Source organism: Dipodomys spectabilis, unplaced genomic scaffold (genome assembly GCF_019054845.1).
Source record: "Dipodomys spectabilis isolate Male_0828 unplaced genomic scaffold, ASM1905484v1 ptg000240l, whole genome shotgun sequence".
NCBI lineage: Eukaryota > Metazoa > Chordata > Mammalia > Rodentia > Heteromyidae > Dipodomys > Dipodomys spectabilis.
Window position 1 is genome coordinate 4,884,798 of NW_024870917.1, and position 140,919 is coordinate 5,025,716.

Sequence of the window (140,919 nt, forward strand, 5' to 3'; positions counted from 1 at the left end):
CACCAACCTTCTAGATGTTGTAGGAATAAAGGAGAAAATAGCATAAATGAATAGAGGTAGACTCGCAATAGAAAAGGGAAAGCTACTGTAAAGCATGAAAATATGAGGACTGGCATGAAAATCCTACTAGGTGGAGCTGGGCATGGTGGCCCATGAATGTAATCCTCTCAGGAGACAGAAGCAGGGGGATTGTGATATCAAGGCCAGGCTAAGCTGTCTCAAAAGTCCAAACTTAAAAAATTGACTAGATGGGCTCAATCATGTGTTTGAGGTGTTAGAAGAAATACCTATAGGGATTATCTAGCCTAAGAACAAAAGAATAAATATTGAAGAAAATGTAGGAGGCCAAATATTGATTAGATATTTAATATTAAAAGTATTATTATTATTAGTGCTACTGGTGTTTGAATTCAGGGCCTTGAACTTACTAGGCAAGTTATCTACCACTTGAGTCTTTTTATACATTGCTGGATTTGGCTTAGTTTGCTCTTTTTCAAAGTTCTTGAAGTAGGGATGTAGGTGATTGGTTTGAGAATTTTATTCTGTCATAATACTGTAGCTGTACCTTTCCTCTAAGCTTTATCTAAATTCCTGCCTTTTCTTATGCCTATTTTTGCTGTGTTCTACAAATTCAATTCTTTAATTCAATTACTTCATATATAAAATATCATACAAGCCAGGCATGGTGGCTCATGCCTGTAATCTTAGCTACTCAGGAGGCTGAGATCTGAGGATCGCAGTTCAAAGCCAGCCCAGGCAGCTGGAAAGACCGTGAGACTCTTCAATAAACCACTCAGAAAACGGAAGTGGCGCTGTGGCTCAAGTGGTAGAGCACTAGCCTTGAGCTGAAGAGCTGAGGGACAGTGCCCAGACCCAGAGTTCAAGCCCCAGGATTGAAAAACAAAAACAAAAACACACAAATACAACACCTACAGTACTTGTCTCTTTGTGACTGGCTTATTGCACAGAATAGAATGCCCTCACCTTGCAGCAGTTATCAGACCTCTCTTCCTTTCTAAGGCTGAATAATATCTCATTACATGGATGGACCGTGACTATCAGTGAACATTTGAAGTGTGAATCTTGCCAGTATGAACATGAGTATGTTGATAAATTCCTAGAAAATAGACAACCGAACCATATGATGGTTCTACTTTTAAGTTTTTGAGGTGTTGCCCTACAGTTCTCCATAACTGTTGTATCATTTTATAATCTCACCACCACTAATTTTTTTGTCCAGTTATTTATCATTTACAAGAACAAAGATGGTATTGAAATGACTATCTGCTACTGTCTTGTTTTTGTTTTAATAGTTCATTTTTATTTTTGAGACAAAGTCTTGCTACCTATTCTAGCCTTTCTTTTCTCTACCTCCTAAGTACTGAGATTATAGGTATATACTCTTGTACTGGTCCCAATTCGGTCAATTTTTGTTTCACAAACTTTCAGCTAATCAGAGAATGATAGATGCCTATATGTGCATAATTGCACTATCTACCTTATCCAAGTCCTATTTATCATGGTTTGTTTCTAAACCTTAAACCCTAATTTGTCTGATACTGATATATAAATTCCACCTCTTGCATGGGTGCTTTTTTCATGTACATCTTTTTCCTTTTTTGTCTGAGTCTAGTGTTTCCATGATAGACAGAATATTGTTAGACTATGTTCTCTGCCCCCATCCCCATCCATCTTTGCCTTCTATATTATTTAGTATATTTACTTTTAATAAAATGTTTGATATGAGTGGAGTTATGCTGCCAATTTTGATTTTTTTTGTCTCCTGTTTCTTGTTCTTTATTGTATGTTTTCATGAACTGCTTTGATCTTTTTTACTATCTTTTGAGATTTTCATTAGTGATTGCTGTAGAGATTACAAAGCACATACGTGTACATGTAGCATCCCCTTCTTTGAGGCTGGTGGGTTGCTATGTAGGGTGCTGGGACTGGGACCCAGAGCTCCAGGCATGCTGGTGAAGCACTCTACTCAGAAGGCTATCCCACATCCTAGGCTGCCTCCACTGCTTCTGATGCAAGGTCACTTACCAATCAGTCACATTTCTCTTTTTACTTTCAAGAATAGGAGCACAGCTGGGTGTTGGTGGTTCACATCTGCAATCCTAATTACTGAGGAGGATAAGATCTGAGGAACACAGTTCAAAGCCAGCCTGGGCAGGAAAGTCCATGAGATTCTTTTCTCCAATTAACCACCAAAAGAGTGGAAGAGGAGTTGAGGCTTAAGTAGTAGAGCATTGACCTTGAGAACAAAAAGCTCAGGAATAGTACCCAAGCTCTGAAACACACCTCCCTCCCCCAAGCCCAAGCCAGGGAGGAAGAGGAGGAAGAAGAAGAAGAAGAAAAGAAGTACATCCACTTAAAGTTTATTCATTTTGATTTTTAAATGTTTCTGTTTTGGGAATACCTTTCATCATTTTCAGAGGTGTAAAATGGCTATTTTTGACAGTTGTATCTAGCATTATAGCTGCTTTGGGGGCATATTTGTAGACTTTATTCATCTCTCATCATGACAGACATGAAAAGATGATAAGTTTCTTGAAAGTGAAATAGGAAGCCACTGAGATGCATTTAGCAGAGAAGGACCATGATCTGAATTACATTTTAAACAAGCACTCTGGGGCTGGGAAGGTGGCTCAGTGGTAGAGCGCTTGCCTTGCATGCCTGAGGCCCTGGGTTCGATTCCTCAGCACCACATAAGCAAAAAGAAAAAAGCCGGAAGTGGAGCTGTGGCTCAAGTGGTAGAGCGCTAGCCTTGAGCTGAAGAGCTGAGGGACAGAGCCCAGGCCCAGAGTTCAGGCCCCACGACCGGACCCAAAAAAATAAAATAAAATAAATACAATAAAATAAAACTTTAATAAAAAAAATAAAAAACTAAACAAGCACTCTGCATACTCATATTACTTAATTACTAATACATAAGAAATGACTCCAAATTTATCTGCTAAAACAGCACACATTTTATTATGTCATAGTTTCTGTGAATCAGGAATTTAGAAGCAGCTCAGGTGAATGGTTCTAATTCAGTGTCTCTCATGAAGTTGCAACAAGATGTTGGCTGAGCATAGACTGGGAGTAGAGGATCTCCGGCTTAACACAGCTGTTGCTAGAGGCCTCAGCTATTCTCCAGGGCTTTCTCCACTGGGCTGCTCAAGTTGGTTCCTGGCTTCTCCTAAAGGAAGTGATCCAAGAGTGTGGCCAAGATGGAGGTCATATACCTGTTTAGGATCCAGTCAATCGGCATCTTCCAAGATCTTTACTTCATGCTACTCACGAGAAGTGAATTGCTAAGTTCAGACGGCATTCACAGGGAGGGAAGTTGAGCTCCACTTTTTGAAGATGGGATGGAAACCTTGTGCGCACACTTTGCAAACCACCAACAATGAAGCATAATAGAGCAAGAGGAAATGTGACAGATCAGCTATTGCAGGCTCCCAGGAGAAAGCTGGGCAAAGCCCAGGGTAAGACCCTGGTAGTAAAGAGAGATATGGATGGATAGATTTGAAATCCTTTCTTAGTAGACATGCCATAGGATCTGCCTTGGGACTGGATCCGAGTGGAGAGGCAACAGAAGTGACAGATGAGTTCCAGGTGTTTGATAGTGCAAACTATGATACTGGTAGATCATGCCTGAGGAACTCATGGAGACATTGAGATGCCACCAACACCCTCACAATGAGGTCAAGCTGCAATTAGGCCATTATATACTCAAGTCTGGACAGCAGAGAAGAAGTAATACTTGGGCTGGAAACACAGCAGAGAGAGTTCACAACATAGAGATGATCTGGAAGGTTTGGATATGACTCCCTAAGAAGAAAAAGAAATAGAAGCATTCTGTATACCAGTCCCAGGGCCTGCCACATCTACAGAATGGGCAGAGGGGCAGCAAGGCCTAAAGGTTCAGCTGAAAAGCTGGAGGAACACAAAGTGCCTCGCTCAAGGCCCTCCCTGTCTGCAGTGCAGCCATGTCTTCCTCTGTCAACCATTATTTTTCTGATTCTATCTTTCCCCTAGGCTCAAGTCTTAAGTCTCAACATGCACACTTCCCTTGACCTCCTCTTTAAAGCCTCTGAACTCCCTCCAACATCCAAGACAATCTTTCTTTTTAAAAAAATTTTATACAACATAGGCTGTATCCCAACATAGCTATGTCTCAACACATGACACCTAGTAGGTGTTCAGTAAATACTTATAGAACAGATTAAATAAACTCATCCTTTCATTTCTACAGAAATTCTCCCCCAGAATTTGTCTTAAACAGAAAGTTATCTGAAATGACTTTGGAGTATTTAAAGTAATGACAGTTACTTTGGACATTCCACACAAGGCTCTTGTACAACTCCTCAACAATATTTTAGGAAGTGAGATCTATAGATTTGATTATTCTAGATCATTCATTGGGACTTATAGGCTGAATGTAATCCTTTCACTATGGTTGTTTGTTAATCCATTTAATAACGGATTTATCCATGCCTTTTATCCATGCCTTGCCCCTTTTGTTTGAGGGAGAGGTGAGTTAAATAATCGCTGGTTCTGTAGGTGCAATTAGTTACACATATATTAATTTGCTTTCAATCCAGGCACTGTTTTGTTGTTGTTTTTTTAAGTCTAGAAGGGAGAGAGGTGGGAGTTTAACAGCCGTCTATTCTTTCCAACATTTTCGGAAAGTAAATGAAAATGAGCCTCTGAAACGAACCAGCAGCAGGAGCTCTCAAGAACTAAATACACTTCAATCTTGTGAACTGAAGCCGGAGGTACAGACTTCCACCTCCAAGACCTGCACGACAGACACCTTCTCAGGGTGATCTGCTGTCACCCCTCATTCAGCATGTCCCACGGGGACTCGCTCTCCCTGGTGGAAGTCTGCCCTCCTGCTGGGCTTCCGCTCCCAGCAGGGGTCCACCCACACCTGGCTGGGCTCCTCCGTGGGACCTCCCCAGAGCCTCTTCCTCCACCCTCTTCCCATTTACAGCCATCCTTGGTCCTCACCTTACAGTCCCTTCTCTGCCATCAGCTATTACTAAAGCAGTGGGGAATGGTGAGAAACATCCAGGTATCTTTCCCACGACCTTTCACAAGAACCAAACCATAACCCCCAGAGGCTTCACCTCCACCACCATCAGCACTACTGTAGCTAATCTTCCCCAGCGCCCAGGTTCCTAGCACCTCCCGGCATGCCCGGCCCCTCTTCCCTCTTATCCGGATTTCTCCCCCACCTACCAGCGGCCTTCCGTCCCGCGGAAGCACGCCTAGCCTCGGCCTGGGCAGTTCTGCTTCTGCAGATGCTGTCTGGGCCCCCTGCCACTCTGAGCTCAGAGAGGAGGTTCAGAGCAGTCCGCCCCGGCCACACACGGGGTGCTGGCACCTGTCACCTCCTGCCTTGTCCCATCTGTCTCCCAGTGAGTTCCGGGCAGTCACGGGGGGGGGGGGGGGGGGGTCTCTAACGGCCGGCCTCCTGTTCCTCAGCCGGGGCCTCGGCGGGCCGCACAGGCTTCCGCGGGCCGCACAGGCCTTCGTAGGCCCTCCTCCGCTAAAAGCACAGGGAAAGTCTGCTTTTTCCGACATCAAGTGGTTTTTGCCAGTGACAGAACATGGGGAACATTTTGGTGTGTCCTAGACCCGGTCCCGGCGGGATGCGGGCCTACCTGTCAGCTGAGGAAACCCGGCCTCGAAGGGCGGAAGGTCGCAGCCGAGGTCTCCAGAGCCCGCTCAACTCCAGAGCGTGCTGGGACTCACTGGGAGACAGCCGGACCGCGAGGCCCCGCCCCCTCGAGGCCCCGCCCCCTCGAAACCAGAGGTCCCGCCCCATTGTACAGGACACGCCCTCTGAAGCTTCCCCCCCCCCCACCCCCCCCCCACCCCCCCCCCCCCCCACCACACACACCGCGGCTCCCGGCCGGGGCCGAGCGCCCGGCCATGGGGGCGGAGCCCAGAGCTGCGCGTGCGCCTTCCCGGCTGGCCTATCGCGCGCATGCGTCCTGCCTGCCAAGTGGATAGCATGGCGGGGCCCGCGCCGGGCGCCCTCATGGCGGAAGATTACTTCGGGAATGCGGCTGAGTGGGGCGAGGAGGCGGAAGGCGGCCAGGTGAGGGGGGGCACTGGGCGCCCCCCGACTAGGCTTGATTGTCGCCGCCCCTGCCCGGCCTGCGCTGGCCAGGCCGTGTGAGGGGTGTAAGGGGCGTGAGCGCCGGTGCGGCCCCGGGGTCCCGCCGCCCCCAGCCCCGCGCGGCCCGGCCGGGCTCCAGGTCCGCGCCCCGGGACCCGGCGGTGTGAGCCGCGGGCTCCGGCGAGAGCCAGCGCGGGACCCCCGCGCCTTGGGCGCCTCAGTTTCCCCTGGCGCGCAGCCCCCGCCGTTGGGCGGGGCGGCCGGACGCCATCTCCGGGTGGCGGACCGGGCCCAGCCGCACAGTTGTCACCAAAGTAAAACCACAAACCCCAGACCAGCGCCCCAGGAGAAAAGTAAAACTTTCCACCTTGGAGTAGACCAAACTTTTTCAAAACTTTTGGGCTGATTTCATTAGGTAGTCTTCACTAGGGTCCGGTTGGACAGTCTGGCTCCATCATTTTGTTCTCAACACCTGCTTGGGAAGTTAGGAAAGGTCCGGGGGTACACGACTGACAAGCTTCGCGGGCCCTTCCCTTGGAATCTGCCCTCTTGATGGTGTGCAGGATTGCCAGGCCTGGCCTGTTTGTTAGGGATCAAGAAACTGATCTGAAGGAATTAGGATGCAATGAGGTTTCCTTCCTAGAGCTGGCACAGTGGGGCAGCCAGGGCCCTGCCCACCCAGAGTGGACTGAAGGAAAACCTTTGGTTATTTGCATGGTAGGGCAGGGAAATAAAGTCAGTAGGTTCCTTAAGGTCTTGGAGAACTGTAAAGCAGGGCATGAGAGTAGATTAGAATGTTGGATCCTCCCACAGTGTCGGGCTCTCTTAGTAGGGCTAGTAAATAGCAAGATTTAGCTAATTGGGAGGCTGGGGTATGTAATGTGGGGATTCCCATGCATTGTCTCATTGGGAAATTGGACTTGGTTTGGGCTAGAGGCCCAAGCTCTTATGATTCCACATGTCAGGCCTGGCCACTTAACCTGTGTATGTCAAAGAGGCTTGGTACCAGCAGCCATGAGGAAACAGCAGTTCATTTTTAGCCATCTTTGAGGTATGGACATGAGCTTTAGCTTTAAATAGACAAAGAACTGGGGAAGGAGAGAGGTATTCAAGTGCCTATAGAGACAACTGCTCAGAGCAAAGGCAAAATGGAGGCAGGGATGCCAAGCTTTGGGTGCACACGTGTATGCATGCGTGTGTGTGTGTGTGTGTGTGTGTGTGTGTGTGTTGCTGGGGATTTGAACTCAGGTCTTATGCTTGCATTCTACCAGTGAGCCACAGCTCCAACACTTTGTACTGGTTGTTTTTCAGGTAAGGTTTTTCTCCCTGCCCAGTCATGTCCCTGGACAATAATCCGCCTATTACTGGGATAACAGGTGTGAGCCACCAGGCCTAGCTTCTTCCATTGATGGAGTCTTGTGGTCTTTCTGCCAAGCAGCCCCAGAGAAGTGATCTTTCTGATTGCAGTTTCCCAAGTAGATAGGATAACAGGCATGAGCCACCAGCACCTGACTTCTGCTTTTAGTTAATTTGGAGGCCCCAGTAAGGAGTCTGCTTTTTAGCAGAGGCAGCTTTTAAGCACCTACTACAATTCCATACTCAAGATTTTGAGTTGGATATTAACTCTTGTCCTAGGAGGTGAGACAAGGACTTAGTGAACTGCCTAAGGTCATAAAACTCATGTCCTTTGTCTCTGTTGCTATTTCACCAAACTTGACTACTGAGGACATCCAGGTAGGAGAAATTGAGATCTGAATTAGCACAGTAGTGGACTGGTGTTTGGCACTTCTTCACACCCATCATTTGAGTGTTAGCATTGGACTAGACCGTCTAGCCCTAGGCCCCATTTTGTAAGACAGAGCACACTAGTGTAAATAATAATGGCAGAGTTAAGCCTATACCTTACTGATGGAAACTTGAGCCTCCTAAGTTTAATCATGACCTTAGTTTGGTTCATTGATCCTGGTAGGTTCTCATTGATGAGCTGCAGGGGGGTGGGGGGAGCAAATTTTTATTTACTTCCTGTTCCTTCCAACTGTGACTACTTAAGAGAAGATTGTTTAAACAAGTGAGGAAGGTGACCTAAGCTGGATTTGTAAAGATAGCTCATGAAACCAATTCTGTTCAATTGATGCCATCTTATGTGAATTGGAGAGGCAGGAAGATGTGTAAAGAGGCTACTGTGTTAAGTACAGATGACATTCAACTAAATCTGGCTGCAGGTTTTCAATGGAGTAAAATTTCATGGGTGAACAGGTGGGAAGGGCTGCATCAAACTAGAACTTGGATTTTTATTTGTATGACAGAGATAGAGAATTTTTAAGCAGCTAGATGCCAGATTTGGGGCTTAGAATGGCTGTAGCATCATGGAAAAGATAAGATGTTTGCAAGGAGTGATTGAGATGGACGTATGTGGAGTGACATGGCTACTGTTTGCGCACAGAGAACAAAGAGAGGAAAGCAAAGATGGAAGAATGGGCCAAATTGGGTCTGTATGAAAATGGAGTTGAGGGGCTGGGAAGGTGGCTCAGTGGTAGAGCGCATACCTTGCATGCCAGAGGCCCTGGGTTTGATTCCTCAGCACCACATAAGCAAAAAGAAAAAAGCCGGAAGTGGCGCTCTGGTTCAAGTGGTAGAGTGCTAGCCTTGAGCTGAAGAGCTGAGGGACAGCGCCCAGGCCCAGAGTTCAGGCCTCATGAACGGACACCCCCCCCCCCCCAAAAAAAAAAAAAAAAGAAAAGAAAATGGAGTTGATGGGTCTTTGTAGAAGGCTGTTGGGGTGGCATGAGGAGGAGAAACTGGATGCCTCTGAGGTTCCCAGATAATACATGCACCATGGAGGGATGCCTTGTTAAAATACAGATTGTAGGAAGACTAGTCCCAGGGAAAGACATGGTCAGTTTTGGACCTTAGGAAGAGGAGTCCTACTGGTGTATTGGATGGAAATGAGAATAGGATGGACTGTGGAGTTTAAGAGAGTGTTCAGGCTGAACATATGTGAGTGGGTGGATGGCATGGCACCAGAGAAGACGTGGTAGTGGGAGAGGGGAGGCCTGGGTAGGATCCTAGCAGCGCGGGCACATGAGAACGAGCCCAGCCCACTTCCTTAAGGCTCCAAATCGGATCTGAGAGAGTCTCTTGGTCTTCATAGCTAAGTCCCCAGGCTCTGTCTGCTTCCAGTGCACTGCTTGTACAATGTAGTCCAGACCCCTTCTGGGCAAACTCTGAAAGGCCAGATATTGAATATGGTAGGCTGTGCCGGGCTGTACCATAGCCACTTACTTTTGTGGTTTTAGGGAGACAATCGTCATGGACAACACATGATAGGGTAATTGTGACTGTGTTTCAATAAAACTTTATTACATAATAGGAAGAGGTCTGGATGTGGCTGTAGTTTGCAGTCTCTGGTCTGACTCCTACCCACTGTGTGAGTCAGTTGCCTGGAGGTTGGTCTCCTAACTAGTTTGTAAACTCCTTACATGGAAAAGCGCGTCTTATCTTATGTTATCGTAGGTTCTTGGGTGGTGAGCCCAGTCTCAGTGCGTCCGCGTCTTGTTGAGATGACAGCATAAGGCTGTACAGACCTGGGGTCATTCAGTCTGCTACCATCACATGGCTGTCAGCATGTGAAGCAGCCTGCTTTGCGTCAGCTTCAGTGACCTGCCTAAAGTTGCTTCCAGCCAAAAATGGGACTAGAATCTAGCGAGGCCTGCCGAGTCAAGGCAAGTTAGTGATTGTTACTTTCTGACCATAAATCAGCAGCTTGTAACTTCAGGAATCACTTTGTGAGGCTTTGTTGGATGGGATTACTTGGCATGTGTGACATCCCAGTGCTGAAAGCCACTCATATCGCCTGAACTAAATGCAGGCATTAGTCTTGGCCCTTCCTGAAATTGGCTGAGTGGAAGCAGGCAAGACTTATGGCAGGGATGTGGCCCCTGGGGGGGGCTGGCTCACGTGCGTGATCATGGCATTACGGTTGACCTGGTAGAGTAGCCACACATCCTACTTGATACTGACAGTATCCACACGATACTGACATGAGTTGCATTAGACATGCTTATGGTGAGGCAGGACATGTATTAATGAAGAAAACATTGGCTCTTGGTGTTTTTCAGCAGCAGCAGGAAGATGATTCCGGAGAAGGCGAGGATGATGCAGAGGTACAGCAGGAATGCCTGCATAAGTTTTCCACCCGGGACTATATCATGGAGCCTTCCATCTTCAACACTCTGAAGAGGTGTGTGAGGATGGCATCTATATGGCAGGGTGGGGCAGGAGGTAGGGTTTGCAGAAGACCTGGAGGATGACATGTAAAGCAAGAGTGTGATCCTTCAGTGGAAGGCTTCTAGAGTCCTCAACCATTAAAAAAAAAAAAAAAAAAAACATGCTGGGTCATGGTGACACATGCCTGAAATCCTAGCTGTACTGGAGGGACAGGTAGTAGGATCATGGTCCAAAGTCAGCCCTGGGTGAAAATGTGACATCCTACCTAAAAATAGCTAAAGCAAAAAGGACAAGGGGGCATGGCTGAAGTAGTAGGGTGCTTGCTTAGCAGAGATAAGGCCCTGGGGCTAAACCCAAGTACCAGAAGAAAGGGTAATGGGGAGAAAAATCTCCTAATCTTAAGTATTTTTCTCCTTATCTCCCTGTCTGCTGGGCATACCTATGCCCATCAATTGTCTCTTTGGCTTTCCCAGGTATTTTCAAGCGGGAGGGTCTCCAGAAAATGTTATCCAGCTCTTATCCGAGAACTATACCGCTGTTGCCCAGACTGTGAACCTGCTCGCTGAGTGGCTCATTCAAACAGGTTCTTGATGTGTGTGGGGGTGGGGGGAGCTCTGTCCTGGCTGTGCACCCCCTTTGCTTGCAAAGACCTTTGATAAGTTGGCAGTACCTTCTTTATGTCCCTGCTTTTTGATTTGTATAAGTAAGACCTGAGCTTCTTACCTATTTTTCTCTGCGTGACTGAAGTTGGTTTCATCACTGAGGTGCGTGGCTAGCCTGCAAATGGGTTTCCCATGGAGCTCCTCTCTCTGTCATGCTATGGAACTAGGGAGTTACACAGTGGACACTCAGCGTGGCATCTCTAGAGGTCTGTAACAGCAAGCAGTGAATGGTGGCTAGTTTAGGACTGGCGTTGATTTCACCTCTTAGCTAATATGCGCAGAGTGGGAGCCTTCCTGTAAATCCATGGGGCAGAGGCAGCGACCTCGCTCACGTAAGCACTTCCAGAAGCCATGGTCAGACCCCCCGAGTGGCTCTTGGCAGCACTTGTGCTCTTCTGTGGGCAGTGCGTGCGTTCCATCCTCCACCTGTCTGCTTGGGCCTTTGCCTTGGAGAGGGTTTCCCGGTGGCCAGGGCCAGGGCCTGGGTGCTCCATTCTGAGTTCATTCCCATTCTTGCTACTGAATGGAGTTCATAGATAGTTTTAAGAGGTCCCGAGTCTGGCTCACTTTCAATGTTTGTTCAGTATGTGGAGACTTGGGCTGTGGCTTTCCTGTGGGAGTCTGTGGCTTCACAGGCAGCTGTCCCCCATCTAAATGTCTGCCTCCTTTCAGGTGTTGAGCCGGTACAGGTTCAGGAGACGGTGGAAAACCATTTGAAGAGTTTATTGATCAAACATTTTGATCCCCGCAAAGCAGATTCTATTTTTACTGAAGAAGGGGAGGTGAGGAGTTGCGTGTTCATGAGTGCATGGCCAGGGTTTGGGCTGGTCCTCATGTTTGTAGCCTGGCAAGCCCATCTGAGCGGGGTGTCGTGGGTCCAGGCATGGAAGGGCTTGCAGGAGAGGCTCTGGTGCTGAGGCCAAAAGGATGCACAGTGGACTCCCTGACTCCTGGGTGTAGCAGTGTGGGCCCTCAGAGAAGTAGTCACCAAGGCAGCATTGGACATGCAGGAGGCTGTAGAGGGGACTGTGTGCTGTGCTGGCGGAGGCTGGGAGCCAGAGTACGTGGTTCACTCTTGAGGGCCAGAAAGTGGGTAGAAAGTTTCTCAGGCCACATGACAGCTTTTTCGAGTTCCAGCGGGGACCCACCGCCCACCCTGGCCCTGCCTCCTCACACAGGCACACAGGCCTGCCTCGGGAGCCCTCTGTGTCAGGGAGTGGCAGAGGAGGCAGTGTAGCCCTTCAGTCCATCAGTCGCACAGTAGGGCAGCACCACACAGGGCGATGAGCCGAGCCAAGGCCTAGTTCAGAGCACTTGTCCTGCCTGTTGAGGGCATCTTAACCATGTGGGATGCAGCTCCATAGAGCCCAAGCCTCCCTTACCGTGTGGGGCAGCTCCACAGTGCCCAAGCCTCCCTTACCCATGTGGGGAGCAGATACTCCACAGTGCCCGAGCTCCCTTACCCATGTGAGTGCAGATACTCCACAGTGCCCGAGCTCCCTTACCCATGTGAGTGCAGATACTCCACAGTGCCCGAGCTCCCTTACCCATGTGAGTGCAGATACTCCACAGTGCCCGAGCTCCCTTACCCGTGTGGGCAGCAGATACTCCACAGTGCCCGAGCTCCCTTACCCATGTGAGTGCAGATACTCCACAGTGCCCGAGCTCCCTTACCCATGTGGGGAGCAGATACTCCACAGTGCCCGAGCTCCCTTACCCATGTGAGTGCAGATACTCCACAGTGCCCGAGCTCCCTTACCCATGTGAGTGCAGATACTCCACAGTGCCCGAGCTCCCTTACCCATGTGAGTGCAGATACTCCACAGTGCCCGAGCTCCCTTACCCATGTGAGTGCAGATACTCCACAGTGCCCGAGCTCCCTTACCCGTGTGGGCAGCAGATACTCCACAGTGCCCGAGCTCCCTTACCCGTGTGGGCAGCAGATACTCCACAGTGCCCGAGCTCCCTTACCCATGTGAGTGCAGATACTCCACAGTGCCCGAGCTCCCTTACCCATGTGGGGAGCAGATACTCCAGAGTGCCTGTGCCTCCCGTGCCATGTGGGCAGCAGCACCACAGTTACGTGCCTCTGTGGGACAGATCTACATGTCCCATCTCTTTGCATACCCTGTAATGTTCATGTTGCATTAGAGGTTCCAAACGCTCTACAGGGCTTTTAACCTGCTACTTGGCTAACCGTGTGGCCAAGGCTGGCCCTGGCAGCTTCCTCCAGAGCTGGGGACACCCAGGGGCCCCTCCAACTGGAATGTCCTGTGATTGTTTATACAACATTGTCTTTGCCTAGGCCAGAGCTAGGCCTTTTATCTTACTGTTTGTTTGTTGGCAGACCCCAGCTTGGCTTGAGCAAATGATCGCACATACCACGTGGAGAGATCTGTTCTACAAGCTGGCTGAAGCCCATCCTGACTGTCTGATGCTGAACTTTACTGTGAAGGTAAAGACCTGGGGTCAGAGAAAAGATAAAAGTATAGATGAGTGAGTATGTTTTAATTGTTCAGTGGTCTATTTCCTTTGAAAGATCATACTGCATTAAATAAAGATCTTCACTGGTTCACTCTAGTAAGCCTTATACTGAGAAAAGGAAGCATAGAGTCCATCTGCTTCTAGAGCCACACTTACTCTGTGAGCATGTAACAGGGAGGGGTTGCACACTTGTGCTCAGGAGCCTTTTAGCAGGCCCAACACTCATGCTTCCTCTTATAGAAGCAGCCCCAGGAGAACAGTGAGCTGGGGTCAGCCTAGATGCTCTAGATGGCACCCTGGGAAGCGGAATAAAAGCTGGAGACATGAGTCTACTGCTCACCTGTTCTGCTGGCCCCAAACTTGGCCAGGCACGGCTGTGAAAGATGGGGTCATGAGACGCTGACCCTCAGCTCTTGTTTTGTGTGGCAGTTGATTTCTGATGCAGGGTACCAAGGAGAAATCACCAGTGTGTCCACTGCATGCCAGCAGTTAGAGGTGTTCTCTCGAGTGCTTCGCACCTCACTAGCCACAATCTTGGATGGAGGAGAAGAAAACCTTGAGAAGAATCTCCCTGAGTTTGCTGTGAGTGCATTGTTCTATAAATCTTGCATCCAAATGGGGCATGAAAACCCATTCCCCTGCTACCTCCAGGCAGGCAGCCATCTTCCCTGCCTGTGGTGTAAGCTGAACCCTATCTCCTTACAATCTTCCAGAAGATGGTATGCCACGGGGAACACACATACCTGTTTGCACAGGCCATGATGTCGGTGCTGGCCCAGGAGGAACAGGGCGGGTCCGCTGTGCGCAGGGTTGCACAGGAAGTACAACGCTTCGCCCAGGAGAAGTGAGACCATGCTTCTGCTCCCTTTCCCTAGGTCCTCGCCGTAGCCTCTAGCCCTGCCCTTGTGGCATCTACGTTAACTCTGACTTCGAGATCTGGAAGTCAGGGTAGTTTCTGGTCCCTGGAGAGAGCTTAGCTGATGCTCCCTTGATGGTCATTTTGTACTTGATTCTCCATTGCTGGAGGTGTGACCTGAGCTTTTCTGTGCTGGGACTCAACCATAGCAACTATCCAGGCACCCTAAAATACTTTTTCAGTGAGCCCAAGGTTAGCCAAGTCCATATCTTACAAAACAGAGTTCATCTCTTAGAGTTTTATTTGGTTGCAACAAATGTTACAATTTGTTTTAGCAGGCTCATTCCTACAATCCTAGCTACTCAGGAGGCTGAGATCCTAGATCCTTCAAAGCCAGCCCAGCTAGGAAAGTCCCTGAGTGAGACTTATCTCCAATGAACCACCAGAAAACCAGAAGTGGAGCTCTGGTTCAAAATGGTAGAGCTCTAACCTTGAGCAAAAAGATCTGAGGGACAGTGCCCAGGCCCCAAATTCAAGCCCCACAATTGACCCCCCCCAAAAAAAATTGTTACAATTGTTTTAGAAATACATGCTTTCCTTTACCAACTCTACAAGCTACTTTGGAATTATTATTTCCCAGCTTGCTCTGTTTTCATGGATCAGAGTCAGTAAGCCAATGAATGACAGAAATAGGAAGAAGCAAAGGATCCCAACAATTTAAAAACTAAGTGTGAAAAAAAAGAAACAAAGTTGCCTAGTTAGTGACCCATTGTGTGGTCTTTCTGTCCAGAGGCCATGATGCCAGTCAGATCACACTGGCCTTGGGCACTGCCGCTTCCTATCCCCGGGCCTGCCAGGCCCTTGGGGCCATGCTGTCGAAAGGAGCCCTGAATCCTGCAGACATCACTGTCCTGTTCAAGATGTTCACCAGCATGGACCCTCCTCCTGTGGAGCTCGTAAGCTGCCTCTCATCCCAATGAAGTCACACACCCCTTCTGTCCATTGGCGGAAAAGCTTTGCGAAGTCTCTTCAGGTTCCCCCGGTTTTCTTAGGCAGAGAGTGAAAATCCCTGTCTCTGTTGCTATCGTTTTCCCCATCCCCACCCCTTTTGTCTGTGAGCTGGTGAGAGCCCCGTAGGCGGCATGAACCTGTGTACCAGCCCCTTTCTGGCCCTTGCTGGTGTATGCTTCTTCCGGTTTCCTAGATCCGGGTGCCGGCCTTCCTGGACCTGTTTATGCAGTCACTGTTCAAGCCGGGGGCCAGGATCAACCAGGACCACAAGCACAAGTATATCCACATCTTGGCTTACGCCGCCAGTGTGGTTGAGACCTGGAAGAAGGTACAGTCAGTGGGTTCTTAAACACAGGTGTCCTCTGCCTTGGGAGCTTTGGGGAATTTTAGTCTGCCTAATAGTGACAGTGTCTTTATGTTGGTGCATAAGATGATGAACATGTTAGCATTCCCTAGGTATTGATGCCAGGATATGTCTAGAGAAGTGACCGCAGGCTCCCTGGCTTGGCGTCTGTGCCCTATGTGGCCATGCATTGTGACAGTCACTCTGACTTCTCACCTCAGACTTCAGACTTGAGGAGGGCCTTGCAGAGACTGGCCCAGCCAGGACACCTGAGGGGCCAGGTAATGGCGCTCTCCTCATTCACCCGCTGTGTGTTTTCAGAACAAGCGGGTGAGCATCAATAAAGATGAGCTGAAATCGACATCCAAAGCGGTGGAAACTGTCCACAACCTGTGCTGCAACGAGAACAAGGGGGCCTCTGAGCTGGTGGCGGAGCTGAGCACTCTGTACCAGTGCATCAGGTGAGCGGGCGGCGACCCTGGTCCCACCTGACCGGCTCCCGGGGTGGGGGGCTGGCTCAGGGCTGCTTCATGTTCAAGTTCACAGGCAAGAGCTTCGGATGCTTACTCTTTTTTTTTTTTTTTTTTCTGGTCCTGGGGCTTGAACTTTGGGCCTGGGCTCTGTCCCTGAGCTTCTGTTACTCAAGGTTAGCGCTCTACCACTTGATCCACAGCACTACTTCTGGCTTTTTCTGAGTAGTTTCTTAGAGATCAGTCTCGTGGATGCTCCTTCTCAGGCTGGTTTTTGGTTTTGATTTTTGTTTTTGGTCAGTCGTGGGCTTGAACTCTGGGCCTGGACGCTGTCCCTGCACTCTTCAGCCTAATGTGAGCACTCTACTGCTTGAGCCACAGTACCACTTCCAATTTTCTAGTAGTTTATTGGAGATAAGAGTCTCATGGAGCCGGGCGCTGGTGGCTCACGCCTGTAATCCTAGCTACTCAGGAGGCTGAGATCTGAGGTTCGCGGTTCAAAGCCAGCCCGGGCAGGAGAGACCGTGAGACTCCTATCTCCAATAAACCACCAGAAAACCGGAAGTGGCGCTGTAGCTCAAGTGGTAGAGCGCTCGCCTTGAGCTGAAGAGCTGAGGGACAGCGCCCAGGCCCAGAGTTCAAGCCCCATGACCGACAAAAAAAAAAAAAAAAAAAAGAGTCTCATGGACTTTCCTGCCCAGGCTGGCTTTGAACCGTGATCCTCAGATCTCAGCCTCCTGAGTAGCTAGGATTATAAGTGTGAGCCACCCACTCCTGGCTCTTTTTATTTTCTTAAATACATGGAGAGAACTCTTAACACTCTTTGCAGTATGAATAATCTTCATGTATTTATTGGCCAGAAATTTGGTCAGTAAATCCTCACAAATTAGACTGAAAGGAAGGCCATCAGGAAGTTTTTTAACTTAAAGAAAAGGCTCCATTTATAGTAAAAGTTAAACCAGTAAAATACTGCGGAAATGGCCCATCACACCGTTAGGTGTGTCATGGAATAGTGTGCCCTCTGAGCCTTCTGGTTCCTTCCTCGTTTATCTGTGGTGGGGACCAAAGGCGGTTTGCTAAATAATGGCAACAGCTTCAGCCCTGGTCACCAAACTCTGTTTGCATTGGTGACCTTTCCAGTAGCTGAAGTGGTTTGAAGTGAGCTGGAATCAAGCTCCGTTTCTCCTCTGCACCTGTGAGAGGCTGAGGCTCTCCCAGCATTCCCTGGAAGCTCCTCTTGGCTCCTGGCCTCACACAGTGAGGGGCGTGCAGCCTGAGGGGCTCAGAGCTTGTTCTGAAGCATCCAGCCCTTCTCCTGCTCTCGGCCTATTTAGGAACCTTTTTTCCCCACTCTTGGTTTAAAGGAAGCATTCTGCCTTGTTTGCTTGTAGGTTTCCTGTGGTAGCAATGGGTGTGCTGAAGTGGGTGGACTGGACGGTATCTGAGCCCCGGTACTTCCAGCTCCAGACGGACCACACCCCGGTCCACCTGGCCCTGCTGGACGAGGTGAGAAGGCAGACGCGCCACTCACGACATGTGCAGCAGTGGGGTTCTGTCTTCTGCCTTGGAGTTGATACCTCCATTACGTCTGTGGATAAGTTCCATGCTCTGTTCAGAGCTATTTATGTATTGATTGATTGTTGGTCATGGGGCTGAACTCTAGGCCTGGGCGCTGTCCCTCAGCTCTTCAGCTCAAGGCAAGCCCTCTACCACTTGAGCCACAGTGCCACTTCCAGTTTTCTGAGTGGTTTATTGGAGGTTAAAGTCTCACGGACTTTCCTACCTATGCTGGCTTTGAACTGCGATCCTCAGATCTCAGTAGCTAGGATTACAGGCGTGAGCCACCAGCGCCCGGCAGAGCTCTTTTTTTTTCTTTTTTTGGTAGGTTGTGGGGCTTGAACTGTGGGCCTGGGCGCTGTCCCTGCGCTCTTCAGCTCAAGGCGAGCACTCTACCACTTGAGCCACAGCGCCACTTGAGGTTTTCTGGTGGTTTATTGGAGATAAGAGTCTCACGGACTTTCCTGCCCTGGCTGGCTTTGAACTGCGATCCTCAGATCTCAGCCTCCTGAGTAGCTAGGATTACAGGCGTGAGCCACCAGCGCCCGGCTTGAGAGCTCATTATTTTTAAGAGGATTTTCTTCTTAGTGATGTAGCTCCACTGACTGTAGGTGTCTCAGTTTTCATCTGGTAGGCAAAGGATTGCTGGGCTTCCACACTGCCCCGCCCCAGGTGCCCAACAGTGTCTTTGTTCTCCGAGTACCCAGCCCACTGCGCTTTCAGCAGAACCCCCTTTGCCTGTCGTAGATCAGCACCTGCCACCAGCTCCTGCACCCCCAGGTCCTGCAGCTGCTTGTTAAGCTTTTTGAGACAGAGCACTCTCAGCTGGACGTGATGGAGCAGGTAAGTGGCGCCCAGGGCTGGGCAGGGCTGGGCCATCCCGCTCTGACCAGGTCCTCTGCCCCCTCCTCTTCCATAGCTAGAGCTGAAGAAGACCCTGCTGGACAGGATGGTTCACCTGCTGAGCCGAGGTTATGTACTTCCTGTGGTCAGTTACATCCGGAAGTGTCTGGAGAAGCTGGACACTGACATTTCACTCATTCGATATTTTGTCACTGAGGTCAGCAAGGCACATTGGGTTTTTGTGTTTCAAACTCTTTACCCTAGGAGGTCTCCTTGTGGCTTGCTTGCTTTTGTTCCGTCTTTAACTGAGAGCTCAGCCCTCTACTAATCCTAGTGAGATGGCAGACAGCACTTCCTACCTCAGGCTTCAAGGGTTTCCCCACACCTCCTGGTGTCTTAGTGTGGTGGTGTTGCTGGAGAAACCGGGGGCGGCAGAGGGACATGTGGCCTGACGGCCATCTGTGTCAGTGCGGCGCTCTGCGTGGCTGCAGGCATGCTAACCGACTTCCCCGCTAGGTGCTGGATGTCATCGCCCCCCCATACACCTCTGACTTCGTGCAGCTTTTCCTCCCCATCCTGGAAAATGACAGCATCGCCGGCACCATCAAGACCGAAGGGGAGCACGACCCGGTGACGGAATTCATTGGTAAGGCCCCCGGATGGCCCCTTGGTTGCAGGGCTGCCACGAGCCACACTTCTTGTTATAGCCATGAGTGACCTGTGCTCCTGTTGCAGCTCACTGCAAGTCTAACTTCATCATGGTAAACTGAGTCCAGGTTCCCGTCAGAGCTGAAGTGGAGCCCTGCAAGCCCAGCTGAGCTGTGGAGGACCTTTTCCTAGAGCTGCTCTTCAGAGGCGCAGTCGGCCTCTGCATGCAGGGCTGCCTGCTTCGTAGGAGAGCATGCCGGCAGTGTGGGACCTTCTGGCCCCACCGTGTCCAGTGTCCACTTCCCTCAGTAAAGGAGCCAAGCGAGGTGGGAATTCAGAGCAGGCTTCAGTGAAACACTTTCAAAGCTGAATCCAGTTTTCTCACAGGAAAAACTAGTCAGTTGATGTGTCACTCTAGTTGTTACAATTTGCTAATAAATTTTTTTAAAAGCCTTTCAGCCAGGTTCAAAGTTACATGTTCTTGTGTATAAATAAGGCACACTCAGACTCAGTCCTTGAGTGAGGCTAGATACTTTATTCACTACTTGGGTAATTTCAGATTTCTCTCTCACTCTCCCCACCTCCCGTTCCAAGGTGACACCAGGACTGGTGAGGGGCCTGTCACAGCAGAGTGCGGCTCACAGCTGCCCTGTGCTCAAGAGCCAGTGCCCAGCTCTGCTCCAGGTCACTCCTCGGTAGCTGGTCAGTGCAGATACTTGCCTCCCCCCCATCAGCTAGTGCCACATGTCAACAGGTGCCCCTCGGAGGGGTTCAGCACCACCACCAGTGTCCATGATTAGCCATCGCCTTGGGCCAGCACCCAGCCAGGGCACACATGGGAGGATCCCTCTGGCTATGGCTTGTGAGGTCACATCCGAGGAAGCTGTGTTAAACAATGGGGTCTCCGAACGTGCACTGCTCCTCAATGGCGAGATTGTAGCTGGCTCCAGTCCTGTCCTTGTACATGCTGGTCACCAACCTCATCCAGCCTTGCTCACCCTGTGGGATTAGAGATGAGATCTAAGCGTCTGCAGCCCAGCCCAGCACTGCTCCACTCTGGCCCTCTGCTTCAGAGCCTGGCCCCGCTCCTGACCCAGCCCTACAGGACGCAAGGGTCTGGACAAGCCTCCCACTGCCTGCCACGCCCTCGGCCTCGGGTGGACATGTCTCTGGGGAGGTGGTTTGCGGGGTTAATGTTTACCACGTGGCCAGCTAACGTGAGAACACATGCTGACACACCCCATTTATGGTCCTGTCACCAGCTACTGACCTCCCGTCATTTCCACACCTCTCGCCTCCCACCACCCCCTTCCACAGTCAAGGTCTCTTGTCTTCCGTCATCCCAGGCTCGTGGTAGATCTTAAAGATAAGGCTGTCAGGTTGTCTTCCTTGGGTTTTTGACCCAACTCAGAACTATTCTAGGAAGTGTCCTACACTGCTTTCTTTAGGAGAGTCTAAAATCTGGCAGGAACAAAGAGTGAGCTGGTCTCAAAGGAGAGAAGCAGCCATGCTGGACAGTGGCCGAGATGGCTTTAGCCAGGAAGTCTCCACGGAGGCTGCTGTTCCCAGCCACACATCAGAGGGGAAATGCCTTACCCACGGTTCACCCCACGAATTGCGGACAATCCAGTACTCGGTCCCATCATCGCTGACACCCCACCCGGCCACGGAGATGATGTGGTTGATGAAGGGCTGGTCCTGGTACTCGGCGTAGATGCCTCCAGTGTAGTTAATCATCTTTTCCGTTGCCATTATTCCACAGCTGGGAGTTAAGCGTTTAGGAAGAAGTTACAGGTGGTCAGCCGGTGCAAGTGCAGATCCAAGCGTGCATGCACCCAGGGCCTCTGGGCAGCCTGGTGTGGTGGTGCTGGGCCCCTTCCAGACGCCCCCACCCCACTCACTGTCCACATCTCCCAGTAAGCCTAGAAGGGCAAGTCGGTTCCTGTCCCAGGTATCACTGGCAGATGCTTCCCCCTGGGGGGCCTCTCACCTGATGGGACCATTGGTATAGATCTCTGCCATCATCTTCTCCCTCCCAGACAGAGAGCCGTAATCGCCCACCTTCCAGAGGGTGAAGTTCCAGACAGGGTGGCAGTCTTTGAATTCGCTGCAGGTCCCGCACTGGTTAAACTTGTTACACTCTGGGGAAGAGGCAGAAGTCAGTGTAAGACTGTCTCATTAACCCACCAACAAGCGCAACCCAGCCCTTCCGCTTTGCTAATTTACCCTACCATTCGGTAACTAATGGCAAAGTCATCTTGCGATCAGGTGCTGTCTAATTGCATGCCAGGCCATGGCAGAACAGAAAGCAAGCGTCATTAGCACATAGTAGGCATGCTAAAGTTGCCTTTTTTCTCTTGCCTGAAAGGCTGGGAGGACCTTTTCGCAATGTGACTGAAAACTGAATATAACAAAATTATTAAAATTTAAGATGATTCTGTTGATGATAGGTTTTTATAAAAAGTACTTCCTTGTTATTTCAGTCTGAGCTGTACAAGATAGGAATTAAGTTTAAAGGAAAGAAAGTGCAGCCCTAGTTACTGGATGCTGGTCCCACAGTGGCATCCAACTGCTCTCCACCCAGCCTGACACCCCATCCCCTGCAGCTGGCCTTTGGACCCTCTGCTGTTACCCATTTCTGTAGTAACTACACATCTGCCCAGATGTTCCCTGGGGCACAGTAAGCTCCTCCAGGATTACAGCGTTGGTTTAATTTGTCCCTTGGACACCAGGCTGACACCCTGCTGGTATTCGGCCCGACTGGAAAATGGTGGATCTGTGACCACATGTGCTGACACAAAGCCAAGACTGTTTACTGCAAACACAAGGGTTTCTGATGAGCTCCATGCACCTGCCAGGCTGGGTGGGATTAGAGGGGCCTGGGCTCAGCTGGATAGCACCAGTTTGGCGATAGCGTAGGGTAGGTAAAACTCCAGGGCATTCCACCAATGTTGAAAACATACCGACTCTGTTGGCCAAATCTGCTGGCCTTCCCTCCTCCCTCTGCCTGTCCCAGTTCTGGGGTCTCTTGTCACTGAGGCTTACCCAACCAGGGCAAGAACTTCCCCCACCCATCCAGAGAACTTTCTGGCTGGGCAGTAAGGCCCAGGAGGCCAGAGGAGGGAACCCGGCTGGCAGAGGTAGGATCCAGTGCCTTCTGATACTGTGCTGGAGGCCTACAGCCATCCCACATGGAATTCTTCCCACTCCCCTCTCCGCTCTAGTCTCCAAGGCCTTGAGCTTCTAGAGCTCTCTGCCCCAGCTGGGGGAGAACTAAGGGACAGTGGCTTACAGCAGCCAATTACGAGTTTGAGCCTGGGCTTTTTCTTGCCTTTGGTCTCCAAGAGGAACAGCCTGAAATGGAACGTGCCAACTACAGTCTTCCAGGGCAGCCTGCCCTGCCATCCATGCTGGACTCTGGCAGCTGGGGTGGGAAACCTGGTGGATACTGTGGTACCGTGAACCTGGCTTGCAGGTAGCAACCTCCCCACCTGCTCTCTGCACTTGGAGAAGGTGGGAGGCCACTGACAGCCAGCACTGCCTTAAAAGCCTATGCAGCTACCAAAATGGCAGGCATCAGAACCCACACACCACCACATCCAGGCCTAGCTTCAGAGGCACTTAGTTTAGTCTGGCTTATCCCTGGGTGGAGTTCTGGCATCTGTATACCACATCAGGTTTTGGATGGTTTTCCACCAGACAATAGGCTCCAGCTTTTTTTGTTCCTCTGTCCAAGCTGGCCCCAGAGAAGGTGGAACTTTCCTGGGAGCCTGGAGTCTGGGTCCCTAGTCTCTTCAGCATCCATGACAAACACAGGTTCGCCTGGGCTCCTAGCTCAGAGAAGCCCCACCCTGGGATCTTCTCTTGGCAGACAGAGTGGAGAGCAAGAGGGGGACGGCTGAGGGCTCAGGCAGGGCCTACCCTGGTCCTTGGCCTGGTAGTTGTTGCAGGTCTCGTCGGGAATGCCGTGCTTGTGAGCATACTCCCACACCGGCAGGTCGTTGCCTCCCTCGCACGAGCCAGCATCCCCACAGTCAAGGACATTCTGTACGGACAGCAGCGTGCTGGGCCACGCACCCTTCCTCTTGATGTTGATGCGATCTGCAACAGCACTCCAGTTAGCACCCCTGGCCCGAACCCACCCCATTTCCGCAAATGGCACTGGATGCCTCTATCAGGCTTTCCTGCCCCCCACCTCTTTCCCACATGGACCTTGGAGAGGCCTTGGTCAGCTGTGGCCGTCCACAGGCCTGCCCTGACCTTTCACTGTGTGGTCTGACCGCTGACCACTGGGCTACAAGGACCATGAGGTGGGGCTGGAGGGACAGGTCCCCCGGGAGCACCCGCTGGAGGACCAGCATGGCTGCATGGCCTTCCAGGGCAAGAAGGCTGCAGCAGAGAGGGACGGATGGGCATCTCCATGAGCCAACGGGCCCAGGGAGCTGGAGGCGCCTCTGCGAGGAAGCAGTGCCACGCAGGGAACGTCATCCTGTCCCCGCCTCTGTGCCCTGTGCCCGGGTCCCTCCGTGTCCCTCCCCAGGGCTTGGCTCCCTCCTCATCCCATCAGCAGCTCCCCTACTAGTGATGATCTGAGCAATCATACTGGCCTGCTCTTCTCACAGCCCAGCCCCCATGACCCCCTTGGGCTGGCCAGACAGGCACCCACTCTCCACAGTTCTGTTCAGCCACGCCTGCTTCCCAGCACTGCGCAAGTCACTCTTGTCCATCTCTCTCCCACTACCAAATCCTAATCTGACCAGCCTTCTGGAAAACACTCACTGTGCCCAGCCCCAGTGGCAAAGGCCTCCTGAGGCCAGCTAGGGGCCCACACCTCCTCTCACCACAGCTGGCGGTGACAGCCGGGCAGCCTCCGCCTGGCCTCTGCCGCCTCTTGACTTAGGTGTCCAGTCCCAAACTGACTGCCTGCCTGCGCACTACCAAGCTTCCTGACATGTCCACACTCCCCTACTCCACTCTACTTGCTACTTCCGCCCTCGCCGCAGCCCGGCCATCAGGTTTCTACTCACAGGCTGTGTGCGAGCACTGTGCCTCAGGCTGGAGCAAGCAGCCCCCAGGGGGCTCACCCCATGGAAGGCAGGTGGATGGCAGACAAATGGAACTGGGCTATGCACACAGAGGTGCCACGGGGCCTGTCCAGAGGGTGCAGTAAGCGGTGCCCATTTACACGGGCAATGAGGAATACCCATCCAAGGAAGGAACGGCGTGTATGTGGGCAGTGGCAGCGGCAGCAGCAGCACTGGGTACAAGACAGCAGCCAGGCTTCCACTGTGTACCAGTGGCGTGCAGGAGGGAGCTGCTAGGTGTGGAGGATCACGGGACTTTGTCGTGTGTGTGTGTGTGTGTGTGTGTGTGTGTGTGTGTGTGTGTGCACGCGTGCGCACACGTGTGTGCACACGCGAGCCAGTAGTGGGGCTTGAACTCAGGCCCTAGGCACTGATCTTCAGCTTTTTCACTCAAAGCTGGTGCTCTACCTCTTCAGCCACACTTCCAACTTTTGGGGTGATTTAATTGGATATAAGTCTCAGGAAAGCCAGGCATCGGTGGCTCATGCCTGTCATCCTAGCTACTCAGGAGGCTGAGATCTGAGGATCACAGTTGAAAGCCAGCCTGCACAGGAAAGTCCATGAGACTCTTCTCTCCAATTAACCACCAGAAAATAGGAAGTGAGCTGGGAGCCAGTGGCTCATGCCTGTAATCCTAGCTACTCAGGAGGCTCAGATTTGATGATCACGGTTCAAAGCCAGCCTGGGCAAGAAAAATCTGTGAGACCCATCTCCGATAAACCACCAGAAAACCAGAAGTGGTGCTGTAGCTCAAGAGGTAGAATACTTGCCTTGAGCTGAAGAGTTTAGGGACAGCGCCCAGGCCCAGGGAGACCCACAACCAACCCCCCCACCCCCCAAAAAAAATTAGGAAGTGGCACTGTGGCTCAAGTGGTAGCCTTGAGCTGAAGAGCTCAGGGACAATACAACACCCAGGCTCAGAGTTCAAGCCCCATGACCAACCCCTCCCCCACCAAAAAAAGTCTCAGGGATGCCAGGTGGTAGGTGGCTCATGCCTGTAATCCTAGAGGCCAAGATCTGAAGATTGTAAAGGTTTGTAGCCAGCCCAGATAGGGAAAGGCTGTGAGACTCTTATCTCCAACTAAGCACCTGAAAAACAGAAGTAAAGCTGTGGCTCAAAGTGGCAGAGTACAAGCTTTGAGCACAAAAGTTCAGGGACAGTGCCCAGGTCTTGAATTCAAGCCCCATGACTATTAAAAACAAAAAACAAAAAACTCAGGGACTTTGCTGCTGCCCAAGCTGGCTTTGAACTGCAATTTTCAGATCGCAGCCTCCTGAGTAGCTAGGATCACTGGCATTGTCTTTTATCTGAGGGAAATCACAAGTGGAAGGACATGATTGGACTTGGGTTTAACACACACATTGTGGAATACGGGCAGCAGCAGGATCCATTGAGAGGCAAAGGGGTGGCAGGGTCTGATGGAGGGGATAGGTTGGAACCTGCTGTGACTGTAGAACCACAGGAGCCAGTGTGTAGAAGGGACATAAAGAGAGGGAATCAGGTAGCCTCTAGGGTTTTGGGTGCGAATCTGCTGGTGAAGGGCCAGGGAAGGACAGGCTGGCAGGGCGGGAGTGGTGGGATGGGTGAGATGTTCAGACCTGAACATAGAGGTGGCAGGGATCTAAGTGACAGGTGACAGGCAGGTGAATGCAAAGTGAGCCCAGGCAGGAGTCAAGACATGAGGAAAAAGCAGACAGGTGGAGGCAGGTGGGTGCTTGAGGGCTGAGTTCCAAAGTGGGCTGGAGCACAGCCAAGCAGGGGCCTGGCATCAGACCTCTTCCCCTAACCTCTGGGAACTCCACGATGGCGGCAGAGACGGAAGGGAGGCCAGCGTGGGCTCACAGCGGAGACGTGGGAGGATGGGGCCAAGGATCCCCCTGCGATTGCTGAGAAGCAGGGTGGTAAGAGGGCAGGAGATCAAGGGGCATTAGTCTGGAGGTGGCGAGCCTCAGACAGGGGATGAAAATGGCCTCCTGGGAGAGAGAGGGTAGTCTCAGTGAGAGGCTTTAGTGCCAGTGCCCGGGCAAGAGGAAGAAGACAAACTCTGGCTCCCTGACTGCACTGGCTGTCAAATGACCCCCTTCTTCTCAGCGAAAGAGGAAGCAAGAGCTGCAGCTGGAGACATCAGGAGCTCAAACAAAGAAAGGTGGTAGCCAGGGCTCTAGAGACTCTGCGCTCAGTAATGGAGCAGGGAGCTGTCTCAGCAAGGCCTGGCCCCCCTCCGGGAAGGAGCAAGGCCCTACCAGCCTCCAGCCAACTCAGACCCTGCAATCTTCAACCAAGGCAAACACTGTCACATGACTCCCTCCACAGTCCTGTGACCTTCCCAGCTCCTCCCCTCACCCCGCCCAGTGCTCTGCTGAGAAGGCTCTTTCACTTCCCTAGGCCAACCCGGGCACTCTCTGGACTTTGTCCTCCTCTACCTACCAGCCCACTGGCACCCTCTGTCCCTCCAGACGTTCCAGAGCCCACCTGTGCCCACTTGGTCCTCCTTCTAGAAGGGTCCAGTGTGTTTCAGCCCTCTGGGGGTACCTCATCAGTTCCCAAAGACAGAGAGGACTGAACTACCAGGAGAGACTTGCGGGTACCAGAGACCCCAGCCCCGACAGAAACCTCTCCCCCAGAAGCTCTCACACAGGCAGGCTTCTGGGCTGAACCCCATGGTTGAGTCTCACGCAGCATCGGCTTCCTGGTCCACACACAGAACAGCCATGGAACTTGAGGCTCAAGGCGTTGCCCTCAAGACCTGTTTCACCCCTTGGGAGGCCCCTAATCCTCAGAGCAGGTCTGGCCGGAGATGCCAAACAGCACCCAGTCTGGGCTAAACTGCCAACCACTGTGAGTCCCTCACCGGGTGGAAATCAGACTCCTGGACCCTAGGGCTGCCACTGGGAATGGTGGGACCCCTCCCAGCTGCTGTGGGCCGGCCTGGCACTTCTCTGCTTTTGTCTCCTCTCCCACAGTAGGAGGCCTCAGGGTGGCATGGGCATCAGATCCAGCTCCCTCCTTGCCCTAAGCCTTCCTGCCCCACTGTTGCCAGAGGGGAAGGTCCAGTGGAGAAAACTGGTGAGGCTGGAGCAGATTGGGTAGGAGAAAGAAGCTGCGGCTAGCCTCACCCCAAGTCCAAGGCGCAGGACAAAATTCATCTCAGTTCCTAACCACTTCGGAGAAGTTTCACTTCTACTTCCCCGAAGCCCCAAGCCCGAGCTGGGGGCTCAGTGATTTTGCATTTCTGGTTCCATCTCCATGGCGGAAGCTGCAAGCTTTGGGGGAGAGTGGGCACGCAGGAGCTACCTGGAGCTACCTGGCGGTGAACTTGGGTCTTAGGCCCGCCTGCTGCCCAGAGGCCACAGAGAAGACCCCTGCGTTCACTCTGCTCCAGCCATTTTGGTAGGGTGCAAAGGCTCGGGCTAAGTCCTGGCACAGCAACCAGGCACAGCCTACCCTCACCGAGAAGCAACCTGGATGGCCAAGTGGCGGCCAGGCACTGGCCCCCGGCGGAGCCCTAGGCCCCAGCCACCCACCTGCCATCGCACTGGTGCTGCCATGGGCCCAGCAGGAGCCACAGTACTGGGGGATGTGCTGGTTCCTGGTGACACTGACGTAGTTGACGCCGTCCACGTTGCGCCAGTCCCAGCTCTTGGGGAGGTCTGACGGGGACAGGTACTCGTGTGGCCTTGGGTATGTCCTGGGAAGAGATGCACATCACCGAGGTCAGCAGCCCTGGGCTCTGGGGGACCCCCTCCCCCCCCAGCAGCGGGCATCACCAGGGTGCCCAGCCCCCACCAAGCCCCAGCCCTGTCAGAAGGCGAAGGTGATAGGCCGCCCCCAAGCCACGCCAGGCTCCAAGGGGCCAGCAAACTGGGGGAGCCTCCTCCTGGAGGGGTGCAGCCGGCCCCCTCCACCAGAGCTGCCCCGTAAGGGGGGGGGCAGGGCGAGAAGGCCCATCTGAGTTCCCCGGGGCTGGGGAGGCTGGAGGCCCCGGCTCCGGGACCCCGCGCCCACCACCCCGCCGCCCGCCGTGCGCCCACCTGCGCCCCATCCGCGCCAGCTGGTCGCCCCGTAGGGGCCGGTAGCACGCCGCGCCCGGGCGGAAGTGGAGGCCTGCGCGCACGGCGCCCGCCAGCAGCGCCAGCAGCAGCACGAGCAGCGGCCGCCGCGGCGCAGGCCGCGCCCGCCCGGACGACGCCCGGCTGCCGCCCGCGGTCCCGCGCTGCATCCTCAGCCCCACGCCGTGCCCGCTCCGTCCCGCACGGCCCCGCGCGGCACCCTCGACCCCGAGCCCTGACCCGCCCGGCCCGCCCGGCCTTTAGGAGGCTGGACACACCCCCGGGGCGGGGCCGTCCCGCGCGCCCTGCCCCGCCCCGTGCGCCCGCCCGGCCGCCCGCGGGCAAGGCGGTCCTCGCCCCGAGTCGCCCCAACTCAGGGTCACGCACGAGGTCACGTTGCAGACCCCACTTCCGACCTCGTCTCCCGCTGCCCAGTGCGGTGGTTTGATTGACAAACATAGCTCCCTTCCTCGGGTCCTGGGATAGGTCCTGGGAAGGGGCCTGGGATGGGCCTGGGATGGGGGCCTGGGATGGGGGCCTGGAATGGGGGCCTGGGATGGGGGCCTGGGATGGGAGCCTGGGATGGGGGCCTGGGATGGGGGCCTGGGATGGGGGCCTGGGATGGGGACCTGGGATGGGGGCCTGGGATGGGGGCCTGGGATGGGGCCTGGGATGGGGGCCTGGGATGGGGTACTGAGATGGGGCCTGGGATGGGGACTGGGATGGGGTACTGGGATGAGCCTGGGATGGGGGCCTGGGATAGGGCCTGGGATGGGGGCCTGGGATGGGGGCCTGGGATGGGGCCTGGGATGGGGGCCTGGGATGGGGACTGGGATGGGGTACTGGGATGGGAGCCTGGGATGGGGCCTGGGATGGGGTACTGGGATAGGACCCTTGGATGGGGTACTGAGATGGGGCCTGGGATGGGGTACTGGGTTGGGATTCTGGGATAGGACCCTGGGATGGGACAGAGAGGATTGTCATTTCCAAAGAAGGAAGATCCTTCTAGAAAACACCCCCAATGAAAAATTGTGCTTGGCACAGAAATCCTGAGTTGTACATTCCACCTTCCAAGGATGCCTGAAATGCCCGGACTGTTCAGAAAAGAGGAACCAGAACAGATGTTGGTCCTGGGGATTTGCTGGGTTTCATAACTACAGGGCTTCTCCCTTTCCTGTGGTCCTGTGAGTGGTAATCACCCCCAGTTGGACACAAACTGGGTTCTCCAGCATGCAAGCAAAGGGCTCGGGGCCTGGAGAGGAGCCCGTGGTGCAGGGAGCTCAGATGAGCTTTTCGGGTCTCACTTTCATCCCACTCGGTTATGCCTTGGATTGAAAACCCAATGGCTAGCTCAATGCCTGCAGCTACTTCCAAGAACACTCCTGGAAATCCCAGCAGGAGGGGATTCTTGGTAACCCCGCCCTCGCAGCCCAAAGCCTCAGAGACAAAGGCCAGGCTCAGCGTGAAACCCACAAACGTTGGACCTTGTACCTAAAGAGTGGTTAGGCAAACCAGACCCAGGGTTCTGTCCCTTTGTGTCTTTTGGAAAGTCATTTTCCAGAATCCTTGCTCTTAGCCGGGCACGGGGAGGTGGATGGGATGGTGAGGTGCCCTGAGATTCCCCCAAGAATTGCTCTTGTTGGAGCTAGGGGTGGTGAACACAACTCCCATGTCCAGTTTTGCCTGGGGTGGAGGGGGAGGAGGTGTCTCCTGAATGGTCTCCTGACTTTGTCTTCTCTAGAGAAAAAGGTAAGGGCCGGTGCCAGTGGCTCACACCTGTCATCCTAGCTTCTCAGGGGGGCTGAGATTTGAGGATCGCGGTTTAAAACCAACCCATGCAGCAAAGTCCTTGACACTCTTATCTCCAATGAACCACCAGAAAACCTCAAGTGGCGCTGTGGTTCAAGCATTAGAGCGCTGGCCTTGAGCTGAAGAGCTGAGGGACAGCGCCCAGGCCCAGAGTTCAAGCTCCACGACCTCAAAAAAAAAAAGGGCCGGGAATGTACCTCAACAGTGCTGCGTGACTTAGTATCCTCAATGCCTTGAGTTCAGTCTGATGCCACAAAATAAACAAATGAATAACTAAAAGAATAAAAATGAACAGAAAGCTCAAAACTGCATCATCTGCTTCTCCCTCCCAGGAATCCCCGTGGTACAAAGTCCATGCGGGGGGAGAGGGAGGGAGGGAGAGGGAGGGAGGGAGAGGGGAGACCCATGGGGGTGGGGGAGGGAGAATGTGCCTGGGCTCTGCTGTGTGGAAACCCGTGTCATGGCTCTTCCAGACATGTGACACTGGGAGACACGGGGTGCTTGAGGACCCCCTGGGATTCTCAAAGCAGGTTATCCTCATTGAGACAGACAGGGTCCACCATGTGAACACGTGACCCCAGCCATCATGCAGGGCTCCATTCAGCTGAGAGGGGCCCCATACCAGGTATGACAGGGAGGAACAGGACTTACTCCGCCCTGGGCCCTGCAGATTACAGTTCTGACCCGATGATCTCAGCGTCACCTGCCTTATCTGACGGGAAGTGGGCTGGGGGAGTCCCAAGAATAATGAGCACTCACAGTCTTGCTGCATTGGCCCAGGTCACACGGCCTAGTTCATTGAAGAGCTCTCGCTGGAGGCAAGGGTGAAGGGAGGACGTTTTCAGGATGGAAGGGATGGGGAAGGCATCCACAGTGGACTTGCTGTGACCCGCTGGGGTTTCTCCAACCCAGAGCACAGAGCATGGTAGAGAGACAGGTCAGGGGTGGAAGAGAGGAAACCTACACACTTGAGTCCCCAATTTTCAAGCCAAGAAGGAAGCGAAGTGTGCATCTCTCCAGCCCCTCACGATGGACCCGACTTGAGCCTGGCTCTGCTCTGAGAAGCCCACTGACTGCTAATACTTGACATGTTATTAACATGATGCTTGAAGGGCTGACTTTTCCAGAAGGTTTCTGAGTACGTGCCGTCTGGTGGCAGCCACTCAGCCAACACAAACTCTGATGCCGGGCCTGCTGCTGATGGAGGGCATTTGGCGCGGGTTCTGTGGAGAGCCCACAGAAGTGGGAAGGAGCCGGCCGCCATCACCGCAGTGGAGGGACACACTCAGAGAACCTGTTGGACGCTCGCTGGAAGTTGAGTTTATCCCCAGGGTTGTCTTAAAGTGGACACACCTGCCCTGCAGCCCCAGGACTCCAGGAAACCTGAAAGGTGTGTTCCTTCTTGACACCTCTGTGGGTCCCGTGAGGTCATCTTGGCAGGGTGACTCACCCTTTCATCAGGACCTGCAAGGGGGGAGGCTTGGGGCGGGGCGGGGAGGCCCCCCTGGCAACTGTTCTATGGGCTGTGTGCCTCTGCCACACAGCTTGGGGCAGAGCCAGGCTGGTATTTGGAAGGCAGACATCTTCCTGTGCATGAGAGCAGTTCATGCGGTCATTAAGGTGGCTGAGTCATTCCTGTTCCCTGCACATACTGAAGAGTGGAGGGCTGAATTATTCACCATAGCTAAGATATGGAACCAACCCAGATGCCCCTCAGTAGATGAATGGATCAAGAAAATGTGGTATATATACACAATGGAATTCTATGCCTCTATCAGAAAGAATGACACCAGGGGCTGGGAAGGTGGCTCAGTGGTAGAGCACTTGCCTTGCATGCCAGAGGTCCTGGGTTCGATTCCTCAGCACCACATAATAAAAGAAAAAAGCCAGAAGTGGCGCTGTGGCTCCAGTGGTAGAGCGCTAGCCTTGAGCTGAAGAGCTGAGGGACAGTGCCCAGGCCCAGAGTTCAAGCCCCATGACCGGACCCCCCAAAAAAATTAAAAAGAAAGAATGACACTGCCCCATTTGTTAGGAAATGGAAAGAGTTGGAAAAAATCGTATTAAGTGAAGTAAGCCAGACCCAAAGAAACATAGGTCCTATGTTTTTCCTTATTTGCAATAATTAGTATATGTCTAGGATAACTTTAGCAGATGAGCAGAATAGCTCAATAGCTACATACATATGACTATATAAGATGATGTTAAGCGAAATGAACTCCAAGATGTGGTCACAAGAAGAGATTTTTCTTTGTTGTCGTTGCTTCTAATGTATTATGTGATTTCTTGTTTCTTTTGTGTGTTCTTCCCCCATGGTATATCCCCTGTTGTCACTGGTTTGATTGTGGTGCCCTGGTATTGTATATATGTTTATCTGAATTAGGGAAGGGGAACAACAAAATGGTGAGACACAGTACTCACAAGACAGTATGTTGGAAACGATCTGTACAACTTGGAGGGGGGATATGGAGGCCGGAAAGTAGGAGAAAAACGAGGGAGGGGGTAACAGTTTGACAAGAAATGTACTTACTGCCTTATTTATGTAACTATAGCCCCTTTGTGCAATTAAAAAAAAAAGAGTCGAGGACTGAGCCAAGGACACTGGGGAGGAGGGGGGAGGGCTCTACAGTCCTTTGATCCTTGACACACCTTTGTGTGTGATGTTGGGTGGAAGGGAGTTGGGTGCCAATGGCCGCCATTTTACAAGTGGGAAGACCAAATTTCCAGAGAGGTCAAGAGATCTAAACTTAGCATGAAGATCCTGGGTAGAGATTTGAATCTAGTCTGTTGGTTTTTTTTTTAAAATAATATTCCATAAAGTTTGCTGGCAAGCACATGACCCAAGGCCACAGACACAAAAGCCTATTCATTTCTAAAAATAATTTGATTTTCCCCTGGACCTCCTAAAGAACAACACGCACATTTTGCAGCCAGGCCAGGGCCAGCCCACCTCCCTAACCTGAGGAGAGGATGCAAATGGGTTCGAGGGTACCGCAGCGTGACCTCTGCTCCTGTTCTCTCCGGCTCTCTCCATGCTGCATTGTCTGGCTCCCCTCGGCAAGTGCCGACATTTCCTATTATTCCACATTCCTGAATGGAGCCACATCCTGGAGACTGTGCTTGTTTTGATGGCTGCTGACCGTGCTCGGGAGGCTGGCGGGCTTTTCAGGGCCTCCTCTTCACCCCTCCACCAATGATGTGAAGCGTGTGATCGCTAGTGATCGCCTACACAGTGAAGGCCTAGGTTGGGTAGCTCAGGCATCCCATTGCCCCTGCCTCTGTCCCCAAATACATTGTGCATCACACCCAGGCCTGGCTGCGTAGTGACCTCCTGCACACGTCCGTGCAGTGGCGGAGGCTCCCTGGAGTCCCACTCACGGGATCACTCTCATAGCCATCACTCCGGAGTCTGCTGCCCATAGCCAGGCACGTGAACAGCCCTCCCAGAAAACCAGCGGAGAGGTTTTCCCAAGGAAGTACCCACCATGTGCCCAGTGGAATTCACTTACCCTGCAGTAGCAGGCTGCCATCATATTTGGTGCCTAGCACGCACTAGGCTTGTTCTCAGCACTGGGGCACAGCAGAGGGTGAGGTCCCTCCAGTGAAGAGCCGGCACCCCCTGAGGGAAGACAGGGAGAGCAGGAGGTAGAAAGACCTTAGAAACAGGAAAAATCAGGAATCCTGGTGACGGGAGCCTCTGGGGTTGTTGTCTGGGCTCAGACTGTTCTTCTATATCCTGTGAGCTGAGATTGAGTGACGAGCCCACAGCCATGGAATGTGCTGGAAGCAGACTTCTTACACAGAACGATAGCGTGTGGCCAGGCCTTGCTATACGTGTGTGTCTGGCAGGTGCGAGGATCTAGAAGACTCCAGAGTAAACCCAGGGAGCTGAAGCTCCTGCTGCCTGCCTTACCTGGGGGTCCTGGACCCAATCCCACCCTGGGCCATAGCTCAGGGCCCTCCTGTCCACCTCTCCTTTTCCCCTCCTCTCCTGGCCTTTTCTCTTTTCTCTCCTCCAGTTTCTCTGCTGGGGGTTCTCCACCTCTGTATCACACTAGCCAATTGATCGGGGTTTACTCTGGTGGTCACTAGTTTCAGGAGGGAGTGGAGACCTGTTGGGGTCCAACCCAGTGCTGTGGGAGCAGAGCTGACGGCCATGGCTGCTGAGGACTGCTGGACAGGGGCTGGGACACAGCCCTGCACCAATGGGAGGGCAGGCACACCATGCCAGGACATGCAGGGCCCCTAGAATGCCTAGCTAGAGTCTGCCTGCCTGGCTGTCCTGACTTCTGAGACCCCGAACTGCACCCCTGAATGGAGGAGTCTAAAGAAGGGCTGTTATGGTTAGATCTGGCAGGGCGTCCCGAGGCTTGGGCATGTTCCTCCCTCTGCCTCCTTCTGCTTTCTGCCTCCATCCCCTGGCTCCAACGCTGTGCCATCACACCCATGGCTAAGTGTGCCAGGGTGTGAGAGACGGTGGCAGGGAGTCACAAAGCTCATTCTGTGTCACCCACTATGTTTTTCCTAAGGTCCCTTGAGCCCCCCCCGCCCACACAGTACTCAGCTAATATTTGTTGGGCAAACGACTCTATTCGCAGACTCACAGAACAGATTTCTTGGACAAACACAGGACTTGAAGAAGTGTGTGTTTCTGTTTGATTTTGGCTTCTGGTGTGGACGGGTGTTTTTCTTATCTCGGTTCACGCCTCAGGGCCTTGCTTATCAATAGCTGCACACCTAGGAAAACTGGGAAGATGCAGGTAGCAGCTCTGGGTCTCCACCGCCGCTGTCTGAATCACAGCAGCTCAGTGTGCAGGCCCATGTGTGTGTGCGTGCATGCGTGTGTCCACCTGTAAGCCAAAGCAGTCACAGCTCAGTGTCAAGGCAGCAGAGGGCCAGACAAGCATTTTCCACATAGTCAGGGCCAGACCAGAATGGCCAGCATTGTGCTGTGAGCACCGCAGACATTCTGGGCACAAAGGAAGAAGACGGGGTCCCCTCCAGACAGCCAGTTACCTCTTTGTGCTCCTAGAACTTTCTTTCCAAGCAAGAGAACACGGAAGGTGCAGGAAAGGAGCCTGGCTCACCGAGAGGCTGCCACGCTGTCGCTCCGAGTGTCCCCTCACATGTCACTTTTCTCGACAAGGCATTTGGAAAAAATTTCTGAATCCCAGTCAAGCAGATACTGTCCTTCAACAACTTCTCTGAGTGATTCCCGAAACTTCCACGGGTTCCAGAGGGAAGAGCAGGGGCAGATGGAGTCAATGAATTCTCTGAGTACTCTCTTTTCCTCCTAATGACATTTCATTGGCTAAGTGGAAAGTTGGGGAGCTCCATCTGACCCCCCGTGGCGGGGGGAAGTCTGGAAGTGGTCGATTGGGGGTTTCTGGTGACACTGGGTTTTCTTATCTTCTTGCTTCTTCGCCCATAATAGACCCCAGCGTCATCCAGGAAAAGACTCTCTGCTGCTCTTCTTGGACTGCTCCCTCAGGCGAGGGTGAGCCGGCCCCGGTTCACACATGCAGTGTCTCCTCAGCAGCGTGCTCAGAGTATGGAATTACCCAGGGTGCATGCTAAGTGGAGCCCCGGCTCCTGCCCTCTGGCCTCTTGGGTAAGGCCCGGGGGAGCTTGGCATTCGAACACAGTCCTCGCTAACCTGCCTCTGCCACCACCATTCATTCTCTAGGGCAGGAAAGCACTTTATTATGCATCACGGACGCCCCCTCCCCTCTGTCCCCTGCCCAGATCAGGGCGAGGGGTTGCCTTCCTCCCGGCTGGAGAGCAGACCTGGCGGTGATGCCAGCATCTCCAGGTCACAGTGCAGCTGTGTCATGGAAAGGGCCATTTGTATGGGTCCAAGGGCAGGGCACGGTATGGCGTCCCTGGCTCATACCACATTGGCAGTCAGAGGACAACGCTTTCCTGGGATGGGGAGGGGGTGGCGGGGCAGGGTGGGGTACCAGGTACCTTCATCAAAGAGCTAAGACAGAATAGATTACTTTTCTAAACCACACCACTTCCTGCCCTCTGCTCTGCCAGCCGTGTTAGCTCAGCCAGCCACGTGTGTCCATGAAGGGTTGAGGGCAGGGACAGGCACGTCTTGAAGCTGGCTGGAGTCTCGCCTCCTACCAGGCACGGGGCAGGGTATGGGGGGGTCGGGAGGGTGGCCAGCCACCACATGCTGAGCCTTCAGGACAGACTCAGATTCAGGGATCTTCTTCTGCTTCCCAGGACAGGGAGGAGGACAGGCCTGCCTCCCTTAGGGTTGGAATCAAACTTCAGCCCAAGGAACCTGCCAGCCACCCCCTGCCTGGCCCCAGCTCCCGGCCGGCCCGGCATCCACAGCTCAGCACCCAGCCGAGACCGAATAAACACGGCTGTGATACAAGAATCAGAGCAAACAGGGCTTCTCTTTCCTCCCCCCTCTTTCCTTCTTTTTAGTTTTTTTTTTTTTGCCAACTGCCCCATTAACAGAAAAGCCTTTTAAGTGCCATCTGGAAGCCAGGCTTTCTCCTCCCTGAGCAAACTAACTGACCAAGGCGATGTGTTCCAGTGGGGAGGGCTGGGGTGGGGTGGCTCCAGCACACTGGGGCCTGCTCATGGCGGTGAAGAAGGAACACAGGGAGATCAAAAAGGCCTCTGGTCCAGCCCGGCCCAGTGGTCCCTGCAGAGAGGCCAGGCGCAGCAACACCCACCCCTTTCAACTGCGGCTCCGAGGCCAGGGCCGGTGGCATGGCTTCTCCTCTGAGCCGGCCTGATGGCTGGCTTTCTTGGAACAGTTTCCCCATTTGAGCCCACCGTTAGAAGGTCACACTCTTGAATAAACACATTATGGGGCTTGAGGAGACCTGTCGCTCTGAGCTTTTGTGCTCCAGTTCACCCAGCTGCAGGCGGCCACTCAACAAACATTTGCTGAGGCCCCGTTATGTATCCAGCTCTTGGAGGATGCAAAGGGGAGCGGACAGCAGCAGCTCCCAGCTGCCTGGGAGATAAGTCACGTGCATAAGTAATTAGCAAACAGGGCCACCGTGGTGTGCGTGCTGAGGGCTTCAAGGGCCTCTGGTGAGGGACTGGGGTAGGTAGGGACTGTCCTGAGCAGCCTGGAGCTATGAGGATCTCCCAGACGGGAGACTCACCAAAAGGGAAGGGAGCGGATGGAGGCCCAGAGCTGGGAAATCCCTAGCTACTATGCGTGCTCAACGGTCCCTCCGTGTGTATTTCTTTTTCTTTCTCTTCCTTCCTTCCTTGTTTCCTTCCTTCCTTCCTTGTTTCCTTCCTTCCTTCCTCTCTTTTCCTCTCTCTCTCTCTCTGCTGGCCCTAGGGCTTAAACTCAGGGCCTGGCCACTGTCACTTTTTTGAATTGTTGTTCAAGGATGGTGCTTTACCACTTGAGCCATTGCTCTACTTAGAGATTTTTGGTGGCTTTGAATCATGATCCTCAGACCTCAGCCTCCTGTGTAGCTCGGAAAACAGGCGTGAGCCACCACTGTCCAGCTCAACCATGAAACTACCATGGTGGTGTCATCAGAGTGTGAGTGTTGTTGGCACCATGGCTACTTGACTCTGAAGAGCTCCAAGTGTGTTTTCTCCCAAAACAAGGACTCCCATGCATGGAACCGCTGTGCCACGGCCAGTCAAGAAACAGACCATAGATGCTATGCCACTACTCAACAGTCACAGTCTGTGCTTAGATTCTAACAGGTATCCAATGACATCCATGGGAACAGCTCTGCTCTCCACCTCGGGGTCCCGCTGGGATCCCAGGGACTTCACAGCACCCAGGTCAGATGAGAGCACTGCACACTGGACTAGATCCTCACACTTAGGCCAGTGTGTAGGGACAGGACCCAGGGCAGAGGACATCAGCACCCACACGGACACCTGGGGGATGGAGCTCTGGAGTTTGGCTCCACATCACACCCAGAGGTACCCCATGTTAACAGTAGGGAGGCTGTGAACCCACCATCAGGCTGCCTGGAGTCCAGGACTGTGGCACAGTTTCTCTGCTCTTGTCACAGCACAAGACCAGGGACTGGCTGGGCACGTTGGGCAGTTTGTGTATCTCTTTCTCGTTCCCCTTTTCCCCAGTCTCTTCACTAGACACAGGCCTTGGTGGGTAGCCCAGGCTGACCGTGAACTCCCAATCTTCCTTCCTCAGCCCCAGTGCTAGCATTCCAGGTATGCAGCTTGTATTTTCTCTCTTGACGTGATTTCTGGAGCTCCTAAGAATTATATTCCGTCTTCACAACTTTAGTTCACTTCAAGAAGGAAATTCTCTTTCATAATTATCTTGTAATGATCTTAAGTACTACTTTTCTATCTATGCAAAGGTTTACAATTTAAGAATAAAAATGAGCCAGGCACCTGCAATTCCTACTCAGGAGGCTGAGATCTGAGTATAACAATTTTAAGCCAACCCCAACAGGAAAGTCTACGACACTCTTATCTCCAGTTAAACACACACACACACAAAAAAGGAAGTGGAGCTATGGTTCAGATAGTAGAGGGCTAACTTGGAGCAAAAATGTTCAGGGAGGGGCTGGGAAGGTGGCTCAGTGGAAGAGCGCTTGCCTTGCATGCCTGAGGCCCTGGGTTTGATTCCTCAGCACCACATAAGCAAAAAGAAAAAAGCCGGAAGTGGCGCTGTGGCTCAAGTGGTAGAGCTCTAGCCTTGAGCTGAAGAGCTGAGGGGACAGCGCCCAGGCCCAGAGTTCAAGCCCCACGATTGGACCCCCCTCCCCCCCCAAAAAAGTTCAGGGACCATGTCCAGGCCCTGAGTTCAAGCCTCAGGACCAGCATCCACACCAAGTATGGCCTTGCTTTTCCCCTAAGCCACCTCAGCACTGAGGGGACTTTCCAATCTCTCCTTGGGGAATGTTGATTGAAGACTAGGGACCGAGTGCTGGGTTGAAGCACAATGGTAGCTGGATAGGGGACCTCTGCATAGACAGTCCCAGCTGGGAGCCGCCACTCAGCCGTCACCCTCGGACCTCAGAGCCAGGGTCAGGGCCTAGAGGCCACCCTGATGAGGCCTGAGGGAGGGACCAGCAGGGCCTTTGTCGGCACAGGCCGGGAAATGACCAGGCAATATTCTGTCAGGAGAGGCCAAGTATCATTTCTGAAGGATGACAGGCAGAATACAGGGAAGCCTGGGCTGGGCCCCGGGCTGGACACACCCTTGAGCCAACTGCCAGTGCAGCGTGGTCAGCTAGACCTGCCACTGCGATGACCAGAGCTGACGGGCTCATCCTGGTCAAGACGGCTTTCCTTGAGTCTGGGATTTTACCCAACCGCTAGAAGCAAAGATGCGGGAAATCGTGCATCTCCAGATCGGCCAGTGTGGCAACCAGATAGGAGAAAAAGTAAGTAATCCCTGGTTGCCGGTACAGCTTCCCTTGCCCATGAATGCCACCAAACCCATCCTGGCAGGGAAAACCCAGCCTGGCAGATTCCAATTCCTTGCGAATGACTGGTTATTAAACAAAGTCTTTAGTTAGACACTGGGACTTTCTACTAGAGTTAGAAGATTCATTTAATTAATGTTAATTTTGTCTTTAGTTACATATGGATAATTTGTATGTCAACTATCTTACTTTTATCATCTTAGTAGTGCTCTTTTCGTATTTCAAGTCAGTCATTTGTCTCAAAAGAGCTCTTTCAAGCTTGTTGGGAAGTCGTTTGATGCTCTATCACTGGAGTGATTTTTTTTCTCCCCTTCCATGTCTATGTTACAAGGGGAAAAAAAAATCTATTGTTTTACTTAGTATGTAATAAAGAGGTAACCCCAAAATAAAGCAACTTGCTTTGTTGTATACAGTACCAGAAGTAATGAAAACACACCCGCTGGCAAATAAATGAGATTTTCCCTCCTCTGCTCCACCCTCCTGCTTAAATTTGGCTACGAAGCAGCTGATTTATTTATTCACTTGGCTAATGTCAAGAAGACAGGTGCTAGCCGGGCGCTGGTGGCTCACGCCTGTAATCCTAGCTACTCAGGAGGCTGAGATCTGAGGATCACGGTTCAAAGCCAGCCCGGGCAGAAGAGACCATGAAACTCCTTTCTCCAATAAACCACCAGAAAACCGGAAGTGGCGCTGTAGCTCAAGTGGTAGAGCCCTCACTTTGAGCTGAAGAGCTGAGGGACAGCGCCCAGGCCCAGGGTTCAAGCCCCCCCACGACCGACAAAAAAAAAAAGAAGACAGGTGCTTCAGGTCAAAATTTTGATACTAATTTTAGGACAAACAAGTGTAACAGGCTCTCTTTGTTTTTCTGTTTTGCTTTTTTTTTTTTTTTTTGGTCGTGGGGCCTGAACTCTGAGCCTGAGCACTGCCCCTGAGCTCTTCAGCTCAAGGCTAGCGCTCTACCACTTGAGCCACAATGCCACTTCCTGCTGATGTGGTGCTAAGGAATTGAACCCAGGGCCTTGTGTACATGCAAGGCAAGTACTCTACCACTTGGCTACCTTCCCAGCCCTCTTTGTTCTTTTTAAATTACTTTTATGAGTATCAACTGCATGAAAAGTAAGGTTTTAAAACAATCAAACAATGAAAGACATTAGTTTCTTCATAACAGCATTCCTAATAACAGGTGAAAAGTGGAAATAGCCCAAAGGTCCACTGATGGAAGCATGAATAGAAACATGGTCATCTAGCTAATAAAGCAGAACATTATGCAACCTTAAAAAGGAAGAAAACATTTAAATATCTTTTAGGTATGATAAAAAATTCATTGCATAATGGTGACTTTTTTTGTATTATGGTTCAGTAGCATTGGGTATATTCATACTGTATATTGTGCTTGAAAACTGAAACATTAATTCCTTATTTCCTTTCTCCTCCAGCCCCTGACAATGATTCTACTTTCGGTCTCTGTGCATTTCTTCCTTCTAGGTGTCTTCCTAAGGTGGGATCATATAGTAGTTGCATGATGCAGCTAAGTAATGCTTTATTGCATGTGTGGATCATAGTGTGTATTTATTTATTCATCCCTAGATAGATATTTGGGTTGTTTCTACCTCTTGGCTATTGTCAAGAATGCTACTATGAAGAAATTCAGGTCCTTAAATGCAGGTCTGGCAACCCTGGGGCAAAAAGCACCATCATCCTGTGTGCCAACCACAGTGACAAGATGGAGAACAGTGGAGGAGTCCCCTCTCTGACCTTGGAAGATAACATGGACAGGAAGCGCTTGGCTGAGATAGGAGCTTCGTGGTATGCCTAGGCTAGAGCTTACTGCCAGGGGCATGAGAAGTTTAGGCATGTTTAATAATTGTGCTGTCTCAAAACTGCAGTTTCCTGACTGGCCTACTACTCCCTGCTAGTTTACTGAAAAACAGACCAGGCCAGAGTAGAAGTATCATTTAAAGAGACTAGGTTGGGAAAGTGCCTTTGGGGATTCTGACAGAAGGAAATATCTTTTCATTATATTTCAAAGCACTCTTTTTCAGATGATCAGAAGAACTCATCCCAGTAACTGCTTCCACATTAGGAGCTTGGTGCCCAGCTATCTTTATTCCTGGCAGTGGTGGGGAGGGGAGGGGAAGTTGGTGCTGGTATTGCAGTTTGAACTCAGGGCCTAGAAGCTTCCTTTGCTCAATCAAGGCTGATGCTCTCTCTACCACTTGAGCCATACCCTCCACTCCTGGCTTTTGGCTGGTTAATTGGAGTCCCATAGACCTTCCTGCCCAGGTTGGCTTCGAACCTTGATCCGTAGGTGTTAGCCTCCTGAGCCACTAGCACCCAGCTACTGTGATCAGTCGGGTAGTGGTGCCTGAAAGCACAGCAGGTTCCACTAAAGATCGGAACACTCTGAACTGTGTGTAGGCCTGATCAGAAAAAGAAAAAAAGTACAACAACCATGCTTAGGAGTGGCTGCCTATGAGCTTTTGGGAAAACTTCATGGAAAAAAAAAAAAAAAAAAAAACCCTTCCAAGTGAAAGGAGCTATCATTGTGAAATCAGATGAAAATCCAGCCTCTGTTCCCTGAGTGGCGTCTGTGCGTTAGGAGCTGGGAAACTACAAGGGGAAAGCGGCGACGACCGTCTGATGTGAACCTCTCAAAGGATAGCTTTCATGTGCACCAATGGGCTGGCTGTAACGGGAATGATACCCAATTTAATACTGTACGCGAGCGTGCGACATTTTACTGCAGGACTTCCTGAAGATTTAATGCGGTCTTTATATTCACACTTTGCAGAGGCAAAAAGTGAGTGGCGCCCCGGCCGCCTGTGACAAGGAAGCAGGTGTCTTTGGAGGGCTGAGCCGCCCCAGAGAGCGCTGCAGAGGAGTGCTCCCTCTCCAGTGCTCTCGGGGTGTGGGGCTGGGGTCTGGCTTGGCGCTGACCTCTTTCCTTCCGCATTCAGTTCTGGGACGTGATCGGGGACGAGCATGGGCTGGACAGCGCAGGCCGCGACCACGGGGCGTCGGCGCTGCAGCTGGAGAGGATCGGCGTCTACTACAACGAGGCCCACGGTGGGTCCGGGGCCGGCCCGTGGGGTCCCCGTGGGGTCCCCGTGGGGTCCAGGCCCGGCGGGGCAGCGTGGGCGGCGGGGCCCCGCGCTGGCGGAGTCGGGTCCTTCCGGAGCCACGCAGACCGTGGCTTGCTCTGCCGGCCAGGCGGTGCAGGGAGTGGGCGAGGGTTCGGGTCCCGCCAGGCTCTTTCTTGGGGGAAGGGGCTGGTAGTGCGGGCTGCGCGTGGACTCGCCCCGCCCGCCCGTCCCCGCAGGTGGGAAGTTCGTGCCCCGTGCCCTGCTGGTGGACCTGGAGCCAGGGACCATGGACAGCATCCGCTCCGGCAAGCTGGGAACCCTCTTCCAGCCCGACAGCTTCATCTATGGTAGGAGCTTCCAGAAGGTTCTGCCGGGGCCCCGCAGGTGCCCCCGCTGGGCAAGCCCCTCCCTGCCTGCTCACCCCTTCTCCCCACCCTCCCCCCAGGGACCTCGGGCGCCGGCAACAACTGGGCGAAGGGCCACTACACGGAGGGCGCGGAGCTGGCGGAGAGCGTGCTGGAGGCGGCGCGGCGCGAGTGCGAGGCCTGCGACCGCCTGCAGGGCCTGCAGCTGGTGCACTCGCTGGGCGGCGGCACGGGCTCGGGCCTGGGCACGCTGCTGCTGGGCAGGGTGCGCGACGAGTACCCCGACCGCATCCTCAGCTGCTTCAGCGTGCTGCCCTCGCCCCGGGTGTCGCACACGGTGGTGGAGCCCTACAACGCCCTGCTGTCCCTGCGTCCGCTCATGGCCGCGGCCGACGCCTGCTTCTGCCTGGACAACGAGGCGCTGCACGGGCTGTGCCGGCGCGCGCTGCGCCTGGCCGCGCCGCGCTACGGCGACCTCAACGGGCTGGTGTCGCGGGCCATGAGCGGCGTGACCACGTCCCTGCGCTTCCCGGGCCAGCTCAACGCCGACCTGCGCAAGCTGGCCGTCAACATGGTGCCCTTCCCGCGCCTGCACTTCTTCGCGCCCGCCGTGGTGCCGCTTGCCGCGCCCGGCCCGCAGCAGCCCGCGCTCTCCGTGGCCGAGCTCACCCGGGAGATGTTCGACGGCCGCAGCGCCATGGCCGCCTGCGACCCCCGCCGCGGCCGCTACCTGACCGTGGCCTGCGTCTTCCGGGGCCGCGTGTCCACGCGGGAGGTGGAGCGGCAGCTGCTCGCCGCGCAGAGCCGCCACAGCGACCGCTTCGTGGACTGGATCCCCAACAACGTCAAGGTGGCCGTCTGCGACGTCCCGCCCCGGGGCCTCGACGTGGCGGCCACCTTCATGGGCAATAGCACGGCCATCCAGGAGCTCTTCGCCGGGGTCCTGGAGCGCTTCTCGGCCATGTTCCGAAGGCGCGCCTTCGTGCACTGGTACACCAGTGAGGGCATGGACGTCGCCGAGTTCGAGGAGGCCGAGAGCGAGGTCCAGGACCTGGTGTCCGAGTACCAGCAGTTCCAGGAGGCCCGGGGCCTCCCCGAGGAGGACGAGGGCGGGGAGGAGGCAGAGCCGGAAGCCGAGGAGGAGGAGCAGGAGCCCGGGGACGCGCGGTGAGGGCCGACCCGGCGGGGCGGGCGCTCCTCCGGCCTCACGGAGCCGGGGCGGCGCGGGTGGCTGGTGGTGCCCTGCGTCTCCACGCGCTGCCGTCACTGCCCTGGAGGGTGGATAGTCCGTGTGCGTTCTCAAGGCGCGCGTGCGTGTGCGCGCGTGTGCTGGTACTAGGCACGAACTGAAGGCCTGGGCGCTGTCCCTTTGCTCTTTCTCTCAAGGATGGCGCTCTACCACTTGGACCATAGCTCCACTTTCGGCTTTTTGTGGCTAATTAAAGCTAGTCTCGCGGACTTCGCCAACTTCGCTGCCTGGACTGGCTTCAACTGCCATTCTCAGATGGTAGCCACTTTTTAGCTGCGATTACAGGCGTGGTAAACAGCAAGGTGCTTTGCCTCGAAGCCCTGCCTCTGTTCCAGTGTTAGGCACACCTGAACACCTTGGAACATCCTGAACACCTACTCTGGGCCAGGCACCCACAGGTGAGGGTTGATCTTCAGCCCTAAGCTAGCAGCATTGCCCAGGACTCTAACCCCTATTACCTTTGACACAAATATATCCTGCTTTCCTGGGCTGGAGGGCTTTCAGCAGAGCCAAGTGGCCAAGGCGCAAATGGGGAAGTCCAGGGCCAGGAGGAACCAGTCAGCACCCCTGGGAAACTGCAGGCCTTGAGAACATCTCAACACACTAACTGGGAAGGGAAAGAAGGAGCAAAGAAAAGCCATGGTTCTTTCCACATTGCCACTCTAACCAAAAAACAACTAAAAGCACTCCAATCCTGTCTGATCTGATCTGTATTTCCATTAAGTAGCTGTCAACATATAGTGAAAATTTCTTATTAGTACTAGATTCCTGGAATTCATTAGCAGTCATCTTTGGTCTCCCTTTTCAAGGTGATGTCCAAGTACCCTTTTCGAGTCCATCTCATAATCCTCTGCCCTCTGGGCGCATCACACCCCCCACAACCATTCAAATGCAGGGATTAGGCAGAAATGGCCATAGTGCCCTTCTTGGTGACAGAGGGAACTGTCTCATTAGGGAACTTTGAGTTCAAATTAACTTGCAGAAATTGCCATAATGTTTGCATGATGACACAGCTTTACCCATCACACAATTATTTTAATCTGCTCACATTACAAGACTACATACACAAAAGTCTCGCCATCAAATGGGCTATAACTTAATTGGTTTACCTACTTCTGACATGAGGTCTACCAGTAGTTCCAGGACCAGAAGGGTCTTAATGGTCATGCAGAATTAGCAGTGGTGCTGGACTATTTGATCCATGGATAAGTGGTAGGGGAAAAGGCTCTACCCTTCTCTTCAGGAAATATGTATTGGACCCTCGTCTTCAGCAACACAGTAGCAGGGAGATGGACAGAATCATCATTCTGAGAAGCTTTACTCTCCTGTGATAACTAATAAATTCACTATATTAACTAACAAACTAATAATTACTTCAAAAACAGGCTAGCTTTGCTGCTGGTCTCACTGATAAGCTTCTATTTGCAAAACTAAAACAATGTGAAACATTTTAAACACTTTGTGGTTGTATGTGAGAAGCACTAGCTTCAGGAAGAACTACACTATATATTCCTAAACTTGAGTTAATAACTTCCTCAGGTTCTAAAAACTTACAGCCTCTTACAGTAAGAACTTCTCTACATGCTTTCTTTCTCAGATCTAAAAGGGCAGTATATTATGGTAAAGATTTTGCTTGCTCAGTAGTAATCATTAAAATACAAAGAAATCCAACTGTAAATTAAAGTGCTTTATTTCAGATCAAGTAAAATCCTTTTCTTGGAGCCTACTACCCATACCCAGACTGATTAATTTGAGTCATTAGAAATATTTAAAAGTACATCTCACCAACCTACTCTTTCCTATGATACAAGCAGAGTAAATCAACAAGCTAGACACCAAGAGAAATCTTTCCCTCCTGACTTTTGAAGAGCTTAATCTGTTAGTGGCATGGTTGTCATGGCAACACTGTCTTCCCATGAAGACCAGCCATAACATTTTAGTCTGTCTGATTTCTTCACTTTGCACCGGAGGACCTGGCACCTCCTCTCTCTCAGCCATCACCTAGCCAGGCAGTGCAGTGCCCACACCAGTCCACGGGGTCTCCTCGTTGCTTGGGCAGTGGCCCCACTACCTCACAGCAGCGGGCTCAGGAAGTTTATCACAGGATTGATGCAGGATTTGATTTTTCTTTTGGGCCGGTCCTGGGGCTTGAACTCAGGGCCTGAGCTTCTTTTTGCTCAAGGCTAGCACTCTACCACTAAAAAAAAAAAGGCCACTTCTGGCCTTTTCTGTTTATGTGGTGTTGAGGAACTGAACCCAGGGCTTCATGCATGCTAGGCAAGCACTGTAGCACTAGGCCACATTCCCAGCCCCATAGTTACAATCTTTGAAGAGTAAAATCTTTTACTAGCCTTTCCCCTACCCAAAGTCTCCACTCTTATGGCTAATCATTCAGCTTTTTACCTGTTACTTTGTTTCGTATTAAGAGGCTCTACAAACCTGCAGCTTTACTTCTACCCCTGTGATGGAAGGTGCTGCCTGGGACCTTTCCTGCTTCTCACCTGCTGCTGTGGGACCCTGCTGATTCTGTGTGTGTGCCCTGTCAGAATTTAATAAAACAGGTCAGGGTTAGACATGTGGCTCAGATAGGAGAACACCAGCTAGTGAGTGAAAGTGTTAAGATACTGAGTTCAAGCAACCATCTTAGAGAAAAAAAACGAAAACAAAAACATGTAGGTCAAATGTAAGGGGTAGGAAGTCATCCCAGAAGCTGAAAACACAGGCATTTTCAACTTGTCCTTGCTCCTGATCAGACAACAGTGAGCTTAACTACCACATGGTGAAAACTGTCATAGAAATGTTCCAAAATTTCCTCTTCCAATTTATTGCTGTACTCTCCCAAAAGCTAAATTGTACAACCTACTTTGAAATGAAATGGCTTTATTTGGCCAAGTAGCTCCAAGTTTCATAGGAAGATAAAAAAACAAGACATAATTCTTCCTCCCTAGACATTCAATGAATAAGTGAATGACCGCACAAACACCATAAAACTTGTAATTATCATATCTCAGACTTGCGGTGGAGAATCTGATTTTTAATTTTAGCTGGGCCACCAACTCAATATGCAAGTATTGAACAGCCTTGCCTCATTTCCTGAGAAACGGCACCAGAAAATGAAGACCCATTATTAAAGTGTGAAAGGCATTTGTGTTGAGATTCTAACATTAATGGTTCTTACTGATTTTTGTGTGCAGTGTAAAATGAGTACTTGTTCTCATATTCTCACCAAGTGATGGCTTACACTTGGTCACAGCTGTGCAGCACTACTTGGAGACACGGCTGTCCAGACAAGGACAAGGCAGGCAGATGAGACAGAGCTACTGTTCTGTGCAATTCAGAGACCAGGGACAACAGGGCCTCAAGGACAGCGCCAATTAATGGTGCCAAGGCAGAACTGCTACTTTGAGATAAAGTGATGTTCTTGTAATCCATTTGGCCATTAAATGTTACAGATCCCTCTTCCCATCCTTTCCCTTCTTTTTGGATGTACTGGGGCTTGAACTCAGGCCACTCAGGCCTCTGCACCTAATAGGCTGGCCCTCTACCACTGGAGGTATAACTCCAGTCCTAGTTTTCCCTCTTTTAAGAAGTCTTGGTTCAGAAGCATACAAGTGGTACAGATAGCTCCTTTAAAAAGTCCCAACAGGGTTGGGAAGGTGGCTCGGTGGTAGAGTGCTTGCTTTACATGCATAAGGCCCTGGGTTCGATTCTTCAGCACCACATAAACAGAAAAAGCTGGAAGTGGTGCTGTGGCTCAAGTGGTAGAGCGCTAGCCTTGAGCTGAAGAGCTCAGGGACAGCGCCCAGGCCCAGAGTTTGAGCCCCACAACCAAAAAAAAGGCTCAATAGAGCTGGGTAGCCGGGTGCTGGTGGCTCACGGCTATCATCCTAGCTACTCAGGAGGCTGAGATCTGAGGCTCACAGTTGAAAGCCAGCTGGGCAGAAAAGTCTGTGAGACTCTTATTCCAATTAACTACCAGAAAACTGGAAGTGGCACTGTGGCTCAAGTGGTAGAGCACTTGCCTTGAGATGAAGAGCTGAGGGACAGCACCCAGGCCCTGAGTTCAAGTCCCAAGACTGACCCCCCCCCCAAAAAAAAGTCTCAACAGAAACCAAAAATCAACAGTAATGGTGAACCATGAAGGAATTTATTGACATTGTCAATTTACGAACAAGAGTTATTTTTCTCCCATGAAGTGAGGAAATTTCAATCTGCCATAACATGTGCCCATAAGTCTTCACCTTGAAAAGTAGTGTTTCATGCTTTAATCAGGTTCTAGGAGGAAAAAAGAAAAGGCAACAGTTGCTAGCCATTCTTCTAGTTTCCTTAAACATCTGTCAAGAGCAGGACAACTTCCTTAGAGTGAGCTGCAATCTAACTGTGGCTGCGAGTCACTGGGGAGGAGGTGAGCCTTGGCCACTGTAGGAGTGCATAGCTTTAGAAGAACAGGCACTTTCCTGTTGAGTAAAACCATTCCTACGAAGACAGAAAGACCAAGTCTCCCTGTGCTAATGGAGTGGGGTCCCCACTGTTGCAGACATATGGAGCAGGGCTAAGGTTTTATCTGCAGGAGGGAGGGGACTGTGATTTTCCACCCCAAGGCCCTGGCAAAGTGAACAGCAGCCCAGCGCAGGTGCTGCTGCAGATAGACTCAAGAGACATTGCTCTCACTTAGCTTACTGTTGAAACTGAAGAACCCGCCATAAAACCAGACCTCCTTATTCCAAATTATGAGACCAGACAGAGAGCACCGAGAAAAAGGGCTAAATTCAAAACACCATATCTTCAGGCTTGTAATAAAATATTTACTAATTCAGAATGAAAACAAAAAGTGCTTATGGGAGACAATTCCAATAAATAAAACTGCTCATAACCATAAGCTGCCAGAAGATTAATATTTATCACATTACAGTGATGCTGCAGGTCTGAAGCTTTTAAAGAGCAAAACAGGAAAATTAAACCTGAAAAACATCTCTGGTAATTTGCCTTGCTTATCTTTGAAATAACAGTGTCAAGAAAGGAGCTGGGAGGTCACATTTAGAGCACAAATGTCTAAATTTACCAATTGTACATAACTGTCATTTTACTGCATGACAATGTAACTTTACATCACCAACATCTCTGCAGAACTAAAATGAACCCAACGCTCTTGAAGCACAATCAGTTCAGTAACACAGCATTCACTGCAGGGTCTGGCAGATCTTACCGCCTGATAGAATAGCAGGACCCTTGCCTGTACTTCGCGCCCTTATGTTCCAGAAGAGCTGATTTGTGAGGACATTAGCAGATGTGGGGAAAATAAAAACACACACAAAAAACTATTTTTTTCATGCTTCTGAATGGTTATGTAACTTCAGCAGCAATTACCAAAGTGAAGAGTTTATCCTCCTAATTATTTGATTTTGGGCAGACAAATGAAACAGGTTCAATTAAAATAAGACAGCTCTCTACCTAAGCATTGCTAAATGAACTGAAAATCAATGTGCCAATTATTTTTGCTTGTTAGGGATAGAAAGGACTTTCTTTTATCATGCCTTAGCACTTCTGTCACTGGAGTGCCTTGAATTATTACCTCTATAGCTTAACTTCAGAACCACTGATTGATGAAAACACAGGCAGAACCTCAAACTAACATTACTTTGGTTTTTATGGTGCTTTAAAATTTAAGGTACAATTCTTCTAAATAAATCAGTAACTTACTCATTATTCCTTCTTCACTTTCACAATTTTTATGTTGCTGCCAGCTGTCTTCTCAGCATTTGCTTTGAACTCTGTCTTTAGTGCATCCCTCACGGCTTTTGCACAGATCTGGGAGTACCGGATGTAGCTGAGAAAAACAAGAGAGAATAGAGTTAATTACCAAGTACCCATCAGATGGTTCTATTATTGTTCTTTTACTTTTCTTTTTACACTTTTAGTTTGCTTGTATGAAATTGTAGAATCAGATTTAAGCGTGAAAAAATGCCCAAGAGAATCTAAACAAAGAAAAACATTAGAATGTCCAAGTATTAATTGGTGTTTGGGAAGGTAATCATGATTTTCTTTTGTAGTATGTCTTATCTTTTCAAGGCATATTAAAAATAAAAGGATACATTAAAAAAAACAAAAAACAAAAAACAAAAACCACCCCAAATTCACAGCTCAGGAGACAAGACCAAAATGTTCAGGAGGCTTTAACATAAATGAATTCTTCTCATTTCTCTACTTCATCCCCCCCCCCCCTTTATTCTATTCTTATGAGGTAAGGTTAAATATAATTAGAAGAGGAAAAAAAAACTGTTGAATTAATCACTTCTCTTTGACAAACAGTTTAAAGGATTTTCTGGGATATTGGACTTTGTCTTATAAATCTGTTACCGTAAACACTTCCTAATCAAGGTTTCTAAATGAAGCTAAAAAGGCCCAGGAGAACATCAATTCTAGCATAATACCCAAACGCTTCCTGTTTGGTACATGGACTTCCATCAACATCTTATTTCCCTGAAAGATGTCAGACCACTTTTCACACTTTTTGAAAACAGGAAGAAGGGAGGGATGTCTATTTCTCATGTTTGACAATTTGTTTTTGGGAGTCAGAGGTAAGGGTTCCAAGGCCGGTATCCACTCCTAACTGGGTGACCTTCAGGCTGTTCAACCTTTGCAGCTTGTTTATTCACCTGTAAAAACAACAGAGTAAGGGGATAACAAGATGTGCCCAGTAGGTGTCTGGGAAGAGGACCCAGAAGCGTGAAAATGCCCGGATACCATTACAGAGGGCTTAACAATTATGTGTATTATTGGCACGATCATCTAAGTCACAAACTTTTTGCTTGTCCTCAGCACGTGGGCAGCTCGGGGGCGGTGGTTCAAGCCTGCAGACAGGAAGGTCTGCACCATTCGGCCTCTAACGAGGGGTGCCGCCTGGGCAGATAAACGGGTCCCCTGCAGGGCTTGCACCCATTTTTGCGATAAGGAAGTGCGAGGCGAATGAGAATTAATGAACGAGGAAACTATAATGTAAGAATCCTCATCAAAGACTCGGCCTCCACGTTTGGGTCAAAAGGCCCAGTGCCACCAGTGGCCGGCTCGGGCGGCCGGGCCCCTCCGTGTCCCGAGTCAGGTGTGTGGTGCTGTCACGTTAGGATGCGGAACTCAAGATCACGAGCGCCGGTGGCTTCGCTGGCAGCGGAGGCCCGTGACCCCGTGACCCCGAAGCCGGTGCACCTTGGCCGTGGCGACGCCATCTTGGCGGCGGCACCCGAGCCCCGGGGAGGCCCGCGGGTGGCGGGTCCGGCCTGCGCAGGCCCGACCCGCCGCGCCCGGGCGCGCTGCCCTCGGGAGGCTCAGGCCTACCTGAGTCCAGCCTGTCGCCAGTACGCCACCATGATGTCCTGAGGGCGAGGCGCGTCGGGTCGAATCGCAGAACGGCAGCGCCGGGATCAGCGGGGCGGTCCAACTGCCGGAAGCTCGGGCCTGGGGAGCGGAAGGGGCGGAGCGCGCGGACATACCAGTCGGAGCGTCTCGCTCTGCCCGACCCCCCCCCCCCCCCCCCAGCCAGGGGGCGGGGCGTGGCTTGGGGCTCGGCCCGCGTCCGGGCGGAGCTGCCCTGCGCCTCCGTGGCCTGAACCGCGCGGCTTCCCGTAGCGCCCCGCGGAGAGGCCCGGCCGGAAGCGCCGCTTGGCGGCCTGGGCGGCGCCCGGCGCCCACGTGGAGGCCGCGCCGCCCCGCGCCGGGGTCCCACCGGCCCCCCTGGAGTAGGAGGTGGAAGTCCGGAGAGGGCTTCTCACCGACCGGAAAGGGCTGGCACCCGGCGCGGCGGGCCCGGCCACGCCCCGGGCCGCGGCGAGGATGGGGGAGGCAGCGAGGGGCTGAGCGTTGGCGGCGGCAGCCCGCGCGGAGACGGGACGGGCCGAGGCCGGACCCGGAGGCCGGGAGGCCGGACCCGGAGGCCGGGAGGCGGCCGCGCCTTTCCCGAGCAGGCACAATTCACAGAAACTGTACAAGCCATCTCTTAAAACTCTATTTAGGCAATATTTTATTTAGATGAAATGTTAGTTCATTGGTAAAATCCATCACAGGTTACAAAAGTAATCAGCAATCTTACCGGGCTTAATCTCTTACAAATACCTAAGAGTTCTTAAGCTAAGCATTATTTTAAGTAGAAAAATACTAATGTTAAAAAGGTTTGGGATATTGTTTCTGTGGTTTTTGTTCATATATGAATTAGTCTATAGGAAACCCGACTAGAAGTTGATCGGTTAAGTCCTGTAAAATAAAAGGAAAAGCTAATCACCTTTTAACAAAAAGTGTATGCAACAATTATAAGTATCAAAGACACCGTTTAGTGGTTGATAATTGGTAGCTACAAAAGACAAAATGAAACACATGTACTGATTTCCACTGGACACCCACTCTTGGTGTCCGTCTAAAGTAAGGATTCGCTGCACTGACCCTGCGGTGCCATCCACTCACCCACTTGATGACTATGGTCACAGTTCTCTCTCTCTCTCCCCACGCCCCCTCGCTCTGCAGTTGGCACCATGTTATTAAAACATGAAGTACCGGAATTTATGCTTCAGATCAAGACATCATTTGAGTAATTTCAAATGATGTACAGCTCTTCATGTAAAAAAAGATGTTTTGTGGTCACAATTACCTCAAAAAGTAATTATATTCAAATAACCTGACATATCATGCCTTAGCAATTACAAAACCATGATTATGACACATGGCAATTTATAAGTTAGGCAAATGAGAGATGCTAGGAGACGTGAAGAGCTGTTCTGTTTTAAGAGTGCTGCAAACTCAGGCAACGACTTTTATTTTTTTCAGTTAATATAACCAGCCCACGGCACAGCATGCTAAGTCATAAAGTACAAGGCCAAGGAAGGCAATACCTTTACTAAGTTACAAAACTTTGGCAAATCAATACAGTACTCTTTAATACAATAAAGTAATATTGTTAGAGCCATATTACTTTAGTGCTAATTTTCACTCCAAAAATATCATTTAAATACCAAACCAAAACACTGTGGTTTTTAGCAGAGCATGTTACTTTATATAAATGAATGTCTTTTAAAACTATACAGTTTCTCCTTTTGAAGTGAGTTTCCTCCTGCAGGCCACAGTGGTTCGTGCATGGCAGCTGTGGGCGTGTAGGGTGGCAAGGCTCGGCTCTGCCCTGGGGTTGGTCCAGTGCCAGGATGAGCTCCAATGTCTGAAAAGCTGTAGAATCTCTTTAAGCAGAGTCAGTGTCAATACCAAATACTTAAAGACTTAAATTTCCCCGTAAATACTGGAACTCTCAAAATCCAGGCAGTCATTCCCATCACTTAGAAGCCCTGCGTTTCTTTGTTTGGATCAGAAGTCACACAGCCTTACTCCATCCAGCTCATTTGAAAAAAAGTTCTGCCTAAAATAGTTGTATGTTTTTTAAATAACAAATAAATATGCGGTCAGCTTGGAGGCCCCGGGCCCCGGTGCTGTGGACAAGGCTCATTGTCATTTCTCCACAAAGGCCGCCGCCGCCATCGGGGTCCTCACGCTTCCTCTGGCCGAAGCTGCCAGTTCTTCAATCTCAGCATTCAATTTGTGTATTACCCATTCCATTGCTTCTCGGCCCTTTAAAATCCAACACAGTGATGGTTAGGGAGGAAGAGCAAAGGTGTGTATGACATAAATGACACACCAGGAAGTCCCAGGTAGCTCTGGGCACAAAGAAACCTCAGGAGGGCCTACAGATCCCTTTTGTTCTTTCTCTTGTCTTATATTATTTACCAAATATCAAATGGCTTGATCCATAAACTGATTTTTATTTTGTATGCAAAAGACGTTCTTAAAAGCATCTACAATTAAATGACAGGATGTCTTATTATTTCATTATAAAAGTGGTCAGACTCCTTTTCTTTTGATGTCTACGTTGTAAAATAAAACTATGGGCAAGTCTCTGAAGGACTTGGTCCCTGACTCTATGCTCACCCCTCCTTCCTGACGCTTCTGTTTGAGGGCCCTTGCACAGGCCGTTCCTCCTCCTGAAGGCTTTTCCTGGTATAATCCTTACAATCCACCCTCTCCCCCTTCAAGTACTCACAGACTTCAAGTATCACACACCAAGCATTAAGCACTGTAGCTGCCTACAGTTTTCCTCTCCTAAGGACTTCTTGTGATTATTGTGTCCTTCCTTAGTTCTCCAAGGAAGGGATACTTGTGTTTTGCTCCTACACTCCCCAGTCTAGCCTAGTACTCTGCCTGACACAGAGAACAGTATCCATGAATATCCTTGACTCACCACAGCAGACATGGCGAAAACCAGCCCACTGGACATCTCTTTCCCTACATTTTTTCTTTTTGTGCTGGTCCTGGGGATTCAGCCCAGGGCACTGTCCCCGAGCTTCTTTGCTCAAGGCTCGCACTATACCACAAGCCACATTCCCGGTCCTTTGCTTGTTTTAATTCATGCTTGGTCAATGGGAGCGATTTCTCAATGGGCAAAAATTGCTTCTTGAGGAAACGGGAAGTGTGACTCGGAAAGCAAATGTCACCAGGATAGTGGCTAGAAGCAGACATGCGAGGAAATGGCGTTTCAAACAAGGGTTCACAGGTACGCATCGCCAGGCACGTCCTCCACACTGGGCCCTGAGACACAGGCTGTCACGTGTTACCTCACTTCCATCGTCCTCTGGCATGGATGGGGAACGGAGGCACACAAAGGCGAGCTTAATTGCCCCAGGTTGAAAGGGTGGTAAGAGTGCTGGCACGGGAGCCCGGATGTGCCTGTTCAAGGACCTGCCTAAAGCTCTCTGGCTGCTGGCTGCAGGGGGCTAAGAATGCTGAAAAGAACAAACACATTCAGCACAAGCACTTTGGAAAACGAAGCCAGGGGCTGGACAGCAAACACTCACCTTGTTAGCATTGGAGGAGATGGTGCTGGCCATAAGCCCCTCCAGGTAACTGCTGAGGCTCACCCCTTTCACCGTGATGATGGCTTCTTGAGTCAAAATGGTTCTGGTACAAAACACATCACAGTTTCAGCCCACCCAATGTCTATTTTTTACAGATACTTGATGGAGAAAATTAAAACACCCATGAAACAAATGTGCTTAACATGTGCGACTTACTTTTCTGGGTCCTGAGGATGTGGTTTGTACACTAGTCTCTCGTCTACAGAAACCATGTTTGTAAACGAAATCTACAGGATGAGGAGAAAAAAGGCTTATCATTCCTGAAACAATGATGCAAATCACTTCCCAAATGAACACACACACAAATCTTTCTAAACACACAAAACTAGAAATAAACTACCTTGCGACTACTCTGAAAGCACCTTAATTTCACTTCCACTATCTGCTTTTTATTCAAATCAATTTCAGAAGGGTGTAATGACAATGTGTGTGGGGTCCTGACTTTGGTTTATTCAGTACTAGACTTGAGGAAGCAGCAGTCAGGCCCAGGAAGTGGATGGGATACACCTCTCCTGTGTAGGTACTGGGTTCCTTCCTTTCTTCCTTCCTTTCCTCCCTTCCATCTCTTCCTTTCCTTACTTCTGTTTTGTCTGTTGTGGGGCTTTAACTAAGGGCCTGGGCATTGTCACCCAGCTTCTTTGCTCAAGGCTAGTGCTCTATCACTTGAGCCACAGAGACACTTCCAGCCTTTTCTGTTTATGTAGTATTGAGGAATCGAACCCAGGGCTTCATGCATGCTAGGCAAGCACTCTACCACTGAGCCATATTCCCAACCCTAGGTACTGGGTTTCTACATTAAGTCTATGCTCATTCACCTTCTATTTAAGGATGAAAAACATAGCCAAACAGTTCAAAATGGAAATAAAAAGAACCAGGGCTTACATTGGTAGACTTGAGCTCCATTGTTTTCTCCACAGGGTCAACTACAGAATGCTCTTGCACGTACGTCTTGGTTCTTGCTGCACCAATAATCTAAGTGAAACATTCAGAATTAGCAGTCAGAGCAGGAAAGTGGGTCAATACTGCATTTGAAGGTACAAATGTGTTATAATTATCTTAATCAAAGATGTCTTACAAAATACAGGAGTAAACAAAGGTCCAGAAAATGACCGAGCAGAGGGCAGCAGGAACCCACACAGCATGGATGACACCAGGCTGCCACATGCCACACACAAAAACCTTTCCCAGAAGCCATTAGGAGTCAAGCCACTGGAGATGTGTGCATGCAATGCATGGTGCGGAAATACGGAAATCGGAAAATGTGGGGAGACATGGCACCCAGAAAACGGAGAACTCAAGAACATGTGGCAGCATGTCAGGCAGTCCTAGGCACAAGGCCTACAAGAACAGCCCTGGCTTCGTGGAGGACGATGCGCCCGTCAGCACCCAGCGTCACTTCCTGGCCTGGCTGGTCCTGCTCCTTTCTGCGCTCCCACTGTCCAATGCCCTGGTCACACAGAGGAGGCCACGTCAGTGCTGAGTGGACCTGTCTCCGCAGAAATCCTCCATGGAACTCTAGGCCATTTGCTCACACTGATGAACTGGCATTCTAGTTTCTTGATGGTTAAAGTGGCTCACCAAAGCCTACTTGTTTGTAACCGAATAGAAGTGTTTCTAAACGCTCAGGAGAATACTACGCATGGTGTAAAGGTAACAGCAGTGAGTCTGGGAACATTCTCCTTATCTTAATGAACCTGGCCTACCGCTGACCAGCAACTGGCACCCAGCAGTGACCGGCAGATGTTACTTCCAGCTCTTGGTACTGGTCTCAAGTTGCTGGCAAAGCAGGGCAAGAATAATTGCTTTTAGACATAGAGCAGGAGCTGGCTTCCTTCAGAAGGTTTTATCGGGTGCCTTCATGAAGACTGTAATAATATTTCCAATTCATTATACGCTCATAACTCAAGTTTATTATAATACAATTTGAACTGATGCAAAAATGACATTCGGAATCGGCTCCCACCACCTATTTGAAAGTATAATGTGGTGTAGAACACGGCTCTACCGCAGTCACATTTCGAGGGGAGTGGGGCCCACTTACAGACTTCACCATGGAAGGCAGCCCCCACTCGGTGCTGAGGAGTCTGTGGCTGTGCAGCTTCCCGGAGGGGTCCACGTGGCGGTCCAGCACATCCACGCCCACGACACTCGGGTTCATGGGGTTGGGGTACTTCTGCATCGCAGCTGTTGTCACGGTTTCCCACGGGTGACTATCAACAAGTGCCAAGAGTCACACGGTTAAAAATACGCATGGGAAGCTGACAATGTCTATAACCCATCAAACAGCTCTTTACAATAGGAACTTAATTACTTTTTACTTAGGGAAAATTACTTTCTGAAACACTGACTGATTTGGGGAGCTCAACCAACATTTGTGTGTGTACTGGTCCTGGGCCTTGAACGCAGGGCCAAGGTGCGGTCCCTGAGCTTCTTTTGCTCAAGGCTAGTGCTGTACCACTTGAGCCACAGTGCCACTTTCAGCTTTTTCTGAGGAGTTTATTGGAGATAAGAGGCTTACAGACTTTCCTGCCTCAGCTGGCTGAGAACCATGATTCTTAAATTGCAGCCTCCTGAGTAGCTAGGATTACAGATGCGAGAGCACTGGTGCCCAGCTCAATCGACATTTTTAATGTGCACAGACTTAAGCATTTTTCCTGCACCAAAATGGATACCTTTCCTATTCACATCATCCACATTCACATGTAACCAAGAGCCACTGCTTCACAAAAACATCCTTGAGAAATGTGTTCTACTGACTGCCAGCAGGCGGGTGTGCCTGTGCTCCTGACTATGCTACCGCAGTGCTGCCAAGTCAGGAAGAGGAAAGGAACTCGCAGGCCCTACCAATTTGTTCAGACATTACAAGAAGACAGCAAGCACTATTGCTTTAATGAAAAAGTCTTGTTAGTTTAAGGCTAACAGAAGCCTGTCCAGTTGACATCCATTGTTCCCAGAGAAATGATTCTTGCTTGTTAAAGTTTGCTCAGCATAATCAAATGTCTTTCTGCTCTCTTCACATACTGGTTTTTAAAATCTCTTAGCACAGTAAGCACTCGCTCACACCTAGGACTGAAGTGCTGACAAGACCACATCACTGGAGAACTTAGAGCAGCCTTCTTTTCTTAAGAAAGCAAAGCCATGTGTTCAAGAGGGCAAGTGTGAGGTCCTTGAGCTCCCTCACCTCTATGGAGGCGTGAGCACGTGAGCTCTCCTCATGCCTATGGATGGAGGCGTGTGCACACGTGAGCTCTCCTCACCTCTGTGGATGGAGGCATGTGCACACGTGAGCTCTCCTCACCTCTGTGGATGGAGGCATGTGCACACGTGAGCTCTCCTCACCTCTGTGGATGGAGACGTGTGCACACGTGAGCTCTCCTCACCTCTGTGGATGGAGGCATGTGCACACGTGAGCTCTCCTCACCTCTGTGGATGGAGGCATGTGCACACGTGAGCTCTGCTCATCTCTATGGATATAGGCGTGTGCACACGTGAGCTCTCCTCATACCTATGGATGTAGGCGTGTGCACATGTGAGCTCTCCTCACCTCTGTGGATAGAGGCGTGTGCACACGTGAGCTCTCCTCACCTCTATGGAGGCGTGAACACGTGAGCTCTCCTCACCTCTGTAGATATAGGTGTGTGCACACGTGAGCTCTCCTCACCTCTATGGATATAGGTGTGTGCACACGTGAGCTCTCCTCACCTCTGTAGATATAGGCGTGTGCACACGAGCTCTCCTCACCTCTATGGATATAGGTGTGTGCACACAAGCTCTCCTCACCTCTATGGATATAGGTGTGTGCACACATGAGCTCTCCTCACCTCTGTAGAAGAGGCGTGTGCACACGTGAGCTCTCCTCAGCTCTATGGATATAGGTGTGTGCATACATGAGCTCTCCTCACCTCTGTGGATGGAGGTGTGTGCACACGTGAGCTCTCCTCACCTCTATGGATATAGGTGTGTGCACACGTGAGCTCTCCTCACTTCTGTGGATGGAGGCGTGTGCACACGTGAGCTCTTCTCACCTCTGTGGATGGAGACGTGTGCACACGTGAGCTCCTCACCTCTGTAGAAGAGGCGTGTGCACACGTGAGCTCTCCTCACCTCTATGGATGGAGGCGTGTACACACGTGAGCTCTCCTCACCTCTGTGGATGGAGACATGGGCAAAAGACCTGTGAGCACAGCATGACAGGTGCTCAATCCACCTACAATATGACCCTGTCCCTTCTACTCTATTGAACTATGCTCTTGCCTTCATCTACAAGGAAGATAGGACCTGAGAAGATGTTTCCAGCTTTATCAGTTGATACAAATCTCACAGCTCACAGGTTTTTTTTCTAAAAGCAAAACAAGAAGGCATTAATCTATTTCAACTTCTCAGAGAACTCAGACTGACAACTACATCTTGTCAACAGAAGAAAAATCTCAACTCCATTAACTTCTCAGAGCCCTAAACAGGCAGTGACATGATTCTGAATGTCGTCTTCATTTTCTCTACAATATTATATAAATGAACCTCTGGTTTTAATCTCAACCTTATTCAGCAATCAGTGCAGGTGTGTGGGTGGAACAGCTTCATAAATCTAAACAATCCCCACAAATAGAAGTGATACAGACCAAACACTCTGATTGTTACCAGGGCAACTGTGTAAAATGAAAACCCAACCAACCCTTCCCAATCTATGTAGTCACAGGGTGTGGCCTCTGGCCTCTGCCGGTCTCTTTCTTCATTCTCTAACAAATCCGCATGAGTAGTTATGCACTGTTTGACAACATGGACTCTGCTTCATGGAGCTTGCTCTGTGAACATGAGGAGCTCAAAAGCTTCAAGTGATGCCTACTACGACTACAACCGTGCTCTCCAAGTAACTACTTTTAAATGCGCTAATGTAATTAATGCAAAAAGATCTGCCACCAGAAGTCATTCAACACCATACCAAAGGATCTGTCTGAGGCTTACTGACCTGTCCAGTTTCCTCCCCTATCAAATGAGTGGGGGACACTGTTCACACCATTGAGGTAGCAAGAGGATCTGGACTTAGTTAAAAAGTAAGCCGTCTGAATCCCAGGGCCCAGCATCCACTGCACTGATGCCCGTGGAAGGAATCAACACTGACTTCAACTGATGGCCAACCACAGGTGTGGCCTCAAGAGGAAGTGCTAGAAAATCAAAGCGGGGTGGGACGCAATAGTGACTCAGCTGCTGCTGGGGAGCAGTGTCCTGACGTGGGAAGCTGGGAGAGGAGGCCCTGGGAGAAGGCACTCTTCACAGATGTGAAGCTTCAGGGATGCAGGTGGGCCTGGAAACCCTCTGCCTTTGCACATATGGGAACTGAGGTCAGGTGTTCAGGTAGCCCCTGAATAAGGCTCTGAAGTGCAAGAGATCGGAGCTCAGGGCACAGTTCTGGATGCCAGCAATGTATGTCAGATGGGACTCTGCTTTCACAGTCCAGACTATTGGGAGACCTGGGTTCCTTTCCAGGGGTGAGGAGCACTAATGTAAGTATGCCCATCTCTTCATCAAAGATCTGGGGCACAGAGATCAAGATCCTTGATGAAATGTGATGTAGGAAGCCCAATAAGCAATTAAAGATGTACACGGAGGGTTAGGAGAGAAGAGGCAGAACAATTGGGAAGGGAGTGAAGTGGGTTAGAGAAGCCCAGGGAGTTCTAAGAACAGGACATCTTGTGAAGCAACCAAACCTGGAAGAGGCCTGAGGACAGTATCCCTGTGCTGAACCAGCAAGTGAACGATGTGACCAGGTTAGAAAACACCAGAAAGATTGATTTAGGGTCTCTCTTCAATCCCAGACAGTTATAAGCAAAACTTGCTTCTGGTTCTCACACTCATGTTCTTTCTAGCAGGCCCTCAGTGTGGTCTACTATGGAAAAAAAATGTTGATAACTTGGGGGAGGGGTGTTGAACTCAGGGACTTGTGCTTTTGCTTCGCTTTTTCACTCAAGGTGGGTGCTCTGCCACTTGAGCCATAACTTCATTTCCAGCCTTTTGTGGTTAATTGGAGATAAGACTTTTCTGTCCAGGCTGGCTTCAAATCTCCATCCTCAGATCTCCGCTTCCTGAATAGCTAGGATTACGCGTGTGAGACACAAATGACTGGTGACAACTCTTGAAATTGTCCCCAGAAACACATTTTAAAACTCAAAACTTCTGAACTAAAACATACTACAAGGCCGTAAGAACTCAAACAGTACGGCAACATTAACAAGATGACTGGAAAGAGCACAAGTTCCTCAAACGTAAACCACAGCCGTGTTTATGAGCAAGTGGTTTTTCATTTCAGAGAAGATTTATCAAAAAAGAATCCTGGAACAAAGAGGCAACCACTTCGTGGGATCAAAAAAAGATTCAGCTGCTACGCCTACGGTTCTTCCGCATGGGAAACCGTGGGTCTCCAAGACACAGTTTGATTGCCAACATCTCCACCGGCTTAAGGTCTGTGTCCATTACCACAACGAAGGTGTCGTGGAGCTGTGGCCAGAGACCTCTCACGGAGAGGCCCTGACCGTCTCCCAGCTCTGAGAAGAGCAGGAAACCAAGGTCACAGGCTGCGGGGCCAGCGTGGAGCCCCGGGGGCCAGGCGCGTGTCCGCCCTCGGGTCAAGCCGACAAGCGTCCATCCTGATTGATGGGTGGGGGGCCCGGCCCGCCGCAAACCCGGGTTCCAACAAGGTCCTTCCTCGGGGGAGACGCCGCGCCCGGCCGGGAGGCCCCGGGCGACCCCCCGCGCCCGGCCGGGAGGCCCCGGGGCGCGGCCCCAGCAGCACCAGCCAGACCGGAAGTGTCCACCGCAGTTTCCGCCTAGGACCGCGTGCTCCGCGACGCCCCTCGACCCCCGAGGGGGCGGGGCCTCCCGTCGGACCGGCTCAATGGTCGGGTCGCGGGGTCGTGACCTTGGCCCGCCCCCGGGGGGGGGGGCCGCGGGCTCGGCCCGGCCCTTCTCCCCGGGCCGACGCCGGGAACTCCCCAAAGGTGCCCACACTTACTCAAAGACATGCTCCGAAGTCCAGATCTTCATGGTGCCGAAGGCCTGAGCGACGTCCGGCGGCGCTAGGGGACAGCGAGGCGCGGAAGTACGCCTGCCCCGCCCCCTTGCCGGCTGCGCAGCGCGCAGGCGCCGTCGGACTCGGCGCGAGGACGTCCCGACGTGTGGCCTCCACGCCCTGTCCCGGCCCAGCTCGGAGCCGGCCCCGCCCCTCGGCGCAGACAAGCCACGCCCCCTAGCGCGGCGCAACTAAACTTCGTCTCCCGCGCGTGGCGCAACCGAGCCCCGCCCCTCGCGCGCGGCGCAGCGAGGCCACGCCCCTCGCGCTGGCGCCCCGCCCCGGCGCGGCTCTGGGGTTGCGCTGCGCAGGCGCGGGGCGTCTGGGCGGCCCCGGCGTTGCCCTCTAGGACCGCCGACCTGGGTGGCCTCGGTGGGGTTCTCCCGAGCACATTTTCCTTGGCGTCTTGCTAGAAAGTTCCTCCCCCCTCCTGTCTCAATCCAGGTCAGCCAAGTCACTGGCCAGGTGTGTGCCCCAGAGATGGTGACCCTGGTTGCCGACCCAGGGCACGGAGTCCCCGGCCGCGCCGTGTGGCCCCGACGGCCCGGCCTCCCTCCGGCCCCGGCCTCCCTCCGGCCCCGGCCTCCCTCCGGCCCCGGCCTCCTCCCCTCTGGCCCAGGTCCTGCCAAGGCCCGGGTCGCCTGCGTGTCCCCGTCGTTCCGGTCGTGGCTCTCGACGCTCGTGTACGGCGAGGCCCACGGTCCCGGAGAGCGGGGCGGCCGGCGCCACCTCCGGCCCCCTGCTCGCCCTCGCCCGACGGGGCTCCGCGGGCCGGGCCCCTGCCCATGGTCCCCTGGGCCCGGGAGGCACCGGGGGCTGTACTCGGAGGAGTCTCGCCCCGTAGACAAAGGGCCCGACACAGCTTCAGGGTCGGGCTCCGCGCCCCGCCCCCTCTTCCCCCAACCTCACACCATCAGTTTGTCACTCCATGGTTATGGATGGAGGAAAATCTCCACATCCTGTTACTTAGAAGTATTACCTCATGTTCATTCTCAGCTTGCTTGAATGTTAAAAACCAAGAAGGAGGATTAAAAAGAATAGCCAAAGTCCTCTATATGGAAAAAAATCCACAAAAAATTGGACAGGAAGGAAACAGTATGGTTAGGGAGTCGATAAGTGCCATTTGTGGTACGTTGCATGTGTGTTTTTAAAGAATGCCCACCGTCCATGGAGTGAAGTAAAGCTTTAAGGGTTGCAGAGGGTGCCTTAACCTTGATTAAGATGCCAGGTTAACGTTCCTGGTGTTGAACACACTGATGAGGAGCCATCAGCACAGAACAGCCTGTCCCTGCTATTCCTGGAGCTCTGTGCTTGCTCACTGTCCAGCATTCTTAACTCTTTATTTTAGAGAATGTGATTCTGCCCCCTAGTTCAAGATGTCTGTGCTTGAAAGTCATGCAGCTGACACCTGTTCGCCTTTCTCAGTGCACAACCAGATCCCTGTGAGTGGAGTTCTACCTCTGGAGTGACAGATCCTGATTGCTTGAAAGGACAGCAGGTCTCAGTTGCGTTTGGAGAGCAGAGCTTTTGTAGGGATTGTCGCTGGGAGCTCTACCTGAGACCCAGAGGAAGTGAGTGGGTGGTCTCTACAGCCTTGGGCACTGGGTTACTCAGGGTGCCTCTCAAAGAAAAAGAGAAATCATAGCAGGTCATTAACTTGGTTTGAAATTAGGTAACTGGCTGTTAAGACTCTGACACAGTAATGGAGCCTGCCCACCTTCCTTCCCCTCCCAACTTTCTGGGCATTCTTTCTGGTTGAGATCCTGCCCAAGCTCTGTTTCTGGAAGGAAGAATGTCCCATATCCTCTCCTACTAGGGAGCAGAAACTCCAGAGTATTTCAAAGGAGGGCATGTGTCCCAGAGTCCAGAAAACCAGAGCTATGGAAGATGGAGGGTGGGGCCTCTTCCTGGCCCATAGAGGAGGAGGGGGTGGGGGTAGGGTAAGAACTGGGGAAGGGGGTGTCAGGCCTGGGTTGGTATTTGAAGAAGAACCAGTGTGAGGTTCCATGTTAGCAGGTCACAGAGCTAGGCCCAGCAGGTGAAACTGGTGCTGCCATGGCTCCTTTGATTTCTAAACTTGACTTGTTAACTCCATTTTTATCCTTGTTTACCATTATTACTTGACTTAACATTTCTGTTTTGTATCTGTGTGGTATAGAATCATCCACCTACTTATCCATGGTTTTGCTTTCTACTTTCAGCTGTCTGTGCTCAGCTGAGCTCTGAAAATCTTAAACAGCAATTTTTAAATTTTAATTTCTTTTAAATTTTACTTAAATTTTTTATTAGTTGTGGGGCTGAGCTGCTTTGCTCAAGGCTAACTCTCTACCACTTTGAGGCAGAGTTCCACTTCCTCAATATTCTTGATAATAAACTTGAAAATGTTTCTTGAATTCTGCGAGGCATCCTAACCAGTCATTAAACACAGGGGTCTGGCGAGGATCCCCATTCACAGCTCAAGTCAACAGTGCAATCACCACCTGGATTTTCCCTCTGTGTGTGGTGGGGTGCGGGCCTCCAGGGACTAAGCCCCTGAGCCCGTGGGATCTGACTCTGCAGGTGCAGCATCTGCGTGGTGGCACCCCTCTGGGAGCTGTTTGGTCAGGGAGACCCCCACACACATTTGTTCTGAGAGGTGTGTTTGTGTTGCAGTGAACATTGTAGAAGAAAAAAATCTTTTTTTTTTTTTTTTTGGTCAGAATTAGCTTCTTCACAAATACACTCTACATACAACTTGCTATTGCTGCTGTACTGGAGGAGGGGCTTCTCCCTCCTCCAATACATGCTAAATCTACTAATTCTTAAAAGACAACTGTAAGTCCTAAGGACTCCCCAAAGTCTGCTCATTGATGCCAGAGGTGAGGTTGTCTGTGCAATAGGAATTAGACACAGCAATTGTAATCTAAGGTTTTAAAAAGTATACATAAGTACACATACATTGCCATGGATATACATATATGTGCATATTCAGTAATTACATGTTACTCATAAGTTACATATGTTTTGTTCAAGCACAGCACAATAAGTTAATAAATCAAATGGAATTTCAAAAGGAGATCTTAAAGCTGGTTTTAGTGGCCCATGCCTATAATCCTACTTACTCAGCAGGCTGGATCTGAGGCTTACAGTTTGAGGCCAGCCTAGGCAGAAAAATCTGAGGTGCTTATCTCCAATTAATCAGAAAGCTGAAAGTAAAGGCATGACTCAAGTGGTAGAGCACCAGCCTTGAGCAGACATGGCCGAGTGACAGTGTGAGGTCTTGACTTCAAGCCCCAGTACTGGTGCACTTCATGCATGTGCACGTGCGTGTATGCACATGCACGCACAAACACACGCATTAAAGTTCCTGCACATACATTTTACAGCTCAGCTGATATTGAGAAGCTCTTAATTCTGTATTATCATCAGTTGTGTTTAAATTACTGTGTTATCTGCGGATTATTTCTTTGCCTTTCATTTTGTGAAAAATCCACGTCCCAAATGGCAAATGGAACCCCAAACACAAAGTAAAGGCTAATGTGCTTAGTTTAAGTGGCAGAGTGAAGATTTCAGACATATTGAAAGGCAAGGTCTGCAGTGAAAGTTCGGCAGTGGGAAAAACCAATCATGCGTCCTGCACATGGGCAGGGCCATGCCCCCTGGATATCAAGGGTCTATTTTAGAAGCTTACTGTCATTATTATTATTATTATTATTATTATTATTATTATTATTGTTGGTCGTGGGGCTTGAACTCTGGGCCTGGGTGCTGTCCCTCAGCTCTTCAGCTCAAGGCTAGCACTCTATGACTTGAGCTACAGCACCACTTCCAATTTTCTGGTGGTTTGTTGGAGATAAGAGTTTCATGGAAGCTGGGCACCGATGGCTCATGCCTGTAATCCTAGCTACCCAGGAGGCTGAGATCGATCTGAGGATCATGGTTCAAAGCCAGCCCAGGCAGAAAAGTCCGTGAGACTCTGATCTCCAATAAACCACTAGAAAACTGGAAGTGGCGCTGTGGCTCAAGAGGTAGAGCGCTTGCCTTGAGCTGAAGAGTGCAGGGGCAGTGCCCCAGCCCAGAGTTCAAGCCCCATGACCGACAAAAAAAAAAAGAAAAGAAGAGTTTCATGGACTTTCCTGCCCAGGCTGGCTTTGAACCACGATATATATTTGCCTGTCTGGCTTGGGGCTTGAACTCAGGGCCTGGAAGCTGTCTCTGAGCCTCTTTGTGCTCAAGGCTAGCATTCCATCACTTGAGCTACAATGCCCCTTCCAGCCTTTTCTGAGTAGTTTATTGGAGATGAGAGTCTTAAGGACTTCCCTGCCCTGGCTGGCTTTGACCCACAATCCTCAGATCATAGGCTCCTGAGTTGCTAGGATTACAGGAGTGAGCCACCGGTGCCCAGCTACATTAAATAGATATAGATACAGATATAGATATATTTGCCCACCCTTCCTCTTTTCATTTTTCTGCCATCTTCTCTTGACCCACCCCAAGAAAACCATGTGCCAGCTTCTTGGTTAAACTGTTTGCTAATTGAATATCTCATTTTTCAGGATAAAGTCAGATAAAGCTGCACTTGGTGTTACTTTTTTTTTTGTCAGTTGTGGGGCTTGAACTCTGGGCCTAGGCGCTGTCCCTCAGCAATTCAGCTCAAGGCTAGTGCTCTACCACTTGAGCCACATCGCCACTTCCGGTTTTCTGGTGGTTTATCGGAGATCAGAGTCACAGGGACTTTCCTGTCCAGGCTGGCTTTTGGTGTTACTTTTATGTGGATTCAGTTGTAGTGGACTCTGGGTACCACATTAGAAATGAGGCTTTCTGAAACTCTAAACATTGACTATATGTGAAGGTCAGGTCAGGGCAAGGTGTAGGAAGTACGTAGGCTGAGAGTGGTACAGGTAGAGAGGGAAGGAGGGTGTCAGTTTTAGGAAAGCCTGGGATCCCTCTTACCTCTTTTTGCCTTGTGGCCCTTGTAACCTTCTCGCAATGGAGTTTCATAGACTGTGTTAGCCACTGAGCGAGCCAAGAGAAGCAACCAGCGCAACTCAAGCTGAGGCCACACGTCCACTGGCTTTCCTACTTGGGGAGTTCAGACTGAAAGTAAGGAGGCCCAGAGTTCCCTGCCTGTGGGTGACCCATCACCGATCTCCGTTTTGAGTGTCTCACATTACTTCTAATTGAAGAAGAATCTAGAGCCAAATTCAATTTAGTTCCATTAGTGATTGAAGGATTCAAGGAACTGTCCAGAATTGCCTATCAATATTAGTTTTCTTTCCCCTCTGCTTCTGTTTATCCCAATGTCTAACTAACTTATTCCTAAATTCCTGTCATAAGAAATGAATCTCTCCTCCTGAGACTGTCTTGGCTATTTTAATAATTCCTCATCCTGAGAAATGAAGGATCATTTCTTAAACTAACTTGATTTTCCTTATTAGCAGCCTTCCATAACTAGGTCACCTATAGCAAAAATTTGCTTTACTTTTTATGCTAAAAGCTTTTTACCATCAAAAGACTTACATACAAACAGAGACATGAAACTTGGCTAGAAGATAATAAAAGTGAAAATGAAAGTGTCATGGCTGCACGTGGGCATGAAGGAGCATCTCAGAATCCTCTGTTTTGCATTCCTTTAGTTGATACAGTATTGCTTGGTGCCTGTTCTAACACCAAGAGACCGGGAGGTGAGAGGCAGCTCACCGCCAGTAGCCAAATGCCTGAAACCCCTCTCAGCAAGATTCAGAGGAGGGGGATGGAGCAGGGCTTTCATCTTTTCTATCCCTTACAGAGAATGTTCTGGGTTGAACTGCCACCTGCTATTTGGGGCCGTGGCCCCATCATGGGCCAAGTGCATCTTTCATGTCATCAAGGTGGAGAGGTAGCAGGTTGTGAGCCAAGGCTCATCCTCTCTGTGAGAAGCATAATTAAGTTTACGAAAGAGGACAGAAGCATGGCTCTTTTCTCTGAGCTTGGCAGGTCCTTCCATTTGGCTGCAGGCAAACTACTTCTTTGCCAAAGCAGAGGGACCGATCTAGAAACTGAAGTAGGCCTTGCAGAGTGGGGAGGAGCTCCTCTTCTAAGTTACTCATGTCTACGGGGACCTTGGAAGTAGGGATATAGGCAGCAGCCCATTGGCCAAGGACAGATTCAAGCAGTTGCTTTTCATATGGTCGGTTCTTGCTTACCTTTACTTGTGACTTGGCAGGTGTTAACAGTTCAATGGCCGACAGCATGAACACCCAGGGAGAAAACAATTATGACCACAATCCACTTCCTGAAAGCAGTGCAGTTGACTAGGGTCAAAGGATCAAACTCTTACCTCCCTCTTTCAGTTCTCTGGGACCAACCCATTTGGTAAGGAGGGCCTGGGAGCTGATGCCAGTGGCTCATGCCTGTAATCCTAGCTACTCAGGAGGCTAAGATCTGAGGACTACAATTTGAAGCCAGCCTGGGCAGACTCTTACTTCCAATAAACTATTCAGAAAAAGCTGGAAGTAGTGCTGTGGTTCAAGTGGTAGCGCATTAGCCTTGAGCAAAAGAAGCACAAGGATACCACTCAGGCCCTGAGTTCAAGCCCCAGGACACTCTCTCTCTCTCTCTCTCTCTCTCTCTCTCACACACACACACACACACACACACACGTGGACAAAGACACACAGACACACACAGACACACACATACACATAATGAAGGACTGGGAAGCAGTCTGGGACTAATACCTTATATTTCTCCAAAGAGTCTCTGGGCACCCTGTCTAACCTCTCCTTTGCCAGTGTGACATACTGTAAAGGAGGGATGTAAGGGACCATTCCTGTCTTCCAGCTTGAAAACAGGCAAAGAGATGCACGCAAGGCTTTTCACCCCTCGTTGAAGATTCTGGAAGCACACTGCTTGGGTGATGCACCTTCCTGGTTTCCAGGTTCTCAAGGGCAAGGCTGGCAAGAGCAGAGCACAGTTGTTTAAAATCAGAATGTGACCTGCTGGGAGCCCTATTCATTTAGTAAGAAGGTGTGTGTATGTGTGTGGGGGGCAATATTCTGAACACAAGCAGCATTGGGGTACGTGCTGGCAGGATTTGGGGGCAGTCAGAGTTCGGCTTCTCGTGGTCTTCTGGAGAGACCCCTTCTGCAGAAGTGTGACATGTATTGTTTGAAGGATGATACAAAAAAGAAGCATGTTAGGGTGGAAGAATGGAAGGGAAGCAGCTGCTGTCATGAATCATCCTTGGAGGATGGGTGTGGCCCCGTAAGGAATGTATTAATGTATCCTGGAGGAGTGCACTAGTCCCCAAAGGTGGTCTGCTGTGGCCGAGCTGTGTGACACCTTGGGAGGAGAAGAAACACCCCAAGAGGAAGAGCTGGTGTCTTTTCCCAGGTGGTGGGGGTGGTCAGCATGCATGTGGAGAGCCTCCTCTAATGTATGCTGTGGCCAAGGCCACTTGTCACTTCTTGGAGTGAGGGAAGGGGACTAGGGAGACAGTAGCATTCAAAGGCATGGGCCAGTAACGGACTTCCTCTAGCAAGGTCCTATCTTTCAAGGTCCTCAGAACCTCCCCCCTAACAATGCCACCCACACAGGAAACAAATGTTCAAAACCTGAGCCCGTTGGGGACATTTCATGTTCAAACCATAACTCTCCCCAAACCAACTACACCAGTATGTGTGTGTCTTAACCTATGGAAAGAAAGGGCTGCTGATTGACCATTGCACGCTCCAGCATCGCGCTAGACATCTGCCAAAAGAGATGTTAACAAAGTAGAAAGGGAAGTGGTCACATCTGAGACCACTGCACAGGATTAGAGGGTACCAGAGGCCTGTGAGGCCTCAGGCGTGATGAAGCAGCGTGTGGAGGAAGCTGTCTCTATTGTCTGTTCACATATCTACCCAGTGGTCACCATCCTAGCAACGAGTCAGCACTCAGGAAGCATTTGTGAAGGGACTGAAGGAATCAATACAACACAAGCCAAGCTAGGCGTGGTGGCGTGTGCTTGCAGTCCCAGCTAGTTGGGAGGCAGAGATTGAGAGAACTGTGGTTTGAGGCTACTCAGGGCATAAATGTAGTGAGCCTCCATTTTAATAAATAGGTATGGTGTGATAATACTTGTCATCTAGCTACATGGTTGTACCTCATAGTTCAGGCCAGTCTGTTAAAAAAAATGCAAGACCCTACCTGAAAAAGAACCAAAGTGAAAAGGATAGGGGTATGGCTCAAGTGGTAGAGTGCCTACCTAGCAGTTATGAGGCCCTGGGTTCAAATCATAGCACCACACACACACAAAAGGTAGGAAGGAAAGAAAGAGGAAGGAAGGAAGAAAGGAAGGAAGGAGGATGTAAGGCATACAGCAGGCCTCATTAGGCCAACAAGAATGTGAACAGTTGATGAACTTAGATAGGTAACAGAATTTTGAACATGTAAGGCCTAACATGAAGGACTGTGAACCAGAAAGAACTCAAGGGCACAGGTGAAACTTGGCAAGTGCTCAGATCTGAGCAGTGTCCCCAGCCTGGGTCTCAGGACCATGTCTAGGGAGATGAAAGCAAAGGCAAGCAGGGCCATGCCTGCAGCTCACAGTGCCTTCATTTGAGAGAACAGCTGTTTGCTTGGGCCCAGGGCAAAGGGGGAAGAAAAATGTTGAGCCATATGTTCTGACTAAATCAGTGCGTGGCCCTATTAGAAAAAGTGTCTAAATGATTGATTAGGGAATAACCAGCCAGCCCTTGCCTAGTGCTTTACTTGTGTGTTGCGAGTTTGTTTAATGTCAGAATGTACTAAAATCCTCTCTGCTCCTTCTATTTCCATTTTTCATCAAAGAAATATTTGACAAATGCATGTACCGTATCCATTAGGGAAGAAAGTAAAGAAAGAAATTTTCTTTGAGCTGGAGCTGCTCAGTAAAACCTACACTTTACCAGGAAGCATTTCCTTTTATGGATTGTGTGTTGCCTTTAACAGTGATAAGAATGTTTATGACTGGCCTGACTCTCGTTTGACCTTTCTTCCAAGGACTTCAGACACAAGCAATTGGGGAAACAGAGAAAGCAGAACCCATGTGTTCAGAATCTGTGGAAAACAGATTCTGTTAGGAAACACACCTACAATGTGTTTCCTAAGTATAATAATATAGAAAAAGTCTGTCTCAGGAAGTGAGGTATGTAGTTTCTCATGTCTTCAAATGGCATAAATAGAGTTCAGAATAAAGTGAGACCCAAATTGCTGTCTGCCTATCTGTCTGTCTGTCTATCTATCTATCTATCCATCCATCCATCTTATCAATCATATAGTTATGTGGCTATGTTTCTGCCATCTCTCTATCTTTATGTATTCATGTATACACGTATGTATGTATGTGTCTGTCTATCTATCTATCTATCTAAAATCTATCTATCTATCTAAGTACCAGGGCTTGAACTCAGAGCCTTACATTCACTCTCACTTGGCTTGCCTCCCAGCTGGTGCTCTACCACTTACACTATACCTCCAGACTTGCCTTTTGCTGGTTATTTTGGAGATAGAGTCTTACTAACTTTTCTACCTAGTCTGGCTTTGAACTGTGATCCTCTGATCTCAGCCTTCTGAAGAGCTAACAGATTTGAGCTCCTGGCACCTGGCTTTAAATAGCTTTTTAAATTTACATCAACTAGTTAGTACCTTCACCAAACATACATTTAAGTTTTTGCATTTTTCATACAATAAATGAGCACATAGTATTGGTTGCATATTTACTTAAATTGTACTCGGATAAGTTTTAAATTGTACTCTTTTAAGTTTTATTCAAAAATGAGTTGAAAAACACAAAATAATGCCTTGTGTCAAAACCAACAATAACCACCTATGAACAGTAGAGAAAAAAAATCCATTCAAAATAATTCAAGATATGAAATATCCAGGAGGAAAACCTTAAGAAACATAGAGGGCCAAGAGAAAGGGAATCATGAACACTTTCTAAAGCTCAGGGAACTTGAATACAAGGAGGCATGAGCTACTCTGGGCAGGAAGATGGAATGTTCTGATGACGTTGTCCATTCTCCTTAAAGAATTTAATGAAATTCCAATCAAAGTTCTTGTAGGACATTCTGGGAACCTGCCAGTGATTCTAATGCTCATTTGGAAGGAGACAGAGGTGAAGATCACGAAGAAATTTTTGAAAAGACAAAGAGGAGAATCAGAACTACCAGATAGTGCAACATCTAATGTAGTCACAGTAGCTTAAGTTGTGTGACACTGAGCAAAACATAGCAAAAAAAAATGAATAACTTAAAATTCAATCTTAGTGTGGTGCTTGATTGCGTCAGCGTTTTAGATTGAAGGGGAAAGGGTGGATTGGTAGCTAAATGTATTGGGACAATCAGTTAAGTATTTGAAAAAAACAGTAGGCTGGATTATCTCAAGTGCCCTGTCCATCAACCCTGGAGGAAGGACCTAAACAGATAAATATTGGAAGTCTAGATGTCCATACAGATTCAATTGTATAAGTCAGAATGACTCCCAAAAGCATTGAAAACAATGTTAAAAGGAAACTATAGTATGAAAATTCTTATCACAAATAAATGTTAATTTTCTTTTTAAATTTTTTTTCTTTTTTTGAGAGGTCGAATTTTGGAGTCTTTATTTGAGTGCTAGCAGACAGCAGATGGCCAATTATAAAGATCTGCAGCCCTGAAAAATGTTCTTTTCTTATTATTATAAAGCTGATGTACAGAGAAATTACAGTTACATAAGTCAGGTAATGAGTATATTTCTTTTTGGACAAGTCACCCCTTCCCTCACTCTCTCCCAGCTTTTATAACAAATAAATGTTAATTTTCTTAATATATTAAATAGATCAATATATTTCAATGCACTAAAAACTTGCATTGAACCATTAAAGACCTACTAATACTCTTTAGAAACTGAAAGCATCACAGACTATTGGTAAAAAAAGTGACAATAGATAAAAAGATGAATAAATGTGGGAAAAATTGTTACACTGACAAGCCACCAGTGTGACTTAAAATAGCATTCAATTTTTGGAGTATCAATCAGATGGAAATACAGCTCTTAGTCAAAGTTGGTGCATGTGAAGTGAAGTAAGTACTTCTGTGCCCTTTATTGAAATTTGGAATTGGTTCAGACTTTCTGGAGGGCAGTTTGTATCTCTGCAGAGTCCCAAACATTCTGCTATGTTCTTGTGATTCCCAGTGCAGACACCTCTCAAATGAAATATTCAGAAATTTGGACCCAGAATTATCTATAATGATGTAAAAGTTAAGAAAATCTTTGATGTCCAAAAAGTAATCCATGAGTTGCATTTTTGGGCAGATGTGGTATTTTACAGATGTGGTATTTCACGGGGAAGAGGGGGGAGGGGGCCTAGGGAGAATGAAGAATCTGGGGCAGGAGTTATGTGGAAGAGCACTGAAGGCTGATTGGGGCACAGTGGTGGACTCTGGCGCCATATTGCTGGGCAACCAGGGGGAACAGAAGAGCAGAGGCCCGCACTGCTGTGGAGTCCTGTGGAGGCGTGACTGCCTTGGGAGGATTTAAGATGGAGGTCCATTGTCTTGGCATCCTTGTCTCCTCCCAAGTTCCTATTTGGTGCCAGACAAATGTGCTAGATCATTAACAAATACGTTTCTTTCTGATGTTGAGTGGCTTTGGGATCCATGGAATCCAATTGTGCTGTTACTCTACTGCTAATGAAGGTCCAACAAAGTGTGTTGGACAGGTAGTTAATCAAGATTCTTCCTAAGTAACTTGGTTGATGATTTTTATGGTATGCATTACATGATATTTTAAACCAGCTTTATTTGGACTTCAGTCAGTAGGGGGTGCACCGACGCTGGAAATTCTAATATTGATGAAGAACAATACTTATTTATTAAGCGTAGGGTCCTTCATCCTGATTACCGTCCGTCAGCCTTGTGTTTCTCTCCCTAGCCCTCTCCTCCCACCATTTTCTGTTTCCATGACCACATACTATACGTTGTAAAACTGAGTTTTAATAAGAGTTAATCCAACATTGCTACTGGTGATAGTTGCTAAGAGTGTGATTGTTTGAGAATTTGATAAACTATGTGGAGAATAGTTTAAATTGTGCTCATTATTTACTCAGGACAAAGTTGCCATAAGTGTAAGTGACAAAGAACTGGAAGGAAATGCAGGTGATATTTCAGTATCCCATGGGAACATTAATATTATAATCAGGAAAAGAATAACAATGGCCTTTCGAGAAAGGAGATTTCACACGGTGTTAATTAAAAAGGACTTGAAACTTCTCTATGTGAATCATGATATAAAATTAACAAAGTAGTATTTTTTTTAATGTGTGTGTTTGCTAGTACTAGGGCTTGAGCTCGGCCTGTGGACTGTCCCTTATTTTTCATTTAAGACTGGTGCTCTACTACTTGAGCCACAGCTCTACTTCTGCCTTTTTAGCTGTTGACGGAATTATCGCATGGACTTTCCTGACCAGGCAGGCTTTGAACCATGATCCCGAGATCTCAGCCTCTTGGGTAGCTAGAATTACAGGCATGAGCAACTGGTACGTGGCTGATATGATGATTTATTCACATTTTAAAGTTGGCATAAAACAGATGTATATTAAAGAACTGAGAGGAAACTAACATGAGGTGTATATATAGTATTTTTGGAACTAAAGTGAACTTGACTGGGATACTTAAAATTCAAAGAAGATAGGCAAAATTGTTGCACCAACATAAGAAGCCATAAGATCAAATTATCTGAAATAAGAATCAGCATTTCAGAAGAGAAATGAACAGCTGCAGAGACTAAAAAACATCATCTGAGGGCTGGGAATGTAACTTAGTGGTAGAGTGCTTGCCTCATATGCATGAAGCCCTGGGTTCAATTCCTCAGTACCACATACACAGAAAAAGCTGGAACTGACACTGTGGCGCAAGTGGTAGAGTGCTAGCCTTGAGCAAAAAAAGCTCAGGGACAGTGCCTAGGCCCTGAGTTCAAGCTCCAGGACTGGCAAAAAAAAAAAAAAAAAAAATCTCCTGAATTGGAATAGAGAATTGTTCTTTCATTAGGCGAGAGTTTCGAAACTTACAGCCTAATTGATTGATTGATTGATTGATTGATTGATTGTGTGTGTGTGTGTGAGTGTGTGTGTGTGTGTGTGTGAGAGAGAGAGAGAGAGAGAGAGAATGCTGTGTTTTTTTGAAATGCTTAAAAAGTATCTTATAAAGGGAAAACATCAGCTATGGAAAGAACTAAAAACAAAAATTTTAAAGCTAAAATGAAAAAGAAAAACACCACTCTGGAACATGCAGATGCTCAACCTGTTTCTAAAAGAAAAGTATTTCAATATTGTTCTTTTCATGGGTCATATACGTAAAAGTCAGACAAATGACTTAAAATTAAGTTATAAGAAAGATACAGCAGTGACTATAAGGCCAAACATGACAATAATAAATATCAAACAATTTGATATAAAGCATATTAAGTGGAGTAAATAGGTAATTATACAATGATGGGTGTAATACATACTGAATTTATACACACCAAACAACATAGTAATGAAATACACAAAGGCAAGAATATAAGAACTTCGTGTAGAAACTAACAAAAGTTAAGTTCCAGTGTAGCATTAAAGTACTTATAATCAAGGCCCTAAATGATAAGGTAGATAAAATTCTGGAGCTTGTAAGACATACTTTCCTTGGAATTACTCAAAGAATATTTTCCAATCTTATCACTTGTTAGTATATATAAAATTAAATAAATTTCAGCACAGCTTAGACAGGCTATATTTGGACTGAAATGAAAACTAAAGTCTTAAGAGTAAACAAATAAAATTACAAATTATAGTAATATTTTAAAAGATTCTCCCCCCCCCAAATAACTGAAGTAATGGAAAAATTAAGACCTCAATAAAAGGAACTTAAGAGACTGGTAATATGAATATATCTCAAAATCTGTCAAAAGCAATGCTTCCAAAAATGTCAGTGAAAATATTAAATATTTTAGTATTTAAACCTAAAGCTGGGCACCAGTGGTGTATGTCTGTAATTCTTGATATTCAGGAGGATGAGATCTGGGCAGGAAAGTTAGTGAGACTCATCTCCAGTTAGCCACCAGAAAACCAGAAGTGTTGCTGTGGCTCAAATGGTAGAGTGCTTGCCTTGAGCTGAATAGCTGAGGAACAGTGCCCATGCCCAGAATTCAAGCTTCATGACCAATTAAAAAACAACAACAACAACATTTAAACGAGAAAGTCTTAATATTAATTATTAATTATTCAATATAACACCTTAAAGAAGAATCCAATAACAGTGAGAAAAAGATAAAGCCATGACTAGAAAGCAAGAAAATACATAGTAAAGAAAGAGATGATTCTGTGACACTTTAATAACAGACAAACCTCTGATAAATTTAGTTCAGAAAAAACCAGAAAACATCAAAGTAGAAACGAGAAGGAAACAGAAACTTTTTTTTTTTTGGTGAAAGCAATTTTTTTTTTAAATTGTGAAAATACTGTACAGAGGGGTTACAATTACATGAGCAAGATAATGAGTACATTTCTTATCAAGCACTGTAGCCTCCTCCTTTGTTTCCCCTTCCCATCCAATCCTTCCCCCACACCCCAACCCTCCCCCCCCACCAAAGTTGTAAAGTTCATTTTTGACATAAGGACTTGTATATACATAAAAAGTATAAAAATACTTATAAATGTGTTGCTGTGTTTGAAATTTTCAGGAAAATGTGTTTCTATACAAAATAGAAGTTTCCAAAGGTCATGCAAAATGAAGAAAATGATTATAAGTTATGAAAGAAAAAACTCAGAAAGTTATCAAAGTACTATTACCATCCCAAGAAAAAGCCTCTGAATCTAGTGGTAAATTTTAAAAATATTTTGAGGAAGCAGATATTACTGTTACAAATAATGTTTCTGATAAAAACATGAAAGAGAATATTGATAAGAAACACTCCAAACAACTAGTCAACATTAGGAACATTGATGGAAAAGTCTTAGGTAGAACTCACCAGTTGCTTTACACCTATGGTCCCAACTGCTCAGGTGGTTAGGAGAGTCATGGTCTAAAACCAGAGAAAAGTGTGAGATCCTATCTGAAAATCAAAAGTAAAAAGGACTGGGGCATGCCTTATATGACAAAGCATTGCTTAGCAATTGCAAAGACTTGGCTCAAATCTAATTACTGGTAAACACACACACACACACACACACACACACACACACACACACACACACACACATACACACACACACAGGCTCTATGCCTGCACACATCCTAAGAACAGTGGATTACTATAAATAATAAATTGTATCTCTGAAATGCAAGGATGGTTCAATTTCAAAAATCCAATGATATAAGACATCTGTGAATTAATTGAAAATCTATAGACAGAAATTTCAACAGATTTAAAAAAGTAATACAACAAAATTAAAAACACATTCCAACTGCACTTTTAATTTTAAAAAGACTAGCAGAATATTTTTCTTAATATATTGATAGTTTTGTTAAAAAAATTCCACACAAAAAAAAAAATTCCACAAACTTTACAGTCCATGAGCAACACTAAAGACCATCCTTTAAAAGCAAAAGTAAATTAATGTGCTGTCTTAATTTAATATTGTATAGGATATCTATTCCACAAAACTGTACTTAAAAATAATATAAAAGAATACATATTAGGCTCATATCTATTTTCAGATGATTAAAGTTGTAAATAACCTGTTGAAAGAAAAATGTTTAAAAACAGTGATATACCTATGTGTAGTATCAACATCTCACTTATTGTGACAATAAAGAGTTTTATGGTTGCCCAAATGAAAATTTTAAAGATTTTTTTTGGAAATTAGCATAACAAAGGATATACACAAGAAAAAAGGCTAATTTAATGGAAATGGAAAAAGATTAGATTGCACGTGAACAATGTTGTTTTCTGAAGGAGAATATTTTCTTTAAAAATTTTAATTTTTAATTTTTTATTGTCAAGGTGTTGTACAGAGGGGTTATAGTTACATAAGTTAGGTAATTAAGGGAGGGAAATATTTTCTAAGGATGATTATTCTAAGTTAATTCCCAGAAGGCATTAAATAGGACAATCAAAATAACCAAAGCCGACCAAGCTCTGGTGTCTTATCCCTGTAATCCTAGCCACTCGAGGGTATGAAATCTGGAGGATCATGGTTCAAAGCCATCCCAGGAAAATCTGAGAGACTCTTGTCTCCAACTAACCATCAAAAGGCCAGAAATGAGCCCATGTCTCACACCTGTAATCTTAGCTACTCAGGAGGCTAAGATCTGAGGATTGAGGTTCAAAGCCAGCCCAGCAGGAAAGTCCATGAGACTCTTATCTCCAATAAACTACTCAGAAAAAGAAGTGGTGCTGTGGCTCAAGTGGTAGAGTGTTAGCCGTGGGCACAGAGAGGGTCAGGGACAGAGCCCAGGCCCTTAGTTCAAGCCCCAGGATTGGCAAAAATAAAGCCAGAAATGGAGATGTGGTTCAAGTGGTAGAGTGCCGGTCTGAGCCAAAAAGCTGAGTGTGAGCATGAGGCCCTGAATTCAAGCTCCAGTATCAACACACACACACACACAAACGTACGCACCCCCCCCCCCCATACACCAAAGCAAATAACTATAAAAGAGGGAAACCATGTGAAACCATGAACAGTTTAAGTAAGTCGAGGTGAGTTGGGTTTCCCAGAAGCCTGTGGGCGGCCAGCTCATCACCACTGTGGATTCCTTGGGAGCCGCTTGGGTGGGGCACTGGCAATGTGTTCTTCTGGTCATGTCTGTAAATTTAACCAAAAATGCATCTTTGTATAAGACCCCCTAGCAAACTTTATAAACCTCAGGTGTCATAATACTTGAGTGTACCATGCCAGATACAAAATTCTGTTACAGCCAGGTGTGGCGGAGCACCTCTGTACTTTTGGCACTTGGGAGCACCGCAGATTGAAGGCAGCCTGGGCTCCATCGGTAAAATTTGCCTCAAAAACAATTACATTAAACTGGGTGCTGGTGATGCAAGCCTGTAATCCTGGCTACTTAGGCAGCTGAGATCTGAGGATCCCAGTTCGAAGAAAGCCTGGGAAGGAAAGTTTATGAAATTCTTCTTCTTTTTTTTTTTTGCCCATCCTGGGGCTTGAACTTAAGACCTGGTGATCTCCCTGACCTTCTCTGTACTCAAGGCTCGCACGGTACCACTTTAGCCACAGTGCTACTTCTACCTTTTTCTGAGTGGGTTATTGGAGATAAGAGTTTCATGGACTTTTCTGCCCAGGCTGGCTTCGAGCCACATTCCTCAGACCTCAGCCTCCTAACTAGCTAGGATTACAGGGGTGAGCCACCAGCACCTGGCAGCCTGTGAAATTCTTATCTCCAATTATGAAGCCAAAAAAAGCCAGAAGAGGTGCTGTGGCTCAAGTGGTAGAGCACTAGCCTTGAGCAAAAAAGCTCAGAGACAGCGCCAGGCACTGAGTTCAAGCCCCAGGACTGCCCCCAGAAAATAAAATCAAAAACAACGACAGCAACAACGAAACAAAACTCACAAAACAGAACAATTCCATTATAAACACAAAATATAAGAATTGAAAAATACCCAGCAGAGTAGAAAAATAAATCACTAAAAAGTCAGAAAAAGTATGTAAAATTTAAACAGGTGAAATACTGTCACGCGATGGATGACAAGACAAATTATTTAGCATACGGTACTGGCTACAATCCGGTGATGGTCAAATAACTAACAACAGCTGGATCCAGCACCTCATGCCTGTAATCTGAGCTATTTGAGAGACTGAGCTAAGGAGGACTGAGGTTTGGGGCCAGTCTGTACAGAAAAGCTTGGAAGACCCCTTCTCAACTCACAGCTGGGTGTAGTGGTGTGTCCCTGCCATCCCCTGCTGAAGGAAGACTGGGATTGGACACAAAAGTCTACGAGACTCCAGCTTCATGGAGGTACTTTCTGACACCCCAACAACAATGGGAATCTGAATGTCTGGTGTTGAGATCCTATCTCAACAACAAGCAGTAATAAAAAAGATGTGGGGAGGTGTGGTTTAAGTGGCAGATCACCGGCCCAGCAAGCACGAAGCCTTGTGTTCACACTCCAGTACTTCTCCTACCCCCAAGAAAACCTAACAGTAGTGTGGCGTTAATACCCGGAGCTGAGAGGTGACATAGGCTGACTCCACCGGCCACTGGTTTACTTTGGAAGCAGGTCTCCCTATTTGACCCCTGCTGGTGATACATTTGCTGTTCTCCTTACTCAGTCTCTTGCGTGCTGACATTGTGTACCAGTGTCTGGCTTGTATACCATTTCTATAAAGTTAAGATGAACAAGAGCAATGAGAAATTCTTTTCAGAAAACACGCGCCACTCAAATACAAGGCAAGGCGCTCATACTTAAAGAAGTGGCTTTGGTGTATACCAATCACACTGAGAGTTCAATAAACCAAGAGATGAAATTCATGAATGGACTGTTTATACAAGCGCAGAAGCAAACAAACACCTGTAAAGGTTGGGCTTTCATATCAATTAAAGGTCTGCTACGTAACATAACAATGCTTAAAATTAAAAAAAAAATCCCACTTTCTAGGCAGTGGGCAGCTACACTGCTAAACAGGTATGGCTCAGGTCATCTTCTTTTGAACAGGAATAAGAGGAAATCTATCTGGTAGTATAAAAGCTAAATGGTAAAGTCGTCTGTGCTTATCTGGTGTGTGTTACAGGGGAACATATGGAAACTTAAACTGGGAATCTCTACAGAAGCTGGGTACTTTGGGGTGGGTTCCTTTTCTTTCTGAGGCTCATCTGTCTACAAAGTTGGGGTTCTAATGTGTCCCACTATGGTGGGAAAGGCAGACCCTGAATACACACTAGGAAGTTCTGCTTTCCCAGGGCACCTTGTTTCCTTGTCCACAGCCTATTTTCTTTTCCATACCACACCAGTCTCCTAACTTCATGGATCTCAAATTATCCCACCGTGGTTGCGATAACTAAAAGAGACAATTGGCCCTTCATTTGTTCAACCTCTGAAGGCCAGTAGTGACAGGCGCTGACCAAGGGGCCGGCCATTCTGTGAGACAAGGCAGATTCAGTCAGCCATCCCTTTTCCAGCTGGAGCCTGGGGTTGAGCAAGCAGGTTGTCATATGGTAACCCTGCCGCGGGCCTCAACGGCACGATCGTGCCCTAATGAGCTGGTGTGCCACTGGGCCTGCTGAGCTCATTCCGTGCTCCTCAAACCAGGACTCCACTCTAGATGCTGCTCCCCAGAACATGAGCTGGAATTAATCTCCCCGTCCTTGGACGATGGACGGATGGATGCTTACTTAAGTGTTTACGGGAGGGTAATTAGCTTTAATGAACCATCCGAAGGCCCCTCAACGCCCAACATCAGAAGAGTGGCTAAGCAAACGTTACACTCATCATTTCACAGCAGAGCTGCTTGCCATTAAAATGGAAAATGATGAGGGTCGTGAAAGGCACGGAAAAGCATTTGATGTATATATTACACAGGGAACAAAAGCAGAATACAAAGCAGCACATCTTTCCAATTATATGTCCAGAGTCAGAGGAAATCATAGAAAAATCAACATTTTTATTATAGTAAGGGGAGCCAGGGTGAATTTAAAAACGTCCTCTAATGACTTGAAAATATTGTGTCAGCAGCAAAGGGGCACCAGCCAGGCAGAAAATGGCTGATGTGCGAAAAGAAAAACAGGTGCTTTTGTTTAAAAAAATTTTTTTTGAACTATAAGACAAACAAAATGAAATGCACTTAAATGGATGTACACTCCATCAATTTTTATATATGTGTACACCTGCCAGACCGGCTGATAGGACATTAAAAATGTGTGATTTTTAGTGGAGAGAACAATTTGGGTGCTCATTGCAAGGATAGACATAAAATTAACAGACAGTATTATTTTTCCAAAGCTATCACCATGCTTCCATTGGGAAAGTAAGAATGTCAGAATGTGTAAAATGACAGAATCCAGGGTCTGTTCTTTTAGAAGTTCATAAGTTGGCAGAATTTTTTTTCTTCTCTTTTTTTTCCCTGAGGCACACAGAATGAACAGGTTCGTCTTCCCTTTTAAACTAAATGGCCCAAATGGAGGAAAATCACTTTAAAATGATTACACATAAAATGCATAACTACAATCTGACACTCTGCAGAAGCTCAGCTTCTTTGTTGTAGATAAACAGAGTAAAATGGAGAAATCGCTGCTTCCTACATGTTCCCTCCACTTCACGGCCGGCAGAGGCTGGGGTGGGGGTGGGGAGAGGGTCCCCCAAACCAGGGGGAACCAGGGCCGGTGGGCTGTAGACCCCTGCACCTGTCCTGGGCCTGTCCTCATTTTCCTCCAAAATGCTAATGCCTGTTTATCTATTCCTCTCACAGCTCAAACCCCAAACACCGATGCCTTGAATAATTTCCCTGTTTTCTTTTAGGCTGGTAATTTATCTGGAGTGTTGCTTGACTGTCTTATCTTTCTTTTCTTTCATTTTTCTTTTTCTTTCCAACCTCTTAAATTGCTTCTGCAGGTCTCGTCTCTCCAGAGACAGGAGACAGGCACGAAGCTTCACGCCGGACCGAGCAAGGCCCCAGCCGGCGTGGGTGGGCATGAATACCCCAGGATGACAGGATGAGTCACCACGATTTAGGGGAGAGTGTGGAGGAGGGCAGGTGGAAGGGCTCAGCACCTCGGAGACTGATGAAGGTCAGGAGTCCTGACGTCAGCCCTCAGTCGGGTCTTTAAAAATAGTGAAACTCCTCTATGAATCAAAATGAGTCTGTGGGGAGCAAATGAAATGGAGGATGGAAGGTTCCAGTGCTTTGTAAAAGAAAAGATCATTTTCTCCTCGACCTTACCGAGAGCAAAAGTTACAAATCAAAACAAGTGCTTAAGCATTCATCACATAAAAGTAGAGGATGGGGAACCTTGAAAGGCTGGATCCCTTCTTTCCTGCAGTGGCCTTCAGTTTTCTCTGATGGATCCTTCCAGAAAAAAAAAATTAGGATTGTGCAGAGGACAAGCATCCATTGTGGCAGCTATCAGCGTTAACCCTGAAGAACAATGGAGCTGAGTTCGTATTAAGTTTGTATAACATGCCCAGGCTTGAAACGTTTATTCACACACACCCAGCCTGCCAGATTTGACCTGAGTTATACAGTCCTGGCTCTAATTAATTTAATGGCTTGCCTTCTCTTGACAGAAGATAGAAAGATATTAGTTAACCTCTCCAAATATCTCTTCTCCCCCGCACCCCTAACAAAGTCTTTGTTGCTGAATTCTAGACTGGAAGGGGTTAAGTCCTTTAGGGACTGATCCTCCACAGGTACATAATCACAGAAACAATATTGCACCAATCCCAAGGCAGAACGCATGGCTGCCATCTCCTGAACACCAGATAACTGTCAGAGCACATCTGTAGTTTTAAATGCAAAGTCAATTCTGCAACATGAAAACAGTCGCCTGGGGGAATTGGGGTTTCTGCTTTATTTTAACAACTCCCCAGCGAATACTAATAAGGGTGAAAAATAGGATTTACCTTCTGAATACAATTTTTCTATTTATAAAAGTCCACACAAGGCCAATAATTAAGTGCCGTAGCTTTATAAAGTATACCTTATTTTTAAGTCTTTGTTTTTTTGGTAATAAAATTAGCTTGAATATTTTTGTGGGGGAAAAATACCCAGGAGGCTAGAGATTTTCCTTTTTTTAATTAAGTAACCCAGAGCAACCTAATAAAAACCAGTGAATTTCAGTTCCCGTTGGTCTTTATGTATTATCAAGCTGAATTGGAGGTGAAGGTGGAGATGGTTTTAATGAGACACGCTTGTACTTTCCTGGTTCATGTCATGTATATTTTACATGACAAAGCATCAGTGTGGAATTAAATATCATGCAGCGGTAGATATGGAAAGCCAGCAGGTTTCATTCTACCTTTTGTTTGCCTCCTTGCGCTTGGTTTTTATCAAGCATCAGCATGTACCTTTCCTTGGAGTATTCATGAATTTTATCAATAGAGCATGGAAACAAACTGATGTCTGAGAAATCGGCTCTGTCTACATGAGCTGGAGGGAGCCAGGAAAGAAGCTGAGCTGACATCAGGCAGCCATAGAAGTTTGAAACAAGATACAGCAGGTTGTGTTAAATATTTTTAAAAGAAAATGATGTCTGGGCACTGGTAGCTCACACCTGTAATCCTAGCAACTCAGGAGGCTGAGAGCTGAGAATTGTGGTTAGAAAGCCCAAGCAGGAAAGTCTGTGAGACTCTTTATCTCCAATTAACCACCAAAAAGTTGGAAGTGGAGCTGTGGCTCAAGTGGTATAGCTTTGGCCTTGAGCAAAAAAGTTCAGAGACAGCACCCAGGTCCTGAGTTCAAGCCCCAGGACTAGCGCATGCGTGCGTGCACACGGGCACACACACACACACACACACACACACACACACACACACACACACACGAGAAAAATTATGGTGATATCAAAGAAGGTAGAGTTGCAACTAGCACTTACGACTTCCATTCTCTAATGATTAAGGAGTTAATAATGGAATATCAGGATGAGGAAGATAATTGCATCTTCGAGTGAAAATGTGAATTCTCATGGATGATCCACATCCTTTGTCACACAATAGAAGACACAGCCACTGCTCCTTCTTCTTGAAGGATGGAGAGGCACAGGATATGTATTTATGATAAATAGGCAGCTATTAGATTGAAGCAATTTGAGGCTGCCATGATTTAGAATGGTCTAAGAAAACGAAATGGTCTTAAAGAGCCACCTCAAGTTATTCTGGTTTATGAATTAGGTGAAAAACTTCAGCTTTTAGTACTGATCAGAATATATAACTAGTACCTTGGTGTATGACCTTCATGACTCTAAGATACTCATCTCTCTCTCTCTCTCTCTCTCTCTCTCACACACACACACACACACACACACACACACACACACACGTGCGCACACACACACACAGAGTTGTGATATTACTAGGGTGGTGCTGTCTCTGAGCTTTTTCTCTGAAGTCTGGTGCTCTACCACTTGAGCTACAATTTTTTGGTGGTTATTAGGAGTTAAAGGTCTCTGGACTTTCCTGCCTCATCTGGCTTTGAACCACAATCCTTAGATCTCATTTCTCCTGACTATTTAGGATTACAGGTGTGAGCCACCAGTGCCAGGCTAATCAGATATGTATTTAAAAACATGTTTTGGAAGAAGGTAATATAATTCAGAAGCTCTGCAACAATACCATCCAAAATGTCATGCCCCAAGTAAAAAATTATCAGTATAATAATGAAGAAACAAGATGAATGCTCAGGAAGAAATCAGAGTATGAAGCTTTTGGAGTTAGTAAAGGAGAACTTCACAACGCAGAATGCCTGTGATTAACATGCCAATAAGAAAATTAGAGATGAGTAAGGACAAGTGGGTGGAAACAGGAAGTTCTTTTAAAATGAACTAGAGAAATACCAAGGAGCTCAACAGTGCAGGCTGCCACCTCCCCAGCCCCGCCGGTGACAGGTGCGGACAGTGCTGATTTCAGCTTGCCCCTGGCCTCAGGAGCGATGGCAGCTCAAAGTGTTTGCTGTAGCTATATCTTCCTGATCTCTACCTCTTCTAGGGTAGTTCTAGTCAGGCCCTGTGCTGTTTGTAAGTTATCTTTCAATGAAAAAAAAAAACCCACATCTTGAGGCACATTTTAATTTGCATGTTAAATATTTCCAAGGGGGCATAACCCTTCACCTTTAGAAGCTGTGCAAATGCCTGGTGTCATCTCTTCAGTTACTGAGCGAGCAGCCTCCAGGCCTCCGTGGGCCCCTCAGATGATTACTGACAGCAGTCACAAACAGGAGACGGAGTGCTGGGAAATGTTAAAGCGGATATAAAGCTATTACAGGCCAGATAATTGCTTACTGAAATACTGTTTCAAAATCTGGCAATTGATTTCTGGTCTCACTATGATGCCAAATATCGATGATCGTTAAAACACGCAGAAAGCTGTCCAGATGGGTCAATTAGCGTAGGTTTGCTAAAATCCCTACTTGTGTCTAGTAGCAGCTACTTAGTAAAAAAACAAAATGGGGGGGAGAAGCAGGCAGAGAGAGAGAGAAAGAGAGAGATAGAGAGAGCTGCAATGGCCCCTTCTCCTCAGCCTTGGCTGAGTAGAAAATGTATTCCAACCCAGAGGAAGATGTCTGAGCCTTTCTACCAAACAAGTAACAGAACTCTCCATTTATTCTTTCCAGTAGACTCTCAAAACCACTATATCAAACTTGCAAAAACAGGTTTTGTTTTTTTCACCTCAAAGATTTCTGATGTCCTTTCCACTTATTTCAATTTCCTGTTCACTGCAGACACTGCTGTGTGGGAGTCGGCGTTCAAATAGAAGGCATCCAGCACTTCCTCCAAACCCTTTCAGCTACCTGATGGGAGACATGACAGCCCATTCTTTCAATTGGAGCAGTATGTTTATTTCCTCCGTTTCCTACACTGTCTCCAGTGTTTCAATTTTCGGAACTGTCAGAGGTTGCTTCTGACTGATTCTCTCTTCTGGACACGGCTTGGCAGGTCTGTGGTGGGCCCAGGATTTAGACTCCCTGTAAATGGTTTTGTGCCCACACGGTGGATGTAGATTAGATGCTTGTTTCCTGCTCCCATGCTGGTGTATTTTAGAGGCAATAATAAGAAATCCAAGGGGAAAGATTACATTCAGGGTCTCTTAAGCGAGACAATTATGGCCTCAGGGCCAGATCCGGCCAACTGCTTCTGGACAGCCAGGAGCTAAAGTTGGTTGATATAGCTTTAAGTGGCAGGGGAAATCTAAAGAATTCTGCTTTGTGACCCATGAGAGCTAGATGAAACTCTTTGTTCACCCTTCACAAATCAGCGGGATGGAGCCGTGCAAGCTCACACCTGTTGTCGGGGAAGCTTTTGTGTACTAGGAGAGGGGAGAGCGGTGCCAAGCCACCCTCTGGCCTGCAAACCTAACGTGGGACTCTCTGGCCCTTTGATGAAAGAAATAGTTATGGGAGGTGCCCTGCTGTGGAAATGGAGATTGTGCAGGTAGTCAAGTTAAGGTGAAATCATGGGAGCCGGCCCCAAACTGTCATGTCCTTATAAAAGTGGAGAATTTGCATCCACACACTCAAGCAGGCAGGAGTGCAGGTGTACGTGCACATGTATGAATGTGTGTGCGCACACACACACAATGCCATGTGAAGATGAAAGTAGAGACAGGTTAGAATGCGGAAGATGGCTGGTAGCATCCACCGCAGGGGGAAAGGCTAGAAAGAACTTCGCCTGGTCCTCAGGAGGGGCCCAGCCATGTTGGACCTCTATCTTGGGCTTCAAGGCTGTAAAACCGTGAGCTTTGCAGCTTGGGTTGTTGATGTCCACAGCCAGTAACACCTTGTTATGGGACCCTAGCAAAGAGATATGTCCATTCCTGATATAAGGCAACCTCCCCCCCCCCACACAAACACACACACACATTCATACACAACCACATTCACACAGACATTCACACACAGACATGTACATATGCACACACCATGCACACATGCACACACATTCACACACACAGACATGCACACATACACACACACCATGCACACATGCACATACACTCATGCACACACACACACACCATGCACAGGTACTCATACCCTTCATGGCTCACTAGGCTCTTTGAAATCTTTTTGTTTATTTTTGCTGGTACTGGGACTTGAACTCAAGACTTTGTGCTTCTGTTTGGCTTTTGCTGCTCTGCCCCTTGAGCCATACCCCCATTTTCAGCTTTTTGCTTGTTACTGGAGGTAAGAGTCTCTTGGATTTGTCTGCCCAGACTGGCTTCAAACTGAGATCCTTAGATCTCAGCCTCCAGAGTAGTTTGGGTGATAGGTATGAGACCCCGATGCCTGGCCCAGGCTCTGAAAATGTCTAATTTCAATAGGTGCCATGAACGTGGTCTCTCTCTCTCTCTCTCTTTTTTCTCCCAGGACTGCACGTGGAGAGGGCCCTGGGAGGCACGGCACGCACGTGGAAGGCCACTGGGAGGGAGCTGTGCTCTGTCCTGGCTCTCGGGGAAGTCTTGCGGTGAGGCAGTCTCCCCCCACACCCGGAACTCCCTGTGACATGTTCCTTATTTTTCTCAATAACAAATGAATCAAGAACTGTCAGTTAAACGCCCACCCGAACTAACTTCCCATAGCCTTCTATTCAAAAATTATAATTTTTAAGCAGAGGCTTTCTTTTGAAAGATAAAAGAAGGATGGTTGCATGTGATTTTCTTTCCACCAATATTTTCCAAAAACATGTAGAGGTGGAAGTGCCCAGTGGACCTCCAGAACTGAGGAAAACTTCCACGTTCTTATTTTGACATCGCATGTAACAAAAGGAGAAAACTAAATGTTTAGGTTTGTTTGAGGAAGAAACTATGGAGGAGTCAAACTTGCTTTGCAAAGGGGATTCAGTTAAAATATTTGAGAAAGCAAATTACCATTGGAATAAACACTGATCTACCTTACAATTGCTTTTCTTACCATTTTTCAACATGCCGGCAACACTTGCACAAGCCATTTAGTACACGGAAAAGCAATATGAAAGCCTAGATGTATCTAGAAGATAAGCTAGGGAGGTAATTATTCATGTTGGTAGCCAGGCTTTAGGATTCTTTTGTTAATGAGTTGGGTTATAAATGTTGGGTGGTCATAAAGTATTCTCGAACACATCCCTTTTAGTAAACAAAGCTCCATTTTTTTTTTTAAAAAAATGAAGGCAAAGATTTACTGAGAGGCTTTGAGATGTTCAGTTCTGATTCTGGTACTGTGGGAAAAAATATACCGAGACATAAACTTTGACCTCAGTGGATTTATGGAATTCATTTTTAGCTTGCTTGCAAAGATCAGAAAAATCATATAGTCAAAGGCTAAGAGGATGGAAAGTCTTGCAAGGGCGGTTGGTGTTCTGAACAGATAGTCTTTTCAACTGCCAAGGAATCACAGAGAATGCATGGACGCATGTGCACCGGGACCCACCTTGAAGCAACAGATGGAAGAAAAGAAGGAAAGATTCCCTGTGGGTCCACAAGGGCCCTGGAAGCCCACTGGACTGGCCACACCGGTTACTGTTCTTCCTTTTCTTTCTTTTTCCTTTTCCCCAGCTTCCCATGCCAGGGCAGCGTTAGTATTATCCCCACCGCTGATCCTCAGCTCCTCTCTACCCTGGAGTTCCCACCCTATAGCTGGCCAATCCCTCGCTCAGCCTAGGCCCGTACTTACCTCACGTTCGCCCTCACTTCTTCCTCTCAGACCTACCCGCCACTTGGATAGGGGAGATATGGCCCCTAATAAACCTTATCATAATCTTTCTCCTGTGCCTGCCTGCCTCCACATGGTCCCCTGCGATGGTGGTGAAGGCTTCCTACAGGCAGGTGTGTCTTTCTTCTCTGTTTTGTTGCAGGTGTCTACCACCTAGTTCCACAGACAGTTGGGGCCTCAACACTATTGGCTGAGTTAACACCCTATGAGTAAAAATACATGGCATGACTAGAATGTATGAGAAGTCTCCCAGAAGCACGTGGACTGTGTCCAAGTATTATTTGTAAAGATCCTTCACTCAGAACTCATTTCTTACAAGAATTCTATTAACAGGGGCTGGGAAGGTGGCTGAGTGGTAGAGTGCTTGCTAGTATGCATGAAGCCCTAGGTTCGATTCCTCAGTACCACATAAACAGAAAAAGTTGGAAGTGGTGCTGTGGCTCAAGTGGTAGAGTGCTATCATTGAGTAAAAGAAGCTCAGGGATAGTGCCCAGGCCCTGAGTTCAAACCCGATGACCACCCCCCTCCCCAGAAAAAAAATTAGAAAAAAAGCATCTATTAACGGCGAGTGGCCAGCTTCCTAGGAGTCAAGCCAGTATACTTCTTTCATGAGGAAACACACAGTAGTTGCACTGAACTGCAGAAGCATGGCTCCCAGGATGGGTGTGGACCTTCGGATGGATCTTTAAGGCCATCTGTGCATACAGAGATACACCACCAACCACCCATTCAGAAAGGGAGAGGAAGGAGCAAAATCCAGGAAACTGAGCTGCTTGGGAAGGCTGGAAGCCATGGCCAGTAGAGTACATGTTTTCCTTCCTGGAAGCCAGTCCTGTAGGCCTTTGCATGGAAAGGCCCCAAATGGATGGAAACTGGTTTAAGCAGGAACGAAGGAGCATGGCTGTGGATACCAGTGGTCCAGCAGGTCTGGACCACGTCAGGCCTGACCAGACCGAGAGACCCAGATCTGGCACAAGGATGCTTCTGTTTCCTCTCTGTGGTTTCATTCGCAATGTGAGGCCCCCTGCTCCCCCCCTCCCCCGCTCACTCCTTGCCCCCCCACACTGTGGCCACAGAGCTTTGGCCCTTGAAGCGTTGGCCCCCCCAGCTCTGCCTGCTTGAAGGGCAGGTAACAGGACAGAGCCACATCAGACTCAGGGACAACCTTGAGTCCGCCCTTATCTTTAGTAACAATGATGATATTTTGTTCATCACTGTTTTTTTTTTGCATAAGTTTTTATTAAAGATATGCATGGATATGCATTGCACTAACATATTAATTTCCCCAATTACTGAGGTTAAAAAATGCATCTGTTTCAGTTGTGTGTCCAGGATGATGCTTTCTTCTTCCCAGCCAGACCTGATGATACCTGTCACATTTTCTCACCTTGTATAGACTCCAGATTCCAAATGACACCCTCTCTCCCCTCCCCGCAAGTTCCAGCTTTGTCTCCTCCAAAGAAATGTGGCAATCTGCTCACTTAGGAGTAGGACTTTTGGGTCGGCTTCCATCCAGCCATGGTGTTCTTAGGAGAAGAGAATTTTCTGCCAGGTGAGACAGAGAGTTGGGGGCAGAGTTTGGGCTGATGCATCTGCCAGCCAAGGGACCCTGAGGCCTCCTGAGAAACATGGCCTCTGGAAGGATTCTCTCCTAAGGGTTCAGAGGGTTGTATTCCTGCCCCTCTAGGCTTCTGGCCTAGAACCCAGACTCTAGAACCATGTGCTGGTGCCCTTAGCCCTTCTCCCTCACCAGATTACTCCATGTCCTGGCAGCGTGAGGGGCCCTGACCAGGAGGAGCACCTGGAAGGGAGTTTCAGAAAAAGCAAGGGCAGTGTCTGGGCTGGGTGTGCTGCAGGAGCAGGGCAGGGCAGGGCAGCGGCGTGGGCCACGGGGGTGGAGGGAAGGCAGAAAGAACATAACTCATAACATGTGCAACTTCAAAGTGACTTTTTTTTTGTTGGTTGTGGGGTTTGAACTCAGGGCCTAAGCACTGTCCCTGAGCCTCTTTGTATTCAAGGCTAGCACCCGACCACTTGAGCCCCATGCCACTTTTGGTTTTTGAGTGGTTAATTGGAGATAAGTCTCATGGGGACTTTTCTGCCCTGACTGGTTTTGAACAGCAATCCTCAGATCTTAGTCTCCTAAGTAGCTAGGATTACAGATCGGAGCCACTGGTGCCCAGCCAGAGTGACGTTTTATTCTTGATTTTTACCCTGCTGTTAACTCCAGTCTATCCCCTATTTTGCCACCAGTGACAGAGACTGGAAGATCTTAGTTTCAGCCGCCATTCCTCCCAGCAATCATCCTCCACTTCTCGGAGGCCAGGCTCAGCTTTTAGCTGATCATCAATGCTCTGGGCTCTGTTAGAGCTCAGAGACCTTAAACCAGGATGCTGCTTGGGTCACCATGTGAATAACTAGAATTTCTTCTGACTCAGACCTCCATCTGTCTTCCCTGACAACACAAGGTCTCTCAATGTGTGTGTGTGTGTGTGTGTGGCCAAGCTTCACACAGTTCCTTCCATGGCCGGGGGGGAAGTGTGGGGAGGAGAAGGGGGAGCACCAATGCTTCCTGGTGCTCTCTGATCTCACATGGGAACATCTTCCAAATATCGGAGGGTTTCAGGACTTCCCTGCTATTTGGCCACATTGAATCCGCTCTCCATCGCTCCACCCTGCTGCCTGTAAGGAGAAACAGGCGCAAGATGAATGTGACAGCAGTCTCCTGAGCATGTGGGGTTGGAAACTCTTTGTGGGAAGAGGGGTGGGAGAGGGAAGTTTAGGAAATACTAAGAAGTCAGCTCCAAGCCTAGGCTAACAGCAGGGGAGGGCCTCCTAGCCAGCAACATAGGTAACCGTGAGGAGGACAAGGGGGTCTCTGATGATGGTGTGGGGAGAGGCAGGCGCTGGGGATAAACAAGCCACCGGGTCTTTCGATTGCAACGCAGGTCACCAGTGTAACCCTTCCATCTCTCAGGAGCAATGAGATTGGCTCAGAAACCCTCAGCCGAAGACAGTGTGATCCTTTCCCTCCTGTGCTCTCCGGAGGACTGATTCCTATTGATTACAATGGACCCTGGCACCGTTATTTCATTCTATAGATTCTTAAAAAACCGGAACAGCAATCAAGCCCCTTTCAGTGAGGCTGCAGGTTGTACAGGGGCTAGGAAGCTGGAGGGTCATGGAGAGGAAGGGTCTGTTGCTTGAGGCAGCAGCAGCTCCCTGGATGGATGCATCATATTGAACACGACTTCCCCGCAATGTGTGCATTTATGTTTAACAGTCACCAGCAATGCAGTGTATATCCTTCATTCTGAGCCACTCAATGATGGCTCTGAGCTGGAAACTTTGTCAGATATCGGACGAGACTTTTCTGAACTAAAGTAGAAGAAAAACAGCCTTCAGAATTACCACGGTGAACTTTGTGCTGCTTCCAGAAAGTTCCTACTTAATTCGACAGCGCTTATGCAAACTGGGTGGCCCACGATTTCATTTCAACTTATTAAGTCAATTACCTGAAAAATAGACACCAAATTACAATGTATACTGTTTTTTTCCCCACTCTATAAAGAATCAAAATGTCACAGGTAGGTGGGATACAACAGAATTTAAAAAGTTTTCTGCTGAATGATACATAATTTCAAATGACTCACAGCACTTGTTGAAATAAAGTATCCAAGCTGGGTGACTCATAATCACACTGACACTGGAGTTTAGGAAGACTTTCTATAACAAAACTTGACCCAGCATAAGGATGGATGGCACAGAGTTATCTTGGCCACCACCCCTCCCTAGTGACCAGGCTAGCCACCTTTCAGAGAAGCAGAATTGTGGTGTAAGGCATTCAGTTACCTAACCTGGTCTGCCAGCTCTCCACCGCATTCCTAACTTTACCAGAATCCTCTGGTTGCATTTAAAAATCTTTTAAAGTACAGCCTCCATTGTCACAGTCTAATGAAAAAGCGAAGTTCTTTATTCATTGGTAATTTTTGAAAATGGCCTCATTGCTTGTCTAAGTACATGTGAGACATTTTGGATGGCTTAAGAATATGGTATTTCTCTAAAGCCTTGGTGTGAGAAATGGCAGTGTCTGGGAATGAAAAGCGCAGGTGGTTTTTATTTGTCTCATGTCCTTTGCAAGTGAAGAGCTTGAAGAGATCGCACAATGGATTTTTCCAATTGGTGTCTTCTCAAGGAGAGGATATTAGAACAGAAAAATAGAGCTCGGAATAATTAAGACTGATTCATACTTACCAACTCGCTACCAGGCTCCACTCACCCATTTCCAACACCTTTGTGAAAAGCCCGATCTTTTACCTGTCAGATTTCTATTGTGAGGTGGAAGAAGGACATTGTACTCTGGCAGCAAAACTTCAAAGGGGGACCTTTAGAATCAGACCGAGTGCTCTTTGTGCTTTCTTTCATCAAAGACATGGACGCCAACGGATCTCAGTGAGGTAGGCGAGTCAGTGAGCTTCCATTCCCATTCCGCTGCCCTGGCCTTCAGCTCTGCCGTCATCACCAACACCTTTTCTCTGTGCAGAGGGCACCGATTAATGTTGCTTCTTCAAAAAGAAATGTCTGTGGAGTGATCACAAAGTTCCAAGGAAGTCACATGAATAGCCTGGGAGCTGATTCTTTTCATTTCCTTGTGCTCTGATTGAATGCTTCATTCTCTTGCTCTGCTCTCTGCAGGCCCTACCATGCGCCCACTCAAGGGATGAGCATAGAAGTAACATTTGAACCCCATGACTTTCTTTCCCTGGGGCCGAAAAGACAGCTTCTTTAGGGGCCAACTCCTTATTTAGGACCTGCAGAATAGGACGGGGTGGAGATGGAGGGACTGGCCACTGACATCCTTGTTTCCGCTGTTGGGCTTTCTGAAGCCGGGACACTTGACCGGAGGACAGAACACACAGAGACGTCCCACCAGCGGTCAGAAGAGGGGCGGAGGGGTGCCCAGGACTGAAAGACTGACAGGCAGGTGCAGCTGGATGATGGAAGAGCACTGTCCACCCTCCGCAGCCGGGCTCCCTTCTCCCTCATCCCATGAATGGGGGCCAGGCTGGGCTCAGAGTCAGGTGGAGATGGGCGCTCACACGCAGGGGCCTGCCAGCTGAAGTCGCCTGGCTCCCGCACTGGGCTGTGTATGCCCCGTGGTGCAGGGGTGGCCACCGTGCAGGTGTGGCTGTGACTTCCCCAGGACCGGCTTGAGGAACCACACCGTGTCTGGGACTTCTGTCAGGGAGTCACCACGCGCAGGGTGCTTTTTCAGACAGCCCGAGGATCTGTACAAGACTCTGCTGCGGTGCAGAGCCTGGGCCTGTGGTATAGGCAGTGGCTGCAGTGGGAGCAGCAGCACTGATAGGAAGAGTAACACTGAGCTGGGGGTGGGGGTGAGGGGGGGGGGGGCTGCGTTGGAAGGGAGGAGAGGATGACGGGTTCTCTTCCAGCTGGTCGTGCAATGGGTCTGCTCTGACTACACCATGAAAACACCTGGGAGCAATCTGCACTCCAGTAGGTTTCTTTACCCTCTACGCTGCAAATGAAGACACACAGCACCGTTGCTGAGGTGAGAGATGTAGAGACCATAGGTGTCCAGGAGGGCTTGCTTTGGTGACCATGGGGCCCCTCTCTCTGCCCCAGGCTGGATCCTCAAACCTCCTCAGCCTCAGCTCGGGCACCTGCAGAGAGGAGCTACCTGCAATGCCACATGGCCCATGGGGCTCCACGTTTCTCCTCCCAATACACGTGGGCATCTCATGCTGCTGATGCTCCAAAGAGCATTCAAATTTTACTTTAACAACAACAACAAAACCTCACACAACTGGCACCAGTGTCTCAGGCCTGTAATCCTAGCTTACCGGAAGCTGAGATCTGAGGGTTGTGGTTTAAAGCCTGCCCAGGTAGAAAAGTCTGTGAGACTCTCATCTCCATTTAACCAGCAAAAAGCTGAAAGTAGAGCTTTGTGGCTCAAGTGGTAGTGTGCCAACCTTGAGCGAAAAGGCTAAGGAACTGTGCCTAGGCCCTGAGTTCAAGCCCCAGTACCACCAGCTTGCACACACATGCATGCATGCACGCTCACACACACACACACACAGGTAAGCAAGCCACTGCTCCTCTGGCCTTGCATGGTAGAAGGGGTGGTGGTAGTGTTGTGTTAGGGTCCCTCTACCCCAGGCTCAGTGACTGCTTGGCTAATTCATCCAGTTTTGTTTCGTTTCCCCAGCATTTAAAGAAAAAAGGAAAAAGAGACATTTAAATTGGACTAATTTTTCTTTCTTTCTTTCTTTTTTTGTCAGTCATGGGGCCTGAACTCTGGGCCTGGGCACTGTCCCTCAGCTCTCCAGATCAAGGCTAGTGCTCTACCATTTGAGCCACAGCACCACTTCTGGCCTTTTCTGCTTATGTGGTGCTGAGGAATTGAACCCAGGGCCTCATGCATTCAATGCAAGCACTCTATCACTGAGCCACCTTCCTGGCCCCTGGACCAATATTTCTTAAAGACAATTTACCTGTACATAGGCAAAGACTTTGCTTAATTTTGTTTCAACATATCAGCATTTGGAGACATTCAGTCACCGACCTCTCAGTACTGAGTGGGGCTTTGCTCCAGGACTCTCACGTGTATCAGAATCTGGGATGTATAGTTTAGTGTCTGCACACAGCAAGCACCTTCCTCTGTACTCTAAGTCATTTCTGGACTTACAACTTCTAATACAAGGCAAATGTTATGTCAGCAGCTGTTCATTGTATCATTCAGGAAATAGTGGCAAGAAATTAGAGTCCAGGTGATCAATGAAGATGCAACTGTTTTCCACATATTTCAATGTGAAGTAGCTTGGATTGGTGGGTGTGGAACTCATAGAGGCTGACTGCATATTAAAGACAAGGTAAGATGTTGGACAGGGCTTTTGCCACATATCAGAACAAAAAATTACTACTCTAAGTGGCCACAGTTAGGACACTAGGTAAATAAATCACAAGTCAACACCAGGGAATAGTAATCAGCCATTAAAAAGAAGAAAGATGGGGCTGGGAATGTGGCTTAGTGGTGGAGTGCTTGCCTAGCATGCATGAAGACCTGGGTTTGATCCTCATTACCACATACGCAGAAAAAGCTGGAAGTGGCCCTGAGGCTTAAGTGGTAGTGTGCTAGCCTTGGACAAAAGAAGCTCAGGAACAGTGCCCAGGACCTGAGTTCAAGCCCCAGGACTGACAAAAGAAGCAGGAGGAGGAGGAGAAGAAGGAGGAGGAAATAATACTCAAGCATTAAAAAGGAGGTAGGAAGGAAAGTACACATTAAAACCAGGATGGCATGCCTTTTAATTCACAGCAAGTTGGTCATAACTGAAGAATCATAAAATATAATACAGGTAAAAATTGAAGAAAGTAGAACCCTCAAACATTCCTGGTGTGGAAGCAATAAGGCACAGGAACAATGTAAAGTACTTTGTTAGTTCTTTAAAAATCAAACAGAACTTCCCTTCTACTCAATAAGTCTATACCTAGGTATAGATCTCAAAGAAATAATGGCCTCAAATGAATGTTTACAGTAGTGATATCCACAAAAGTCAAAAGTAGGAAATACTCAATTGCTCTCAGCAGAATAATAAATGAATCAATTATAATATATGAAAGAAATATTGTATATAACTATTAAACTACATGAAACTCTCAACCATATATGTATATGTATGTGCGTATGTGTGTATATATATATATATATGTATATATATATATGTATACAATCGAATATTAATCATCTAAAAAGCAATGAGTCTTTGGTAGAAACTCCAGTGTAGACAAAACTTGAAAACATTATGCTCAGTGAAAGAAACCAGAAACAAGAGGACAGTTTTTGTGTGATTCAATTTGAGACAGAAAGCCGATTAAAAGATTGCCAGGTGTTAGGAGGAGGAGGGAAGAAAGGGTGTCTGCTAAGTGGATGTGGGTTTTATTTCGGGGGAGGGGGATGATGGAAATGTTTTGGAAGTAGTTAGAGATAATGGTTTCACAGCATTGTAAAAATGCTAAATATTAGGAAGTATTTGCCTGAAAATGGCTACATCTTTTGGTTTGTTTTTGCGCCAGTACTAGGGCTTAAACTCAAAACCTGAGCTCTTGCACAGCTGAAGTCTCTTACACAGCTCAAGGCTGGCACTCTACCACTTGAACCATACTTTCACTTCTGGCTTTTTACTGGTTATTTGGAGGTAATAGTCTCATAGATTTGCCTGTCTGGGCTGGCTTTGAACCATGATCTTTATTTTTTTTTATTTTTATTTTATTATTTTTTTTTATTGTAAAGATACTCTACAGAGGGTTACAGTTACATGAGTGAGGTAATGAGTACACTTCCTCTTGAACATTGTTACCCCCTCCATTGTTTTCCCCCTACCATCCCCTCCCTCCCTCCCTTACTGAACCATGATCTTTAAATCTCAGCCTCCTGAGAAGCTATGATAACTAGTGTGAGCCACCAGTGCCCAGCTAAAATGGTGACTTTTGTGTTATGCAAATTTTCCCTCAATATAAAAGATGATTATGGAGAAGAATATTTGACAATAAGGGAAAATGCTCACCACAAATTTAGTGGGGAAAATGTACAAGAATAAGAGAGACATGAGTGGGTAGAGGAATTTATCGATAATTTGTTTGTCTTTGCTATGCATAGACACACATATACTACATACATACATCAAATAGTGGAAGTTTTTACAAAACTGTTTATGAAACTTTTACTTTAAACAAAAGAGCCATCCGTGTGATTCTGGATAGAAGGGTTGTGTGGCAGGATTACCCTAAAGCTTCTTCTTAAGAAGGATTTTGTTATTTTCCTGTCTGTATATCCAAATATCTCATAATGAGTATGTAATGCTTTGTAATAAGAAAAAAAGCCCTGCATATGTAATACAATAAATATAGGAACAGCACATCAGGATTCTGCCTCTTGACTCATTAAGTGGGTCTGTGGAATCTAATCATCACAGGGATAGCTTTTACACGAGCCCATTTGAGTTATCAGGCAATTATGTTTCATGAAACATAATCACACAGTGAAAAGCCGGAAACTTGGTTCTGAACAAACAAGCCTGCTCTCCAAAGTGGCTCCCTGCCCTCCATTCAGAGGCTTAAGCCTCTTAGTTGAGATAATATTGGCGCAATTATAGTAACCCAATTACGTTACATGTCTTTTGGATGCACTCAAAAGAAATATATACTTCCAAGAAATATCATCTCAAGAAAATTGGCCACCAGAGTCCATTAAATACCCCCTTTAATAAAATATAATCTGCTTACAACCATTAATGAAAGTTCATTCTGTTATGCACCAAGTATATATCAAAACACCATCAATTTAACCAGGATGCAATAAAAATCTACTTTGTTTACCATTTTCCTCTTACCACTTCAGATTGCTCTTCAAGTAAATCTACCTGGATGAAAATATCTGTATTTTCCTATCTAAAGGCAACTTGATAAAAACAAACTTTATAAAAGAGGAAAATTATGTGACTACCAACCATATTATTAAGAGAAGCAATAAATTGTTCTTTAAAAGAATGGACTCTTTCAATATAGTAGAGAACTTCAATTTTTGTATTTATATAGGAAGCTTATCAGAAAGTTTTCTTCCTGTCCAGTCACTCCAGCCTTTTCAGGTCCTGTTTGCAACTGCGATTGCTTGTCCAGTTGTTGCAAGCTGTTCCTGTGACTGCTCCACTCCCATCTTGTTTGCTTGCTTGCAAGCGGAGGGCTGACACTCATTCATTCAACAGGTATTTGAGGTGTGCCTTCTGCATTCCAGGAAACCTGCCTGGTGCCTACTGTTGCCAGCTGATCTCAGACTGTGGGTGAGACCGTGTGTGTCTGTAGTAGCAATGGCACACAAGCACTCAGTAAATACGTACTGAATGCTGACAATAGGAGGAAGAACCTGTGAGATGCAGAGATGTACACTGGACTCCTGCTCATGGCCAAAGGCTGCCCAGCTGGCCGGGTGTGACATCACAGCGGGCGGATGCAGAGGCACATCTACTGAGCCTTGATCAAGCTCCCGGCACAGCACAAAGCATTTCATCATCCCTTAGTGGTTCACATTCCAGTGCTTCTGGAACTATTCATACCTCACCTTACAGAGAGAAAACTGAGGGCTGAGGGAGTTAACTTAACTTGCCCGAGATTATCATGAAACCTGGAGAATGGATTTTTTTTGTTGTTGTTGGTCATGGGGCTTGAACTCTGGACCTGGGCGCTGTCCCTCAGCTCTTCAGCTCAAGGCGAGCGCTCTACCACTTGAGCCACAGCGCCACTTCCAGTTTTCTGGTGGTTTATTGGAGATAAGAGTTTCACGGACTTTCTGCCGGGGCTGTCATTGAACCACTATCTTCAGATCTCAGCCTCCTGAGTAGCTAGGATTACTGGTGTGAGCCACCAGCGCCCCGCTAGGAGAATGGATCTTTGTGTCACAGCTGAAGAGGGAGAAGAAGATAAATCTATCTGAAATACAAATCAAAACAAAGAGACTCTATCTCACTCCTGCCCATGAGAACAGGAACAAGAAAGCAGGAGGGTGTGGAGAAGGAACCCAAAGCACCTTGCAGGTGGGAATGTAACCAACCACTACGGAAGTCAGTGTGGAGAATCCTCAGAAAATTAAAAACAGCGATCTTACTCTTGGAGAGAATTTAAGTCCGGATACCACAGAGGCACTTGACGCCCATGTGCATTGCAGAGTTATTCACAATAGCCAGGTGATAGAAACACACAGCCTCCAAGTGAGAAATAGATCACAGAAAGGAGATACATGTAAGTGTGTGCATATGTGCATGTGATATATATATGTGTGTACACCCACATATCTATACACATATGGAAATGCATTCATCTGGAAGAATGACATTACATCATTTGAAGGAAATGGGTGGATCTAGAAAAACAACCATGATGAGTGAGGTGAGGAAACAGGGCTCAGAAAACAAAGGGCATCACAGGCACATATTTTTTTTTTAAACAAACATGGGGTCAAATGTATACATCAACAGTCAAACTGACGGAGGCAGGCAGATGCAGGGGTGAGATCCTCTGACCTAACCCCGCTGAGCAATTCACAGCCAGTTGAACAATGTGAGAGCATCAGGAAGCGGCAGCCTGCCTGGCCGGGGGAGGTGGCGCTCTAGAGGAGGGCGCGGATGGACAGAAAGAGGAATGGTGGGTGAATGCAGTCATGACACTCAATGCCCATAGGTGAAGATGGCACCAAGAAACTGGATGAGACTAGTGAGAGAAGGGCCTGGCGGGAGGGAGGAGAGCCAGGGGAGGGGCGGCTCTGATCGCCGTCTACCACACTCATGAACGGAGATGCTAAATCGAGACCTCCCTTGTGCAATGATCTGAAGACAGTAATAAGAAACACACACAGCAAGCTGAAAAAAATCCTTCGAAGTAATATAAGCAAGGGGGGGGGGGTGGCGTGGAGGATGGTGAGCAGGGAGTAGGGATGTGGTGAGGATGCGTAGTTGGTGGGTAGCTGAGGGGAGACTGAGCAGCAGCATTACTTTGCGTTAAAACCATCAAACAATTAATTTGAAAAGCGTACATTAGGGGCTTCACTCGCCGTGCTGGGAACAGCCGTGGTGGGGCACATCTCAACCAAAGCCAACTTGTGCATCCGAGGGAGGGGAGGGGGGCGGTCCCTGGCATTGGCTCCTGGCTGGTCTTTGCAGTCTGGCTTGAGGAAGTGTGGGTCCAGCTGGAAACCACTCAAACAGGGCTCTATGCTGTTTTCTCTAAATGGAAAAGTTACCCTTGTTTCAGTGCACCATTGCCATTTGTGTGTGGGCTCCTTTTTCCAGGCAATAACTCATTTCCTCTCATTCTGTGTTTGCAAAGCATTTCAAAAGACAGTGGAGAAATCTTGTCTTTAATTGCTAAGAAGCACAGTGAGTGGTCTGGCAGAATCTTATCTGATGGCGTCTTGGAAAGGAGACATTATTGCATCTCTTTGGAGCATCGGTGGCCTTTGATAGTTATGAAATTGATTCCGACTCTTGAGACATAAGCAGCACCCGAAGACAAATGGCAACTTCTTTATTAGATTGTAACCTTTCCTGCAGATTTCCCATGGTTGACTGACTCATCAATTATTCTGCTCCACTCTAGAGAGTCACATGCTACTTGCCATGTAGAGATGCAAAGATGGTAAGTTCCAGAACCCCTGTCCTTCTTCTGGGCCATGTGCCCAGCACACAGCCAGGGTGTTTAAGTTAAAGACATATGCTGAAAAAGGGAAAGTATGCAAACACACGATAACAACATTGTTTATTTATAGATGGAGAAAATAACAATTTTTTTTTTATTGGTCATGGGTCCTGAACTCTGGGCCTGGGTGCTGTCCCTCAGCTCTTCAGCTCAAGGCTAGCACTCTACCACTTGAGCCACAGCACCACTTTCTGGCTTTTTTTTGCTTATGTGGTGCTGAGGAATCGAACCCAGGGCCTCATGCATGCGAAGCAAGCACTCTACCACTGAGCCACCTTCCCAGGTCCCCAAACAATCATTTTTTTCCTGTTCACTTCATTCTCATATTTATTACTATGGGACATTGTAAGTTGTTGAATAAGATAACCCTTGAAACAGCATGTATACATGTGAGCTTCTAACTTCCATAGATTTTCAGTGGCTGACACAGTTCCCCCTGAGCCATTAGGTCAAGGAGTAGGTGCCCTGCGGGTGTTTCTGGGGGCAGAATGAATGCACAACTACATTAAACTTGAACCTGGGTCACCCATAAGATGGCTTTTCTGCTCCACCCGTAAGATTCATAAGTCACATGATTGTGGCCCATGCCTGTTATCCTAACTATTCAGACAGCTGAGATTTGAGGATGGATTCAAAGCCAGCTTGCGCAGGAAAGTCAGTGGGATTCTTATCCCCAATGAACCATCAGAAAGCTGGAAGTGAGCTGTGGCTGAAGTGGTAGAGTGCCAGCTTTGAGTGGAAAAGCTCAGGGACAGTGCCCAGGCCCTTAGTTCAAATCCTAGTACTGGCACAAAAGACAAAACCAACTTTCTCCATGGCCAAAGTTAGCCAACCAAACGAAAAGATTCATGGAGAAATTGGGTAACTTAGTAGGACTAAGTGCAAAATGAAGACATTCTGATTCTTTATGAGGGAAAAGCGTGTTCTAAACAATGTCTTCTACATCGATAAAGATCCAGCCGAAATGGATTAAGCTAAAAATTAAAGAAGGACAGTCTCAAAGGCAAAAATAATAATTTTGTTTTGAGTCTCCTCTAGACAGTTTTTAAAACATCAAAATATGAAGACACGAACTGCTTTCAAAGTTAGGTCCCTTGATAACTGGTAATGCAAAGTGGATGGAAACATAAATATCAAATGGTATAAAGACACTAAATCTGATTGTACAGCCCTTTCGTCAAAACTCTAACTTAATTAAATGCGAGTAATGGCTGCATATATCATCCGAGGCGCTTATAAGCCTTCTCATAAAATTCCTACAAGTCTTTAGAAGGTTTTAGATGGAACAAGACAGACATCAGAATGAAAGCGTAACAAGGTACTTGCCTAAAACCTTGAAATAACTATAAGTAGGAAAGCAAGAATTCCTGCCTGTAAAAAGTACTTTATATTCACTTCAATATCTATTAGGCTAGCTGGATAATTTAAAAAGAAAAATGTCAGGTTGGTAGTTTTGTTTTGGTAATTTATAAGCATAACATATAATCTGACAAGATATGTACGTGGTATAGCTTTTTTAGATCCAATCACAAGATTGGATCAATGGATTTCTTCATAGATATTCTTCACTCAAGGCTAGTACTCTGCTATTTTGAGCCACAGCTCCACTTCTCATAGATATGCTTTAATGAACAATCAAGAAAATACCAAAAAAATACGACTGTGAAGTTCATTTTATACCAAAGAGTCTTAGCATGTATATTCCAATGATGTTTTTCAAAACAGAAGACACTGATGGGGAAATAGTGTTCCATACAGGAGGGTTAGCAAATTATAGCCTGCAGGCAGCTTTTTCTAGATAAAGTTTTATCGGCACCCAGCCACACACGCTAACTCAGTTGTATGGCTGCTCTCGTACCCGGCTGCGCAGAACAGTGGCTATAGAAGAGCTCTTTTGACTTGCAAAGTCTAAAATGTTTCCTCTCTGGCCTTTTACAGAACTGTTTACTAGCCCTGGGTTATAGACTCACTCAGAAAAGCTATGATTTATATGTTCCTTAATATTCACTGATGATAGTGAGTTGGTACATTAATTAATTTTGCTCCTCCTTGCTTCACTCAAAATAAATTATGTGTTTATTTTAGAACTTGTGGCTAGTCAATGCTTAAAAACAAATAAGCAAAGTCACTCATCAGAACTAAAGGCTCTGTAAGTTATTTTGATAAAAATAAATGAGGCAGAGAGCAAACAGGACAAACACTGGATAATATAAATAATAAGATACTAATTCAAAGATGAGGACTGCCGTCAGCCTGCAAAGACAGCTTTTAGTTGGTCACAGGAAGTGATTCATCACACTCAGAACAAATGCATCCATCCTCTTTTGTGTGAGGTCCTCATCAAAAGCACCACGCACTCGTCACGGTGGAAAAGTTCTATCCTGAAGAGAGCCTCTTCCCTTCCCTTGTCTTCCCTCCCCTTCCCTTTTGTTTCTACGAGAGGACCCTAACTCATCATAGAGCAAAATTTTAATTCTATAGATGAATACTACTGGTTTCTGGGCTTGAGACACAACTGTCAATAAATAGATAAATGTTCTCTGAAATGAAGTAGGTTGATCATAAACATGAAAGTGAAAACAATTTCATTAATCAAAGCATACATTTAAAATAGGATACAATGAGTTGCTTGGAGCACCTCTCCAGGTGGGAAGAATGCTCTGGACGAGGCCATTGTCCCTGGTCAAGGCAACCACCAGGGGGCGCCTTGTTTCTAAGCTTTCCCTAGGGGTTGTTCCAGTTGGCTCAGAGTCCTGGGGTTGGCAGATTCCCTAAAATCATCCCAGAGACCTGAGACAGCTGATCTGCTGGTAGCTCCCAGCTCCTTCCCAAGTGAGGGCCTCAGCTGACCCAATGGCTCCTTGAAGCACATTGGGGTGCTCCTGCCCCCGGCCCCATGTGGGAGTTTGCATGGTAATTGATGTAGCCTTCAATCTACGCAGTCTTTGAAAACTTAAGAGTCAAGTGAAGCCCACGTCTTCTTTTTTTTTCCCTTTTCTTTTCTTCTCATATGACTCATTTTCAGGTTAAGATTTATTCCAGGGGGAGCTGTTTGTGGAAAACTTGAGAATGTATTTTGAAGTTCTGGGGACTTAGATTCTCTTTGTCTTCTACTTACAGACACCTCAAACCAGCTACTTCACCTCCTTGCTGTTCAGCTTTCCTAATGGCTTCTTGTTCAGGATTATTATATAAAATAATAATTGAGATAATGCCCATCAAGTGTCTGGCACTTGGTAGCTACTTTGTCCCATTTGTGAAGCAGCTATAATCCTTTCATTTTATTTAAAAGAAAGGAAGGGTGGTGGGGGTCAGATGAATGGGGAGAGTAATGGTGAGAAACTACAGTCATTATACTCAATTTACATATGTGAAAATGTCACCAGGTAACTGGAGGGCAGGGGTGTGAATGGTGATAATGAGGACGAAGGAGTGGCAGCAATCAAATGCATTGTACTCTGAAACGGATAGGTTGAATTGAAGTCCCTTTGTACAATGACTTAAAGATACTAAAAAAAATTTTTCTAAAGGAGGATAAGAGGGGGAGGAGAGGAAGGAGGAGAGGAAAAAGGGAAGGAAGGAGAGGAGGAAGCAGAGAAGTAAGGAAGGAAAAGAAGAGAGGAAGATGGAGAGAAAGAAGGAAGGAAGAAAAGGAAGGAAACAAACACAAATCTCTGTATTCATTCTGGTTAAGTGTCTTCTTCATTTTAGTCTGTCTTTCCCCTGGGAAGGCCTGGGAATCTTGACTTGTTTCATCTGTGAACACGTGAGCCTTTCCTCCCAGCCTTGGATCCAGCCTTTGGGGTCCATAGTCGGACACAGAGGTCAAGTGAAGCCTAGAGATGGCATGTTCCCTCCCTCCCCATTGATGGGACTCTGTTGGTGTGTACTTCTTCAGGGAAACCTATCTTGAGTGGCCCTAGAGGTTTGGTAAGTGAGATCCTGGGCAAAGACAGCAACATGGACCATTGGAATCCCGCGAGCCCATGCTATCTGGGTCCCCAGGCTGAGCTGATGGGTGCTGGGGAGGTCAGTGTTTGGTGATCAGCGGTGTGCTGGTGTGCTTCCATTTGCTTGCTGTGGGTGGCTAGGTTCAAGGAGGCTCACTGCCTCAAGGAATGGGGAGTGGGGACCAGTGTGTCCCTCTTGGCCCTGCTTTAGTTCTCAGCCTTGTCCAGCAGGGGGTTGGTGTTCTCCCTGGATGTGAATACATGTGAACACATCCGCGGGGCTTTACGGGGCTCTGTCCACTGCCTGGCTGTAGGTGAAGGGTTTGCTGGTAGAGTCCCTGAGCTGCCAGCATCTGCAGAACTTTGCCCGTGACCATGACAACCGCGATGGGAGTCAGGCCGTGTCCTCCCCGGGGAAAGTGCTTCATCTTGGGAGCTTCACACACAGAGGAAGAAGTTTGGGCTTTGGGTCCTGAAGACTCCGGACAGCGTCTGTCCCAGGAGCTCTCCTGGGTCCTGGGGCAAAAGCAGCCGTGGATAACTCGTGGTGGTGACGGGAGCCCGGGGGTGGGGGTGGGGTTGGGCCCAGCTGGGCACTCAGCACCAAGAAGGCCGCTAACCGTACCTCCCCTCTGTCCTCTCTGCACCATTGGAGAGGGAGTCAGGACCACACTACATAGGAGAGAGACTTTTTATCAACAACGTTGTTTTTCTCTTAAGAAACAGGTTTGTTATAGAAGTGGGAAAATCACATAGCAGAACACTATCCATTTTAAAGTGAACAATTCATGACATTGAACACAATCACAATGGTGTGCGACCACTGCCTCTTCTCTGCTCCTTCCTCTCTTTCTTCTTCCTCCTTCTCTTTCTTCTTCTTCCCTCTTGTTTCTCCCCCTTGATAACAGTTTCCTCTTAATGCTAGTAACTGGCTGTGTTTTGTCATTATACCACAAAGTCTGTGTAGTTGTGTGTGTGTGTTTTTAAGTAAGTTCTCTAGAACATCTGGCAAGCAGCAGGAAGAAAGGCAGTGAGGGAACTATAGTATTTGTATTCAGTATTTGCACCAATCCTTTCTGCTTTAAAGGTGCCCTCCCCTGGGACCAGCTGCAAGGGTGTGTGATCTGGGGAGCTACAGGGAGCTCAGAGGACAGATCTTCCCTCTGAGGAGTCTGTAGGAAGACCTCCTGGTAGGAGTGCAGAAGTAAACTATAATGCTTAAAACTTTCTACCTACAGGATTCCATGTGCCGCTAAAGTGATACAGGATAGGGTTGAAATGTTTCCTTCACAATGTCCAAAAAAGGTGAATACTGTTCTCAAGAGACTGAGAGAGTTATTAAAGAAGAGCGATGGCTGAGTAGAGCAGCTCAGCCTGTAATCCTAGTGACTCCAGAGGCAGAGATCTGGAGGGTTGTTTGAAGCCAGCTTGGCAAAAAGTTCATGAGACTACATCGCAACTAGTGGTTGGGCAGAGTGGTGTTTGCCTGTTGTCCAGCTGCACAGAGAAGCACAAATAGGAGAACTGTGTAGCCTGGCTCAGGCATGAAGCAAGACTCCATATCGAAGATATTAAACAAGAGCATGGCTCAACTGGTAGGGCACCTGTCTAGAAAGCTTAAAGTCCTGTGTTTAAACCCCAGTACAATGAAAGGAGGAAAGAATGGAAGGAAGGAAGGAAGGAAGGAGGGAGGGAGGGAGGGAGGGAAGGAAGGAGGGAAGGAAGGAGGGAGGGAGGGAGGGAGGGAGGGAAGGAAGGAGGGAGGATTTGCGCTTGAGTTTGCCCTTGCTTTGACACCGTGTCTGTGATAAAGGAATATGCCTCCAACTTGAATTGCTCCGTGGAGTCGTCTAATTTTTTTGCTGAAACTTTCTGGAGACATTTTTCTGCCATCCTGCTCTGCTGAAGCCTCGGCAGTCATTATTTGGACTTTTACTTGAGCTGTGTTGCATAGGTCTGGGTTTTTGAAACTTGAAGGACCTGAACACAGAATCAATATTGAGGAAGATTTCACCCAATGGGCCTGTCTCCGTCTCTTTTCTCTTGCTATAAAAAAAATGCCTGAGACAAGCTAATTTATAAAGGAAAAGACTTCACTGTGGGCCCCAATTCTGGAGGCTGAGCTGTCCAAGAGCAAGGCACAGACTACATCCCTGGGGAGGACCTTCTTGCTGGACCCTGTGGTGAGCAGGGCCTCTTCGCCAGAGGGCTCCCTTTCAGAGCAAAGCCATCAACCCATTAGTCCAAGAACGGCTCAATGACTGCATCGTTCCCCCTAGGTCCTACCTCCCCAACATCATATCAAGTTAATTGACATAGGAATTGGGGCATTCAATTTCCAACACACAAACTTTGGGGGGACCCATCTGAACAATGGCAAAGCCTACACAGAGAGTTGAGACTCTTATAAGGTTGTCACGGGCACAGCTGGTAGGTGACAGGCAGAGTGCCCTCTAATCTCTTCCAGGAGACACTAGTGATGTGTGTTGGCAAACAGTCAGCAGAAACGACTCCCTGAGGTCCAAGCAAAGGCCCTAATTAAAAAAAAACCCAAAAACAAAAAAACCAAGCCTCCGAGTGTCTAGAATGAAATAAATCGGCAGCATGCTAGGATCCCATGGCATGTGGGTCTGGGTGTTCAGGCAATTCGCCACATTGTATTGAAATGGTCTCTTTGCCTGCTTGTTGCCTTTGGTAGACTACAGTCTCCCCAGAGCCTTGGTTCCCATAACGTTGCTGTGACACCTGAATATGGAAATCTTTGGACCCGGGCTCCCAAGGACCCAGGCTGTTCCAACTCCTGCACCCTATATGCTTTGCAAACAGGCTCTTTCTGTTTTCTCAACTCTCTTCATAGCTGCGCTACCTTCATTTATATTACATTCCTCATATCTTTGAATGAGGCAAGTGGACATTGCTGAAGTCTGAAATGCTCAAGTTAATATGCTCTAGTTAATGCTCAAGTTAAATGCTTACGTTAATATAGGAAGAGTTAGTTATTTCTGGACAATCAAGCACAAAGCATGATATGCATCTGGACCCTGGGCCAGAAGCCTTTGGCTGTAAATGAGCAATCATCGGTCATACAGTTCATCAGTGGCAAAGGTGGCGTGCAGAGCAACACAGTGCCTTGTTCAATTTACCCAGGTCTCAGTTCCCTTCCTCTTTCCTTCTCTCCCTGGTTCTAGCTGTGGATAAGAGATCTATGTCAATGTAAAAATTATTGAGTGTAATAATTCTATTGTCCCCGTATTAGAGACCATTCTTTCTTAGGAATCTAAGTACACTAAGGTACTTAGGGGGAAAAAAAGATGCTATTTGCAATGCAGTCTCAAAAGGTTCAGACAGTTTATGATAAAACTAGGGTAGCAGAGCCAGGCACTAGTGGCTCACATCTATAATCCTAGCTACTTAGGAGGCTGACATCTGAGGATCACAGTTCAAAGCCAGCCTGGCAAGAAAGTCTGTGAGACTCTTATCTCCAATTAAGTGCCAGAAAAAAAAGGGAAGTGGGGTTGTGGCTCAGTGTGGTAGTGTGCTAGCCTTGAGCACAAAGAAGCTCAGGGACAGAGCCCAAGCCCTGAGTTCAAGCCCCTTGACCAAGGGGTGGGGGGCGGGAGAAGAGTGTAGTAAAATGCTGATGGATGAATTTGGGCAAAGGGATCTGGGAACTCTTTGTAATATTCTTGTACTTTTTCTGTATGTTTAAAATTATTTTCCTAAAAAAATGTGAGAAAAAGGTGGTCCTTTCTCAGGTCATTAAGCCCTTCCCCTTTTTATATTCTCTGGATAGCGTGTAAGTAAGCAATAGCCTACATGCAGTTGGAGTGGTATTTCATGATTGTCTACCCCGACTTCCTCCTTGCACTGTATTAACGCTGAGAACGCCTTAGGCATTTCTGTGCTGTCTTTTCTGACTGCTTTTGAATGCTGCTGTGTTCAGAGTGCTCAATTTATGGGTTTTGTAAATAAGTTCTCACCTGAGTTTTGAAGAAATTACGGTCTTTGAGTGGCCTTGGAGATGCTCCTCTCACTGGTTACCTGGTTCTCTTAGAGGATTGTTTTTGACTTTTATCATTCCTCACATCAAAGGGTCATCAAAAACTCCTAATTGTAAATCTGATGGACAGTTCACACCCTTTATTTCCTGCCTTTTTGAGAAGCTGTGCCACCTGGTATAAGAATCACAGCAAAAATTGACATAGAGTTTTCTAAGGCAGGCTCTGTGTTTGGCCCTTTATATGTAATTGTGTATAGACGTCTCCCAACAAACCAGAAAGTGGGTATTATCATTCCCATTCTACAGCAAGAAGTGGAGGAACAGAAAAAGTGAAACTGCCGGTTTGATTTAGTAAGCACTAGAACCAGGACTTCGGGGGTCTGTGTATCTAGCAGTGTGCTGCTATTCACACACAGTGCTCACTGTGATTGTGGTTATGGTCAGTGTGCAATGCTATTGCGATTGGCTACCGGGACTGGAGTGACGTCTGGGCTGGGTGGCCTAGAACTTCCAGCCACATATAGTTATTGTATATTTGATGGGAACTTAGTTCAAATAGAGATGTGCTTTATATATCAAATGTGCACTGAATTTGAAGATGTAGCACACACACACATGTGCATTCACAATTTAAAAACATGCTCGCTAGAGTAGATTAAATAAAACTCATTGCCAAATAAACTTTGTATTTTAATTCCTACCTTTAAAATTTAAAAAAAAAATCCTACCGTGCTTGTGTTGAGTTTCAACTTGGACAACAGAAAGCAAGCATGAAGGTGGACTTCCATTGACAAGGGGCACTAGGCCTAATGGAGAGATGATCTGAGGGATGAGGAAGAAAAAATGGCAGGGGAGGCCATCAACCCACAGGCTACTCACCATCGCCCTTTCCCTTCCTGCCTGCATTCCAGCCACGGGCAGTGTTTGCTCCTCTGTCTTAATTGGTCAGCCGGTCGGTCCTGCTCCTCTACTTCCTCCAAGCCCCCCCTACCCCAGGTCCACAGTTCTTGCTTTTCCTCCAGGTCTCAGTTCAGCCACCTTGACTCTGGGTGGGCATCCTGCTCTCTCTGATTTTCCCCCAGGACAGCTTTCCACATACCACTTTATAGACTGCGTCTGAGCACAGATCGCTCCTGCTGCGACTTATACCTCCAGCACACTAGCAATGTTTGCTCCAGGTGGTCCCGAAGGCATTTGTTACAGAAGAGAATGGATTTAGCTCCTCAGTCTATTACCAGAGGCCAGCTTACTTGGGACCAGTAAAATCTGAGTAGACCCTGACCCTCAGGCCAGTCAGATTTCAAATCTCTTTTTAAAAAAGCCCGAACTCTCAAAGTCAAGGACAATAGTTTCCAAAGCCCAAACCTTTCCTTCTTGGCCAGATGAAATCCTGGTCTCTTGGAGACCCACTGTAGCGACAGTAGGACTTGCTCTCCTTCTTACTGAATTTCTGGGAGGTGGTCAGGCTGACTAGGACACTGGACAGAGATTCAGTAGAAGTTGTTGCAGTGCAGAGTCAAGTAACTGAGGTGGTCAGTTCCTGATACTTTTGATCAGCTTATTCTTTTCAAGTATGATTCCCAGATTAAATCTGACTCATTTTGGAGAACCCAAAATATCCTTCTGAATTATTACATGTGGCTGTGAAATGTGTTTTCAAGGAGCCCCTTGTAAATTTCCATGAACCGCTGTTATCCCAAGTCCCATGAAGGCAGTAATCCATCAGTTACCCCTGTGTACAAGGCAGGACTGTCTAGAATCTAATTTTATCTCTAACTCTATAAACAGCCATGTGGCACCATTTATTATTTTACATAAATCAGTCCTGAGACCAAATTCTCCTTTAAATGTGTCCTTCAATCTTTGCCAATACCTCTTAAAAAAATCTTAGTAGCTTGAATGAGGAATCTGGCCTCTGCCACTGAGGACGGGGAGAGGGCTTGGGAGGGAAAGGGACACCCCATACCCAGCACAATTGTCCAGCGAAGCTTTGGCCTCATGAGCCAGGACATCTGGATGAAGACTCAATGGCGGGCCTGTTCTCAAGCTGGCCCCATGCCCTCTTCTGTGCTCCCTGAATAGGTCTTTTTTGGAAAGTAAGAAACTGCAGGTCAGCATTAGTCACTGCTAGGAAAACTTGTGCAGGAACTGCTCTCTAGTAACTTGACTTGGAGAGAGGCTGGAATCCACAGGTCCATAATAAATGCTAGCCAGCTCTGAGGCGCTGGTGGGGATTGGTGTTAAATGGTCCATATGCTTCCTGAAGCTTTAATGGAAAGAGCATTGCAGTTAGCATAATGACAATATGGAAAATCCACTTTCTTCTCCCAGCCATATTTTTCCCCACTAATATAATATCATAATATAATTCTCTTCTTGTTTATTCCCTTATTCTTGCCATTAAATTTTTAATTTGGTGTTTTAAATGTGATTTGAATACTGTTTAGAGCTCTCCAGAGACAAGTTGGGTTATCAGTTCTGCAGAATAATTGTAATCTCTGCCCAGTGTTGGATGGTATCTGGGGACACCTATGTCCCCTGACTGTGTACCTATAATAGGTACCCAAAACATTGCCACCAGCAAATAAGAAACCGGTCAAATAGCAATGTTTTCCTTCCCCAAAGTCAGTTACCAGAGTGGAAAATTAACTCGTTATCTTTTCTTGCCATACTTTGTAGGATGGAAATCAGGCCTTTAAAAATTATTTAGGAATAAATAGCCCCGTTCCTTCTTTCTATTCCGTGCTGGGCTGTGTTTTTGGGCAGGTAAGTCAACTGGAAAGTCTAATCCTTTCCTGTCTGATTTTGGCGGCTGTGCCCGGAGACAGATTATATTCTTGTTGTTGTTTTTGCTTGTTTGTTGTTCCCGGGCCAGTGAATTTGCTCTCACTTCCACCCACAGATGATTGCCATCCCCAGGATTTGACGTCCTTGGATGAGATCAGAAATGACAAAGGACTTGGAGAAGTTGGTGCTCATCGGTTCTCAATGTTTGCCTCTTAGATGGTTTTGGTTGGTGTTCTTTCATAAGCTGATGCTGGTTTTGTTTTGTTTTTAAGTTTATCTTTTCAGAGCAGCTTTAGGTTCATAGCAAAACTGAATGCAGATGTAGAAGTTCTGTTCTCACATTGCCCTGTGCTAGATCTTTTATAACAGGAAAAACTTGATGCATCTGCATCGTCCCAAACCCAAAGCTTATGTTTGCTTCACTCTTGGTATCTATCCAGTGGGTGTGGGCAGATTTATCATGGCATGAGTTTACCATCCTGGTAACATACATTGTTTCTTAGCCTTGAGACCCCACTGGACCCTCTACACTAACCCCTGCAAGCACTGATTATTTTTCTGTCTCTGTAGTTGGCCTTTTCCAAAATGTCATGTATTTGGAATCACACAATATGTAGCCTTCAGCATTGACTAATTTTGAGTCTATGACCTGAGAGCTCATTTCTCCTTCTTTCCTTGCTTCTTCCCTCCTTCCTTTCCTCTTTTCTTCCCTCCCTCCCATCCTCTTCTCTCTTATGTTCCTCCCTCCCTCCCTTCCTTTTTTTTTGTGTGCTGATCCTGAGGCTTGAACTCAGGGCCTTTAGCTCTCATTCAGCTTTCTTGCTTAAGGCTGGGAACTCTATTACTTACCAGCCCAGCTCATTTCTTTTTTCTTCTTCGTCTTTTTTTCTTCTGTCAGTCGTGGGGCTTGAACTCTGTGCTTGGATGCTGTCCCTGAGCTCTTCAGCTCAAGGTGAGCGCTCTACCACTTGAACCACAGCACCACTTCTGGTTTTCTGGTGGTTTATTGGAGAGAAGAGTCTCATGGATGTTCCTGCCTGGGCTGGTTTTGAACCATGATCCTCAGATCTCAGCCTCCTGGGTAGCTGGGATTATAGGTCTGACCACCGGTGCCTGGCTTAGCTCATGGTTTTTGAGGTCAGGCTCCCCCTTGATGGGGCAGAGTGAGACAGGGAGCCCACGGTGACCGGCTTCACGCACAGGTCTCTCTCTTGGTAACGTCCCCTTCTTATGAGGACCCACTCACTCCACGACACCCCATTCTGTTTTCCATAATGGAGGTCCTAATTTGTTTCCCCACCCACAGTGTGTAAGGGACTCCCTGTCCCTGCTTACAACTCCTGACACTTGTGTCTTTTGGTCGCTGTCATTCTGTTAGGTGTGAGGTAAGAGCTCATTTGTGTTTTTAATTTGCGTTTGTCTGATGTTTAGTGATGTGGAGCATTTCCCCACACATATTTTGGCCGTGGAGATGTGTTCTTTTGAGAAATGTTCCATCAGGTTCAGTGCCCAGTTTTAAATTGGGTCATTCGTCTCCTTGCTCTTGAGTTATTTGATTTCCTTTCTCACTTTGGATATTCACTTCTTATCTGATTATGGTTTATAAATATTTTCTCCTATTCCATAGGTTGTCTCAGCTTTATGGATTGCTTCTTTTGGGGTACAGAAACTTTATAGTTTATCTGCTTTTTCTTTCATTATCTATACTTTTGGAATCATATCTAGTAGCTGTATCTTCATCTATACCACCAGCCAAAGCCATCAAGTTCCTTTTCCTGTGTTTTCTTGTAATACTATGACTACTTCAGATTATATGCTTATGTCTTTAATCAATTTCAACTTGATTTTTGAATAGGGTATGAGGTAGGACTCAGGTTTATTCTTCATAGTAGGTATCTAACATTCTTATCAGCATTTATTGGAGAGATGGTTCTTTCCCCAGTGGGCATTTCTGTGGCTCAGTTGACTGTGAATGTGTGGATGTATGGGAGCTCTCTCTGTTTTTTTTCCCTCTCTCTCTCTCTGTTTTGTCTTATTGGTTTGTGTGTCTGTAGGTCATTTTTGTTGGCTGTGTGTGTGTGTGTGTGTGTGTGTGTGTGTGTGTGTGTGTGATTGAGCCCAGGGTCTCACTCTTGGCTGAGCAAGTTTTCTGCCACCTGAGCAACATCCCCAGACCTTTGGTCTTTCTTTTCTTTTCTGTTATTTTTATTTTTTTAATTCTTTTTTTTATTGTGAAAATACCATACAGAGGGGTTACAATTACACGGGCAAGGTAATGATCTTTTATTTTTGAGGTAGGTTCTTACTACCCTTGTCCAGGCTCTCCTTGAGCTCTTTATTTTCCTGCCTGAACTATCAAAGTTCTTTCTGCTTAAATTGTCTTGGATATTTTGTTCTTTCTGCTTCCATATGATTTTCAGGACTGTTCTACCTTTTTCTGTTTAAAATGTCACAGGAATTTTGATAAGGGTTGTATAGAATCTGTGGGTGGCTTTGGGTAGAATGGACAGTTTGACAATATTAATTCTTCCAAACTGTAAACACAGGGTATATTTCCACCTATTCCTGTGTTCTTCAGGTTCTTGTATTAATGCTTTAGATTTTGACTGCCTAAATCTCTCACATCCTTGGGTACGCTGACAACGTTGCACATTCTTATCCATGAATATGGAATACCTTCAATACTTTTATCGTTTTTCTCATACAGATCTTGCACACATCTTGTTAGATTTATATCTCAGTATCTCATTTTGGGAGGTATTAATGTAAATAGCATTGTGTTTTTAATTTCAAATTCCACCTCTTCATAGCTAGTACATAAAAGTGTGATTGACTTTTGTGTATTAGGTTTATATCCTGCAACCTTCTATAATTACTGCTTCCAGGATTTTTTTCCTTCAGTTCTTTCTGACTTTCTACAATAATGTCATCTGTGAACCAAGATAAATTTCATTTTTTCTTGCCATTAGTGGTGATGTTTCTGGTTACTATCCACTAATGATGTGAATTGGAGTTTTTTCCCTAGATATTCTCTTTTTGTTTGTTTTGGAAATAGGATTTTGCTCTGTAGCACAGGATGGCTTCCAACTCACAATCATCCTTCTTCCCTCTCTAGGTTTTATGAATGCTTAGATTACAGGTGTGTGCAACCATACCTGGGTGGCATTTTTTTGGGAGGGCGTCTGGAGGTAGAACCTAGAGCCTTGAACATACCAAGAAAGTGCTCTATTATTGAGCTACTCCTCTAGCCCATGTAAATATTCTTTATCATGTTTTATCATGGTGAAGAATATTTTCTTATTCTGAGTTTATGGAGAAGGTTGTTTTTGTTTGTTTGTTTGTTGTCGGTCATGGGATGAACTCTCAGCCTGGGCATTGTCCCTGAGCTCTTCAGTTCAAGGCAAGTGCTCTGTCTCTTGAGCCACGGTGCCATTTCTGGTGGTTAATTGGAGATAAGAGGCTCTCAGACTTTTCTGCCTAGGCCAGCTTTGAATGGTAATCTTCAGATCTCAGCCTTCTGAGTAGCTAGGATTTCAGGCATGAGCCACCGGTGCCCGGTGAGAATTTTTTTTTTTTATGGTTATAAGGTTAGATTCCCCCCACCCCCCAATACTTTTCCTGTATCTACTGGTAGGCGCATACAATATTCTTTAACTTGATAAAGTGATAGATTATATTACATGTTTTTTTCGAATGTTGAACCGGCCTTGCATACCTGTGATAAAAATCTATTTGGGCCAAGTGCTGGTGGCTCACACTTGTAATCTGAACTACTCAGAATCTTGAGTTCTGAGGATCACAATTTGAAGCCAGCTCGGGCAGAAAAGTCCATGAGACTCTTATCTCCAATAAATTACTCAGAAAAAAGACAGAAGTGGTGCTGTGGCTCACATGGTTGAGTGCTAATCTTGAGCACAAAGAGGCTCAGGGACAGTGCTCAGGCCCTGAGTTCAAGCCCCAGAATTGGCAGGAAAAAAATCTATTTGGTTGTGGGAAGTACTTTCTTTTCACACATTGGTGACTTTGAACTCTCAGTGAATCTTCGAGTCCCAGGGCTTCCTGTTTTAGAAGGCGATTGATTATTAATTCCATTTGTTTCTTGGGTAGAGGTCTATTCTGACCACTGAGTCCTTTCTGGTTGTGTGAGAATTGACAGGTTGTGGCTTCAGTTGGTCCGTTTCACACAGGTTGTCAGCACTGTGGGAGTGAAGTGTTCATAGCAACCCTTTAGAGCCTCAGCATGTGGAATGATAGCCCCTGTTTTATTTCTGATGGTTGTGATTTGTGTCATCCTCCTTTTGCGTTTAGATTAGCTGGAAGTTAGTGACCTTTTCAAGCAATCAGCTTCTCATGTGTTGATCTTCCTGATCAATTTTCACTGTTCACCGATTTGGCTTTAATTTTATTGTTTATTTTCTTCTTATTATTTTGGGCTTAATTTTTTTTTTTTTGTCTAGTCTCTTCAGGTAAAAACTTAGTATCATTAAATGTAGAGATTCTGTCTTCAGCCTTTGTTCAGCCCAATGGTAAGCCCACCGAAAGCCTTCTTCATTTTTATGTGATTTTTGATCTCTGGCATTCCTTTTGATTTAGAATCTCCATTTCTCAGCTATACAGTCCAATGTTTTTTTTTTTGTGTGTGTTGTGCATTTTACTCACCAAAGTTTGTGGCATGCTGATCACAGTTGTTTTAAATCTCTCTGCGATAACTCTCACATCGCTGCCCTGTCTGAGTCTGGCTCTGATTCTTGCTCTGCTCTTCAGACTGCTTTTCACACATTTCTATGCCTAGTAAGGTTTTTCACGGATTGCGGGGCATGGTGTGGTGGATAAAGGAGGTGCTGGAAGTAGGCCGTTAGCAATGGAGATCTGAGGCAGGAGAAGCTGTCTAGTCTTCCTGACCAGGTTTCAGGCTCATAGAGTCTGCTGCCATACTGTGCCTCTGCAGGTACTTCTCTACTGTGGGTTGGGGTGACTGGAGCCAGTTGGGATTGCGTTGGTGATGCGTGAATAAAGCCCTAGCATGTCCGACTGGTTCCCTGCTTCGTGACAGCAGATCCTTGCTATGAAAAGCTGAATGCTGTGGAGTTGGTTGCTTTTGTCCTTTCCCTGCAGGGACCATCGTGGGATTTCTCTCTACACTGAGCAGTGGGAAACAAGCCTGGCTCATACACGTGCCCACGCCCATGCCTCTGGAATCCTGTGCACTCAGCCCAACCACCCTGAGCCTCTCACAATTCATCAGTACAATCCAAGACCTATGCTGATCTTTGTTCCTGCAATGGGTTCTGCTCTGATAAGTGATCGTTTCCTGATCCTGAGCTTTGGGCTAAACGTAGTACATATGGCCCCTCATTTAGTTCTTACAGTGAGATTTGAATGTTCAGTATCTCCAGTTTACAAGTGAGAAAAGTAAGCCAGGAGCAGTGAAATCAAATGGCCTAGACCCTGGAGGTATTAAGTGACACCGTTGGGATCTGTCTGAACTTACAAAATCAGACTCTGGTAAGGTGGTTCTCTACACCTCTGGCTGTGGCCAGTGTTATTGGAGGGTGGTCACTGGTTTCCCGCCCTCGGAGCCCTACATGAGGCTCCCGTAGGGTGTGGGACGCAGCCCCATAGGGCTCTGCCCTGCGGCCTTACTGCCGCATGAGGACCGGAACACACCAGCTCTGTGTCTGTGCAATAATGAATTTTTATGCTGTTGATGCTTCGGTGGGGTTTCTACTTTTCATTTCAAAAGGCCAATATTGAGCTTCAAGTTTCCACTCCCGTGTGGAAAGAGTTTGGAAGTTGTTAGGCCAGCCGAACAATAAATAAAAGAACTGCACAGGCTGAAATGTCGACTCTTCTCCGATCTTTAAGAGGAAGGAGGGGAAAGGGCAAGCTGCTGCCTCCAGCGCTGGAGGCCTCGTTGGCTCAGATGTCGGGAATGCTCGCTCGGATGGCCCTCACCATACAGAAGAGGTTCACTATTGGCTTTCTGAAATGAATAGGAAGCCCCAAAGAGATAGCTGCAGCGTAAACATCGATTCTCCCACGAACATGGAGTGCCTCGTGTGTGCCAGGAACTATCTTGGGTGGTGGCTGGGCTGCTGGGTGGAGCAACGGGAGCCTGTGTTCAGCGCTCCTGGGGGCGTCTGCGGCGTGTGGGGAGCTCGAGCCCCGAGCTGGTGATCACCGTGCAGCAATGCAGGCATGCCGCTGCCCAGGCACCGCTCACGCAGCACCGCCTCAGTCTGTAAGTTCAAGTCCTGGTGTGTCACTCAGTATCCTTGTGGCTCTGCATGGATGCACGCAGGCTCTTAGAATGGTAGGTAGTGATGCGTGTTGTTTGCACACACTCCCCTCGGAAGTCATCGTCATGGCACAGGGAAGGGAGCATGGTGGATGAATGGCTCTCTGGATATTCTGTCTGAAAAGTCTGTCTGGCAGGGCTGGCAGGAGTGCTGGCGACCAAGTCAGAAGGAAGGAAGGTGCTAGATCACAAAGCACCTGCCTCAGGCAGAGATTTCCCCCTTATCTGTGAGGCCACCCACTTAGAAACTCAGCCTTCCGTATATTTGTCAGTATTTACAATAATTCCAATCATTTGTTTAAAACTTCTGTTTAAATAAATATCTTTTAGAATTTAGAAAATATCCCCCCCGCCCCCCAAAGAACCAACATTTATTGATACTGGCTCTGTGAATCAGATGTGAGTGTTTCCTCATTTTAAAAATTACTGTTAATAATGTTCAAGAGGAAGTGTACTCATTACGTCACTCATGTAACTGTAACCCTCTGTATAGTATCTTTACAATAAAAAAAAAATTACCAGCAAAAAAAAATTACTGTTAATTAATTGTACAAAGGGGACTCATTGTGAAATTTCCGTACATGCACGTCGTGATGTTCTTCCATCAAATTCTACCCCTCTACTACTCCTGAATAGCCTCTTCCATCCTCTGCTACACTTTAAAAGTACTCAGTGTGTTCCAGCATGCTCTTTTTGTCCACACACACACACACACACACACACACACACACACACACACACGGAGTACTTTGGCCATATTCATTTATGCTTCAAAAGGAAGTGGCACAGCATAGCAGCCAATGGAAGGCCAGATTAAACCTGTCAGAAAGGGGGGCTCTGGAAAAAGAAGCAATAACCTCTGAAACAGAAAGTATTGTGTGTCCTTGTGGCGCGTGGCCATATTGGTGGTGCCCTGCCCACCACCGGCGCCTCTGCTGCATGCCTGGTCAGAGCCGATGTGGGCAGGCAGGAGCCACAGAGCCCTGAGCAGAGGAGACACAGGTGCTCGGTGGCCGGTGAGTAAGGCAGAAAGGACATCAGCCCCCGAAGGAGCTGTTGTGGGCAGGCAGACACGGAGGAGGCATTTGTGGACAAAGTAAGAGATGCAGAGCCCGCTTTAGGCCGCAGGGGCCCAGGGCTTAGGGGTGTGGAAGGGGCGGCAGCAGGTCCTCAGGTGCTTGCTGTCCGCGTTGTCACGGATGACTTGGCCCTGCTTCTGTAGGGTTAGGGCTGTCCGGGGAGCATTGGCTTCTGGGTGATGGGCAGGCTTCAGATGCTGTTGGCTCTCAGCTTGCATTTGGGAATGAGACCTCCCTTCCCCTTTCCTCTTTGTGAAAGGCATTTTACTTGGAAGGCTCGTAAGCCATTAGTGAACAAGAGTCTGAGAGCGGTCAGTGTGTAACTCTGCCCCCACCCATTACAATTTTGGGATTCCCCTTCTGTTGTACAGACCCCCACCCATATTTGAGGGCTGATATCTGGCTAGATCCCATAGGGTGCTGGGCACAGAGAGCTGGCGGAGTTACTTATTGCTGTAAGTCGTAACTCCAACCTCTGCTCCCGAAACTCATGTTTGCTTTCGGGATGAAAGTGGATAACTCTAGATATTAAAAACTTCCCAGGTAGCAGAGGACGGAACTCCCGTTCCCTTTGTGGCTGCAGACAGAGATTGAAGAGTGAGGTCTCACTGGAGGGTGGCTGGAGGGCTAGAGCACTTGCCTAGTAAGCACAAAGCGCAGGGTTCAAATCCCAGTCCTGCCCCAAACAAACAAAACCTGAATAAATGAACCAGTGAATAAATAAAAAGCTGACTTTCATATATGATAAGATTATTTCCTGAAACTTCCCTTTATTAAAAAAAAAAATTCAAGTGCAATTCCATCGTGACCTTGTTTGACTTTCTGGAAAGTTCAGAGCCAGCAGGGCAGCCATGGGCTCTTTTCCAAGTGAGGGAAGTGAGGTGGCATGAGGTGAAGGGGTCGCCGGAGGTCAGAGTGCTGGGGGCAGGGAGCTGGCCTCTGGGTCAGGGGTCTCCACCAGGCCACCCGGCCCCCTCCCCCCCCCCACTGGGACATCTGGAGCATGTGCTGGCGACACCTAGTGGCTGGAGGTCAGCACTGCAGCTCACCACAGGAGATTCCACACCCACGCCCACCAAGGTTGCCAAGGCTCTGGGGTAGGGCTCTGGAGTCCTCCCCAGCCAAGTCCTGCACCTTTCTGTGAGCAGCACCTGATATTCCTCTGCGGAAACTTCTAGTCTAAAGGCGACACACCAACCCACCAATCACGCTCCTCCAGCAGTACCCCCAGCGTGAACGTAACCTATTAGTTAGGACTTTTCCTTTGCATAGGAGTCTGTCTGCCTTGTTGCAGTGTTCTTCAGGACACTAACTCAGTCCTGGTGGAGGCCCTCATTGTACCGAGCATGTCCTGCAGGAGCCTATGATAATGAAACCAAGGTTGCAAAGCTTACTGGGAAAGCAGCAGCCTGGTATGCCAGGGCCCTGTGGAGCCCGGAGGAGCTCAGCTTCACGGCCTGTCACTCCTGTGGCCATTCCCCGGCCTCATCTCCATGCAAACTAATGGGCACCAGGGCTCTAGCTGCCCTGGCCACCTTGAATGCCCTGGGCCCAGCTCCTTGGCAAGCCTCCAAACCCAGCCCGGGACTCCGACTGGGTGAAGGTAGAGGTCCTTTGGTCCCATCCTGGGACTGCCAGAAATTTGTTCTTTGCAGAGCTGAGGACTCTGACCTGGTGGAGGGTCAGGTCCTTGGAAGACCCGTCAGTAGGTGACATTTTAGGGTGAGTGAAGGGCGTTTGCCTTTGTCCTGGCCTTAGCTTCGATGTAGTCTTATCCTAAGCCCTCTGCTGCAGCTTCATTTGGTTTAGTTAAAAATTAGCTTCATTTCCACCTTCCTTTTTGGCTATTGTTGCTTTCTGGGGCTTTGAGGCAGGGGCTTCGAGCTCAGTGTGAGTGGAGTCAGGGAGTCAAGTGATAACTAAGAAACCTCAGAGTCAGGAGTGGGTCTCAGGCCAGAGACAGACGCAGTTGGTCTCATGTCTGGGACCTTCTGTGGTTCCAGCCTGCTACTGTCCCCAGATGCGGTCAGCTGACTTTCCTCTGCAGGCCCTGAGATGCTCCAGGATGCATTCACCTTCGGAGGGATGCGGCCCGCCTCTGGCCCTTGTTATGAAGAGGGGATGCGGTCCTGGTCCACACCTGGATCCTCTCTCTCCCATGGCCCTCCCAGTCCACCATCACATCCAACTCATAAGCACCCCAAAAGTCCCCCCATCTTTGCTGTGAAGATCAGCACTACATGAGACAAGACTCTCTCCTCCTGAAGATGAAGAATCAGAGACCTGGGCTGAGGCGGGATTGGAGGCCTGAGGCTCCCAGGAGACTTGGGATGGGGCTCTGCAGGGCAGCTGCCATCTTCCTCGTTCTGCTGTGGCCAGGCGGACCAAGCACTGCTCTGGACCCTGCCTCTGCCCAGGACACTTTCCTTCTGGTTTTGGATCTGATATGTATCGGTCAGAAGTGTGTTGGTTAGGGGTAGAACCGGACGCACGAAATGGAAAAATCCCATCAGGAGTAATTTCATGAGGGCAGGGCTTGGCCTCTGCCTCCTGGAGGAGGGCAGACGTTCAGGACCAGTGGCAGTTCAAGAGCACCGGCCCACAGCTCCTGCCCACAGCTCCTGCCCCTGCCCGACCTTTCCCTCCCTGTGTGCTGCAAGGCGTCTTCAGCGGCTGACACCACACGGGGCTGTCTGTAAGGAGGGGAGAGGTGGAGGTCAAAAGCACAAGGATCACACATGCAGTCCTCTCTCAGCTTCCATGGGGACTCGCCCCACAAGCCTGCTGAATACCAAACTCCACGGGTGTCTCAAGCTCAAGTGTCTTAATAAAAGTGATGTGGTATTTACATATAACCCATGCAAACCCTTGCACTTTAAGTCTCTAGCTGGCTGGAAACACCCAACACAAGGCAAATGCTAGGTGAAATCGATGCACTGTATTGTTTGGGGAATCATGATGAGAAAACAAAGTCTGAACTTGTCCAGTATGGATGCACAGAAATTCACTTTGAATCTCCCTGCCACTGAGGAATCTCGGATGCCCAGGGCTGAAGGTACCTCTGAAGGAATTTCCTGCAAGGCCACCAACCACACTGCTCCTACAAGCCACAGTCATCCTGTGAAGTTCTGTCTCTCTCTGCAGGGGAGCTGGGAAGTGTAGATGCGTATCACCCTTTCTCTGTGTCTCTATATATACACACACACACATATGTACATATATATACACACATATATGTACATATATATATACACACACACACACACACACACACACACACACACACATATATATATATATATATATATATATATATATATATATAATTTGTTGTTAGAAGCAATACTGGTTTCCCAGATTCAAAACAAATGACCAACAGACTGGGCTGTTTAAAGCAATAACAATGGATTGTCTTAATTCTGGAAGACAGAAGTCTAGAATGCATGGCTTGCTTCCCTTAAGGGAAGGCAAGGAAGGAACCATTTGATTTCTGGAGGTGGCCCTCATCTTCATTCCAGGACTTATGGCTGGAACACTGTCTCTGCCTCCACTGTGTCTCTGTTCCAGCTCTTTGTAAGAGGATGTTGTTGTATTGCATGTAGGGTCTACCCCCCTCCAGAACGATCTCATCTCATGTTAATTGCCTCTGCATGACCCTCGTTACAAACCAGGCCTCACTCTGAGGTTCTAGGACAGACATAGGTTTTGGAGGGACACTACCTCCAGCAGAGCAGAGGGACCAACAATACTTTGGGTTGGGAAATCGCTTTCTACCACTTAAGCCACAGCTCTACTTCAGGCTTTTTTTTTTTTTTTTTTGGTGCCCAGGCTGGCTTTGAACCAGGATCTTCAGATCTCAGCCTCCTGAGTAGCTAGGATTACAGGTGCAAGTCAGCTGTTGTTTCTAAGAGAAAAAGCTTTGAAAAGACCAAGTGTCCATCTCTAATGGAGAAGCCGACTAAGCAACAGCAAATCCAAATGGGAGAGTGTTAATCAGTTGTGAAAAAGTGGTCCAAGTCTTGTACATCAACATGGAGTGACTAATGATATGACTGGTTGAATGGAAAAAGACAAGAGAAGGAGGTAGTGGGTGAAAATGGACCTTGTGATGAATATTCTTAATTTTAAAGAAGTGACTTGTAATCTTGTACATGTTTTATGTAATTAAAAATTAAAAATAGCCCCTAAAATATAATAAGTGAAAGCAAATAAATATCAGAATGATATATACACACATAAACACAGGTGTGCACACACACACACACACACACACACACACACACACACACACACACACAGATTTATTTCCACTTGAACCATACTTCAAGTTTAGCATTTTGGCGGATACAGTCTCTTGGACTTTTCTGCACTGGCTGGCTGCAAACTGTAATTCTTTAGACCTCAGCCTCCTGAGTAGCTAGGATTACAGGTATGACCTACTGGCACCTACCTTTGTTTGTCAGTTCTTTTTCTTTCTTCTGGACAATTGGAGTTCTATTTACTTGTACCTCTAACCTCCAGATTTTCCAGATGTTTTCTTGTAGTTGAGTCAGTTTAAGGTCTTACTTTCAGTTCTTTGATCCATTTGAAGTTGATTTTGATATAGGGTGAGAGATAGAGGTCAGGTTTTAGTCTTCTGCATGTGGATACCCAGTTTTAACCACTACCATTTGTGGAAGAGGCTGTCTTTTGTGTTTGTTGTGGTTTCCTGTATTAAAAATTGGGTGGCTGTCGCTGTGTGGTTTTCTTCCTGGGTCTTCTGTTTTGTTGATCATGGGTCTGTTTCCTTGTGCCACTACTGTACTGTTTTTGCTACTATGACTGTCACATAATTTGAAGTCTAGTATTGTAACATGTCTGGCCTTGCTCTTTTCACTCAGGATTGCTTTTGCTTTTCATGGCCTTTTATGATTTTTTGGATTGACATTCCTATTTCTGTGAAGAATTTTATTAGGACTTTGATGACTATTACATTGTTTGTAGATTGCTTTTGGTAATATGTCCACTTTTCTGTTGTTAATTCTGCCAGCTCATGAGCATGCAAGGTCTTCCTGTCTTTTGGTGTTTTCTTATGTCTCAAGGTTTTATAGTTTTCAAAGTATATGTCTTTCACTTCTTTCATTAATATCTATTTTTTAAAATTGCTTTTGAGGCTACGGTGAATAAATTATTTTTTTCTCTTAGCCTGTTCCATATTGGTATATAGAAAAGCTACCATTTTGATTTTACATCCTAGTATACTTCCAAAGGTGTTTGTCAGATCAAGAATTGTTTGTGGTCTGTAAGGTTTGCTCAGAATAGGATCATATCATATCATATCATCGACAGAAAATAGGAATAAATTGACTTCTTTCTTCCCTATTTCTTTTTTTTCCCTGCTTTATTGCTTTGGACAGGTATTCTAGACCATACTGAATAAGAATGGGGACAGTAGACAACTTTGCCTTGCTTCTAACTTTAGGAGAAATGATTTCAATTTTTCCCCATTTAATATGTATTGGCTGTAAGTTTGTCATACATAAACTTTATTAAGTTCAGATATGTATCTTCTGTTCCTAGTTTCTTCAGAAGGTTATCAGATTAATTACAATGATCATGTGATTTCTTTTCTTGGTCCTTTGTGTGCTATATAGATTTATTGCAGTATTGGCATGAAACCAAAGTAGATCAAAGTATATAATGTATTTAATGTATTGTGGAATTTTATTTCCAAGAATTTTATTGAGAATTTTGCATCAGTGTTCATCAAAGAGATTGGTTTATGCTTTCTTTTTGTTTTCTCTAGTTTTGGAATGAGTATAGCACTGGCTTCATAGAATGAATTCTGTAAAACCCCTACACTTTCTATTTATGGAAAAGTTGAGGAGTATTTGTGTTGTTCTTTAAAGGCCTGTTAGAATTCAGCCATGAATACAGCTGGTCCTCAGCTTTTCTTTGCTGGAGGATTCCTTCTTATCACTCACAATAGATCTGTTTAAGTGGTTTATATATATTCTTGGTTCAATTTTGGCAAGCCAACTGTATCAAGAAATTTCTCCACTTCCAGTTTACTTGAGGATAGGATTTTAGAATACTCTCACAATGTATACCATACATGCCATCATTTGGCATTGATTGTTATGCTATCTGCTTCATCTTTCGTTTTAATGATTTGAGTCTACCCTCTCCTTATTTTGGTCAAGTTAGCTTGGGGTTTATAAATCTTATTCTTTTTTTTTTTAAAAAAAATCAACTTTTTGCTGTATCTATTCTTAAAATACTTTTTGGTCTCTATTTGATCGACTTCTTTCTTAAACATTATTATTTCTTTCCATCTGCTAATTCTGAGTTTGCCTTGTTCTTACATTTCTAGGAGTTTGAGGTGCTTATTATTTATTTGAGCTGGTATTGATGGATTACACCTATAATCCTAGCTGAGACCCAGAGAAGCCAGCTGGGGAAAAAAAAGTTCATCATATTCTGTCTCCAGAATAACCTGCTTAAGCAAGACTGGAGGCATGGTTCAAGTGGTATAGAGCTAGATGAATAAGCAAGCTGAACAAACACCAGACCCTTAGTTTAAACCCCAGTACTGCCAAAAATAAAAAAGCTATATATTAGAGAGCTTTCAATTCATTTTCTTTTTTCTAGGTACTCACAGGTCTAAGTTTTCCTCTCCACACTGCCTTTGCTGTTTTACCATTTCCTAAAAGGTCTAGTAGGTTGTGCTTTAATTTTCATTAGATTTCAAGAACTTTCTGATCTTTCTTTCTTTCTTCCTTTTCTTCTTCAATGACCCATTTTTCATTCAACAATGCGTTGTTCAGTTTCCATATATTTGAATATTTTCTGTATTATCTTGTGCTGTTGAGCTCTAGCATACTAGAAAACTGGGAGTTATTTCAATTCTCTTCTGTTTGGTCAGACTTGCTTTATGTCCTAAAATGTAATCTGTTTTGGAGAAAGTTCCACAGGCTGGGGCTGGGAAGGTAGCTCAGTGGTAAAGCACTTGCCTTGCATGCATGAGGCCCTGGGTTCGATTCCTCAGCACCACATAAGCAAAAAGAAAAAAGCCGGAAGTGGTGCTGTGGCTCAAGTGGTAGAGTGCTAGCCTTGAGCTGAAGAGCTGAGGGACAGCGCCCAGGCCCAGAGTTCAGGTCCCACAACCGGACCCCCTCCCAAAAAAAGGAAAAAAAAAGTTCCACAGGCTGCTGAGAAGAACGTGTATCATACAACTTCTGAATGAAATACTCAGTAGAAGTCTGTTAAATCCATTTGGTCTGTGAGGTCATCTAGGTCTGAGGTTGCTTTGCTGAATTTTTGTTTGGATGACCTATCTATTGGTGAGTGTGGTATATTGAAGCCCACTATTATTGTGCTGGGGCTATCAGTGCTTGTAAGTCTAGAAGTGTTTGTCTAATGAACATAGGTGCTTTGCTCTTTGGTATGTATATTTAAAAACCATAATTTTAACTTAATAGTCATGCTCTTTATTAATATGACCTTTGTCTCTTTTGACTGGTTTTGATGTCTATTTTATCATTGTAACTATGGCTACTCCAGCTTGCTTTTCCTATCTTTTCTCCTTTCACCTATATTTGTCTTTGTTAGGGTTATATTTCTTATTGATAATAAAAGGCTGGCTCTTGTTTGTTTTTTATATTTATTTATTGCCAATTCTGGCGCTTGAACTCAGGGCCTAGGTGCTGTCTCTGAGCCTCTCTGTGTTCAAGGCTAGCACTCTACCACTTGAGCCATAGCTCCAATTCTGGCTTTTTCTGAGTAGTTTATTGGAAATAAGAATCTCATGGACTTTCCTGCCCAGGCTGGCTTTGAACATGATTCTCAGATCTCGGCCTCCTGAATAGCTAGGATTACAGGCATGAGCCATCAGTGCCAGTCTGGACTTCACTTTTTAATCCAAGTTTGTTGTTTTATATAAGTTGATTGTAGCATTAAGACCATTAACATTTGGGCTGGGAAGGTGGCTCAGTAGTAGAGTGTTTGCCTCACATGCATGAGGCCCTGGGTTCGATTCCTCAGCACCACATAAGCAGAAAAAGCCGAAAGTAGCACTGTAGCTCAAGTGATAGAGCACTAGCCTTGAGCTGAAGAGCTGAGGGACAGCACCCAGGCCCAGAGTTCAAGCCCCACGACCAGAGGAAAAAAAAAAGACTATTAACATTCAGTGTTAATATTGAAAAGCATGTCATATTTACTGTCATTTTGCTTTTATAACCCATATTTCCTTTTCCTCCTTTGTTCATCTGCTTTCCCAATTGGTAGGGTTGATTCTTTCCTGTATTTTCTTATTTCTGATTTTCTTCTTCTGTGGGTTGTAATTTGTTTGTTTTTTTGCTGAGTTGGGTTTAGAAGTGATGAGTCCCTTTAGCTTTTGTTTATCATAGAGAGTTTTAATTTTTCCCTTAACTATGAAGGATAGCTTAGCTGGGCACAGTAATCTAGGTTTGTAATCGTCTTTTAGACTTGAATTATGCCTTCCATGCTTTCCTTGCATTTTGGGTTTGTGTTGAGAAACCTTTGTTATTCCAGTCAGTTTTCCATTGTTCATAAGTTGTCCCTTCTCCTTACAAGTTACAGTTTCCTTCTTTGTTCTGTAGTTAGTGTTTTAGCTATAATGTACTTATGGGTATTTATTTTCTGATCTTTCCTGTCAGGTGTTCTGTAAGCCACTCTTTTACATGAAAGAGGTTGGAAAGTGTTTGTTTTTTTCCCAATTATTTTATTGAGCATGTACCCTTGGTTTGTCTCTCTTCCCCTTCTTCCATATTTATGATTCATAATTTCAATCTTTTGATGGCATCTGAGAGGCTCTAAGTTTCATTCATACTTTCTTAGCATTTTCAATGATTCTTGACTGTTCAATTTAATTCTTCCACTTTATCTTCAATCCCTGGTATCCTAATTTCAACATGTTCTGCTCTATTACCTAGTGTAATGGGTTTTTATCTTAGTATTTTATTTTGGCTATTGAGCTCTTCAATTCTAAGGTTTCAATTTGATCTTTTCTCAGGATTTCCATATCATTACTAAATTCTTCTTTCATATCCTGCATTGTCTTCTCTATTCAGCCATTTAAATTCGCTTGGTTTTTTCTTTGTGTCTTCTTTGGATTTGTTGAGCTACTTATTCATCATTTATTAACAGTTCTTGCCATGGTTTTTCAGTTCATTGCTTGAGCTTTCTTTCTCTTCACTATCACTTAAGTCCTTTAACGTGGAGTTGTTGGTTTCTGAGGGAGATGTGTTGTTTGTTTATTTATGAGTTTGGTGATATTCCTTTTGCTGGGATTTACACATCATTAGCCGGGTTTTGGTGGATATGTTGGTCCTGTGTTGGTGATTTCTCATGGATTCCTTGTGCCAGGGCAATGGCACTTTGAGTGAGTGAGCTCAGCTACAAGTGATGGCAGCTGACAAACCACAGCCTTGCATTTGTGACAACCCTTAAGAGGAACCACCCCCACCACTGCGCCAACATCTTCAGATAAATACAGAAGCAACAGCATTCTTCACATTCTAAGAGGATCTTAATTAGCCACGGTGACCGTAGTTTGAAGAGAGTGGGGATACCATTAATGAATAATACCAGGTAATTGGTTTTATAGAGAAGGAAAAAGTGGAAACCAAACTTAATACGAAAGGTTAATGAGGAAGTGGAATGAGATAAGCAGAAAAATACCTAGTTAATATTGCATTTGGTTAGGGAGGGGTAAAATAAATCAGAGACTTGACTAGATTGACACATACACACGAACAAAAATCAAAATAACTATCATCACCTCCATATCAGAAAATTCAAAGCAATTAATGGGAAACAAAAATAGACATGATGCTTGGGCAATCTAGCTACCAGGCAAGACAGCAGGCAATGAGGAAGGATTAATGATGGGGGACAGGAGGAGAGGAATATGAACAAGAAAGCAGCTCTTCCTGTAGATAGCAGAAAGTTTAAATGGAGAAAGGTTAGAGAAATGGAATGAAAATATGACTTAAAATTGAATACTAGCAGGTAAATGCTGTGGTTCAGACAGGAAAACTTCAGAGGAAATAGAGAAAGAAGCAGAGCTAAAAAGTACACCGAGGGGTGAGTGCACCATACAGTAATAACTAACAAGTAAATGGCCTGTATCAGACATACTGAAAAAAATCAATATAGTCAAAGGAATAAACAACAAAACAATCAGACCAAAACAGCAAGGAAGAAGATATAACTTATGGCTTTTTTGGTTGTTCTTGTATGTGTATATACACAAGCATTACACACATGTAGATGTATCTACACACCTCTGTACACACAATATGTATACACATAGATGCATGTATGTATATGTGTACATATAAATATAAATAAATATATGTATGGCTGCAGTAGTCTGTGGAAGTCAGGCACTTGTAGTTAATGCTATAATCCCAGCTGCTCAGATGGCTGAGACCTAGAAGTTCTCAGTTCGAATGCAGCCCAGGGAGAAAAGCCTATGAGATTTTTTTCTCCTATTAACCATCAAAATGCTGGACTGGAAGCATGGCTCTAGTGGTAGGATTCCAGTTATACGCAAGAAAACTGAGTAAGAAAGCGGAGCAGGAATGCAAGTAATAATGTTGGTGTTTTTTTTTTTTTTTGTCGGTCGTGGGGCTTGAACTCTGGGCCTGGGCGTTGTCCCTCAGCTCTTCAGCTCAAGGTGAGTGCTCTACCGCTTGAGCTACAGCGCCACTTCCAGTTTTCTGGTGGTTTATTGGAGATAGGAGTCTCACGGTCTCTCCTGCCTGGGCTGGCTTTGAACCACAATCCTCAGATCTCAGCCTCCTGAGTAGCTAGGATTACAGGCGTGAGCCACCAGCGCCCGGCTTGTTGGTGTTATTCTAATACTAGAGTTCAAAGCGAATGAAAGTTAAATCTTTAGTGCTAACAATTTTCATTATAAAAGTAAGGATATATGTATCTGTTTTACATATATGTATACCTATGTGCATCTGTGTGATCAGCTAGGTAAAACCCAAAGAAGATAAATTAAGCTTTATAATCTCAAAATTATAATTGAAATATCAGCACAAACACTAACTTCACTCCCAGTCTTTTCAGGGCCGTGGGGGGCGGGGGACTATGTGAATTGGTACTAAAGGAAGCAACTCACCAAATGTAGAGTGTGGACACATGCCAACAATAATGGCAACAACCCCACCCCCTCTACCCACCTACCTACCTGCCCTTGCAAAGGTGGAGGAGAGCTCTCTGGTGAAAAGAAATGTGAGACACACATCAAATGAACCATGGGATGCAGGTGTGACATCTATGTGAACACGACACATACATGAACTGCAACAGGGAAATTGGAGACTGCCTGGGAAGGATTCCTCTGCCCAGATCCCAGGTGGCGAAGCGCTTGTGAGTTTTGTTGGGTCTGAAGGCAGCATTGTGATTACATAATAAGTGTCTTCAGTCAACAGAAATCCAATCTCACAGCACTGATGGAGAAAATAACACAGTGTCTGGGATTTACTTTAAAACACTGCAGAAAAACGTGGGTAGACAGCACAGATTGGTAAAATATTGAAGTCACTGAAGCTGGGTGGTGGGGATTGATTAGTTTTCTCATCTGTAGAGTAGGCCCCATCATTTCTATAATAAATTAAAATCAAGGCAAAAATAAAATAATGTTTTTAAACTTTGTGGCTCATTTTTGTATTTCCTTGATTTGGCACAGATGGACAAAATGTGAGTTTCTCTTTGCCCAAAGGTCTTGTCCGGGCTGCACCCCTTTGGGGAAATGTTTTCTGTCGGCACTGCCAGACATAGTCTCCCCAGTGAGCGTTCAGACTCTCTTGTGTCTTTGTCACCTCAGGACTCAGGCATGGTCCTCCCCAGTGACTCTGCAGGGCGTGAAGAAGGGGTTTTCAAGTTCAGGGTGGGGTTTCCCATCTTCCCAGGAGATGCTTGGGAAGAAACAGAAGGTCCTGAGGTGGATGCTTCCCCGGCGGCTCAGCACAGGCACGTGGGTAGTGAGCAGGAGCTCAGTGTCCTCTTCCTTAAGTGTCCAGGTTGTTGTCATGAGGTGAGCTGTGCTCCATGAACTCGGGCTCTTGAAGTCCTAACCCCAGTTCTCCAGAATGCGCCTCACTGATGTGAAAATAAGGTCATTGCACGTGTACTTGGTTAAGATGAGGACGCTCAGTAGGATGGGCTTCGAACCCATGACTGGTGTCTTTACAGAAGAGAGGATAGTGGAGATGTGAATGCTTCATCCACAGCTGCGGGGAGATGAACCTGCCTGCCACAGTTTCCCCCTCATAACCTCAGAGAGATAGAGAGAATGAGAGAGGGGGGGAGAGAGGGAGGGACGGAGAGAGAGAGAGAGAGAGAGAGAGAACCAACCCTCCCACACATTGGCTCCTACCTTCTGGCCCCCAGAACCACAAGACTGTAAATTACCCACTGGGCTACAAATACATTTGGCCACCACCTGCCCAAGTCCTGGTTCAGATCACAGAGGAAAGCAGTGCGCTGTAAGGATGTTGATGTTGGTAAGGAAGAGCTTCAGAACTGAGCTGTGCAACTCCTACCTGGCACCCGGCCAGGTGTCTCACCTGGGCCGCATCCCTCCTCCTCTCCATGTGCTCACATGCACATGCAGAGAAGATAACACACATGCGCAAGCACACAGGTATACACACGCCATCACACACAAATGCCTATCTATACCCGATCCCATATAGACACAGGTGCACACATGCACACACACATGTACGCACACAAGCACACGTGATCTGCGTCTACTACTCTAGAGTGCTGGCACTCCACTCTCTCCCGCTGTAGTGGGACCTTGGAGAAGGCCAATGGTGCCTTTGAGCAGGCACAGAAATGACTGACCAATCTCTGCAAGGCCTTTGCTGTGGGCGGCTGGGCCCACGTGAGCCGGTTTTCCTGGCTCCAGGCATAGATGCTCTGGGGCCTGAGGCAGGGGTTGAAATTCCAGTTCTGTGGGGTCTTGGAGATCTCAGGGTTTCCCAAATATTCTGCCCTGTGCCCTTGCTGTGCCCGGTCCCTGGAAAAGTTACTTCTACAGAGCATCTTTGGGGTGGCGTTGGTGGCAGTGACCTGAAGCAGCCCTCTGTTCCAGCTCTTTGTAATCCTTGACCCCCCCACAGGTCCCAGGAGCAGCTCCAGAGTTAGCTAAGGGAGCCTCTGCTGGCTACAAAGGGGCCTGAAGATGGGTGCTGGACGTGGCCCAGGGGGCAGCAGGTGGACCAAAGCCACCATTCCCCAGCAGACCACGTTCAGCAGACCAGTCTGCGTTACCTTGAAGAACTAGAGACTTCTCGTCACTATGGAGACATAAATCTAGGCATTAAGGAGTCAGAGAGAAAACTGCTATTGTTGCCTTGACAACCGATAAAATCCCAAGGCTTTGTTGTTAGGAGTAGAGATAATGCACCTACAATCTTCTAAATCAATTTACTTGTGGGAAGAAGAAGTGGAAGTGGGTTTTGGCACCTTCTGGAAGCAGACATCGGGTGACACCCTCGGTGGGGTGTGCATGGGAGAGGGTCTTTCTTAGGGTAGCCCTGGGAGGTGGTGGGGGGGGGCCACCATTTGCCCTGTAAATGTCTAGGATGCTCCTGAGCATCCCACATCTTGTTCTTGGGCAGATTCTCAAATATCCTGTTCTCCAGGCTCCTGCTCTTCAGTGTTTGGGAGAAAGGGTGTAACATAGGAAGATGGGCTGTTTCTGGTGGTGGTGAAGGGGACCATTCTGAACTCACTCCATCACCTTGGCCATCGGAACTAATTCTAATCACCTTCCTCCAGCCAATGAGCCATCGCTCTGGGTCATACACAGCTTTCATTTCCATGATCAACTAAGAGATCACTCTTCATGAATATCCTTGGAGGATATGGTTCCCCAGGGAGGCATGAAGCTTCCAGAGTCGATGTCCAGCTCAGATCCTCAGGAGCGCATCTCTGAGCTGGCTCCAGGGGAAGAAGGCAGGCTTCTGGATCCCCAGGGGACAATGCTTCTGCTCTCTCAGCAGGACAGGCGACACCCTGAAATAAGAGGAAGACAGAGCCAAGGCATTGTGCAGATCACTATTGCCAAGTGTGAGATTCTGGGCCCCCTTCATGGTTGGGAGCATTGAATAAAATGAGAAAGAAAGCCAGGTGTGGGTAGCTAATGTCTGTCATCCTAGCTACTCAGGAGGTTGGGATCCGAGGATCACAGTTCGAAGCCAGCTTGCGCAGAAAAGTCCATGAGACTCTTAGCTCCAACAAACTACTCAGAAAAAGCCAGAAGTGGAGCAATGGCTCAAGTGGTAGAGTGCTAGCCTTGGGCACAAAGAGGATCAGGGACAGGGTCCAGGCACTGAATTCAAGCCAAGGACTGGAGAGAGAGAGAGGGGGGGGGGATGATGAACAGGCAGGGAGCACCCTCCCCCCATCTCCCAACATCCTCTTTGCTACATAAAGAAGCATGAAGACAGAGAAGGTAACCAAAGGCTGGTACTTTGGGATTGTCTTTCAGCTCTACTTTTTCCCATCATCTCAGAAACTGGCTGCCTCTGGAGGAATTCATGGAGCATGTGTGTTAGACTCGTGGACTACCTGTGATCCCAAAGGGGCCGTTCAAGGAGGATTTTATTCACGCAGTACCTGGCAACAGCCCGCTCCACGTTGCTGGGGTTTGGTCAGGGGACAATCTCCTGCCTGGGGAGGGCTACTTGCAGGAAAACCCTGGACACAGGGATCTGCCTCATTACCATGGAGGCTCACATGTGGTTAGAAGTATAACCTGGAGTGCAAAATGAACAGATAGCAAGACAAAGCAGCAATTGAGTCCCAGGGAGCTGAAAAGCTTTAAACTAGGCAAAAAGTAACTATTTCCCCAAAATGGCCACTTAGGCTCCCTGATGTGGCCAGCCTCCAACTTTTCTTTTATCTGTGCAGTTACCTGATATTAAATTTAGACCAGAATGGAGCATCGTCATGGAAAACCAACACGTTGATGAATTAGAAAATGATCAGCACGGATTAAAAATGCAGGCAATGAATCAGTTTTGACATATTGCTTTTTTGTCAACTTTGTAGTCATTGAACTTTCTGCTGACCTGAAGGATATCTCCCATAAAGCTGCTTCCTTAGTACAGATCCGATGAGGATTTTTCTTATTAAGCCTCGGATTCAAGGTGAAGCTGTGCAGAGGTTTCTCGGGGTGACAGTTTCTGCCCACAGTTTTTCGCCAGACATTAATCATCACGGCCCCTGGGTGCATGGTGCACATTGTCATAAAACTAATAAAAGGGAAGTATGCGGAGGGCCTCCTCAACTCATCTGCCTGTGCCACCGTGATGTCACAGTGCCATGACTTCTGGCGGGGAGACGCTGTCTCACCTGAGCTTAAAACAATCGCCCGGGGATTGGAGGATTGATTATGTGACACCCCGATAGCTCAGGAAGCAGGAGGGAAGCAACAACAAGGGAGAGGAAGCCTCAGGGACTTACAGAGGCCACGTGGTGGCCGGCAGCGCGAGGGTCACGGTGATCACGTGGCTTATTCCAAAGCCTGACCCTGCAGGCCAAAGGATGGAGAATAACTGGTTAGAGTTGACCCACTGCGAGCAAGGAGCGGGACTGTGGGGGAGGTGGGTGACAGACACAGAGGCCGAGGAAGCCATCAGATCCGGTAGGAACAGAGTAAGCCCTCTCCTTACCCCAGAAGCCATCCCCGGGGAGAAGAGGCTGGCATCCTCCTTCCCGGCCTCCTTCCTGCGGGCTTCAAGGGTGCGGGGTGGTTCTCATTCTAGAGCGGAGGTGCCATTCTACCCCAAAGCTCTCACGCACCAGACATTGCTTTCTTACAATCTTTCATCCCGTGGTCTGCTGTTTTCTAAGCCCCCCTGTGGGCCACACACGATTGTAGATATTGGGGTTTCTGAGGGGGCATCATATCCCACGAATAAATCAGCATTTGCCAGGACTGTGTCTGGACTGTGATTGGAGGGGCCTGGACAGGTCTGGCTGCAGGCGCCTGCCCTCACCCCCGCACACCTGTCAACACTCAGACATAGCTAGTCGAGGCTGAGTCTCTGTCACTTGCCACCCAATTCACAACAACAGGAAGTGAATGTGGGCTGCTTGAGGCTGGGCAGGCGGTAGCCATGGAGGTTGAGGCTGTAATCTCCACCTCCAGTGTTGGGTTGAGACCCGCGGGAGCAAAACCAGCCTGCTCAGCTGTCTCAGGTGGGATCATCTTCACCCTTCCTACAGCAGACGACGCCCCAGATACCTGGTAGCTCCGCCAAGTGAGGTGCACGTGAGGTCAACTACTACCTAGCTGACCTTGACCACCATGAGAAAGATCTATTGTTTGGGTTTTTTTTTTTTTGTTACTAGGCAGAAGCTAACTATTACAGACATCATTGAGGCCTATTGGGTACATATTGGTGGCTGTGGCTAAAAAATAAAGTGCTCTAAACATCAACTCCACAGGTCCCAAAGCTTCAGAAGGTCACTGACTTTGGAAGTGTGAAGTATTCTTGTTGTCATGGATACCTCCATTGAGACATTAGAGTGCAAAGAGAGAAACCCAGTGTTGCCATGACAACCGGCTTGCAAATTGGAGGCTGGTAAGGCTCAGGACTACACCAAACAGGAAGCATCATGGGTGTGGGGAGGGGGCGGGAGGATTCTCTCCTGAACAACAACAACTACTTGGCTCCATGCAGTCGAATGGTCTATTAGAAACAAGCGTGAATTGGGAGCTGTAAAATGAGCAACAGGAAACTTTCTTTCTCAGGGTTCATCCCCACAGAGGAGAAAACGACCCCGCCAGGGGGCTGCGGGAAGCAGTCGCTAAGTGCTTGCTACTTGCTCTCAGATACCAAGTTTCATTCCAAAGGTCAGAGCTGGCCTCTGCCGGAGGAGGCCATCCCAGTAACCATTCTCTTGCTCCTATTTTCCTTTCAGGGAGGGAAACTGAGGAGACCCCAGAGGCCTCTAGGACTATTGTCTAGTCTAGTCTAAAGGGAGCACTCAACCCTAGAGTTAACCAGATTCCGGGACCAGGCTAAGGGATGGTCTATTGGTTGTGTGGCATTGTGCAAACCTGCCAACTTCAGACGCCAGGAAGATGGGGACCCTTGCCATGCTGGCCCCAAGGGTAGCAAAAACTCAACAAGCCAGTAAGTGTAAGCAAGGAGCACAGGTCTCTACCGGTAGTGGGTTTGCAATGAATGGCTTGCTAGTCTATTTACCATGGGCATGCTACTTTGCCCTAACTTCAGAGCCGGAAGTAATGCAGGGAAGGTCTCCTAGATCCCGGATCTTAGCGAGGCTGGATGGGGTTTTGTAAGAGCACAGCGTCATTTTTTGTGTCTGATGGTTGATGTCGCAGTTTGTCATGTTCAAAGCAGATCCAGCTCCTGTTTCCTCTTTACAGCAGCCTCACTGGGCTGGTGGGGGGGGGGGGTAATGCTAGCTCCTGTTTTTCACTTTGTCAAGAAGGAAATTGAGCTGCAGGGAGGGCTGATGGTCTGCCCAGAGTCCCTGGGACGCTTCCGGTGCTCGAGGGCTACAGCTCTGCTCCCTGAGCTGTCTCCGCCCCCGCACTCGCTGCCCCGGTGTGATGGCACATCCACACAGATGGCCAGATGTGGGCTTTGACAGAGGGAGAGAGGAAGGAAGTTTGGGGCATCTGTTTATGAGACAAAATCACCAGCCGTGCGTGGAAATCTTATGCATAGGAAATAAAGGATATCCACTTACATATTCAGAGATGCGAATATCCTGTCTCACCAAAACAGCTCCAGCTAGCAAGTTTGAGGGAGGGCGGGGGGGGGGGGGGTGGTGAGGAGGAGGTTTTCCAGGGCTTTGTTTTGGTGGAGTCTGTGCCAGGCCTGGGGTGGTGACGTGGAGAAAGAGTCCTGTGGCTAATGGTACCACCTGGCACCCACAGCAGCCAGACGGGCATTGGAGTCTCAGGTGGGAGAAGGCAGGGTGAGTGCGTGGATGAAGGAGCGGGTGTGGAGGCCACTGAACCTCCAGGGCAAGGCCGTGGGGGTCCTGGCAGCAAGGGGTCTGCCTTCCCTCTCCTGACCACAGCCATTCTTGGGAACTTGCCTTTCTTCCACCACTGTCTGCTCTGAGCATTTCCATGTCAACCACCCTTCTGGGTTTTCATCAAGGCTTCCCATTAAGAAACCTTGTGGTGGGGTTGGGAAGGTAGCTCAGTGGTAGAGTGCTGGCCTTGTATGCATGAGGCCCTGGGTTCGATTCTCAGCACCCCATAAGCAGTAAAAGCTGGAAGTGGTGCTCTGGCTCCAATGGTAGAGTGCTAGCCTTGAGCTGAAGAGCTGAGGGACAGCGCCCAGGCCCAGAGTTCAAGTCCCACGACCAACAGCAACATCAGCAAAAAGAAACATTGCGGTGCCAGGTGCTGGTGGCTCACACCTGTAATCCTGGCTACTCAGGAGGCTGAGATCTGAGGGAGCGGGTTTGAAGCCAGCCCAGGCAGGAAAGTCTATGAGACTCTTAGCTCCAATTGACTACCAAAAAAAGCCAGAAGAAGTGAAGCTGTGACTCAACTCAACTTGCCTTGAGCAAAAATGCTCAAAGACGGTTCCCAGGTCCCAAGTTCAAGCCCCAGGATTGGCACAAAACAAACAAACAGAAAATAAACAAACAAACCCACGTGGAGTGTATTTATTTATTTACTTATTTATTTTTTCCAAGGCTGAGGACCGAACCCAGGGCCTTGCGTGCGCCAGGCGGGCGCTCTTCCGCTGGGCTAAACCCCCAGCCCCGTGTGGAGTGTATTTAAAGTGGGTGCTGGTTAAAAGGAGATCGAAGTGTCAACTTATGACCAGCTTAGCCCAAGCATGACGGGGCAAATGACACAGACCTCCTTCCTGCCTGGGATGCGTTTGCCCTTCCCCGTGAAGGTCACAGCTCTGTTGGCTCAGGTGTGGGGAGTGGCAATGTCAGGTGATCCTCCCAAGCTCAGGAAAATAAACGTCCCTCCTATGGTCCTAAGGGGTTGCAGGGAGAAAGACTCAAGCTGTTTGTGTTCTGTAACTTCAGCCTCCAGGGTCATTTCTCAGGCTTCATTGGCAGAGAAAAATGGCTGCTGTGTTGGTGGCCTTGTCTGGCCTTGTGTTAGTGTAGGCTGGCTGGAAGCACAGCTGGGAACAGATTCTGGTTTTCTCCCTTGGCAACATCCCCCAATGCCGCGTCGGTTTGCTTTTGTGTACCCAGCTCACCATCTGTCTGTCTTGGGCTAGCAATCCAAGTTCTGTAATAATTCAGGCTCTGCAACCGTGATTAGCGCTTGATCTGGCTTTTATTGACTCTCAGCCCTCGGTTGGGGATTGCAGATGCACCCCAGCAGGCTCTGAAGTGGGGCCGGATACCTCTTTGGGTACAGCGTGTTCAGGTGTGCCTTCCCTTCCCCCTGAGCACTTCCCCATCACGCGGAAGGGGTCATTCAAGGGGACACTGAGCCCACACAGAGAAGACAGAGCTTGGGCCGGGGAATGGCTCTCCGAAAAACCAGACCCTCTGAATTCCAGTTTGGGGGGCCATGCAGGCTCTTGCTCCAGCAAGTGGCCATGACTGGTTTGGACTGTCAGCTTTGTTCCTCCATGTTGGACGTGTGGAGGAATGCAGCCGCCATCTTCGTGAACCCCCGCTAGACAGCAGTCAGTTGTAACTAGGGGTGCCGGATCCTGGCTATTGCTCTCACTAGAGCTGGGTCTGGGGTGAGCAGGGGTTGTGGGCTGCCGGGCCATCTGAATGAGGCTGGAGGCAGAGGTGGCACTTTCCTCTGCCTGGAGTCTACCTGGCAATGGCGTCTGCCGTCTTCTCCAGTGTGACACAGCCACGGGGGCAGAGCTTCATGGTGGGCATGTGAAAGGGGAGGAGCAGAAAGACTCGGGCCCCTGCTAGGAGCTGTGCAGTCTCCTGTCACCCCCTCCCTGCCTTGCCCCAAGGCTTCTTCACATGTGAGATAAGCAAAAATTCACTGTTCGGGATTTTAGTTTGTTGGCTTGTTCCTCTCAGGGAGAGCAGGCTTCCGGCCTTGTTTCTTCAAGTGGTCCCCAGACCTGTAGCTTTAACATCGGGACGTGCTCAGACCTGTGACTCAGCTGCACCTCAGCTGCTGAGGTGCAACAGGGAAGTCTGGGAAGTCTTACCCTAACGGGTACACTTTTGGTTAAAACAGCCCTACTGAGAAGCACAGGAGTTTTGACAGTAATGGGCTCATTTAAACCCTCAAGATGGAGTGGGAGGTGTTAGCTCAGCTATGCCAAGGAGTTGGGGGACTGGGGGTGAGTTCAGGAAGATGAAGGCTTAGCCAGCTCATAAATGAGAATATGAGAGACTTGTTTATTCGTTTCTGCTGTACCCAACTATTTTTCATCAGTTCGCATTTGGGTACAGCATTGATTTTAATCTGGAGCCGAGAGTGCAGGGAAATCTCATTAATTCAGGCCTCACCAATTCTGAAGTGATAATTGAAACCCAGGCCAGGCTGAGGGCTGTCTTGAGGGAGAGCAGAATGGAGAGCAGCAGTTCTTAAGGACACCGGCTCTCCAGGAGAACGCAATGAGATGCCTCCAATTACAGACAAACTGCGGCCCGTTCGAGTGCGCAGGAAGCATGCTTGAAAATCAATCCATCAACAAATATCTATTGTGTATCCCCGGCTGGTAGCACCCGCTTTGTGAGAAGATACTTTTAATCATTGCTCCTGCTGGAAGCCCATGGATCTCTTCAGGAAACGCAATTCCTTATGCAGAGTGCGATCCTGCCCCCCTCTCCCCCCTCCCCCTCCCCCCTCTTCCTCCCCTCCCCCTTCCTCCCTCCCCCTGCACGCTTGCTTTGTCACACTCTGCCCCCGTTGTCACTCTCCTCTGTCTCGGGAGCCCAGTCCTCATCCTCCTCCCCAACGGGCTCCTCGCTTGCGGTCATTTCTGTCACCTTCAAGCAAAGCTCTGTCATTATG

The 140,919-nt window shown here is 47.8% G+C and overlaps 5 protein-coding genes and 1 long non-coding RNA gene across 10 annotated transcripts; 3 read left to right on the forward strand and 3 right to left on the reverse strand.

Moving 5' to 3' along the window:
• Positions 1-5,988: 5,988 nt before the first annotated feature.
• On the forward strand, positions 5,989-19,680 carry Nelfcd (negative elongation factor complex member C/D). 4 transcript variants are annotated; one of them, XM_042699276.1, is made up of 15 exons: positions 5,989-6,100; positions 10,240-10,361; positions 10,822-10,931; positions 11,683-11,792; positions 13,358-13,465; positions 13,924-14,076; positions 14,208-14,338; positions 15,141-15,306; positions 15,555-15,689; positions 16,026-16,165; positions 17,566-17,680; positions 18,479-18,574; positions 18,651-18,791; positions 19,091-19,220; positions 19,310-19,680. In XM_042699276.1, exons 1-15 carry the CDS (start codon positions 6,014-6,016, stop codon positions 19,342-19,344), a joined length of 1,779 nt encoding a protein of 592 aa, XP_042555210.1. In that variant the 5' UTR covers positions 5,989-6,013; the 3' UTR covers positions 19,345-19,680. The 4 variants fall into 4 exon arrangements, with proteins under 4 accessions (XP_042555210.1, XP_042555213.1, XP_042555211.1 ...); XM_042699279.1 differs by having other exon boundaries at positions 19,136-19,220; XM_042699277.1 differs by having other exon boundaries at positions 10,243-10,361.
• Positions 19,681-19,737: 57 nt separating this feature from the next.
• Ctsz (cathepsin Z) lies at positions 19,738-28,541 on the reverse strand. Its single transcript, XM_042699286.1, has 6 exons — positions 28,339-28,541; positions 27,832-27,995; positions 23,144-23,323; positions 21,213-21,363; positions 20,819-20,984; positions 19,738-20,221 (listed from the first exon to the last, which is right to left on the reverse strand). The coding sequence occupies exons 1-6, from the start codon at positions 28,524-28,526 to the stop codon at positions 20,111-20,113; spliced, it is 960 nt and encodes a 319-aa protein (XP_042555220.1). The 5' UTR covers positions 28,527-28,541; the 3' UTR covers positions 19,738-20,110.
• Positions 28,542-39,466: 10,925 nt separating this feature from the next.
• Positions 39,467-44,185, forward strand: Tubb1 (tubulin beta 1 class VI). The gene is made up of 4 exons (XM_042699264.1): positions 39,467-39,524; positions 42,524-42,632; positions 42,886-42,996; positions 43,095-44,185. Exons 1-4 carry the CDS (start codon positions 39,468-39,470, stop codon positions 44,183-44,185), a joined length of 1,368 nt encoding a protein of 455 aa, XP_042555198.1. The 5' UTR covers position 39,467.
• Positions 44,186-44,250: 65 nt separating this feature from the next.
• On the reverse strand, positions 44,251-62,340 carry Prelid3b (PRELI domain containing 3B). 2 transcript variants are annotated; one of them, XM_042699289.1, is made up of 7 exons: positions 62,210-62,340; positions 57,245-57,413; positions 56,086-56,175; positions 55,360-55,430; positions 55,144-55,246; positions 53,733-53,863; positions 44,251-44,262 (listed from the first exon to the last, which is right to left on the reverse strand). In XM_042699289.1, exons 1-6 carry the CDS (start codon positions 62,239-62,241, stop codon positions 53,744-53,746), a joined length of 585 nt encoding a protein of 194 aa, XP_042555223.1. In that variant the 5' UTR covers positions 62,242-62,340; the 3' UTR covers positions 44,251-44,262; positions 53,733-53,743. The 2 variants fall into 2 exon arrangements, with proteins under 2 accessions (XP_042555223.1, XP_042555222.1); XM_042699288.1 differs by lacking the exon at positions 44,251-44,262 and having other exon boundaries at positions 52,254-53,863; positions 62,210-62,339.
• On the reverse strand, positions 48,389-51,716 carry Atp5f1e (ATP synthase F1 subunit epsilon). The gene is made up of 3 exons (XM_042699290.1): positions 51,596-51,716; positions 49,964-50,090; positions 48,389-48,538 (listed from the first exon to the last, which is right to left on the reverse strand). The coding sequence occupies exons 1-2, from the start codon at positions 51,625-51,627 to the stop codon at positions 49,967-49,969; spliced, it is 156 nt and encodes a 51-aa protein (XP_042555224.1). The 5' UTR covers positions 51,628-51,716; the 3' UTR covers positions 48,389-48,538; positions 49,964-49,966.
• On the forward strand, positions 57,442-69,268 carry LOC122124618. The gene is made up of 3 exons (XR_006150604.1): positions 57,442-57,583; positions 58,838-58,841; positions 69,254-69,268. It is a non-coding gene; the product is annotated as an uncharacterized LOC122124618 (long non-coding RNA).
• The last annotated feature ends 71,651 nt before the right edge of the window (positions 69,269-140,919 follow it).

Excerpts from the sequence above, each read along its gene's own strand:
- Nelfcd (XM_042699276.1), top strand. The coding sequence starts at position 6,014 with ATGGCGGGGCCCGCGCCGGGCGCCCTCATGGCGGAAGATTACTTCGGG. Across the intron at positions 15,690-16,025 it reads TGGTTGAGACCTGGAAGAAG|AACAAGCGGGTGAGCATCAA; the intron begins GTACAGTCAGTG and ends GTGTGTTTTCAG. Across the intron at positions 18,575-18,650 it reads AGCTGGACGTGATGGAGCAG|CTAGAGCTGAAGAAGACCCT; the intron begins GTAAGTGGCGCC and ends CCTCTTCCATAG.
- Ctsz (XM_042699286.1), bottom strand. The coding sequence starts at position 28,526 with ATGCAGCGCGGGACCGCGGGCGGCAGCCGGGCGTCGTCCGGGCGGGCG. Across the intron at positions 27,996-28,338 it reads CTGGCGCGGATGGGGCGCAG|GACATACCCAAGGCCACACG; the intron begins GTGGGCGCACGG and ends ATCTCTTCCCAG. Across the intron at positions 20,985-21,212 it reads TATACCAATGGTCCCATCAG|CTGTGGAATAATGGCAACGG; the intron begins GTGAGAGGCCCC and ends CTTAACTCCCAG.
- Tubb1 (XM_042699264.1), top strand. The coding sequence starts at position 39,468 with ATGCGGGAAATCGTGCATCTCCAGATCGGCCAGTGTGGCAACCAGATA. Across the intron at positions 39,525-42,523 it reads GCAACCAGATAGGAGAAAAA|TTCTGGGACGTGATCGGGGA; the intron begins GTAAGTAATCCC and ends TTCCGCATTCAG. Across the intron at positions 42,633-42,885 it reads CTACTACAACGAGGCCCACG|GTGGGAAGTTCGTGCCCCGT; the intron begins GTGGGTCCGGGG and ends CCGTCCCCGCAG.
- Atp5f1e (XM_042699290.1), bottom strand. The coding sequence starts at position 51,627 with ATGGTGGCGTACTGGCGACAGGCTGGACTCAG. Across the intron at positions 50,091-51,595 it reads TGGCGACAGGCTGGACTCAG|CTACATCCGGTACTCCCAGA; the intron begins GTAGGCCTGAGC and ends TGTTTTTCTCAG.
- Prelid3b (XM_042699289.1), bottom strand. The coding sequence starts at position 62,241 with ATGAAGATCTGGACTTCGGAGCATGTCTTTGA. Across the intron at positions 57,414-62,209 it reads ACTTCGGAGCATGTCTTTGA|TCACCCGTGGGAAACCGTGA; the intron begins GTAAGTGTGGGC and ends ACTTGTTGATAG. Across the intron at positions 53,864-55,143 it reads TCTCCTCCAATGCTAACAAG|GGCCGAGAAGCAATGGAATG; the intron begins GTGAGTGTTTGC and ends TGGATTTTAAAG.